This window comes from Coregonus clupeaformis, chromosome 29 (assembly GCF_020615455.1).
Source record: "Coregonus clupeaformis isolate EN_2021a chromosome 29, ASM2061545v1, whole genome shotgun sequence".
Lineage (NCBI taxonomy): Eukaryota > Metazoa > Chordata > Actinopteri > Salmoniformes > Salmonidae > Coregonus > Coregonus clupeaformis.
The window spans coordinates 12611853-12756031 of record NC_059220.1 but is presented as its reverse complement, the minus strand read 5'-3'; the positions used below and the strand labels follow the sequence as shown (position 1 = coordinate 12756031).

General features: G+C 43.6%; 4 protein-coding genes and 1 pseudogene across 19 annotated transcripts in view; 1 reads left to right on the top strand and 4 right to left on the bottom strand.

Moving 5' to 3' along the window:
* Positions 1 to 49875, bottom strand: part of daam1a (dishevelled associated activator of morphogenesis 1a) — a 69384-nt gene extending 19509 nt beyond the window's left edge. Inside the window, exons 1-17 of one of the 5 annotated variants that reach the window (XM_041854835.1) lie at positions 34661 to 34799; positions 34164 to 34548; positions 16726 to 16971; positions 14106 to 14195; positions 11023 to 11094; positions 9997 to 10091; positions 8384 to 8717; positions 7985 to 8095; positions 7785 to 7888; positions 7613 to 7679; positions 7408 to 7525; positions 6656 to 6794; positions 5769 to 5827; positions 5396 to 5583; positions 4197 to 4493; positions 3698 to 3805; positions 1142 to 1165 (exon numbers count right to left, since the gene is read on the bottom strand). In XM_041854835.1, the coding sequence (XP_041710769.1) occupies positions 1142 to 1165; positions 3698 to 3805; positions 4197 to 4493; positions 5396 to 5583; positions 5769 to 5827; positions 6656 to 6794; positions 7408 to 7525; positions 7613 to 7679; positions 7785 to 7888; positions 7985 to 8095; positions 8384 to 8717; positions 9997 to 10091; positions 11023 to 11094; positions 14106 to 14195; positions 16726 to 16908 (1989 nt within the window). In that variant the 5' untranslated portion in view covers positions 16909 to 16971; positions 34164 to 34548; positions 34661 to 34799. Of the gene's footprint in view, positions 1 to 1141; positions 1166 to 3697; positions 3806 to 4196; positions 4494 to 5395; positions 5584 to 5768; positions 5828 to 6655; positions 6795 to 7407; positions 7526 to 7612; positions 7680 to 7784; positions 7889 to 7984; positions 8096 to 8383; positions 8718 to 9996; positions 10092 to 11022; positions 11095 to 14105; positions 14196 to 16725; positions 16972 to 34163; positions 34801 to 49778 lie in introns of those variants that run through there. The other 4 variants (XM_041854836.1, XM_041854838.1, XM_041854834.1 and 1 more) reach the window with 4 other exon arrangements.
* A 6861-nt stretch (positions 49876 to 56736) lies between these two features.
* On the bottom strand, positions 56737 to 61652 carry LOC121544731 (annotated as a pseudogene).
* Positions 61653 to 62807: 1155 nt separating this feature from the next.
* Positions 62808 to 126124, bottom strand: LOC121544729 (apoptosis-stimulating of p53 protein 1). Of its 12 annotated transcripts, none has more exons than XM_041854827.1 (19): positions 125266 to 126124; positions 114390 to 114537; positions 112769 to 112888; positions 100121 to 100191; positions 75700 to 75801; positions 73339 to 73359; positions 72543 to 72717; positions 71711 to 71907; positions 70881 to 71045; positions 70306 to 70498; positions 69798 to 69926; positions 67717 to 67799; positions 66947 to 67370; positions 65870 to 66645; positions 65566 to 65697; positions 65188 to 65321; positions 64895 to 65061; positions 64295 to 64494; positions 62808 to 64024 (listed from the first exon to the last, which is right to left on the bottom strand). In XM_041854827.1, the coding sequence occupies exons 1-19, from the start codon at positions 125272 to 125274 to the stop codon at positions 63983 to 63985; spliced, it is 3288 nt and encodes a 1095-aa protein (XP_041710761.1). In that variant the 5' UTR covers positions 125275 to 126124; the 3' UTR covers positions 62808 to 63982. The 12 variants fall into 12 exon arrangements, with proteins under 12 accessions (XP_041710761.1, XP_041710755.1, XP_041710756.1 ...); XM_041854821.1 differs by lacking the exon at positions 125266 to 126124 and adding an exon at positions 120635 to 120960; XM_041854822.2 differs by lacking the exon at positions 125266 to 126124 and adding an exon at positions 120635 to 120960 and having other exon boundaries at positions 69798 to 69923.
* Positions 126125 to 126330: 206 nt separating this feature from the next.
* Positions 126331 to 131097, bottom strand: LOC121544319 (protein tyrosine phosphatase type IVA 2). Its single transcript, XM_041854238.1, has 7 exons — positions 130960 to 131097; positions 130293 to 130421; positions 129522 to 130050; positions 129254 to 129346; positions 128890 to 129020; positions 128645 to 128719; positions 126331 to 127132 (listed from the first exon to the last, which is right to left on the bottom strand). The coding sequence occupies exons 3-7, from the start codon at positions 129615 to 129617 to the stop codon at positions 127021 to 127023; spliced, it is 507 nt and encodes a 168-aa protein (XP_041710172.1). The 5' UTR covers positions 129618 to 130050; positions 130293 to 130421; positions 130960 to 131097; the 3' UTR covers positions 126331 to 127020.
* A 7320-nt stretch (positions 131098 to 138417) lies between these two features.
* On the top strand, positions 138418 to 140685 carry LOC121544318 (gap junction beta-4 protein-like). Its single transcript, XM_041854237.1, has 2 exons — positions 138418 to 138537; positions 139767 to 140685. The coding sequence occupies exon 2, from the start codon at positions 139793 to 139795 to the stop codon at positions 140600 to 140602; it is 810 nt and encodes a 269-aa protein (XP_041710171.1). The 5' UTR covers positions 138418 to 138537; positions 139767 to 139792; the 3' UTR covers positions 140603 to 140685.
* The last annotated feature ends 3494 nt before the right edge of the window (positions 140686 to 144179 follow it).

Sequence of the window (144179 nt, the reverse complement as noted above, 5' to 3'; positions counted from 1 at the left end):
TCTCTGGGAGAAAGAGCCACACCCAGTACACCAGGGTTGTATTCATTAGGGCACATTCAGCAAAACATTTTGCAACGGAAAACAAAAATGAGTGTTTCTTATCCATGTAATCCCTCCCTGTTTCAGTCAGTTTTCATTTAGTTCCTAATGAATACGGACCATGAATAACAGTGCCCCAAGGCTGTTTGGTGGAGGGCTGTGGCTGACTCACATCTGCATATTTTTTAGCTGTTGAACAACGGCAATGGGAACAAGTGTTTTTATTAAGGCTTCTTCCATTTCCCCACCTGCTGTCTCATATTATCTCCATAAAAACGATGGTGCATAGTAACCGGTCAACAACAGGCAAATAGACACCAGATAGGGACACACACACACACATAAACACAAAAAGACTAGACACAATACCCATATGCATGCACCATAAACCTTAACAAAAGCCCAAGATGCACAGGAGACCACAGTATGAACATAAAACAGCAAATTGTTACTCTGACTGGGTCAGTATTTGAAACTGCCAAATGGAGGGCAGCTGGGAAACAGGCTGTGGGAAATGGTGTGTTTGGTGAATAAGTGCATGTGTTTATTTGGGGGGCTTCACTCAAAGAATACAGGAGAGATTTGTTTTTGGAAAAAGGATATCTGGCACTTTTTATAGTTGCAAGACTCCAGCTGCTTGCAGAATTGACTGCGTGCCACAAAACCAATTTGGCTAATTATGCACAGAAACATCTTGAAATGGTAACCAATAAAACTGAAATAGTTCATTCAAACAACGTGGTAGTGTGTTTAGAAGTATATTCTAAAAAGACATCATCTAGCTATTGACTGAAAGAATGAATGCACAGAAACACTGAGGCTGCAGGAAGACATTTCACCTATCGACACAGCACACACACACACACACACACACACACACACACACACACACAGAAATACACACACACACACACAGAAATACACACACACAGAGAAATACACACATGCCCACCAATCCCCATGCAGACATAAACAGGACAGAGTCGAGTGAGAGAGAGAGAGAGAGAAGCGTACGATGAAGGACGGTAACGAGCATGAAGACAGACACGTCGCAAAGGCAGAGCAGGGTAAAGGTCACATAGAGAGGTCAGAGGTCACTCACCTTATTGTTCAATGTTAAGAAGTCCTAAACAGGCGAATGGGCAGAAAGCAAGGAAGATGCAGCATTCATTATTATTAATTACAAGATGCAGTAGGCTATGTATGGTGAATTACAGCAAAAAAAGGGCCAGCTCAGCAGATCAGTGATGCATTTGTTTGTGAGGACAAGCAGAATCCTGAGTAGCAGAGTGAGTCAGAGATGCAAATAACTGTGTTCAGACACATCATAGACAGCATGGCTTAAAACTCATAAAGTCCTTATAAGACTAAAGGAATTCCATGCAACTTTATTTGTACCCTTAAGGGCAGTTAGTAATGGGAATAGGGCCCTAGTATAACCTTTACAATCACAGTCTTATTAGGTTGGTTATGGGAAAAGCTATCTGGAGGATTTCAATTGAACTACAGTAGACAATGTGGACATATAGAGGCTTAGTGAAATATGCCTCACTTCGCATGCAGCACTAGTAAACTATCCAAGGACCATGTTATCAGTATGGCTACTTCCTGTTGCAAACATTCCTGTTATGTCTGGTTCCCCATAACACTCACAAGGTACAGTGAGGGAAAAAATTATTTGATCCCCTGCTGATTTTGTACGTTTGCCCACTGACAAAGACATGATCAGTCTATAATTTTAATGGTAGGTTTATTTGAACAGTGAGCGACAGAATAACAACAACAAAATCCTGAAAAACGCATGCAAAAAATGTTATACATTGATATGCATTTTAATGAGGGAAATAAGTATTTGACCCCCTCTCCATCAGAAAGATTTCTGGCTCCCAGGTGTCTTTTATACAGGTAATGAGCTGAGATTAGAAGCACACTCTTAAAGGGAGTGCTCCTAATCTCAGCTTGTTACCTGTATAAAAGACACCTGTCCACAGAAGCAATCAATCAATCAGATTCCAAACTCTCCACCATGGCCAAGACCAAAGAGCTCTCCAAGGTTGTCAGGGACAAGATTGTAGACCTACACAAGGCTGGAATGGGCTACAAGACCATCGACAAGCAGCTTGGTGAGAAGGTGACAACAGTTGGTGCGATTATTTGCAAATGGAAGAAACACAAAATAACTGTCAATCTCCCTCGGCCTGGGGCTCCATGCAAGATCTCACCTCGTGGAGTTGCAATGATCATGAGAACGGTGAGGAATCAGCCCAGAACTACATGGGAGGATCTTGTCAATGATCTCAAGGCAGCTGGGACCATAGTCACCAAGAAAACAATTGGTAACACACTACGCCGTGAAGGACTGAAATCCTGCAGCGCCCACAAGGTCCCCCTGCTCAAGAAAGCACATATACAGGCCCGTCTGAAGTTTGCCAATGAACATCTGAATGATTCAGAGGAGAACTGGGTGAAAGTGTTGTGGTCAGATGAGACCAAAATTGAGCTCTTTGCCATCAACTCAACTCGCCGTGTTTGGAGGAGGAGGAATGCTGCCTATGACCCCAAGAACACCATCCCCACCGTCAAACATGGAGGTGGAAACATTATGCTTTGGGGGTGTTTCTGCTAAGGGGACAGGACAACTTCACCGCATCAAAGGGACGATGGACGGGCCACGTACCGTCGAATCTTGGGTGAGAACCTCCTTCCCTCAGCCAGGGCATTGAAAATGGGTCGTGGATGGGTATTCCAGCATGACAATGACCCAAAACACACAGCCAAGGCAATAAAGGAGTGGCTCAAGAAGAAGCACATTAAGGTCCTGGAGTGGCCTAGCCAGTCTCCAGACCTTAATCCCATAGAAAATCTGTGGAGGGAGCCTCGAAACCTTAATGACTTGGAGAAGATCTGCAAAGAGGAGTGGGACAAAATCCCTCCTGAGATGTGTGCAAACCTGGTTGCCAACTACAAGAAACGTCTGACCTCTGTGATTGCCAACAAGGGTTTTTCCACCAAGTACTAAGTCATGTTTTGCAGAGGGGTCAAATACTTATTTCCCTCATTAAAATGCAAATCAATTTATAACATTTTTGACATGTGTTTTTCTGGATTTTTTTGTTGTTATTCTGTCTCTCACTGTTCAAATAAACCTACCATTCAAATTATAGACTGATCATGTCTTTGTCAGTGGGCAAATGTACAAAATCAGCAAGGGATTAAAAATACTTTTTTTCCCTCACTGTAGATGACTAATTTGAACAGACCTAAAAAAGATAGCCTGGTCCCAGATCTGTTTGTGCTGTCTTGCCAATCCGTATGGTCATTGTCATCCTAGGTGTTGGCAAGACAGCACAAACTGATCTGAGACCAGGCTATAAAAAAAAGCACTGTAATGGCCTGATATCCCTCTGAGCCAGTTCCAGACAATGTGTTGAGAAGTGCTGCTGGAAGGATTCAGTTACGGAGTGCAATGGCATGCATGTGTTTATCACTAGCAAGCAGTATTTGCTGGAACAGCATGGTCGGTGGTCATGGAAACGCTCCGAGTAGTTACATGCAAATTGTTTTGGGGTCTTGTATCTTGTCCTTAAGGGTGAATTGCTATATACTGAAATGCCATTTCCCTACAGTAATACTTTGGTATTTAGGTGTTAGACTGTACCTGCTGTCTCTGGTATGCAGAGAAGGTCTTCTCGATGTCCTCAAGGTCCAGGATTTTGAAAACCTTGATGTCATCGACGTCCGTCCACACAGTGCCCTCCAGCTTATTCTGCAACAAATCAAAACAGCCCCCATCCATAACTAAGACTGTAATAGCTGAGTCAATTACAACACAGGCCATACATACACCCCTGGAACTCTAAAGGTTACTACAACAACATAAAAACACACCCAGGGCTTGTTTGCTATATTGATTTCATGCCATTGTGCAAACAATGCAAGAGATAAAGCATTGGGCCTTCCTTATCCTTCATTACCCCTGGCCACTCTGAGGTGTAACTACAAAAAAAACTATTTTCACTCCCTCTGTTATGGACAGAGATGCACAAAACATGTCCCAAATGGCACCCTATTCCCTACTAAGTGCATTAATTTTGATCAGGGTCCATAGGGCTGGTCAAAATTAAGGGCTGGTACCTGACTAAGCAGCACTCACTGACCTCAGCCAGCTTGGCCCAGTTGAATGACTTGAGTGGGTTGGAGGGCTGGGGGATGTTCTTCTTCTTAAGCCCAGGTCCCATTGGAGCTCCAGGGGGAGGAGGGAGACCGAAGGGAGCCATGCCCGGAGGCGGTGGGGGTCCACCGGGTGGAGGGGGTGGTGGTGGTGGTGGAGGCATGCCCTGAGTGAGTGGTAGAGGGGCTGGGGGCATGCCAGCCTGCATGGGAGGTGGGGGTATGGGACCTCCAGGGGCCCCAGGTATGAATGGAGGACCACCAGGAACACTTGGATTTGGTCTCTGAAAACGATGGGAGACATTGGGATGTACATTCGATTAGTACTGGACGTACTACAACATTATCTATGTTCCATAATGGAAATCCTAGAAACACTCTGTACTAGCTAGAGCAGTTCTAATCAACATATATTGACTTGGAAGAACATCACAAGGCAATGTTGTTGTGTGGATGTTCATGTCTAACTGTGCTCTAATCAAACATCCTGTGTATCCGCTCCTAAATTGAGCTAAGGGGAAAACCATGCGGTTTGGACAGTGAAGGACGCTGGCTAGCTAGTTTTGCAAGCTATTTACCAAGGACAGCAACCGCTGTCATCTGGAGGACTATTGAAAATGTGTTATTGTTTTGGTCTTTGCACAGTTGAATTATTTAGGCCATGTGTTGTTTACTTCAATTCAGCTTTTAGCTGTGAATGTGTTTGTTTGATGTTTGAACAGAACCACAATACAAATATGTTTTTAACGTTTCCTTTTTATCCTCAAAGGTTTTTGTTGCATTGTATCCACATTTGTGGTTGTATTTGAGTTTTTAAATTGTCAAATAAATCCGAAAGAAGACATTAGCCTGGTCCCAAATCTGTCGTGCTGTATAGCCAACTCCTATGGTTGTTGTTTAGCATGACAATGACCATAGGAGTTCGCAAGACAGCATAAACAGATCTGGGAACAGACTACGAGGACAGAGGCCATGTTTGATATTCAACTGTGCCATAACCAAAACATTGTGCATTTATTCCTGATTGGAAAAGCTAAAGGGAGGAGGAGGATGTAAAGATGTGATTGTGTAACGTGAAATTACAATGCATTTTCTAATGCAATTGTATTTTCTATGTTTTTCTATGGAGTCTTGGAAGATTAGCCCTATCGTGAACTAGAACAGAGATCTAAACAAACAAACGTACAGTGCTGAGGTCATGCAGCTGGGCGGAGAGGTCGGCCACTTGCTGCTTGACCTGCTTGTGCTCACTGGACTCTTTCTCCAGCTTCTCCTTCATCTTATTCAGCGTCTGCATCATGTCCTCCTTCTCCTGGGTCTTGGCGTCACATTCACGTTCCTTCTTGTCAAACTTCTGCTGCAGCTCATGGTGGTCTGAGAAATCAGACCAGTTCAGACCAGATCAGATCAAACCAGACCAGACCAGATCAGAGCACACCAGATCAAACCAAACCAGACCAGACCAGAGCAGTCAGCAGTATGATGATACACAGTACAGGAGGGTCTGCCTTTCGACAGTTCCATTGCTAATAGAAACCAGAGACCATTAGTGTGTGTACCTTTTCTCATTTTCTCAGCCTGTTCTTTCCACTGTTTGACTTCATTCTCGTTAACCAGCCTGAGCAGAAGAACAGAGGAGGTTAGGCTAGGTATCTGAGGTATTAAGACATCACAACACCACTGCACAATCCCACTAGGCATTACATCCCACTGAGGTTAGGCATAGGCTTAGTTATAAAAACAGATTCATTAGACAAGTCATTGGTGATCAGAGTTAACAACAGGGAACCTGTAAGCTTCTTCTAAACCTAACCAGAGACAGTCAGACTTTATACCCAGAGTCTGATTGAGATTTGCAAGAGGCAGCTGCAGGGGGTTGACTGACGTTTCTGTCTATGTGTGTTTGGAAATGTACATCTCACTGACTTCTTCATCCAAAAACCAGATCAAAGTGCTTTCACTATGGATTAAGAGTTTGGGATTATATTTCCAAAAACAAATTATGAAAATCCCGGTAAAATCCACAAAATGACTTGCTGATTTGTGGCGAGTATTAAGGGATCAGGGTATTCATGCTAGACCAGCAGATAGTATTGAAAAGGATTGTAAAATGAAGGAGATCATGGGAAATACAGATATATAGAAATGCTATGATTTACATTTAGTATTTGTGATGTACAGTACCTTGATCAAGAGTGATTATGATTATGGCCACTGTATTAAGCCGAGGATAAGATGAACTCATGAGTGAATATACAGTACAGATTTTAGTCATGATCACCATATTTGGGTTTAAAGCCATTTCTAGAACGAAGCATGTTAAATAACACATGGAGATTTACGATGAAGACAGTCGGTGCTCTGCCGTGCGAGGTGGGGAGGACGTCAAACCGACTCAAACATGTCAAAACATTTATCCCCCTCTTGTTCCTCTCCTCTCACTCACATTCGCACCACGTTCTTCACGTTGAAGTTCTCCAGAGGGGTGACGTCAGGGTCATGACCTTTGTCGTTCTGCAGGACGATCTGCTGGACGATACGGTCCAGGAGGAGCCAGTACTGCACCGTGTTCCCACTACGCTTGTCTGTGAGAAAAGAAGAGATCACTTTATTAATACACAAATGGAACATTTGATTGCACCAGCCAATGCATACGCAACAATGAAGACCTAGGGCCTGTTTACTGAACACAAACTAAGTATAGTCCTGGAGTAAAACGCATGTTCAATGGAGATTGTCCATTGAGAGTGCTTCTTAGTCCAGTACTAGGCTAAATCCATGTCCGGGAAACAGTACCATACACATAGCAACACATTAAGGAGATAGTCTAAGTGGAGAGATCAGGCTGAAGTCAGCTCCCTCAGGACAACATAACCATAGCTAAAGCAATGTGGAGGAACAACATTACCGCTATAATGTAGAAAGTTCTTATCGACAGATAGAATACCTTCTAGAGAGAAATACCTCACATAGGCAGAATTCCAACAATAATTTCCAGATATTTAGAACTCCCTAGAGAGGACGTAATTTTAACATCCGTCCTAAAAAGGCATTAAAAACACTGATTTATAACCACTTTGGATCCCTCTGAGAAAAAAAACTGTCCAGTTCTCAAAGATATAAAATGAGGAGAGGTCTGAAGAGTCTTGGTGAACTCAAACAACTTTAGAGAAATGGTGGACGGCAAGCAGCACTTACAAGGCATAAGGAGACAGTGTTGTAAGACAGATATAAAGTGTGGGTGTGCATCTGTGTGGCTCATCTTCTTCTTTATGAGTTCAAACACTTGTGTGGCACTTTTTGTGTCAATGTGCACCTGCAACAACAACAACAATGTGATATTAGTGGACAGAGAAATGACCATTGTAAACTACATGTACTGTATAGGTCAATCGTTACTCACGGTGTCAAAGCGTTTTGCCAAAGACAGTTCATCCTCGTTTCTCAGCATCTCAAAGAAGTCCAAATGCCTGGAAGACAACAAACACCTCATGGTCAGACACAATCTACTGCAGTTGGGTATGACAGTGTGGTCTAGATCTGAAATGTACTATACCAGTCTTGACTTCACTCACCTGTCTAACGTTGAGTTGTCGTGGGACCTCAGTTTATCGATGACCGGCTGGATGCCCAACATAAGGAACTCGTACCTCAGGTGAATTCTGAACTCAAAGCTTGACTGCGGAGTACAGTACACATAGCAGTTAAGACTCTCTGAAGACAACCAACACGACCATAAGAGGGTAAAGACTTAGAGAGGAAGAGGAGCCCTCACCTCCCCTGCTCCCTGACTGAGCACTGCATTGATGAAGGACATGATGGCTGTTTTCAGATTGACCTCGTCCCTGTAGCGCCCCGTACTCTTGTCCAGGTCATTCAGCAGAGTCTAAGACAGGAGCATAGGAGAGAAAGAAGGACTAAGCATCAGTACAGACATTGTTATTCTAGGTGTATGGACATAAGAAAAACATTGCTGTGGTCGCAAACACAACACTATTTAGAGTGACGCCTGAAAGTTCAATATGTTGAGTGAATGAGACCATGCAACATAACTCTGGGACAGTCTTAACACAGGGTTAAGGAAAGCCTTGGGGTAACACATTACAGTGTGAAAATCCCTAGTGAACGCTTGGCTACAGTGATGTCTATGAGGTATAGGTGTCTGTCCCTCCACCTGGAAGCGAGTCCTTTCGCATGCAAACTTCTGGTAGTGCAGCATGGCCTCCAGGATCTTCCTGTGGCCTCCTGGCACCAGACAAACAGCGCCCATGATCTCCAGCACCGCCACCTTGGTCTTGACGTTCTCAGTGGCCAGGCTCTGGGCAATGATGTTGATGCTCTCTGTGTGAGAGAGCACATGGGAGCGGCCCTGGGAGTTGTTCATCAGAGCCTTGATGCAGCCGATCAGCGACGTGTGGATCTGGGATTCGGTGGTCTCGTAGTCCATGCTCTTCAGGAAGTTCAGGATGCAGGTTAGGCCGTCCAGGTCGATGAACCGCGTCACAAACCTTTAGAGGAAGAGGAGGATTGAGGTTAAAGGTCAGAGACAGAAGCAGCATCGAAATGGCACCCTATTCCCTATGTAGTACACGATTTATGACCAGAGCCCTATGGGCCCTGGTCAAATGTAGTGCACTACGTAGAGAATAGGATGCAATTTTGGATGGACCCAGAAACAGATAACATTTACTATAAATACCATTCTGTTCCTGAACAATACACAATCAGTGACTACTACACCCCTCTTTTACTTTGACGAGAGAAACTAATTTCGTAGTTGACTGGGTTTCATTAGAAAATGGAGAGATGGAAGCTATAAACATTAGTGACAGGTGTATGGGAGTGTGCGTGCGTCTGTTCGTATGCATGTTCAATATAAGCTAGTGGAATTGAACAGTGGAAAAATAAACATCTTTAGCCAGCAGTCAAGCACCATTTAGCACAATAACACAGGCTGGAGGAAAACAGAGAAAGCACATTGGTTACAGACTACCATAACACTTGGGAGGGGTTAGAGGTCAGAGGTGAGAAGGGCAGTGTTGACCTAACCTCTGGAGGACCTTAAGGAGAAGACGTATTATGCCACGTGTGTGTGTGTGTGTGTGTGTGTGTGTGTGTGTGTGTGTGTGTGTGTGTGTGTGTGTGTGTGTGTCTGGCTAGTCTATTATGTGTGAGCTACAGGGCTGTAATATCATATTAGTGCAGTGGTGTTTGGACTGGAGAGGGAAGTGGCAGCATAATGAATGAGCTGGGGCTGTTGAATGGCTCTCAACACGAAGTCTAGCCTATTGATGAATCATATTAGATCACTCTAATGACGATGAATGGACTCTGGGAGACTCTAAGCACAGTGAATTAACCCAACCTCCTTTGTGCAAATAGCAGACTCACTAAGGCATTCTCTGCACTGTTGGGAAGTGCCTGTAAGTAAGCATTTCACTGTTAGTCTACACCTGTTGTTTACGAAGCATGTGACAAATAACATTTGATTTGATTTGTCATCCTCTATTATGACTTATAGAAAATAGAATATGAGTTTATCAGAATTAATGACTCAGAAAATAAAAGGAAACTCTATATCATGTTATCTACATGGATATTATTACAATGGGTCCTTCTCACAAGCAAGGCTATCCAGTGAAGTAACGTCGCACTGCAATTCTTCAGTTTTCGGCCTTCGGTTTCACAAACACATACTGTACATAGCGCACATCATAACTGAATGCATGCATATGAGAACAAGTATGCATGAAAAGGAGCATGAGTGTATCAGTGTCACTGGTATACCTCATGGGTTGAGTCCTTAGAGCGGTCTTCAAGCTCTCTATGGTCTTGTTCCTCTCTTCCTCATCCTCCATTTCCAGAGCAATAAGAGTCTTCCTCTGTTGATGAAAACATTGAGAAAACTTGTTAGACGAGAAGACTCAATGACAATGTACTCACTTATCAAACTCAAATTATGTCCCGCAAGGCTCTGTTCTAGGACCATTACGGTTCTCTCTTTGTTCCCAGGCCAGATGAACTTTGACCCCCTGACCTATGATTCACGGTGCTAGGAAGGAACCTGCTCAGTAAACTAGTATCCCTGGCTGTAGACCAACAGCAGGCAGCTCTTATCCCATTATCCCAGCAGCCCACTGCTAGTTCCTTCACGGATACATGACTGGAGTTCATTTCCTCTACAGGGTCTGGCGCAGGCTATACGCTGTATTAACAGTTAGAGGTTAGGGATCCAACCAGAAGCTCTCACCTGCCAGCCCTAGTGCTACTCTAGTGCCCTGGGAAAATGATTATAAAATAGCCCACAGGGTTCCCCCTCCCAGGACTACTGCCTCAGCTCCAGAGGAAGTGTGTGGAGATTTAATACCACACCTCCAGGGTGTGAGAATCCTTTGAGGTAACACAGGTTAACTTCATCAGCTTGTCAAATAGTGCATGTTCAGGTGGACAAGCCTTCTCAGGTCATCATCATTTTCAATACCTTACCAGGTTAAATAAAGGTCATACTAAATAAAGGTATCTTTGACTAATATAATACTGTGAGGGTTTTCATAGTTGTTTACAGATGCAAGACATATCTAGCGTTATAAAAAGACACACACACAGATCCCCCCTCCTATAAAACTAATTGATATTACCCCCCCTAATTTACTCCAATTTCCCAAAGATTTAGCATCAGACCATAAGCTTTTAGAGAGATGCCCGTAGCGGCTAGTGGAACACCCAAATCACATGTCTACAGCATGTCTTCATGGTTGGCTGGTTGTTGTGCATTACAGATTGGGTATTTGATGAGGGGAGAAGGACACTTACAGCAGCCATGGAATTCAACTGGTCGATGTAGAACTCTGGCCAGCTAGTCGCACCTTTGCTCTCTTCTCCCTCCTGAAAACAGACAGACAATGGGTTAGATACAACACACACACACGTTCACACACATACTCACACACACACATACTCACACACACACATACTCAGGCAGACACAGAACTACACACACACCTTCCTCCACCACCACATTCACTCCTACATTTTCCTTGACCATCATATCATCCTGACATCCAAACCCTGTATTGAACAGTACAGTACAAAGCCTGAGAACAGAGCATTCCTCCAAGGCCTAATAACCCCCATATAAACCAACCCACTGGTGTGTAATTGCTGCTGAACTCCTACCAGTGACAATGGAAGCGTGTGAACTGGACTGCCCTCAGTCATTTCCAGCCCAGTCTCCCTTTGAGAACACAACCACACCATATATGTACTCTCAGGCTCTCACCTGGCTCTCTGTCTCACATATACTGTATAAGGTTTCTGTGTAGCCTCAGCTCAGCTCAGCTCAGAGATTCTCATAAATCCCCTGTGTATCACTGGAGAGGAATTAGGCTCAAGTGGTCCATTTTGTCTGAGGTTTTTGGCTGAGCATGAACAGTCTAGAGTGATGTCCAGTACATGCCTTCTCCCTCCTTAGTTATGGGTTCTCAACAGATGGTAGCATTTGCTTTCTATAAAGGTTGATGATCTGAAACAATGCCATCGTACATTCACTGCAATGACCAGGACAAGACATATATCGAGACCAGCCTTCATTACACATGTTCTCTCAAACATTCTTCCACAATCATTTCAAAAGAGAAATTCTTCCAGATGCCATTTTTTCTCCCTGCTGAGGGGTTAGTAACTCAGATTCCCATCCATCCTTATCACATGAGCAATGAGATTATAAGGACGGAACCAGGCTATATTTCAAGCAGCTGAATTCTGGCAGCTGAAGGCAGCTAAATTCAGTGTCCTTGTTCCATTATTGTCCAGTCCACTTGTAATTGAAGCCCCCACAGGTGTGGTTAGGTAATCAGATTGACTGGGCTTCTTAATTTAACTACCCAGCTGATCTATCTCTCCACAGTGGCTTTTCTCACAGGCTTAGTAAAGGTCAACACAATATCCCATTAAAGGGGTCCAGAAAGCAGACACATCCTCTGTGAAAACAAAGGAGCTGGAGCTATCTCTCCCTGATGAGGGGTTAGTAACTCAGATTCCCATCCATCCTCATCACATGAGCAATGAGATTATAAGGATGGAACCAGGCTATATTTCAGGCAGCTGAATTTATTAAATGGTTGAGTAGATCTTCATTCAAAAATAATATACCTTAAGGGTAAGAGAGGGCCTTTCAGCAATCAGTATGCTCCAATCACCAATTCCCTGATGCATGAGGGTCAAGTTGGACAACATGAAGGTCACAGCTGTGTGGTAGCAAGGCGCACATTGATTAGCATCCATCATGAACCACGGAAAGTCCAGTGCAGGACCATAGATACAAGCCAGGGATACACTCACAGATGGAGGCCAAAGAGTGGGTCAGCAGGAATGAGGAGTGGGTCAGCAGGAATGAGGTCAGTAGTTGTGCTGCTATATCTCCCAGTACTTACTGGAAGACTGGTAAGCTGGGGCTCTCTAAGTAGGTCAATAAGACATCACAGAGAACGCTAAAAAGAACCCCACATTCACCCCCTTGGCAGTTGGGGCTGGTAGATTCAGGTAAAGTGGCGGTGAGATCTAGTCTACAATCCAAACTGAATATTGCTTGATTTCACTATTGAGTCACTTCACCGATCAGCAGTAGTGAAACAGAGCAGTTTGGATCCCAGACTAGGTGAGAACCGTGACGTTATTGAGACAAGACGTGTACACTGGACATTAATGTTATGTAATATGACAGGAAGTGAATAAGCTCTACCTTGGCTCGGAGAAACCAACACCTGCTATTGGCTACTGGCCATGCCACTCAGAGCACAACATGGAGAAGACAGCTGCCTACTGGTCGACAGACAGCAGCTGCACTGGCGTTTCTATGGCAGCACAGCAGTACTCTCTCTCTCTCTCTTAACGAGGTCTTACAGGGCAGGACATGCCAGACAACAGAAACCCACCAATTACAGAGCTGTTACAGACCAGGGGGGACCTCACATTCAGCCAAACCCTATCCTTTATGAAGTCAATCCCATGCAATACCTCACTGGATAAAACGTTGTTGTTTAGGTTAGGTCTGTGTGTTAGAGGCATGACATCAGTATGTACTTTAATACGGCATGTCAGCCAGTCTTCTATATTCATAGAATTCACTAGTGAGATTTATGATCTACAGTCGGTCATGATAGATGAGAACGTCCTTCCAGGAAATGTATCCAATCCATTAAAGGGGAACAGCACAACTCCCCAACGATGGGGTTAAGTTCCTATTAGAGCGCTGCAACACCAGCGGAGGGCTTTGATGTGTTGACTAGGCTGAATTGGGGTTAGGGCACGGAGGTGGGGAGTGGAGGGGGACGGGGGGGCTGTGTTGGCCCCATGTTCTGTCTGGCAGCTATTTCACAGAGACTTAGAGGATAGATCTGCTCTCTCTCACTGCCTGACCACTCACACACCCTCTCTCTTACCGTCTCTCTCTCTCTCTATCACACTGCTCTCTCTTTCCATCTCTCCATCCCCCTCTCCCTCTCTCTCCCTCTCGCTCTTCCTGTCACTCTCTCTCACTCACTCTCCCTCCCTCCCTCCCTCTCCCCTCCCTCCCTCTCCCCTCCCCTCCCCTCCCCTCTCTCTCTCTCCCATGCCCTCCCCCTCCCTCTCTCTCCCTCTTCTCTCACTCTCTCGCAGTCCAGCTGCAAAACCAGCTCATTTGTTTCAATCGCAATGAAAATATTTCCCAAACACTAGCAGAGCTCAGCAGACATTGCCTCTAGATACTGTAGATAATGTACACAGAGAGAGAGAGAGATGCACACACACACACACTCTCAGGCATACTCTCTCTCACGCAAACACAGTGCAGACAGAAACAAAACACATTGAGGTTACACGCACACTAACTACTAGTCAAGTGGCCTTAAACGTACCTTCTTCTTGCTGCAGTACATCTGCCATTTCTTCTCAGCTGGCAGGGCGAACATGACTTCCCTGTGTTTCCCTGACAGGTCCAGCTCATCCTGCAGAGAGAGAGAGGAACAGAGTACTGTCTTAGTGGGATATTAGGCACCTCCATGTCTGACACACTTTCATGAACTTGTGGTAAGAGGGACTACCTAATCTTTCCTGATCCATGGAAAACTCGTATTATGCTAATTGTAAGCTGATCCAGTGTTCTTAAGTGATCTTGGCTTTGTGATTTCTCACAAGATTTTGTTTTCGCTTTCAAACTGGTTTCGTGAGTAAGACAGGAAGCGGATTGATCAAGCTAAAGATATGAGAAGATGTGCTGATAATAGAAAGATACATTATGAACTCAAATGCTCCATCTGTGTGTGTCTGCTGTTCCCTGCATCTAAACCAGCCTGCAGCGTCATTGATCCACTGTCTGCTCTCTGTGTCTGTTACCAATCATGACCACTTACAGCCAAACATCCATTGTCCCTGCAATATCAGATTAATATTGACATCCCATAGAATTCCATTGGAAAGATTCCGGACAGGACTGCTGCCAAGTGGGATATCAATTATTACATTAAGAGCGACCCTACAACACCCTATTTCAATGACAACAACCATAATGCATCAGCATTCCTGCCTGAACTGGATCATTCTCAAACGATATGTTTGGGTGCAAATACATCAACTTCATGTGCAAGTTATTATTAACAGCCAGGTCAACTATCTCTCTTCATAACAGCACTGTGATGACTGGAGGAGGTGGAGGAGAGGAGTGAAAAAATTAATGGTTTTGACCAACAGACAGCATGAAATGTGGCTAACATAAAACCAATCTAAACAGAGTAGCAATAGCAGAGCAGATAGTCCAGTGTGAACAACAGGCATACCAGAGAGAAAACGTCACTGCCAGATGCCACATCTCTTCTCCAGGTCTGCCAAGCTACAGGCCTGATCTTATCCAGACGAGCCCTATGGAGTCCCAAGTCAGAGAGACAACTGGCTGGTACATCAACGGACGGAGGGACGGCCGGACGGACAGAATGGAGGACTGAAATAACAGAGATAACTAGAGCGTTTCCTCAATCGTTTAGCTGCCAACCTTTGAAGTAATATAAATAACTTAAAAGAGAAGAACAAACACAGGTCTCACTATGTATCCTGTATTCTTCTTCTTCTTTCAAAGATGGTTGGCAACATCCCCTCGTCTATCAGCGTTTTGGAATATTTTCTTCCGTTTCGTGCTCACTGAACATGGCCCAAGCCATATTTCCCTCGTCCTGAGGCATAGAGCCAGGGTGTTTACCAGACTAGGGTTTAGGCTGACACTGTTTGACATCTCTGTTTTGGCCCATTGTGAGAGGTCCCGTCAGGACACAATGGCTGCAGATGGGTTCTCTGCAGGAGGCCTGTTTGGCCAGTGCCAGGGACGAGTGACTCGGCAGAGCGCGTGCAGCCCTGCGAGGCGAGGGGCCCAACCGTACCACTGGCTGCTCTGCTGGCTGCTCTGCTGGCTGCTGCTGGGGGGGGACAGGCACTGTCACGCGCTGGTGGCCCCTGCCTGCACAGACGCTCACCGGCCCCCTGCTCAATGGAGTCTGCAGATCTAAATGAAGACGGGCTGTATGGTCTCACTCACAGCTGTTAACCCTTTAATGGATAATTAGTGAGAGGAACCAGAATATCACAGAGAGGTTTGGTCACAGAGAGGTTGGGATTATTAGGATGAGGACTAGGAAGAAGCCATTCTCTATCTTTATAGAGGCATGAGCACTGACCCGATTGACCATACAAACAGGACGCCATGGGCCTCTGAGCTTTCTGAACGGTCCTTTATCTGAAATACTGTATGGTTGATGTGCAGAGAGCAGTCTACATGTGTTTTAGTGTACTCAAGCTAGTAGTAAAGCACCTTTATATTGCAGTCAAGAAACATTGATTTGGCTGGAAACAAGCAAACATAGAGTATATCAGAGAACATATAGTATATCAAAAGCGAGCCCCTCCCTCAGTGAGTATTTATGAGTCAATAACACAGCCAGGCCCTGGAAACAGAGTTGAAGTAAAGCAAGTGCAGACCTGGCCGCTTCGCCTTCCAACATGGCAGCCGTCCACGTATCCCTCACATGTGATTAAGCTAGTTAAATACTTCACAGTCCTGAAAGCTTTTGATTAGATTGTAATCATGTAATAAATGAAAGCCAAACGAAAACATTTACGTCCAACGCAATCATTTTGTTTAAAAGTCATTGTCAACAAGAGTGCTTTTTATGGCAAGATCCCTTTACTAGTCATCTACATTTTATTTATAGTGTAGAGCTGAACTAACTACCAACCAGCAGCTCTGTATGGGGGAGAGAGGCAGAGTAGAGAGAGACAGAGAGACAGACAGAGAGACAGATGACAGGAAGACAGACAGAGAGCGAGAGAGAGACGAGAGAGAGACAGAGACAGAGAGACAAGAGAAAGAAAGAGAGAGAGAGAGACAATAGAGAGAGAGCGAGAGAGAGAGACAGAGACAGAGAGACAGAGAGCAAGATTAAGCTTGTCAGCATGGCAGTGGGCCAAGCCCAGTCCAGGAACAGTACGTACCACAAGCTCAGAGAACATGGCATCCAGCTCCTCCTCAGGCGGCATGGGCAGGGATGGCGCCATGGTCTGTAGGGTGAAGTTACTGTCATGGCGGAGGCGGTAGGTGATCTCCGGGTGATCACTCCCTTTAAAACAGCAGAATATATCGGAGAGGCCCCGCCCTGGACGCTTGCGAGGGGCCATGACTTGGCAGTGGCGGGGTCTGGGCCCTTTCTAGGGAACGTTACCGTCTCTCACAACGGCTCCCTATAGAAGGAGACAGGGGGAAACTGTTAGTGGAATACATGGTCGGAGTGGTTTCACCAGGAATATGTCTTCCCCAGGGCGTGGTGTATGTCACTCAAATGTGGGTGGCTGAGTTCCAAAACACAGGCCTAAATGTACTGTTACACAACCAGATCCAACAATGAGTCGAGGTAAAGAGACACAGAGAGTCCCATGTCAATGGGAGAGAGCCATCACTGGATTATTGGCTTCTCTATAGAGAAAACACAGTGAAACACTACAGATAATATGAGAGAGTCTGATTGATTCAGAGAATTAGATAAAAGCATGTTTTTTAACAAGCCAGCCCTTCATCATCATGTGCTTCACATTGTAGGGCTCCTTCCTTTCTCCCTTACTCCTTTTCTAACTGTAGACTAGAAGGTGAAAGAGTATCTGATACTGAGATACACACACACCATGTATGACCTTGTAGAGGTGTCTGTACCCCCATCCAGTATAGCATCACCATATTTGGCCATGTGGATGTGCACAGTTGACCAGGTTCCAGGGGCAGTAGCATAAACCACCCAACACATAAACCGAGAGAGAGAGAGAGAGAGAGAGAGAGAGAGAGAGAGAGAGAGAGAGAGAGAGAGAGAGAGAGAGAGAGAGAGAGAGAGAGAGAGAGAGAGAGAGAGAGAGAGAGAGAGAGAGAGAGAGAGAGAGAGAGAGAGAGAAAGAAAAAAAGAAAGACAGAAAGAGAGACAGAAAAATAGAGAAAAAAAGAGAGAGAGACAGAGAGAGACAGAGCAGAGTTATACCGAGGGGCCTCAGCCTGCTGTATTCCTCTCTGTGACCCTACACAGCAGGACCAGTATTTACAGTGTGAGCTCCAAAAGTATTGGGACAGTGACACATTTGTTGTTGTTTTGACTGTGTACTCCAGCACTTGGGATTTGAAATGATACAATGACTATGAGGTTAAAGTGCAGACAGTCAGATTTAATTAGAGGGTATTTTCATCCATATCGGGTGAACCGTTTAGAAATTACAGCACTTCATTCAGGATTATCCGTATTATCATGGTAGCATCCACATAATGTAGAAGTGTTTAGAAACAAATGACACAATACATTATTTACCATTAATTTCTATTGGGCACCAAATAATCTGAAACACAACCAATACAAACAGTAAATGCAATCCAACAAATCTGTAGAGTCACAAGCTTGATGTAGTCATTGTGTGCTATGAATATGGGACCACATTTTACTACTTTAATACACATATAATTGAATTTGTCCCAATACTTTTGGTCCCCTAAAATCATGGGACTATGTACAAAAAGTGCTGTAATTTATTAACGGTTCACCCGGTATGGATGAAAACACCCTCTAATTAAATCTGACTGTCTGCACTTTAACCTCATAGTCATTGTATCATTTCAAATCCCTAGTGCTGGAGTACACAGTCAAAACAACAACAAATGTGTCACTGTCCCAATACTTTTGGAGCTCACTGTACAGCCTGAACACACACACACACACACACACACACACACACACACACACACACACACACACAGAAACACAGCTTTCTGTGGTGCATGTAAATGTGAGCTGCATTTTAAACAGGTTTAATTGAGGGGCACCTTGAGCCTTAAGAAGTGAGCACCTGCAATATCTTCTGCAAAACACACTTTCACTCAGGGGGTTATTGTATTGTGCGACGTAGTAAGCTTTACACTTAAACTACTACTTTGGTAACAGGCTTGAAACATGCTGATAGATCATAGTGACCAGTAAACTACAGTGGCTTGACTATTCGATATAGAAGTAGGTATAGGCTTCAATTCATCACATCCTTCATCTACTGTCCCTTCTAGTCATTTTCTTCATCCTGCATCCCACTACCTCACTGGAAATATACTTCCTCATACAGTAACGATACTGTCTCATAAAAGGTTAAATGTCTTCAAACAGTGTGCTGGCTGCTTCTATCCCCCTCTCTATCTCTCTGGCCTGCCAGACGGTGAGTCTGAGCAGAAGCAAAGTGATTTCTATAATCCAGACTGGGCTAGTCAAAACAAATTGCAGGATGTTAGTCTTTGAAGAGGGAGAGATTCTAATGTTGTGAGAGTAAATCATGTGACTCATATCTGTGAGCTTTCATTAAGCAGGAGCCAGAGACTCAACTCCCGCTGTTTCTGCTGAGAGAGAGAAGAGAGAAGAAGAGAGAAAGAAAGAGACAGAGAGAGAGAGGAGGGAGAGAGAGAGGATGGAGAGAGAGAGAGAGAGAGAAAGAAAGAAAGAAAGAAAGAGAAAGAGAGAGAGAGAAAGAGAAAAAAGAGAGAGAAAGAAAGAGAGAGAGAACATCTGAATGAAAGGAGAAAAGCAAAATAAAATAATATCACCTCAGCATTTTGCTTAAACCGAAATGTTACATGAATATTAACTTAATAGTAATAATCTATGAGGTTTCTGGGTTTCAGGGCTGGAAATTGCTTACTTTTTCTTTCTGTTTTCTACAAGGGAGGCTAACTAATTTTCCATTTTCTAACTGTAAATATGTTGTGCTCCTGATAACTGCCGGAGAGCAAACATATTTACGCCTGTGACACTGTCAAACTAACTGAGGGGTGAAAAATATGCAAAATCCAATTCCGAAATCACAAGATAAGTATCATTCAGGTCTCAAATCAAATACAAATACCATGGGCCCTTGTCAAAAGTAGTGCACTATATAGGAAATAGGGTGCCATTTCAGACGCACCCCAGGGTTGGCCCAAAAGCCAATCTAACAACCGCAGGAGAGGAAAATGAAACTCAGCCATCTGTGGTAGCAGACGGTGCAGCCCCCAGTCGGGTTAGGGTCAGACAGCGGGCAGTACTTTGTTTGGGGTTCATGCACAAAAATCTCACAGTGAATAATTTACACAAAGTTAGATGAGAGGGTCTTCCCTTGCTCTCGGTGTTTCTCCTGGGAGAGGTCGATGCACACACAAGGCCACAGCGAGAGAGATCAGCTTCCCAAACACCCAAGCAAGCACTACTCTGACGTTCCACAAAGCGCTAAGCAAACAATATCATTCAACCTCTTCAGTTGCTATAAAGGGTTTTTCTTGAACTAAGGATGTGTGGGTGTTTAGGCAGTCTAAATCCTGTGGATGTTTAGGCAGGTTAAATCCTGTGGGTGTTTAGGCAGGCTAAATCATGTGATTGTGGAACACACAGATCCCATACAATCCACAACATTGAAGTCTTGGAGTATTAGAGAACAACTTGACCACTTTGTTAGAGTAGTATGGATGTACAAATGAGAACAGACCAAACAAGAATGGAAACATAAATGACCACTCTTTGCACCAGGCACATCCACTTTATGTTGTATATTTCCTTTTATAAACTGGGTGATTCAAGCCCTGAATGCTGATTGGCTGACAGCCGTGGTATATCAGACCGTATACCACGGGTATGACCAAGCATTTCTCTTTACTTCTCTAATTACGTTGGTAACCAGTTTATAATAGCAATAAGGCACCTCTGGGGTTTGTGGTATATGACCAATATACTACGGCTAAGGGCTGTATCCAGGCACTCCGTGTTGCGTCGTGCATAAGAACAGCCCTTAGCAGTGGTATATTGGCCATATACCACACCCCCTTGGGCCTTATTGCTTAAGTATAGGCTGGTACTGTATGATACTGTATGATATGATATGTATGATATTTCCTCCTTTAATTGTGTCATCACTGAATTAACAGCTTAAGAACTCGTCTCCCGAGTGGCGCAGTGGTCTAAGGCACTGCATCGCAGTGCTAGCTGTGCCACTAGAGATCCTGGTTCGAATCCAGGCTCTGTCGTAGCCGGCCGTGACCGGGAGACCCATGGGGCTCTGGATAAGAGCGTCTGCTAAATGACTAAAATGTAAAATGTAAGAAGGCAGGGTGGTTTGAACATGATGGCAATAAAGACAATGGCTGGCAAAGTAAAAACTAACACAAACCGTCTAGAGTAGGGCTATCCAACCCTGTTCCTGGAGAGCTATCCTCCTGAAGGTTTTCACTTTTAAACCCTGTTCCTGGAGAGTGACCCAGTTGTAGGTTTTCAATCCAACCCTGTTCCTGGAGAGCAACCCTCCTGTAGGTTTTCAATCCAACCCTGTTCCTGGAGAGCAACCCTCCTGTAGGTTTTCAATCCAACCCTGTTGCTGGAGAGCAACCCTCCTGTAGTTTTTCAATCCAACCCTGTTGCTGGAGAGCAACCCTCCTGTAGGTTTTCAATCCAACCCTGTTGCTGGAGAGCAACCCTCCTGTAGGTTTTCAATCCAACCCTGTTGCTGGAGAGCAACCCTCCTGTAGGTCTTCAATCCAACCCTGTTGCTGGAGAGCAACCCTCCTGTAGATTTTCAAGACACACACAGGTCAGCGATACTGTCTGAAGCAACAGACAGGGTGTTTTTCCTCTCCTTTCTCTTTCTTCTTCCCCCTCTTTTTTCCTTGCTTTTATCAAAGACTAAGAACAAAGAGGCAGACTGGGGATGTTTAATATCTCCCATTTCAAAGAGCAGCTTGCAATAATCAGGATGCTGTTAGCAATACTAACTGATCCTCTTCCGTTTATTATCTCGTTCTCATCCTTTAGTCGTGACATGACAGAGGGAATATACCATACATACATACACTGTACATACATACACATACTGTACATACATATACTGTACATACATATACTGTACATACATATTAGGGGTGTAACGATTCGTTTTAACAACGATTCGATTTGTATCACGATTCGTGGTTGTCGATACGATTCAAGGACGATATTGGTTCATTTAGAACGATACGATCCGAAACGATTCAGTGACTTGAAATCGATTCAGTAACCTTTTAGCCAAAAATTCAACCAGTGTGACTGAAATAAATACATGGATACTGGACAGTGCAGGTGAAGTTTCCTAGCTTCCTGTTTCTTGTAAGGACCGCAATGGTGGCTTGATAATTTCTCACTCGTCGGCTTCTCCTCTGTCGTCCGCCATGCTATGTTTTGTTGTCTTTGCGCCTTTGCGCTGCTGCTGGCGCGGGGCGATGACGTCACGGATAGGCAGACTGAGTCGAGTAATGTTTAAAGCCTTTATCATTAAAAGTGCTAAGAAAAAACATCCATATAAAGTCTGACGTGCTTAAATCCAATGGGTTATTTCCTAGTATCGATACAATCGATTTATTACATTTTAAAACGATGTTAGATTGATATATGTTGTCCAAAAGGCCAACTCGCCGAGCACAGATCGATGTAGTTGGATCATAGGAATATAAATCGATACATCGATGTAGTAGATGGATCGTTACACCCCTAATACATATACTGTAATAATAATAATAATAATAATAATATGCCATTTAGCAGACGCTTTTATCCAAAGCGACTTACAGTCATGCGTGCATACATTTTTGTGTATGGGTGGTCCCGGGGATCGAACCCACTACCTTGGCGTTACAAGCGCCGTGCTCTACCAGCTGAGCTACAGAGGACCACAATGTACCATGTACATACATGGTACATACACGGTAGGCCCCACGGTAGGCCCCGTGTAGCTCAGTTGGTAGAGCATGGCGCTTGCAACGCCAGGGTTGTGGGTTCGATCCCCGGGACCACCCATACACAAAAATGTATGCACGCATGACTGTAAGTCGCTTTGGATAAAAGCGTCTGCTAAATGGCATATTATTATTATTATTATTACAGTATATGTATTAGGGGTGTAACGATCCATCTACTACATCGATGTATCGATTTATATTCCTATGATCCAACTACATCGATCTGTGCTCGGCGAGTTGGCCTTTTGGACAACATATATCAATCTAACATCGTTTTTTTTTTTTTTATGTATGTATGCACTCACTAACTGTAAGTCGCTCTGGATAAGAGTGTCTGCTAAATGACTAAAATGTAAAAATACATATACTGTACATACAAAAGAGGCACTCAGAGAGCATTCTGGGGAGAGTGAGATTTTCAAGAGTGGGAGGTAAAGCCTGTATGTATGCATGCTGAGCTTTACATTAATTCCCTTTACCCATGATGCACTACTTTTTAATTCCCCCCCCCCCCCCACCCCCTCCTCTAGCACACACAGTACATTACACACTCATAATCCCCATGTCACATATCAACAAAAACATGCCGATCCATCAACATGTGGTGTGCCTCCCTCCCACCGAGACACTGAGACACTGAGTCTCAGAGCCACACCTGTTCTGATTGTTGTACCAAGGTGAGTCAGCAGGAGAAAACAGGGTGTGTGCAGTGCCCCAGGTTGTTTCATGTGGCTTCGCTCATTCACACCCACACATGTTCCTACTGTAACAGTCCAGCTGATTATCCAGTACCAGCTGCAAAACACACGGCCACTGAGCTGACCTGAGAGAGTCCATTGCAATTTGATCAATTCAAAGAAATTGAATTGAAATGGAATTAGTCCCTACCCTGATCCAAATGTGTCTTGTCGTTTGACTGGTATTGCTGATGCCTATGACAGACGTCTAATTAACAATACCTATAACAACCGTTATTACTAGGCCATTATAGTGTAGCATTGCATGGATTACTGAAAGGAAGTTTGAGAGAAATCCTAAAACAATGTTTGAACAAATACAACTCACGATGTGCAGAATCAGATTAAGTGATAATCTTGAGAACCCAAAGTGTACTTCAACTTTAGACAACATACCAGGCTGATTATTGCCCTTAAAACAAAACCTGATACGCTCGACATGTTCAAGAAGTCATTGTTGGATTCTACGTTGCTAGAGCTTTTTACACATATTGGATCCAGATGTCCAAAAGGGCCATGATGCACTGCAACTCCTCACATGAATCTGAGAACATCTGGCAATTAAAGGTCCTGAACAATCACAGGATGTTCATGGTCTTTATCTGTCTGCTGACAGGCAGTACAGTTTGATATTCTCTCCAGAGCTCAGCTGAGACAAACTTCTGATTGCTGAACACACAACAGCAAAGATGACTCACTCTCTCTCTGTTATTGTTCACCATTGGGGATTCTGATAAAAGCAGACACTTAGGGAAACATACTGTCCACAGTTCCTCTATCTGATTATGTAAAATATTTTAGCTGAATGATTGGATTGCATTGTGTACTTGCAGTATGGAGCTGGTTTCCTGGACCAAGATTAAGCCTATTCCTGTTCTAACAAGCACTTTCAAGGGAGTTAATTTGCCATTAATCTGGAACCAGGAAACTGGCCTTTGATGGCTGCTCGAAGACAAACTCAATGCTCCATGAGCAGCAGAATAGGCCTACAGACAGACAGGGAAGGTGCAGCAACATGGGAGGCCTAGAGACAGACAGGGGAAGGTAGAAAGGAAAGACATTCCCTCTGAAGTGTATTGCTCAGCAGCCCAGTGGTCAGTCAGAGATGATGTAGTTCTAGTCCAGTAATTAGAGAGACTTTAGAACAGATGTTGCACATCCTGCTGCTGCTTATCCATCCGCTGGGCCAAACCTACAGATACAGATACCGCCAGATATATACAGGTCCACTGCATGGTATCCTGTAAGAATGTCTGTTCATCAAGTGTGTGGGGACCATTTGGTCTGAGCATCCATTTTGCCAATACCTAAACAAAGTCTGCATCAAAACATTATTCTAAACTCATAGACAGATCTTCCGTTAGTTCAGGGCTGTCAGATTCAGGACAATAATACAATAACAATGTTCTGCCACAATAACATTCATGTTCGACCGTCCTGTAGATAAACAAAGCTATAGAACAATCAGTCTCTACAACTTAACTGTCACGTAGAAGAGGTTATAATCTGAACCCTTTCAGTATGATTAATGTACAATACGCATAACAAGCTGATGAATAATGACAGGGAGTGAACATGCATCAAGCTGTCTTCTCAGTGTCATCAACAAGTTGCACAACCATCTGAAAGATGTTACCCCAGCATAGCAGAGTTGTTCAGCGAGTTCTACAGATAGCAAGACATGAGTTCCACCTGTGCTCTCCTCTCCGTCTTCCACAGGATGTCCAAGTTGAGAAACCAAAGAGCTGAAGTTATGACAGCCAGACAACAGACACTGTGATTACAACCGTGTAGATGCACCTTTATTATGATGATGGGGAATGTAGAAACAAGCCCTTATTCATCCCTAGTCAGTATGTTTATTTATTAATGTTTTAAATTCCCCATTATACTACTATGAACATGCACCGGTGGTTGTGTCCCAAATAGCACCCTATTCCCTACATAGTGCACTGCCTATAGACCCTGGTCAAAAGTAAAGCCCTATATCGGGAAAAGGGTGCTATTTGGGAAACCGAATATGTGAAACAGGGTGCTAACAGGAAAGACTGGGTTCACTAGGCAGGGCTAACCCATACAGAGAGCAGACTTGCTATCCCCTGGGGTTTCCCCATCACATACCTGTCTCTGTCTGCTAATGGCAGGCGAACCACAGCCAGAGCCAAGCTCCCACTCCCAGCCTCATGATGGTCCCCTGTAGCTCAGTTGGTAGAGCATGGCGCTTGCAACGGCAGGGTTGTGGGTTCGTTTCCCACGGGGGGCCAGTAAGAAAAAAAGAAAAAAATGTATGCACTCACTAACTGTAAGTCGCTCTGGATAAGGGCGTCTGCTAAATTACTAAAATGTCAAATGTACTGAACTCCATCCACCATAGGCACTTCACTGCAAGAAGCCCATGCCAAGGGTTGAGATTGTATAAGGGGGTGCAGGAATAAAACACAAGAGCACTATACTTTTTGTGGGCCTTTCTTTCTTTTTGTCACAAGCCGGGCTAGAACTCCGGTCTCAAATGTGTAGAGCTGGGGGTACTACCCCTTGCCACAGAGGAGATGTAGTAGGACCCAAATGAAACACCCCAGGCAATACTCCAGGTAAGTAGATTTAATGTTCAAAACAGGAGGCAAAACAAAACAACTCCCCGAGGGGAGAAAAACAAACAAAAAGATAACTTCGAATAACTTACTAGGACTGATACGGTGGGACAAAGCAGGAGACACATAGACAGGACGCAATAACCAAGTGAGAAACAAGGGGAAAACACACAGCTAAAATACTCAAGGGGAAACAAGGCACAGGTGACATAGATAAGCTAATTAGGACACATGATGAAAAACTAAGGCAAAGGGGGAACACAGCTGACCTCTAGAGGCCAGGAGACAAACAGGGGAAGCAGGAAGCTGACAGGACCCCCTCCTCTAGGAACGACTCCTGACGTTCCTTCCAGAACACCCTGGCCCCAGGGTGCGAAAATCTCGGATCAACCCTGGGTCCAGGATGTCCCTGGCCGGAACCCAGGAGCGCTCCTCCTGGCCCGTAGCCCTCCCAGTCCACCAGATACTGCAGAGAGTTCTGGACCCTCCGGGAGTCCAGTATCCGGCGGACTGTGTAGGCTGGCTGGCCGTCTATGATCCTGGGAGGTGGCGGGGGTCTGTGTGGGGGGCAAAAGGAGAAGACAAGACAGGTTTAAGGAGTGAAACATGGAAAGTGGGGTTAACTCTAAGGGAGCGAGGCAGAACTAAACGATACGACACAGGGTTAACCTTTCTAGAAATGCGGAAAGGGCCGATGTATCTCTGGGAAAGCTTCTTGGATTCGACCCGGAGGGGCAAGTTCTTAGTGGCCAACCAAACTCTCTGACCAGCTCGGAAACTAGGGCGTCCGGCGGTGGCGATTAGCCTGACTTTGGTATCTCTGGGAGGTCCGAAGGAGGGTACACCTGGCCTTCTTCCAGGTCCGCCTACAGCGTTGGACAAAGCGCTGGGCCGAGGGAACACCAACTTGCGCCTCTTCCTCTGGAAACAAAGGAGGGTTGTAACCGAACTGGCATTCGAAGGGGGACAAACCGGTGGCTGAGGACTGGAGGGTGTTGTGGGCATATTCAGCCCAAATGATATAGGTGGCCCAAGACGTGGGATTACTGGCCGCCATACACCGCAGGGTGGTCTCCAGATCCTGATTAATCCGTTCCGTTTGGCCATTAGACTCTGGATGGAATCCTGACGATAGGCTGGCTGTGGCCCCAATAAGCCTGCAGAAGGCCCCCAAAAACCGGGACGAGAATTGGGGACCTCGGTCAGAGACCACGTCCAGGGGAATGCCAAATATCCGGAAGACATGGTTCATGAGGAGCTCCGCAGTCTCCTTAGCCGAGGGCAGCTTGGGCAGGGGAATAAACCGGGCAGCCTTAGAGAAACGGTCTACCACCACAAGGATGACGGTGTTGCCCTGGGATAGAGGAAGTCCCGTAACAAAGTCCAGAGAAAGGTGTGACCATGGCCTTCGAGGAACAGGTAAGGGATGGAGCAGTCCCTGGGGTCGCTGGCGTGTCGACTTACCCTGGTTGCACACAGGGCAGGCCTCAACATAGACCTGCACGTCCCTTCTTGATGGACGGCCACCAAAACCGCCGTCGGAGGAACTCCAGTGTGCGAGCACTGCCAGGATGGCATGTCAAGGGCGACTCATGACCCCACTGCAAGACGCGGGCCCGAACCGAGAGAGGAACGCACAGGCGACCGGCAGGACCACCGCCTGGATCGGGCTCATGGGCAAGAGCTTCGCACTCTCTTTCTAGTTCCCACTGAAGAGGTGCGACGATCCTAGACCTCGGAATAATCGATGCCAAGGGCTTCTCTTGTACCTCGGGAGAATAGACTCGAGACAGAGCATCCGGCTTGACGTTCTTGGTGCCAGGTCGGTAAGTCAGGATGAACTGGAATCGATTAAAGAAAAGGGACCATCGTGCTTGCCGAGGGTTCATCCGCTTAGCCTGTTGGAGATATTCCAGGTTCTTGTGGTCTGTGAGAACCTGGAAAGGGTGCTGAGCCCCCTCAAGCCAATGGCGCCACTCTTCCAAGGCCAGTTTAACCGCAAGCAACTCTAGATCCCCCACGTGGTAGTTGCGCTCGGCCTCAGACAGGCGGCGAGACATGAAGGCACAAGGGTGTAATCTCCCATCCGCACCCCTCTGAGACAGGACGGCTCCCACCCCCCACCTCTGAGGCGTCCACCTCCACCACGAAAGGTCTCTCTGGGTCAGGGGTCACCAGAATCGGAGCAGAAGTGAAGCGGCGCTTGAGATCCTCGAAGGCCCCTGCTGCTTCCGGACCCCAGTGAATCTTGGTCCCTCCTCCCTTGGTAAGCGTCGTCAAGGGGGCTACCACCGAGCTGAAATTCTTAATGAACTTCCGATAGAAGTTAGAAAAGCCAATGAACCGTTGAACCTCCTTGACCGTGGCAGGTGTGGGCCAATCGTGGACCGCCTTGACCTTCTTGGGATCCATCTCTAGGTGCCCGGGAGTGACAATAAACCCGAGAAACTGAGTCTGAGAAACATGAAATTCACACTTCTCAGGCTTAACGTAGAGGTGATTGTCAAGGAGCCTCTGGAGAACCCGGCTAACATGCCCCTCATGCTCCTTCAGTGACCTCGAGAAGATGAGGATATCGTCCAGGTACACGAAGACGAACAGATTAAGCATATCCCGGAGAACATCATTAATCAGGGCTTGGAATACTGCGGGGGCATTGGTGAGCCTGTTGAACGCCGTCTTCCATTCGTCTCCTGGCCGGATCCGCACGAGATGGTAAGCATTGCGGAGATCCAGCTTAGTAAAAATGGAAGCCCCTTGAAGCAGCTCAAAAGCAGTGGCCATGAGAGGAAGAGGGTATCGATTCCGAACCGTGATCTTGTTGAGTCCCCGGTAATCAATACAAGGCCTCAGACCCCCGTCTTTCTTTTCAACAAAAAAGAAGCCCGCCCCAGCCGGGGAAGTAGAGGCATAGATGAGGCCGGCTGCCAAGGACTCCTTAATGTAGATGTCCATAGCTGCGTGCTCGGGGGAGGACAAGGAAAAGATCCGACCTCTAGGAGGGCAGCACCCAGGGAGTAGATCAATGGCACAGTCATAAGTGCGATGAGGCGGTAAGGCAATAGCCCGGGCCTTGCTGAACACTGCTTTGAACCGATGGTAAACACTGGGGACTCGGGAGACGTCAACAGACTCTTGAAACTGGGTACTAGGGGCTGAGGAACTCTGAAGCATGCAGGTGAGTTGGCAAGTGGGACCCCAGCTAAGAATGGTGCCAGTAGGCCAGTCGATCTGGGGATTATGTCTGCATAGCCAAGGGTGACCCAGGATAATAGGATACTCGGGAGAGTCAATGAGATAGAAGGTCTCCTCCTGCTGGTGTTGAGAGATGGTAAGTCGCAGGGGACTGAGTCGCCTCAGTAACTTTTCCTGGTTCCAGAGGTCTGCCATCTAAGGCTGTAACTGCCTGGGGTTGAGGAAGTAGTTGGGTAGGGATCTTAAGTTCTTTAGCCAAGGTTACATCCATAAAATCACCTGCGGCACCGGAATCGATCATAGCCTGGACCCGATGCTGGTGGCCCTCCCAGGACAGAGTGGCTGGAATAGCTAGGACCGCGTTAGTAGGAGGAGCTCTAATTTTTCCCCATCACAACCCTCCTGTAGCTGGGCGGGACAGGCGTTTCCCGAAAGCTCGGGGCAAGTGGAGCGGAAGTGGCCGGCAACCCCGCAGTAGAGGCACCGACGCTCCCTCATGCGACGTTCCCTTCGTTGGAAGAAAGCCTGGAACGGCCTAACTGCATGCTCTCCGGGGAATCCTGGGGCAGTTCAGGAGCCGGGGCAGCTCTGAATGACGGAATCCAAACAGGAGAAACAGAGCTGCTCAGAGGAACTTGGGACTGAGACACCTGACGGCGAGCCGTTCTCCGCTCTCTTAGACGATTGTCCAGGCGGATGGCCAAGGCTATGAGGGACTCGAGATCTTCAGCTGGTTCACGGGTGGCTAACTCATCTTGAAGGGGCTCAGATAACCCTCCCTGAAAGCAGACCCTCAGCGCTTCATCATTCCATCCGCTCCTTGCTGCTATGGTTCGAACTCAATGGCAAAATCTGCCGTGCTTCGGGGCCCTGACGGAGAGACAGTAGGCGCTTGGAAGCCTCCCGCCCACTGACAGGATGATCGAACACCCGCTTGAACTCTTCTACAAATGCAGCGTGGGAGTCACAACAGGCCTCCTGGGACTGCCACACCGCAGAGGCCCAGGCGAGCGCCTTGTCTGAAAGAAGGGTAATGAGGTAGGCAATCTTGGAACGGTCTGTGGGAAAACTTGAGGGTTGGAGCTCGAAGGTGAGGGAGCATTGGGTGAGGAAACCCTGACAAGAGCTTGGATCCCCAGAAAAGGGCTTGGGAGGTGGTAGTCGGGGCTCCGCCAACCGAGAAGGCCTGTCGTCACTGGGAGGTGACCGGGGGGAAGGGGGGAGAACCAAGGAGGCGTTCAAAGAGCTGGTGAAGGGAACTCATCATTTCGGCCAGGAGTTGAGAATGTCTAGCCATCAGCTCCTCTTGTCGGCTGAGAACGGCTTCATGGCGCTGGAAAGAAGCCTCATGTCGAATGATCACCGCCAACAGGTCCTGGGAACTGAGTGTTTCTGGGTCCATGATTGACTTGGTTATTCTGTCACAAGCCGGGCTAGAACTCCGGTCTCAAATGTGTAGAGCTGGGGGTACTACCCCTTGCCACAGAGGAGATGTAGTAGGACCCAAATGAAACACCCCAGGCAATACTCCAGGTAAGTAGATTTAATGTTCAAAACAGGAGGCAAAACAAAACAACTCCCCGAGGGGAGAAAAACAAACAAAAGATAACTTCGAATAACTTACTAGGACTGATACGGTGGGACAAAGCAGGAGACACATAGACAGGACGCAATAACCAAGTGAGAAACAAGGGGAAAACACACAGCTAAAATACTCAAGGGGAAACAAGGCACAGGTGACATAGATAAGCTAATTAGGACACATGATGAAAAACTAAGGCAAAGGGGAACACAGCTGACCTCTAGAGGCCAGGAGACAAACAGGGGAAGCAGGAAGCTGACACTTTTATTAGTCTTTTTGAATATTGATCTAATACTTTCTTCCCCCCTTACTAGCTCTGACTTTACTGATAGCTATGGCAACTGCTTGGCTTCCGACAGCAAAGGCGCTACAGAGGGTAAGTGTTCCCTCTGCCCCCTTGTCTTTGTGTGTGATTGTTTATAGTGAGGTTAGTGAAGCTCGGTGGAGCTCCTTGTATTTTGTATCGCCAGGTTTACTTTCCCAGTGTGCCTTGTTGGTTCCAGTGTGCCTGTTTTGCGCACTGGAGTGTTTTGACGCTTTACTGCGTAACTCTGCATTCCGGAATAAATCCTGTTATTCTGTGATTTACCCTCCTGCGCCTGACTCCTTCAAATCACCCATCACATATATACACATATCTACCTCAATTACCTTGTACTCCTGCACATCGACTCAGTACTGGTACTCCGTGTACAGTATATAGCCAAGTTATCGTTACTCATTGTGTATCTATTATTACGTCTTTTACCTTTCGATAAATAAATATATTTATTTTTCTTTCTCTCTCGGTTGGGAAGGGCCCGTAATTAAGCATTTCACTGTTAGTCTACACCTGTTGTTTACGAAGCATGTGACAAATAACATTTTATTTTATTATATTTTGATTGAGGAAAAATGTACTTACTATGACTGCGATAAGATGAATGCACTAACTGTAAGTCACTCTGGATAAGAGCGTCTACTAAATGACTAAAATGTAAAAAAGATATATATATTTATTTATTTATTTTATGGGGGGGTCAGCACTGGTAGAGAAATGTAAGATGTGCTTAGCTATCATCACCTACACAATCTTCATCTATGTTCTGATTGATGGTCATTCATACATGTGAACGATTTGCACTGCAGGTAATCTAATCAATCGATCCTACCTGAAAATAAACTATTGCATTTGTCATCTTCAGTAATGTGGGTGAATATATCTGCAGCTCATACCCCCTGTGATGTCAATACCATCAACATGAATCTAATGATAAGCCGGGTACTGAGGAAGCCTGCTGCATAGTGCATTGAGCACAGCACAGCCCTCCCCTTAGAAGCCAGACCTTTTAAGTGGAATCAATGATCAAACAGCATTGCGAAACCCAGGACAACCTTCTAGCCTTTTACATAGGAGAGAGAAGTCAGCGTAGGCTGACCTGTCCAATTCAACGAGGTCAGTCAATCAGACCATGGGATGCGTTTTACGTAATGAACCCAGCAAATCCCCTGATCGATTTAACCTCTGTCAATATGTTATCAAAAGGAGGCAAAGTGCGTCTATTTAGAACTCATCGGTCGGCGCAACAGTAGATACTAGATTTATAAAACACACACATTTTACCATGTGACCCATTCACTCACTGCATGGATGGAAAACTAGCTCATCTTATTGTCAGATCCCATTATAACGGAGATGATCTGGACAGCAGCATTGGAACCACTGGGTGAGGAAAGGAAACAAGGACAGAAATAGACATGCATGTCGGAGGTAATAGGGGGGCAATTTCCCATTCACTGAAAACCACCCACGGCTGCATCCCAAATGGCACCCTTTTCCCTATATAGTGTACTACTTTCGATCAGGGCCCATAGGGAACGCAGACCAGGTCATATAGCCTAGCTAGCGACATGTGTGTTACATTTTGGTTAGAGTCAGGAACATTTGGAATTGATTTTGGTCGGTCGGTAGGTCGGTCGGAGCTGTTTTGGTGCTCTCCTGACAGAATGCCATTGGGATCAGATCACTCAGACTGCAGAGTGGAGCACTCTGGGTCTAGATAGTTGCTAAGATCAATATTAGCAGGGTGCTGACAGGCCAATCAGCCCTTAGTTCCCCTGGGCTCCGCTAGAAGAGTTAAAGGTCAAGCCCCTAGGGGGATGCCTCCAGCCCTCCTCAATCCCACTCATGAAATAACCAGAAAGGCAGACAGTCCCTGGTCCCTGCAGGAATGCAGTTACACACACACACACACACACACACACACACACACACACACACACACACACACACCACGGCTGGTTTAGATGCCTCTGATGACAACCAACCACACACATACACACTTTTCACCAGCCCAGACTTGAGCCCTCCCTCTCATTCAGCCATATCCTAGCTAACTCCCAATTTTCTAAACTCATCCTTTTCCACAGGACCCTGGATACCCACAGCCCTCCTCCCTTGTTGCCAGGGCTGTTTTTGATTCAGAGCCCTGCCTGCGTTACATGTGCTAATCCAGCGGGATGAGTCGCTGGGATTGAACAGGGACCAGTGTGAGTAATGAGTTTTTACAGGCTAAGCTTCAGATGCATGGGGCCCCCAGCTGCCAATCAGAGATGGGTGGGAGTCTCTGGGCAGTGTGTGTGTGTGTGTGTGTGTGTGTGTGTGTGTGTGTGTGTGTGTGTGTGTGTGTGTGTGTGGGGGCAAACAGCAGTGACCAAGCTGCTTTATACAGAGGCTAAGCATCTAACAACATCCATTCAGCCATCCATCCTTGGAAACGGATATGATATTGAGCAGATAAGGAGGATACAGTATATTCAATCATGATACAGCCAAAATTCAACTGCCCCGTGCCCTCACTCTTCATTGAAGAATAGCGATAGGGAAACTACTAACTCAGAACAGTCAGGGGTATTAACACAAGGCCAAAGTTCATGGCCCCATTGACCTTTCTCACAGCCTAGCCCTAGTACTCCACCTCCGACTCAAACACACAAAGTCATGGTGAATGCCAGACCAGACGCTAAACACCGAGAGATCCTAAAAACAGTAACACTCAACAGTGCAGCGGTGTACTTATGATAAACAATCTGACGTGCAAGCTGTGTGTGTGTGTGTGTGTGTGTGTGTGTGTGTGTGTGTGCGTGCATGCGGACGTGCATTTGTTGGCACACCCTAGGAAGAAATGCATACGAGTCTCATTATAGTTTTTCGGTTCAGGGCTCCCTGCAATCCCAGTTCACACCACACAGAGACAGACAGAGTGTTGTTTTCCTTTGAATTATGAGAGACACATTCTGAGCACATAGCTGCCTAAATACAGAGGGAGTAAAAGGGAGAAAAATTCCACTGTGCCTGTAGCATACTACTCATACTTCCCTTACAGCTAGTTGTCCATAGTGAAACAGAAGCAGCCACCGATTTCCACTGAGATCCATTACTATGCTAGTGTTGTTGTTCCCCTGTTGAAACTCTGACCTGGAATAACATACAGCCAGAAGTCTTGTTCCTCTTTCATTTAAAAAAATGTAAACAATCATCTTACCTTTTTACACAACAGCAATAGATCCTCTTATATGGGTAAACATCCTCGTTATAAAGTCCAGTCCAGGCAGTGAAGCAAGCTCCACAGAACAGAGTGAGCTCTGCTCTGCTCTCTACAGGCAGGCAGCCAGCACTAGTAGAGACCAGATGACAGAGAATGTGAGAAGAGCTGAAGACAGGGCTTCCTATGTCTCCAGCAGTGAGATCACCACAATCACAGTCCAGGAAAGGAAAGGAGAGAAACACATCCAGCTCCAGCCTCATCCAGTAGAACAGCCCGGAACAGAAAGGCTTCCTCAACATGGACATAGCATTGTGACATCCACGGGTTGAGTCAGTGAAGCGTGGTCACTGAACTGTAGCTGTAGTCGAGCCAACTCCACTGTCTGCAGATAAATACACAGCCTTACGGTCAGTCACAAACTATCTCTCACACAGAACTGTCTCTCTATTCTACAGTAACACTGGGACCTATCAATCTATCCAAGTCTAACTCACTTTAATCCAGTAAAGTCTCCACGCTGAAACAATCTCTGGAAGTGGCTACACTGAGTCAGAGCACACAGGCCGTCAGTCCACACTGCTCTGAGGCTCCGGACAGAGACACACAAACCCACAGATGTTGGCTTCTGCTGCTGCTGCAGTCAGCCAGCCTCATCCCTATGACAGGCCACACACCCCAGTGACCAGCCATGTTTCTATTGGAGGGAGTCAGAGATGGGCTCCTCCCACTGCTCTCAGCTTTCTTTCTGTTCCACTTAGAGAAGTGGTGTGTGTGTGTGGGTGGGTGGGTGGGTGGGTGTGTGTGTGTGTAGGTGTGTGTGTGGGTGTGGGTGTGTGTGTGTGTGGGTGTGTGGGTGAGTGTGTGGGTGTGTGTGTGTGTGTGTGTGTGTGTGTGTGTGTGTGTGTGTGTGTGTGTGTGTGTGGGTGTGGGTGTGGGTGTGTGTGTGTGTGTGTGTGTGTGGTGTGTGTGTGTGTGTGTGTGTGTGTGTGTGTGTGTGTGTGTGTGTGTGTGTGTGTGTGTGTGTGTGTGTGTGTGGGTGAGTGTGTGGGTGTGTGTGTGTGTGGGTGGGTGGGTGTGTTTCCTGCTCTATTGACTCTCCTGGGAGAAAGATCAATACTCTTAGTGACATGGACCATCTGTATGCAGATTGGGTTTCACTAGCAGGAACTCTATTGTAGGAGATCAACTCATCACACATCCTAACATATTATCTATCACTAACAATAAATAATTTCCCAGACTGGGCCAATGTAACATACATTGCGCTACAATGTCTGGATCTGTCATCCTACCTTCCATCCACCAGACAGACAGAGGCAGAGTTCATGTCCTATCATTTTCTCAGAATACTAACCTATTAAGGCAGTGATGAGGGCTTTCCTCTCCAAGAACAGATGACATTACCATCCCTTCCCCTTACTGTCTGACACACACACGACAGACACACACACACACGACAGACACACACACACACACACGACAGACACACACACACACACACACACACACGACAGACACACACACACATACGACAGACACACACACACACGACAGACACACACACACACGACAGACACACACACACACGACAGACACACACACACACACACGACAGACACACACACACACACACACACGACAGACACACACACACACACACACGACAGACACACACACACATACTGTATCTGCCTCTGAGGCAATCCTTTCAATCTGTTTTAAGACTCAATTTCCCACCAACCACCACCAGTGCTCCAGGTAGCCTAGCGGTTAAGAGCGTTGGGCCAGTAACCGGAAAGGTTGCTGGTTTGAATCCCCGAGCCAGCAAGGTGGAAAAATCTACCATTCTGCCCTTGAGCAAGGCAGTTAACCCCTAACAACAACTGTTCCCTGGGCGCTGATGACGTCGATTAAGGCAGCCCCCCGCACCTCTCGGATTCAGAGGGGTTGGGTTAAATGCGGAAGACACATTTCAGATAATCACTTTGGGCTAATCATAGTCACTACCATTTATTCAATTGAGTCATTTCAGATTTCATACACACAGGGAGAGCTTATTTCCATCCATGGCTGTAATTATTTCCTCCGTTGGCAGTATATTAGCATCATCTAACCATTTATTTCTACACAAATGTTATAAAGAGATTAATGTCTTATGGTGGTGAGGGAAAATTCTGAATGGTTGCTGATATTTCTCGTCTTTCCTAGCTGCAACTGATTCTGATTGGATGTCGACATTAAAATAGGATATTTTTATTAGTGTTTGCAAAGTGACAGTTCTTTGTTTGAGACCTAGCACCTTTGGGATCATTCTAGATGTGTTTTCCCCACCCATTTGACTCATATCTATAAAAAAGGAACACAATCCTATACTATACTGCAATACTACACCCAATGTAAGGTGGGGGTATCATTTCAACCATTTTAGATCTGCAAAACACACTGAAACTTCCCTAAGGAATACATCTGCAACAGTTGCCTAACGTTGGAGCTGCAAAAACCATAGCAGTAACGCAATGTTGAGCTTAAAAGGTTACAGTAAGTAACTCTGGGTTCATCCCAAATGGAACCCTATATAGTGCACTACTTTTGACCAGAGCCCTATGGGCCCTGGTCAAAAGTAGTGTACTAAATAGGGAGCCATTTGGGATGCATTTGGGATGCAACCTCTATCCACTCCAGTCAGTAAACAGCATGCTAGTGTTTCTGTGGATGACTGACCTTTGCCCAGATAATACCCAGCAGCATTTGCTCTCATGTTCGTTTTCTCAGATAGTTGCTAAGTAGAGGAATAAAAAGGGGTTTCCCCTGCTGCCAGAATCCTCTTTAATGAGCGAATGGATAAAGGCTTTCTATGATTTAAAAAAACTTAACTCGGCACATGCTTCTCCCTCTGTCTCTCAGTGCAAAGCCCTCTCATGTACAAAGTCTCATTCACTAGGCTGTTGGAAAATACAGCATCATTCACGACACATACAGTGTATTGATGACAGATAACAAGCAGAGAGCAACTTAGCTATACTCTCACATGCTGTGAAATGAATGCCACACAGAGATACTGTGACAATTCTTAGACAACTGGTGGTCTAGACTCCACTATTATGTGGACATTAACTCATTCAAAAGTATCCCATGGTATCAAAAACACAGGAGCCAATCTAATCGAGCCCGTTATAAGCTATTCAATGGACTCAGCAATCCTCCTCCCCTCTAGAAAGAGGACTTTGTCCATGTCATTGAGACACACAGAGCATGGCCTGGCTGCCCTCAGAGAGGGAACCGTGTTTGCCAGCAGTCAGCACCCTGGGCTGGCCTAGCTGTCTAAGGATGCCTGCCCAGTCTGCAGAGGCTCAGTGGCTGGCTGATACTAACTGGTCAGTGGTCAGACAGACTGACATTCCCCTGTGGGGCCAGACAGCTGAGGACAGCTCTCCCTCAGTCTCATTCAGGAAGAGTAGCTGCTGCTTTTGCAACAACTAATGGGGATCGTAATAAAATACCAAATACCATTCACAAAGCCTGCAGCCTGCCAGGCTCCTAGTAAATGACATGGCCACCATCACTGATGTAATGAAACAAACTGGCCTTGATGCATTCCCTCTCTGGGACTGATTAACTGACACACTGTCAGTGTCTGTCTGTGGAGACTGTAGAGGAATGCCACAGATGGACGAACCCATACACACACACACACACACACACACACACACTCATATTATCATATCACGCGGCTGCAAAAACACTCTTCCGATTACAGATATACTGTATTTTAATGGGATATATGGGATATTCAAGCCATTTTTTATGACAGTGGATGACAAGCCTGGGAAATAAAACAGCCTGTGCATGTTTTATGCATGCTATGCTCCCAGACATTTAGAATCACCTAAGCTGTGTTTTGGTAAACAGTTCCGTGAAGGGAGAGTCTTGTTTTTTCCCTCTTGGCGTGCCTCGACAGGATAAGCTGATCCATCGAAGGAGTGACACACACACCTCAGTAACCTGACCTGGAATATCTGCAAACCCTGGAGACAAATCTCACAATAGGTCATGATCTGACACAATCAATAACACAATGTCACAATCACACATACACATTTCCAGCTGAATCCAACATAATGACAGACGTCTGCTGTGATGCATAGGGCTTGGTTAGTTACAGGACATAGTTAAACATAATAATAATAATATGCCATTTAGCAGACGCTTTTATCCAAAGCGACTTACAGTCATGCGTGCATACATTTTTGTGTATGCGTGGTCCCGGGGATCGAACCCACTACCTTGGCGTTACAAGCGCCGTGCTCTACCAGCTGAGCTACAGAGGACCACAACACCAGGATGTAAACACAAATCATCAACAGTTTCATGAAACATCCGAACATGATAACCATTCCACTGTGAGAATTACAGTTGGCTGAAACACATGGCACTGCTTTTGTTTGGGTCCCAGTCATGCTGTGGAACAGGCTGTGTCCTTTCACTGTCATCAGCAGGGTACATTGGTCAGTTAGCTGCTGCCTCATTAGCACGCTGAAGTTATCTTAGGTAGCCATAACACTGTTCCCTGTGAGAAACATACTTACCCTGCCTGCATCCCAATTCTCTGGGAAGTGTACACGTGTGCACGCCTCTGAACATATTTACAGTAAAAAGCATTTGATTTGTGTAAACATAGGCTAAAGAGAGTTTCCATCACATTTCTTCACATCAGTCATTTCCTTTTTAATTGGAAGTGGGCAAGTGCACAAGAAGGGTAAAGAATCGGGCCCCTGTTTGTATGCGGGATACTAACAACCTTCAAAGGAATGTATAGATCATCCAATCACACAATCCCTCAGCTGATTGGAGATAGTCAGCAAGAGACTGTCTTGATTGATCCCTCTGTTCCTCCCCATGTTGCCCGACGGTATTCCAGGGCACGTTCTCAGAGCATGCGCAGAACAGCTCGCAGGCATATTCACGGTAATGACCACCATCATTCCTGTCCCCAAGAACTCTAAGGCTTCATGGCACAATGACTACTGCCCTGTAGCACACACTTCTGTAATCATTAAGTGCTTTGAGAGGCTGGTTATGGCACACATCAACTCCACCATACCAGCCACCCTAGACCCACTCCAATTTGCATACCGCCCCAACAGATCCATAGATGACGCAATCTCAATTGCTGTCCACACTGCCCTCACCCACCTAGATAAGAGGAATACCTATGTGAGAATGCTGTTCATTGACTACAGCTCAGCGTTCAATACCATTGTCCCCTCCAAGCTCGTCACCAAGCTTAGGACTCTGGGTCTGAACACCTCCCTCTGCAACTGGACCCTGGACTTCCTGACGGGCTGACCCCAGGTGGTGAGGGTAGGCCACACTGACCCTCAACACAGGGGCCCCACAGGGGTGTGTGCCTAGTCCCTCTCCTGTACTCCCTGTTCAGCCACAACTGCGTGGCCACGCACAACTCCAACACCATTATCAAGTTCACTGACGACACACAGTGGTACAGTGAGGGAAAAAAGTATTTGATCCCCTGCTAATTTTGTACGTTTGCCCACTGACAAAGACATGATCAGTCTATAATTTTAATGGTAGGTTTATTTGAACAGTGAGAGACAGAATAACAAACAAAAAAATCCTGAAAAACGCATGTCAAAAATGTTATGAATTGATTTGCATTTTAATGAGGGAAATAAGTATTTGACCCCTCTGCAAAACATGACTTAGTACTTGGTGGCAAAACCGTTATTGGCAATCACAGAGGTCAGACGTTTCTTGTAGTTGGCCACCAGGTTTGCACACATCTCAGGGGGGATTTTGTCCCACTCCTCTTTGCAGATCTTCTCAAGTCATTAAGGTTGAGGCTGACGTTTGGCAACTCGAACCTTCAGCTACCTCCACAGATTTTCTATGGGATTAAGGTCTGGAGACTGGCTAGGCCACTCCAGGACCTTAATGTGCTTCTTCTTGAGCCACTCCTTTGTTGCCTTGGCCGTGTGTTTTGGGTCATTGTCATGCTGGAATACCCACGACCCATTTTCAATGCCCTGGCTGAGGGAAGGACGTTCTCACCCAAGATTTGACAGTACATGGCCCTGTCCATCGTCCCTTTGATGCAGTGAAGTTCTCCTGTCCCCTTAGCAGAAAAACACCCCCAAAGCATAATGTTTCCACCTCCATGTTTGACGGTGGGGATGGTGTTCTTGGGGTCATAGGCAGCATTCCTCCTCCTCCAAACACGGCGAGTTGAGTTGATGCCAAAGAGCTCGATTTTGGTCTCATCTGACCTCAACACTTTCACCCAGTTCTCCTCTGAATCATTCAGATGTTCATTGGCAAACTTTAGACGGGCCTGTATATGTGCTTTCTTGAGCAGGGGGACCTTGCGGACGCTGCAGGATTTCAGTCCTTCACGGCGTAGTGTGTTACCAATTGTTTTCTTGGTGACTATAGTCCCAGCTGCCTTGAGATCATTGACAAGATCCTACCGTGTAGTTCTGGGCTGATTCCTCACCATTCTCATGATCATTGCAACTCCACGAGGTGAGATCTTGCATGGAGCCACAGGCCGAGGGAGATTGACAGTTATTTTGTGTTTCTTCCATTTGCGAATAATCGCACCAACTGTTGTCACCTTCTCACCAAGCTGCTTGGCGATGGTCTTGTAGCCCATTCCAGCCTTGAGTAGGTCTACAATCTTGTCCCATACATCCTTGGAGAGCTCTTTGGTCTTGGCCATGGTGGAGAGTTTGGAATCTGATTGATTGATTGCTTCTGTGGACAGGTGTCTTTTATACAGGTAACAAGCTGAGATTAGGAGCACTCCCTTTAAGAGTGTGCTCCTAATCTCAGCTCGTTACCTGTATAAAATACACCTGGGAGCCAGAAATCTTTCTGATTTAGAGGGGGTCAAATACTTATTTCCCTCATTAAAATGCAAATCAATTTATAACATTTTATAGACTGATCATTTCTTTGTCAGTGGGCAAACATACAAAATCAGCAGGGGATCAAATACTTTTTTCCCTCACTGTATGCCTAATCACCGGCGACGATGAGTCAGCCTACAGGGAGCTGGCAGTGTGGTGCCAGAACAACAACATCTCCCTCAACGTCAGCAAGACCAAGGAGCTGATCGTGGACTACAGGAAACTGGGGGGGTGAGCCCACACCAATCCACATCGATGGAGCCACAGTGGAGCAGGTCGAGAGCTTCAAGTTCCTCTGTGTCCAAATCACTAAAGACTTAAAATGGTCTAAACACATGCGCACAGTTGTGAAGAAGGTGCAACAGCGCCTCTTCCCCCTCAGGAGGTTGAAAAGTTTGGCATGGGCCCCCAAATCTTCCAAATGTTCTACAGCTGTATCATTGAGAGCATTTTGACTGGCTGCATCACTGCCTGGTATGGAAACTGCACCGCCCTCGAACACATGGCACTACATAGGGTTATGCGGACAGCCCAGTACATCACTGGGGCCGAGCTCTCTGCCATCCAGGACATCTATATCAGGTGGTGTGGTAGGAAGGCCCGGAAAATCGTTAAAGACTCCAACCACCCAAGCCATAGACTATTCTTTCTGCTTCTGCACGGCAAGCGGTACCAGTGCATCAAGTCTGACACCAACAGGCTCTTGAATAGCTTCTATCCCCAAGCCATAAGACTGATAAATAGCTAACAATAGCTACATGGACTATCTGAGTTAACCTTGTATCCTCATTGACCTTTTAAATTTTTATTTTTGTCTCTATGCACACATACAGGGCCCTACACACTCACACAGTCACTCCATCATCTTCTCACTCACCCATAACATGCACATACATTTATACTGACTCTACACACACACACTCACTCACATACAGTTGGGGAAAAAAGTATTTAGTCAGCCACCAATTGTGCAAGTTCTCCCACTTAAAAAGATGAGAGAGGCCTGTAATTTTCATCATAGGTACACGTCAACTATGACAGACAAAATGAGAAAAAATAATCCAGAAAATCACATTGTAGGATTTTTTATGAATTTATTTGCAAATTATGGTGGAAAATAAGTATTTGGTCAATAACAAAAGTTTCTCAATACTTTGTTATATACCCTTTGTTGGCAATGACACAGGTCAAACGTTTTCTTTAAGTCTTCACAAGGTTTTCACACACTGTTGCTGGTATTTTGGCCCATTCCTCCATGCAGATCTCCTCTAGAGCAGTGATGTTTTGGGGCTGTCGCTAGGCAACACACACTTTCAACTCCCTCCAAAGATTTTCTATGGGGTTGAGATCTGGAGACTGGCTTGGCCACTCCAGGACCTTGAAATGCTTCTTATGAAGCCACTCCTTCGTTGCCCGGGCGGGGTGTTTGGGATCATTGTCATGCTGAAAGACCCAGCCACGTTTCATCTTCAATGCCCTTGCTGATGGAAGGAGGTTTTCACTCAAAATCTCACGATACATGGCCCCATTCATTCTTTCATTTTTTTTTTTTTCATCATTCATCCTGGTCCCTTTGCAGAAAGACAGCCCCAAAGCATGATGTTTCCACCCCCATGCTTCACAGTAGGTATGGTGTTCTTTGGATGCAACTCAGCATTCTTTGTCCTCCAAACACGACGAGTTGAGTTTTTACCAAAAAGTTCTATTTTGGTTTCATCTGACCATATGACATTCTCCCAATCCTCTTCTGGATCATCCAAATGCACTCTAGCAAACTTCAGACGGGCCTGGACATGTACTGGCTTAAGCAGGGGGACACGTCTGGCACTGCAGGATTTGAGTCCCTGGCGGCGTAGTGTGTTACTGATGGTAGGCTTTGTTACTTTGGTCCCAGCTCTCTGCAGGTCATTCACTAGGTCCCCCCCGTGTGGTTCTGGGATTTTTGCTCACCGTTCTTGTGATCATTTTGACCCCACGGGGTGAAATCTTGCGTGGAGCCCCAGATCGAGGGAGATTATCAGTGGTCTTGTATGTCTTCCATTTCCTAATAATTGCTCCCACAGTTGATTTCTTCAAACTAAGCTGCTTACCTATTGCAGATTCAGTCTTCCCAGCCTGGTGCAGGTCTACAATTTTGTTTCTGGTGTCCTTTGACAGCTCTTTGGTCTTGGCCATAGTGGAGTTTGGAGTGTGACTGTTTGAGGTTGTGGACAGGTGTCTTTTATACTGATAACAAGTTCAAACAGGTGCCATTAACACAGGTAACGAGTGGAGGACAGAGGAGCCTCTTAAAGAAGAAGCTACAGGTCTGTGAGAGCCAGAAATCTTGCTTGTTTGTAGGTGACCAAATACTTATTTTCCACCATAATTTGCAAATAAATTCATTAAAAATCCTACAATGTGATTTTCTGGAGAAAGAAAATCTCAATTTGTCTGTCATAGTTGACGTGTACCTATGATGAAAATTACAGGCCTCTCTCATCTTTTTAAGTGGGAGAACTTGCACAATTGGTGGCTGACTAAATACTTTTTTTCCCCACTGTACAAGCTGCTGCTACTCTGTTTATCTTATATCCTGATGCCTGTTCACCTTACTCCTATACATATATCTTCCATCACTCCAGTATCCCTGCACACTGTAAATATGGTATCGGAACTGACCCTGTATATAATATGCTTACTTACTTAATGTGTTCTTCATATTTATTTTATATTTTTTCTAGTTTTACATTGTTATTGCATTATTGCTTTGTTGGGTTTTGAGTTTGAGTTTGCAAGAAATACATTTCACTGTACTTATGCATTAAAACATGAAACTTGTTGTTATTGTTCAGAAGTTCCCTTATATACTTACTGTAAGTTACTCAAGGTACAGACTGAGGGTGAAATCAGTGTCATGGAGTCATACAAAGTGCAAACAAAGTGCAAACACATGATGTATGGTAGCACCAACAACAAAATCAGAATCCTGGTTCACTTTGGACAGATCAGACAGAGCTTCTTTCCTACTTGAGGTAGTTAAAAATAAAATTCAAAGAGGTCAGAGTTTCTTTGGAACATTTTGATACGCATGACCAACATAAGACAGTTCCTCTGATTGAGTCAGAGACCAGACAGTAGCCATCAATTCTCCTCCCATCTGTTGAAAAGATCAGAGCTACCTGACATCCTCCTCACCAATCCAGGATATGAACACTTATAACTACATCAAGTTTTATGTTGGAAAGATACCCAGACCTGGATGTCTCAGACCTCAGTCAGCAGAATATGATCTTCTTTGAGGAGGACCTGTGCTTTGTGGTAGAGGTTCAGCCCACCCATCTGCTTTACCTCTGGCCAAAGGAGTTATACAGGAAGTACCAATATGACAGAAAACATTTCCTATAAATCATCTTATGAAGAGAACAGTGAGGCCGAGACACAGGTATAGAAAGCACAGCATGTCCACATTGAATGATAGAGGGCTATCGTCAATTTGGGGGATCTTACACAAGATCAGGAGTCCTTTCAAACATAAATCACCTGCAGCCCATATAGGCCTAATTTCACATGGTAAAAAAGACTAAAACTTTGCTCAAAAGTGATGTTGCATGGGAAATCAATTCTTATTATGAACATTACAAAAACAATCCCATTGGTTTGCTTTATTTGGAAACCCCATCAATATTTAGAGTACAATAACTCTGTGAGAAACAGCCCCACTCACAATGACATTGACAGGCAAGCAAATACTGTAGTTGTTGTCTGTGAAAACAGCAACCATGGAGCGAGGAGCAGTAGGACTGATAGACAGGGAATTGGTTTATTTAAACAGATAGCTACAGGTAACTATAAACATCAAAGCACATTTTTGGTCTTCTTTGCATGTCTGTAGCAACACTGTAGCAATCATTCATACCGATCAAGTATCATTGCAACATGACAAGGCACATTGCTTCAACTTTTGGTACCCTCCCAGCCATTTGGAACAACAGTGTCTGTGAGATGTCCTACTTGGAATGTTGGTGACAAACAACAAAGGTTCTTCAATGTGATTCACAGTGGAATGCCACCTGGGCTCTATGTTAGCATGTCACAATCAGATATTCATTTATTTAGGCCTAGCCTTGTGGGAAACCATTCTGGCTCACAGTTTGATAGTTTCACTCTTGCCCCAAGGACAATTCCATGGTGACAGATTTATGAGACTCAGATTTTTCTCTTTAAAATGTATACCAAACAAAACAAAGTTTGGTAACAGAATAAAACTGAGGGAGATTTTACCATAATTCTGTTACCAAACTTTGCATCTGCACAGTTTTTCCAGTAAAAGTTTTTTATTTTTTTTACTGTGTAAATTGTTCAAAGTAGTCATTGTGCATAGAGTTGTATGGTTTGTTAAACTTTGAATGTTTTTTGTTTGTTTTTTGTTTGACATACATATTTGATGTATTTTTTTTTATGAAAAATCTGAGTCTCAGCGTAATTCCGTTACCGTGGAACTGCCCCCGAACTAAGCTTGTTCAGTTTAGTTACCTCATAGTTTGGGATCAGAGTAGGAACCGGCTTAGTTTGTATGTGAGGCTAACATTGTTTCTGAGTACGGTGATGTAGTGTGTACATCTAAGATGAATGCCTGTTTAATGACTCAAAGCTTAGCACTGTAACACACTTGCCAACAATGGAAGATTATTTAAAACATTTCCAAGCTGCCTGCTCCTCACACCCACTCAAAGACACAGAGCATAAGACAGTGAAGAAAGGGAGAGATGAAGCACTTATGCAATAGGGACACTTCCCAGATACACTGTTCAGTGTAAAGTACTATAAAACAGTCTGTAGTGCCTATATCTCTGGGGTGTATGTTTGTGTATGAAGTGTGGGTGCTGACAACCCCGTCTGGAAGGTTAGGGGAGCAGAGGGGGAGCTGGGTTCACTGAGGCAGTCCTCTGGTCTGGGGGGTTTAGGTTAGGGGGAGCTGACTGACAGGCTGCGCCTCTGCCTGAGAATGAATAACACCAGATCACACCATTGTCCAGCCCCACTGAAGCACACAGGCAGAGAATGGGAAGTTCAAACAGCTACACTGGGCCATTGTTGAGCCTCACCGGACCGACAGGGCTGGGCTCAATGGGTGGGGCAATGCAGGCAGGGCAGGGCTATAGTGGCCTCTGGGACAGTCCCATCCATTTCATACTAGTCCTACAAAGCAAACTAAATGGTGGCTGATGCAACCACCGCACACGCTGCTGCTCCTCCTATCTGCCTGATTTTACTGTGGGTGGTGCAAGGGGTGTGTTGCTACCAACCTTGTGGCATTACGCAACGTCTGTCTCCACCACATGCAAATATGCCAGTCTTGAACAGACACACAAACACAGAGTGAAACACACACACTAAAGTCCAGCAGAAAGCATATAGGACACTGGTAAATCATTCTCCACAGCAGTTCACAGGCAAAGGCGGAAGCTGAGCGAGCACTGAAGGAAAAACAACTTGCTTGGTTTCACTGAGTGAGATAGCTCATCTATCCTCATCTCACCATAGCAACAAAACTATTCCAACAACAGTATATCATAACTTCAAAATGAGTAAAAATAGTGCCAACCAGAACTGTGCCAAATAGTATAGGTAGCTCCACCACACAGGTAGCTCCTCTACAAATTTAGTGGAAGAGCTTCAATGTTGCTCTTTTGCAAGGCTTTCCCAATTGCCATAGAGTTAGATCAAGACTGGCAAGTTTTATGAACAACTAGCCTAGTTAGAGTTGAATGCTCTACCTCCTTTCTCTACAACCGTCTACCCCTTCTGTACTTCTCCTCTACGACTGCATCTTTAGATGTTACAGTGGTAGACCAGAGGTCAGTCATTCATTCTCATTCATTACTAATATTATATTCATATGTTTGAATGACTAAATGGTATTCATTACTCCATTACTCAGTCCCACTTTATTTGAAGTGCATCTTATGAAGGCTTCATAAAGCCTTCATTAAGGCTTCATAAGCACTACATAGATGCTTCACAAATCATCTATAACCGTATATCATGCTCTATAAAGATTCATAATGTGGCATTACTGTATGACATAACCATCAATTTATTTGTTCACATTTATTTATCTTTTATAGAGAATGAAATACAGTTACAGATTATTTGTGAGTCATTTATGCAGTGCTTATGAAGCCTATATGAATGCTTTATGAAGCCTTTATAAGATGTACTTCAAATAAAGCGGGACAAATGACTCTTTACCAATACGTCATGGTGTCGTTGTGCATGACTAAGTCTGGGACTGGGGCTGCTGTGAGCAGAGCTTTAGATTAATTTGAGGGGGTGGGAACATCACAGAGGAACACAAACATCCCTCTCAGGACTCCTCCTCACTCGGTATCGGTTCCTCGAGTGGAAATAAGTCCTGGTATCATGTCTTGGCACAGCTGTGACATTTCCTCACGTTGAGATAGCTCCTACAGTATGTACTGTATGGTACTGTATCAGTATGACCTCACTGGTTTTAATTTAAGACTTCTCCTCCCACACTCCATGTAAGCGATTCTGGATCTCTCACTAATTGAGCTAAACAACAAATCCGCTGTGGCTGTCTGCTGTATAACGAGACACACACACCAGACAGGCACACAGGTACGCACACATACACACATGAGAGAGAGATAAGGGGTTCCCAGACAGGGGAATGCAGAGAGGTCAGAAGTACTGTAGGAACCTGTGATTCAGGGCTGGTGAACCAGGGGGAATGTCAGCCTGGGGGCGCAGCGCAGGCAGCCAGACAACAACCCATCTGAATTGAATGGTCTGCTGCTGCTGCTGGGAAGTAACTTGGGCTTCTGCCCAGTGCCTGGCGTGTTAGATATCGGGGGCGTTACTAATTAAAAAGGCTGAGACTCCAGCGTTGTACACAGACACACACATTATTACAGCACTGTAATAATCTCAGTGATTGTGAGACTGACTCGGGCATGTGATTTGTGTCAAAAATTCAAAAAGCCCATATTTCAGAATGAGAACAGGTTAGCACTTTGCTCCTGGGGATGTTATCATTAGCATGACTTGGGCTTGATCAGAGGCCCCCAGGCAGCATGCAGACTATTATGTTTATGATAGAACATTCAAGCCTATGCATGTCTAACATCATGGACGTAATTGCAGTGCAGGGAGGTAACCAAGACATTACCCATCTTCCGCATCATTACACACAGCAATTAGGGATAGATGCGTGCAGAGTGCAGACGGTTCAGCAAACATTGATGTTATCATTCTTTTAAATGCCTCACCTGATGCCAGGAGGAGAGGGGCAAAACTGGTACATGTATATGAGTTGTGCTGTCCTCTAGGCCCTTTTCTAATTGATTAAAAACAACTAATTGGAGCTTAACTGGTTTAATTACTTGGATAAGTCTGATTGCTGGAGGATCTAATAGAATTAAATGACTAATCTGAGAATGGGGATGTCTTACATCAGGGTTCTTCAATCCTGGTCCTGGAGGGCCGAAACACCTCTGTTTTTCATCCTCTCCTTCTAATCAGGGGCTAATTCAGACCTGGGAAAACCAGGTGAGTGCAATTAACTACCAGGTAGAAATAAAAAACAGAAGTGTTTCGGCCCTCCAGGACCAGGATTGAAGAACCCTGTCTTACATCCTCAGCCAGCCAAGTCTAGCTATAGGTCTCAGACCTCTAGTATTAGTATAATGACTATGAGTTCCTGTAGCAGAAGTGAGTTCCTGTAGCAGACTGAAGTAGCCTACCAGACAAAACAAAACAATTCAGAAAAGTACCAGGTGACTGAAGCCAGTAAAAAACCCTGTCTCAGACTCCACCCATGAGTTCCAGGTGTGGTCCACCAATCTAAAAATACCAAACATCTGAAATGATCCACAACATGAAACCTCTTCATGAATCGGTATCACTGCTATTCTGACCCCCAGGGAAGAGTAGATTTTGAAAATCAGTTTCCCATCAAAAATATATCATAAAGAGAAACTTGTTTGCTTGTTGATAGTCAAACTTAATCACTTTCTCCCTTGAGAGTCTTGGCAGACATAGTAGCATAATTTCTAACTGAGGTTCAAGGGAGATTACATTGAATGGCAAAGCCTACTGTTGGCACAGTAGAGTAATACACATGCTGTGAATGCAGTCAAGCAACACTGATGTAGCCTAAACACATATCCATCTCGAATTGTTTCCATCATTCATACCATAATTAGCCTACACAGTATGCCTATTTAGGCTATACTACGTTCATACAATTACAACAGATCAAAGCATATTCAGAAAGCAGGTCGAATCTCGATGTAACTTGAACACTATGGCGAACACTATGGCGGTTTGCGTTGCATGCACACCAGTTCTAGGGGTAGAACACCGGTTCCTTCGCCACATAGCCCATAAATAAATACCAAAAGACATACGAAACTCGCAAACGCAACCACGTAAAGACATTCTTCACATACCAAGGTGATCAAATCACCTTTACTATGCAACATTTTGCCCACAAAAAGTGCTATCTTATTTACATGTTATCCCTTCGTCCCACCCATATAGCCTATCCTCAGTCATCGGGTCTCATCTGTGTCGCTGTGTCGCCATAAATCATTTCAAATAATTTATCTTGATTATATTCCACTGTAGATAATATACACCACTGTCATCATGTTAGTTATCTAATATCGTTTTAGCTCACCTCGTAAACAAATCCATAATCGAAGCAGTTCGATCAGTGCTTGACGCTTGTGTATTCCCCTTTAACACAATAGTCATTGGGCTGTTATAGGTGACATCATCCCTTTTGCGCACATGCAAACATTATCTATTATATTGACAAGATAGTTGAGTGACCGGTCTAACAATGGAAATACATGTCTTCAAAGATGGAAGGCAGGCAGGAGGAGGCGAGATCAGGTCGGACCATTCTAGCCAATGAGAGTGCAAATTCAGCACAACTCCAATATATAAACTCTCCGATATAATATTTTTTTTCCAAAAGTGCCGAAATTCTACGTGCATCCACTTATATCAGTGCATTCGCAACAACCTACCATTAGCCTACGAAACGTATTTTCGATCAAATAAGCTTCATGTAGCAAATTAGAAAATACATTTTATGTTTACCAAATTCGACACCCTCTCACTGACCTCCATACAAAAATTCCTAAATTCGAGGTCATATTTTCGTGGACAGAATTTGGGGGAGTAAACCCTCTCGCTTTGCCTCTTCCTCTCTGCCTCATGTTAGAGCGAACGTACCAACGATAACAAAGCACATGTTTTCATGGGAAATGTAGTTCCAGAGGAATGGCGCTCCAACGGAGAACTATGATCAGTTTATAGTGCCTTACATTTTTACATTTTAGTCATTTAGCAGACGCTCTTATCCAGAGCGACTTACAGTTAGTGCCTTCAGAAAGTTTTCACACCCCTTGACTTTTTCCAAATAAAATTGTGTTACAACCTGAATTTAAAATGGATTACATTGAGATTGTGTGTTACTGGCCTACACCCAATACCCCATAATGTCAAAGTGGAATTATGCTTTTTATTATTTTTTACAAGTTAATTTAAAATGAAGAGCTGAAACAATAAGTATTCAATTCCTTTGTTTTTGCAAGCCTAAATAAGTTCAGGAGTAAAAATGTGCTTAACAACTCACATAAGTTGCATGGACTAATAGTGTTAAACATGATTTTTGAATGACTACCTCATCTCTGTAACCCACACATACAATTATCTGTAAGGTCCCTCGGTCAAGCAGTTAATTTCAAATACAGATTCAACCACTAAGAGCAGGGAGGTTTTCAAATGCTTTGCAAACAAAAAATTGATTTATTTTTAAAGCAGACATTCAATATCCATTTGAGCATGGTGAAGTTATGAATTACACTTTGGATGGCGTATCAATACACCCAGTCACTACAAAGGTACAGGCATCCTTCCTAACTCAGTTGCCGGAGAGGAAGGAAACCGCTCAGGGATTTCACCATGATGCCAATGGTGACTTTAAAACAGTTACAGAGTTGAATGTCTGTGATAGGAGAAAACTGAGGATGTATCAACAACATTGTAGTTACTCCACAATACTAACCTAAATGACAGAGTGAAAATATGGAAGCCTGCACAGAATACAAATATTCCTAAACATGCATCCTATTTGCAATAAGGCACTAAAGTAAAACAGCAAAAAACATGGCAAAGAACTGAACTTTATGTCCTGAATACAAAGCATTATGTTACATGTAATACATTTGCAAAAATGTCTTTCGCTTTGTCATTATGGGGTACCGTGTGTAGATGAGTGAGAAAATACATATTTTTAATCCATTTTGAATTCAGGCTGTAACAAGAAAATGTGGAATAAGTCAAGGGGTATAAATACTTTCTGAAGGCGCTGTATGTGTAAATTGCTTATTGAGAGCCTTTAAAGACTACAAGACAATGTGGCAAATCAACATGACACCACATCTTCATCTGACAGGCATCTTTCTGGAATAAAATAAAATATAACATAATAGAATAAATACATCACAGTAGATGTAGCTAGTGGCTACAGTTTTAACCAGTAAGTAATAAAAAAGTGATGTGAAAAGTCTTTGAAACCTTCCTACGCATGATGAACTATGTCAAAGCTGACTTTAAAAGTTGTATCCTTTTGCAGAGCTGACTAGGAGCTGATGGTGGAGGGGTAACATGGGATTTATTTATCCAAAAACAGGGCACAGACAGAATTACAGGGGATTATAGGAATAATGGTGGAATGAGAGCTGTATGGTGGAATTACAGCCATGACAGCAGCTGGTGATGCATGCGGTGCAGAGCAGACCATGGCTCCAGGATTATGGTCCACTTTGGAATACAGAGATTTACTACTGATTTTAGCCCTAAAAGTTGATGTTGTTCCTTTTATGTACAGTCGTGGTCAAAAGTTGAGAATGACACAAGTATTGGTCTTCACAAAGTTTGCTGCTTCAGTGTTTTTAGATATTTCTGTCAGATGTTACCATGGTATACTGAAGTTTAATTACAAGCTTTCCATAAGTGTCAAAGGCTTATATTGAGAATTACATTAAGTTTATGCAAAGAGTCAACATTTGCAGTGTTGACCCTTCTTTTTCAAGACCTCTGCAATCTGCCCTGGCATGCTGTCAATTAAATTCTGGGCCACATCCTGACTGATGGCAGCCCATTCTTGCATAATCAATGCTTGAAGTTTGTCAGAATTTGTGGGTTTTTGTTTGTCCACCCGCCTCTTGAGGATCGACCACAAGTTCTCAATGGGATTAAGGTCTGGGGAGTTTCCCGGCCATGGACCCAAAATGTCGATGTTTTGTTCCCCGAGCCACTTAGTTATCACTTTTGCCTTATGGCAAGGTGCTCCATCATGCTGGAAAAGGCATTGTTCGTCACCAAACTGTTCTTGGATGGTTGGGAGAAGTTGCTCTCGGAGGATGTGTTGGTACCGTTCTTTATTCATGGCTGTGTTCTTAGGCACTCACACCTGCCTGCTGCCATTCCTGAGCAAGCTCTGCACTGGTGGTGCCCCGATCCCGCAGCTGAATCAACTTTAGGAGATGGTCCTGGCGCTTGTTGGACTTTCTTGGGCGCCCTCAAGCCTTCTTCACAACAATTGAACCTCTCCTTGAAGTTCTTGATGATCTGATAAATGGTTGATTTAGGTGCAATCTTTCTAGCAGCAATATCCTTGCCTGTGAAGCCCTGTTTGTGCAAAGCAATGATGACGGCACGTGTTTCCTTGCAGGTAAGCATGGTTAAGAACAATGATTTCAAGCACCACCCTCCTTTTAAAGCTTCCAGTCTGTTATTCTAACTCAATCAGCATGACAGAGTGATCTCCAGCCTAGTCCTCGTCAACACTCTCACCTGTGTTAACGAGAGAATCACTGACATGATGTCAGCTGGTCCTTTTGTGGCAGGACTGAAAGTTTTTTTTGGGATTAAGTTCATTTTCATGGCAAAGAGGGACTTTGCAATTAATTGCAATTCATCTGAACACTCTTCATAACATTCTGGAGTATACGCAAATTGCCATCATAAAAACTGAGGCAGCAGACTTTGTGAAAATTAATATTTGTGTCATTCTCAAAACTTGGTGTGACTACTACTTTTAGCTCCTCACTCCTCCGATCTGGTTCATATATCCAAGGTTTATTTATTTTGGTTCAACAGCATACTTAAAACACCTCGTCCTTATCGTTTACCCACCCTTGCTTTTTTATCAGCCTCATTCTTTACAGTGGTTGAAGAGATCATCAATTTGGCAAACCATCATCATCACCATCATACTTTTCCTTATCATCCCTATAGAAATGATGCCTTCCCTTAGAGGCCAAGCTACACTGCTGTCCCAGAGCCAGAGCCAGAGCCAGCGAAGGAAGGGAGGCATGCAGGGGGTGACGTCAGGGGCCGGTTGGTCTGCTTTATGTGCAGAAGGCAGCACTTCCAAAGGTTGGCCTGAGAGTATTAGTGATGCGTAAATATTTAAATTGTCCAGGTCTGCTTATTGTTCGCAGCTGGGGGGCTAATGGAGGTATGTAGGTGTCGTGTACAGTCTGTAAAGCACACTAAAGCTGCTCTAGGGATAAGCCCCCTGTACAGACAGACTGGTCGCTGTCGCCAGGCAGGGCAGGCAGGACTGTAAGGAGTTCAAACTAAGGTTTCTCTCTCTGGTTTACATTACTTATATTACTTTCTCTTCTCAGGTCTGTTCTGTTCTCTTTCTGACTTGGCTGTACTGTAACTCAACTAGATTAATTTGTTATGATGTGGTCACTTTCATTTGTCTCACCTAAAGGTCAAATATGTAGACTTGTTGACTTCGTAGTGATCTTTTGTTGCTATTCCTGAGACCAGCACATTTGTAAGGAGGATTGCCCACCTCTGTGCAGTAAAGCCAACCAGACAATGCCTCTACAACCTATAACTTTACTGTGGAGATGTGTAAGAGCTCTTTATAATGCAGATAAAACTTCACTGAAGCAAACAAAGATTTGATTTCCAGTTGATTTATAGTTTTAAACAAAAGGAGAAATCCACCAAGCCTTGTTTACACACACACCGTACATCTAGACATCAAAGGTTGTGATTGATGGAGGATTAATGATTGGTACCGTAGTATGTCACGCTTTGTTTAAAAACGCCTGAGATGAATGAAGTTGGACTGCAAGACTATTTCTATAAATAGTCTACTGTATTAGACCTATAGCTAACAGAACAAAGGAAACATTATTCAGCAGACAGGCAAACTATGCAGCTCTCTGCACCCTCTCTCAAATCTTTCATATATCAAACATACAGAACTGTGCTTTTTTTTTTCAAACCAAAGATCCCACATTTCTTTCATCCACAATGAACATTAGGAACACATTGTGTATTTCCACACGTGTGATAGTTTTCAATGAAAACGGCGTACAACGTTACATTCTTCCTTTAACTCCTCCCGAGTGGCGCAGTGGTCTAAGGCACAGCATCGCAGTGCTAGCTGTGCCACTAGAGATCCTGGTTCAAATCCAGGCTCTGTCATAGCCGGCTGCGACCGGGAGACCCATGGGGCGGCGCACAATTGGCCCAGCGTCGTCTAGGGTAGGGGAGGGAATGGCTGGCAGGGGATGTGGGTTCGTTTCCCACGGGGGGGTATGAAAAAAAATAAAGTAATGTATGCACTAACTGTAAGTCGCTCTGGATAAGAGCATCTGCTAAATGACAAAAAAAAAAAAAAACTCCATTAGAGTAACAGAATATAGTATGCCAATTATCGTACAGTATATTGTTGTACCACCCTGTACTTTCCAAATGGCACCCTATTCCTTACATAGTGCACTACCTTTGACCAGAAAAATAGTGTACATTGAATAGGGTGCCATTTTGGGATGTAACATCAGTGAATCTCAGGGATGTCCACTTATGGGAGGTGGGGATCAAGCCTCTAATGCTTCTGATCTGATCTCAGATTAACCCTTAATACTCTGTCTCCTGGGGGAGGGATAATTGACCAATCAGATCAGCTCTGAAAAATATCTGATGTGAAAAGATCTGATGTGATTGGTCAAAAGACCAATTAGTGGGAAAAATATCAGAATTGGGCTGCTTGTGTAGACACAGCATTAGTGGTTCTCAATGACTGTCCTTTCCAAAATATCAGTGACCAAAACAAAATAAGAAAAATAAACACCTTACTTTCCATTTCTACAGCTTATATCAAACTGATAACTCTAAGCTTACCTTATTTTACTATATAGTCTTTAATTGTTCTACTCATGCTGGAAATCATACTTAAATTCATGAAGCAACATAAAGGCCTGTTAGAGCTGTGACTGACCTAGGGCCTTGGTGAACTGTGTCCTAACATAAAGGCCTGTTAGAGCTGTGACTGACCTAGGGCCTTGGTGAACTGTGTCCTAAGTGTGCAGTAAAACTGTCACATTCAATAAACTCCCATCAGCAGCCATGCCATTCCATTCTATGGTGTTTCCTTATGACACTGTAGCTTGGGAGACGATAGTGCTTAATACATACTCTCAGACAGTGAAACACACGAGGCTACTATAGGTAGAAGCAGATATTACATCTTTATATACATATAGTATATGCTCACACACGGCATATGCCAGGGATGCCCAACCCACTTCCTGGAGATCTACCGTCCTGTGGGTTCAGTCCAACCCTAATTTAACACACCGGATTCTACTAATTAGCTGCTCAACAAGTCCTTAACTAGCTGATTCAGATACGCTAAATTCGGGTTGGACTGAAAACCTACAGGACAGTAGATCTCCAGGAAGAGGGTTGGGCAGCCCTGGCATATGTGTTGACATTATGGATGGGCAGAATTATGTGTGTGGAAGAGTAAGACTTGGTATTCCAGTCCATAGCTTTTAAGATACAGGATCTATCCTCCACACACTCTGCTCTTCAGAAGATAGCCCAAGGCCAAGGGGCTTTTGATCATTAAATATTTACCTTTAGAGACCTCATAGCTTGTAATTAGCCGATCCCAATAGCAGACATTCTTCAATTCAACACAGCTTGTCAAAATAGTTAAATCGAAAGTGAACACTTCTATTGAAGTAGCCTAAACATGAGCTTTTTCCATGACTGTTTGAGATTATTTTATGATTGGTTTTATATGAGGCTGCTACTGATATCTGTTTAACATAGCCACGTTGGTTTGTTAAGACTGTGTCTCATCAACCATGACAGCTTAAACAATAGAGTAGCCTACATGTATATCATAAACAATGGAATACTAGATCATTCATGGTTATAGCTGATATAAACAGAATGGTGTCAGAAGGAAAGCAATCTAAGCGTGTCTCAGTATAGCCTACCAGTTCCACTGGTCTTTGGTTGGTCGAAGGTACTGCATCAAAGATTGCGGAATATAAAGATAACGCAAAAAGGCCTTTTACCATTGAAAAGAATAGGCACAGTTCCAATCTACTTTAGGGGTGGCTCTCCCATAGGCAACAATGCGATTGCAGCTGGGTCTGGTCTACTTAGTTTATTTGCCAGGCACCAAGTAGAAAAAAGTAACCTATGAAATGTCTTGCTTTCTCTATCGTCTCTGACTGCATCTTCTCAGTGACAAGAGGTACCACCTGTTGGTCACAACTAGTAACTGCATTTGAATGGTGCCTCAAATGTCCACTAATAATAACCACTACTGAATTTTATTTCAGATTTCATTCCATGAAAAAAAAGGTTGTCAGAAATTTTCCAAATTTGGCACTGATTACAAAGCTGAGAAACTTGGGGTAGTATTGGTCAACATTGTAAAAATGTATACAACGGGTTAAAAAGCTGTAATCAAAAACTATTAAGAATCCGTCCTCATAATCTTTTATTAACACAGTCTGGAGCCATGACCTGGTGGGAGTCCAATAGCCTTGTCCTTACTGTATGTGCTGTAGCCAACTATACTATTGTTCAATCTACTATGGCAGGGTTTCCCAAACTCGGGCGGGCCCCAGTACCAACTTTGGGAAATCCTGTACTATGGTACTAGGCTAGGTCTACGTCCCAAATGGCACCCCATCCCCTACACTATATATAGGGAATATGGTGCCATTTGGGATGTAGCAGAGTTCCATGTTCATGTGTTTTGGACCTTCCAATTCTAATTATATGGTTCCATGGCTATGTTCTTTTATGGTTTATCTAATTCTATGGTTCCATTTTCTGTGTTCATCTGTTGAGGACTTTCCTGAGATGTTGCAGCTGTGCCTGGTTGACGCTGCTGCCTCCACAGACAATCATCACCAGCAGCCCTGCTAGGGGAACGGGCAGCCGGCCCCCACCCTGCAGTGTCTGGATGACCCCACAGTATACAGCCGCAAACGCAGCCCCGCAGGCCAGCTCCACCAGCACACGCTCCTCATCTGGACACACACACAGGCACACACACAAGCAAGCATACATGCAAACAGAAAATATTTAGTCGTAGTTGTAACCCGTAGCTACGTTTCTTTTAGAATAAAACTATACCTCAAAGCAGAGTAATGTATAGGGATGTATTAAACATTCCTACTGATTCTAGAATGCTCCATCTGAGAACAGTGACGGCTGGTACAACACTCACCCAGGAAGGTCTCCACTGCTTGCAGGGCGTGCTGGTCAATGACCAGCTCTGATATGATGTTCATGTTGCCCCCCTTACTGTACTCAAAGGCCTGCCTGCACACAGCCTTTGAACCCAGACATTTGGCCTCACTGACAATACAACCATCACAGATCATTAGAATGGAATGGATTTGAGTACAACATAATGATAAATGAAAATCTCCATTTAATCTCTGTTCTCTTCTCACCTGGTGATGTCAGGGAGGGTGACTATCTTGCCAGCCTTCACTGCTGCGTTAAAACAGTCTGCTCCCTCAGTCTACATGCAGATGATGGGCACACTGCCCCAGCCCACCTCTTTCATGCCCTTCACCACCCCACAGAGCAGCCCTCCCTCCCCCCACAGATAAAACTACAGCCCCAGGCTTGGATGGAAGAGAGGCCTTGATCTCTCTCACAATACTGGCATGGCCTTGCCTTGGGGGGGAATCAAATCAAAATGGATTTAAATATTATTTTACAAACAAAATGTGTCATCATACACAAAATAGGAAGGGGGAAAAGGAGCAAAACATAGGTTAAGGGGGAGGGAAAACAGTCAAATCAAAAGAAATGAAGAATGGTGTTAATTTCAACAACAGGTCTGGAACAAAGGTGCCCCTTACTACAGGCTCAGTTAAGGACTGGTCTGACTGAAGTACCTTCTCACCAGAGCAGAGGATGGTCAAAGGGTGGGACGTAGGTCAGGCCATCAGTCCGGGTCAGACGCAGGGCCTCATCATTAGCATCATCCCACACCTGAACAGGCAGAATGAGACAAAAATGGCAACACACACATGGGGGAACAGACATAGTCTACAAGTAAATCAGTCTTCAATTATAAGGCTGACAAAAAGTATTGAGTGGGGAGACGGTCACTAATTGGCGGGCTTACCTTGCCCACTACTCTGGCCGTGGCTCCCTGGTCCTTCAGTTTCTCCCTGATCAGTTCAGATGTGGATGAAGACACAATGACAGTTGCTGGAACGTTTAGTTTGCATGCCACATAGGCCGTGGCCATCCCAGCATTGCCACTTGAACACAATACAAAGATATCGTCATAATGAGGAATGTTGGGATGATTTGGGAATATTATTAATGGTCTATATACAGTTGAAGTCGGAAGTCTACATACACCTTAGCCAAATACATTTAAACTCAGTTTTTCACAATTCCTGACATTTAATCCTAGTAAACATTCCCTGTCTTAGGTCAGTTAGGATCGCCACTTTATTTTAAGAATGTGAAATGTCAGAATAATAGTAGAGAGAATTATTTATTTCAGCTTTTATTTCTTTCATCACATTCCCAGTGGGTCAGACGTTTACATACACTCAATTAGTATTTGGTAGAATTGCCTTTAAATTGTTTAACTTGAGTCAAACGTTTCGGGTAGCCTTCCACAAGCTTCCCACAATAAGTTGGGTGAATTCTGGCCCATTCCTGAGTCAGGTTTGTAGGCCTCCTTGCTCGCACATGCTTTTTCAGTTCTGCCCACACATTTTCTATAGGATTGAGGTCAGGGATTTGTGATGGCTACTCCAATTACTTGACTTTGTTGTCCTTAAGCCATTTTGCCACAACTTTGGAAGTATGCTTGGGGTCATTGTCCATTTGGAAGACCTATTTGCGACCAAGCTTTAACTTCCTGACTGATGTCTTGAGATGTTGCTTCAATATATCCACATAATTTTCCTTCCTCATGATGCCATCTATTTTGTGAAGTTCACCAGTCCCTCCTGCGGCAAGGCACCGCCACAGCATGATGCTGCCACCCCCGTGCTTCACGGTTGGGATGGTGTTCTTCGGCTTGCAAGTTGCCCCCTTTTGCCTCCAAACATAACGATGGTCATTATGGCCAAACAGTTCTATTTTTGTTTCATCAGACCAGAGGACATTTCTCCAAAAAGTACGATCTTTGTCCCCATGTGCAGTTGCAAACCGTAGTCTGGCTTTTTTATGGTGGTTTTGGAGCAGTGGCTTCTTCCTTGCTGAGCAGCCTTTCAGGTTATGTCGATATAGGACTTGTTTTACTGTGGAAATAGATACTTTTGTACTTGTTTCCTCCAGCATCTTCACAAGGTCCTTTGCTGTTGTTCTGGGATTGATTTGCACTTTTCGCACCAAAGTACATTAATCTCTAGGAGACAGAACACGTCTCCTTCCTGAGCAGTATGACGGCTGTGTGGTCCCATGGTGTTTATACTTGCATACTATTGTTTGTACAGATGAACGTGGTACCTTCAGGCGTTTGGAAATTGCTCCCAAGGATGAACCAGACTTGTGGAGGTCTACAACTTTTTTTCTGAGGTCTTGGCTGATTTCTTTTGATTTTCCCATGATGTCAAGCAAAGAGGCACTGAGTTTGATGGTAGGCCTTGAAATACATCCACAGGTACACCTCCAATTGACTCAAATCATGTCAATTAGCCTATCAGAAGCTTCTAAAGCCATGACATCATTTTTTGGAATTTTCCAAGCTGTTTAAAGGCACAGTCAACTTAGTGTATGTAAACTTCTGACCCACTGGAATTGCGATACAGTGAATTATAAGTGAAATAATCTGTCTGTAAACAATTGTTGGAAAAATTACTTGTGTCATGCACAAAGTAGATGTCCTAACCGACTTGCCAAAACTATAGTTTGTTAACAAGAAATTTGTGGAGTGGTTGAAAAACAAGTTTTAATGACTCCAACCTAAGTGTATGTAAACTTCCGACAGCAGGGGTAGGCAACCCTGGTCCCGGAGTGCCGCAGGCACGTCATGTTTTTTGATTGAACCAACCTGGAAAACCAGGTGTTGAATTTAGGCAATCACTGAACTGATCAATTCGCTCAGTTGGTCAGGTGTGGTGCCTAGTTGGAACAAAATCCTGCAGTACCTGCGGCACTCCAGGAACAGGGTTGCCTACCCCTGATATACAGTATACCATCATTCTTTTACTACCTGAGGAGCAAACAACTCCTTTGGACTCTGGTCCTGCAACCTAGAAATGAACAAAATAATAATGTAATTGATCAGATGATAGTATTCTTTGGACAAATTCAAACTAGGAGCGTGTAATTTATAGCCTAAAATATGGAAAGGTCTCTCCCTATCCTCTGTATCATCATGAACTCAAGGCAGCATTGAATCACATCTTGTCTGGACAACACTAGGAGGTACTGTCGGACAAGGGTTTAAACCGCAGTAAACAAATCAGTTCTAATGGTGTCCATTTCCAATATTCCATGATGTGTGTAATTTAAAGGTTTGTGTGAAGCTGTTTGTCTGTTTCAAGTGGATTCATATAGACCCATCACTTGTGTGAAACACTAATCGTTGAAATGTTACTAAAGTAATATTCTAACTGTGTATTCAATTAGACCTATAGATGTGAAATTATTTATGGTCATTTATCTTCAACCCTTTTGAACATGCTTACCTTTTGACACGTGTCCAATACCGCAGATTCTGAATGAACCAGAGAGTTGGGAACTTTCCATTTATTTATGTGAAAGGCTTCTGGATTTGCCATGATGGCTCAAGTCCCTTGATAGATGATTAGTCAACAACTATGAAACTATGCGCAAATTCAGGGTTTTATTTTCACACCTATGTGCCCAGTCCACAGAAAATACAGTAGGTAAGAAGTAGGCTACTGTAGTACAATTCAGTTTGTAATGGTGCAACTTTGTGCCAAGATAACCTACTGCGGCTCTCAGTACGATTGCTCCTTGACCTTCACAGAAAACTGTACCTGTCAGGCAGATACTGGTCAATGTTTAGCCCAGAGGTGGGATAGATCATGAATTAATTATTAACTCTTGTTTGGTGGACTGTATGAAGACTGTAGCCAATGTCAGCATTGTGCATATCATTGTGAAATGTAAGTTATAACATTCTACACTGAACAAAATATAACTGCAACATGCAACAATTTCAAAGATTTTACTGAGTTACAGTTCCTGTAAGGAAATCAGTCAATTTAAATACATTCATTAGGCCCTAATCTATGGCTTTCAAATGACTGGGAAAACAGATATGCATGTTTGTCACAGATATAAAAAAAAAAAAAAATAATAATAATAAAAAAAAGAGTAGGGGTGTGGATCAGAAAACCAGTCAGTATCTGGTGTGACCACCATTTGCCTCATGCAGCGCGACACATCTCCTTCGCGTATAGTTGATCAGGCTGTTGATTGTGGCCTGTGGAATGTTGTCTCACTCCTCTTCAATGGCTGCACAAAGTTGCTGGATATTGGCGGGAACTGGAACACGCTGTTGTACACGTCGATCCAGAGCATCCCAAACATGCTCAATGGGTAACATGTCTGGTGAGTATGCAGGCCATGGAAGAACTGGGACATTTTCAGGTTCCAGGAATTGTGTACAGATCCTTGCAACATGGGGCCGTGCATTCATGCTGAAACATGAGGTGATGGTGGTGGCTGAATGGCACGACAATGGGCCTCAGGATCTCGTCACGGTATCTCTGTGCATTCAAATTTCCCTCAATAAAATGCAATTGTGTTCGTTGTCCGTAGCTTATGCCTGCCCAAACCATAACCCCACCGCCACCATGGGGCACTCTGTTCACAACGTTGACATCAGCAAACCGCTCGCCCACACGTCTGCCATCTGCCCAGTACAGTTCAAACCGGGATTCATCTGTGAAGAGCACACTTTTCCAGCGTGCCAGTGGGCATCGAAGGTGAGCATTTGCCCACTGAAGTCGGTTAGGACGCTGAACTGCAGTCAGACCAAGACCCTGGTGAGGATGACGAGCACGCAGATGTAAACACATTTCTGCATAACATTTTAGAGAAATAAGCTTTTTGTGCATATAGAACATTTCTTTTATTTCAGCTTATGTAACATGGGACCAACACTTTACATGTTACATTTATATTTTTGTTCAATATATGTAAAAAAAAAAAAAAAATGATGATATTTCATGATACATACTGTTTGGTGTTTGTTTTGTCACATAAACTATCCGATAGAACTGATGGTAATACACAAGCTATAGATCAAGCCAGCGTCGGTCAACATGTAGGCTATACCAAAGACAGTACAGTATGGCTCAGTGGAGGCTGCTGAGGGGAGGACGTCTCACAATAATGGCTGGAACGGAGCAAATGGAATGGCATCAAACACATGGAAACCATGTGTTTGCTGTTTTTGATACCATTCCACGATTCCGCTCCAGCGATTACCACAAGTCCAACCTCCCCAATTAAGGTGCCACCAACCTCCTGTGGTATGCCTATACTCAGTGATCTAAATGTGTATCACTTTGCCTTATAGGTATTAAATAGACAACAACCAACCTAAAACAAAAATAGGGAACAAACGTCTGCCAAAATGTAACTCAATATTAATACGAACTCCAAAGAGAGATCCAACTATAGGCCTTTTTAGGTGATAAAGCATTTATATATTGTAGGCTTATGCGTGTTTGATGAGCTTAGTTTAAATTCACACCCATTGTTAGCTTCATAGTTATTGCATCTGTAGAACAGAACGCAGCCCCTCTCACGTTCCCATCCCAGCACTACATCTTCCACTCATTCCTTCAGAACACATTTTGGTTTGCAAAAATAACACCAACATTGTATGACTGTTTTAAACATTCCACAAATATTTTAGTAGCTTTAACCAGCCTTCAAAGTCTTTGAATAACACCTTCTTTCACTTTCCTTCCTTTTCTCATCTTGTAAAAACATTATCTTATCTGTTCCCTTCTTTCCTCTGTTGAAACCCTGAAGATTTGACCTCCAGGGTTTGAACTCTGATCTCCTAACAGCACTTACTGCAAAACCCACATTTACTAAGTCATGACTGCCCATGTCCTCTGCTCCCTTCTCTGAGATCATCACATTCAAGTCCTTACTCTGACTGACACACAGGAGACAAACACTGAGTGAGAGGGGGAAGAGGGAAGCTCTGCTCAGAGTATTCTCTGAATGAGTAGGTGGTGGCAGGGCGGTTGGAGTCGTTCATTGCTTCATGGTCCAGTGAGCTTCATTGCTTCATGATCCAATGACGGGGGGGTGCAAAACCTTAAAAAATGCAGACAGAGAGATCTCTGGGCCGTGGATACTGCCTCTACTTCCTCTTTGTTAAGTGACCACCAATACCGAGCCTGTCTGTCTGTCTCTGTCCGGATATGGCCCCCTCTGTCCATGCCCTGGCCCTTGTCCTTTGTTCTGGGGTGGCACAGACTGGCACAGAGAGAGGGCCCAGTCACAGCGCAACAACGTGCACTGCCTTCTCAGCAACGTGCACTGTCTTCTCTATGCCAGAGAACGTTGTCTAGGCTTGATCCTTGGATACAACTGTAAGAAGAAGATCATGGAAATTCATCTTCTACAGGCAGGTACAACTTAGGATTTATTACCAAATATTTTGAGATGCCGCTTCTGTCATTTGGGATCCTAACCAATTCAACTAACATTTAACATCTAATTTCAAACAAGATTGAGGAAATCTATATACCTAGATACAACATATTAACCACAGAATTAAACAGAATTACAGGATCTCTATGATATTAACGTCCTGGTGATTCAGACCATAGTAGTATCCATCATGGTGGCTGTCCTTACCCCTAGCAGGTTGCGTGGCACGTAGCCCTCCTTGTCATGTAGCCTGGCCCACCACCACTCTGTCTCAGCATCGTCCCTGCGACTCAGAGTGGTGATGGCGTCTCCCTCGTGGAAGGACAGCTCGTCTGAGCTCTGGGCCTCGTAGTCCCACAGAGCATACACAGACCCTTTATTCATCACACCCAGCTTCTCCTGCAGCTCTGGAGGACGGACAGAGAGAAAGAGGGTCAGTTCACATGGAAGGAAACACTATTGAACCTTCCTTATACAAATAATGTCCCTATCCAGAAATAACCCCTCGTCCGTACCTCCTTGCCCCTAGTGTAGGTCTGAAAGGATTGGACGGGTACCAAGGTTGATGCTTTGCCTTGCCTTCATATAAATTAGATGGAGCTTTCGACATATTGCTAATACCTATCCAATTCTACATATCCTAGCCCGAGTGCCTAGAGTGTAGGCTGTAGGGTTAAGGGTTGTTTTGGGGACAGGACCCATAGCTCTCTTTTGAGCCCCACAGATCTACAAAAGTGCGTAAGGATATAGGGGCTAGGGGTTGTTCGTAGACAGGAGCCGCATGTCTCTCTATATAACACAACTCACCGAAGAGAAACTGGGAACACTGTGTGTATCCGTCCTCCATCTCCTCACACTTATCAGCCGCTGTCTCCACGTCACTGATGGTGGTGGCAAAGATGGCCGCCCCCGACTCCACCAGCAGCTTACAGAGATGCCCACTGTTACAGGAAGCCGCACAGTGTAGTGGGGTCCTGGACACATGACAGACACATTGTGAAGTCTTGACCATTTTAAATGCAGCTAAGGTTTAACAGAAAGAGAAGAGAGAAAGTGAAAGAAAAAGGTCAATAAGAAATGGTCACAGTGTTTGTCCTCACCATCCGTCGCTGTCAGCAGCATTGACGTTGACCCCAAAGTCGAGCAGGAACTTGACGATGTGGTGACGTCCAGCACATACAGCATTGTGCAGGGGGGTGATGCCCTCGTCATTGGCTGTGCTGGGGTTCTCAACCTGCATGGGGGAAAGGATAAATCAAGCACATTTATTTCATGAATCAAATAAATGTATTGATAAAGCAATTTTTATATCAACAGTCACAAAAGCCATTAATATTTTTAAAGAGCAGACGATTTAGAAGTCAGTTTGAAATCCCTCACAGGCTGACAGACTGGCATGTAAAATGAGAAGACTCAACACAATGAATTTCTCTTCTGGGACAATAAAGTTTGAATTCAATTGAAGAGCCTATGATTACCTCATAGATGATCCTCTGCACCAAGTCAAACTCTCCCTCCAGAGAGGCGTCCAGTAGCAGGGCCAGGGGGTTGAACTTGACCCGCAGCCCGTGGCCTGTCCGCTCTGACTCAGGCTTCTTCAGGTTAGTCCTCTAGAGAAAGTAGAGTTACTCTCTGGCTAATACACAGGTGGCTGGTGGCACCTTAATTGTTTTTTTTGCTGACCCTGTGACCTGACCAGGAGAAACTCTTGACCCTATGAATTATGACATACAGAAAGGAAGCATGCTGTTACATTATGGAGCTGTGGCTCCGCAGGCTGACCTTAGGCAGTGCAGAGGGTGTGACAGTCCGGGGAGAGGTGTCTTTCTGTTGGGGAGCCGAGGCCTCTGGGATGGGGCTGGGCCTGGGAGTGGAGGTGGTGCTTGTAGGACCAGGTTGGTTGTTGTTGTTGTTGTCTTCCAGGCTAGGCTGGGGGCTGGGTAGGCGGGGAGCGGTCTCACTGGGTGGGGGTGTCCTCTGCCGATGGTTCTCATTTGAGTCAAAGGAAGGGGACATGAAAGGGGACCGGCGATGGTCTGAGTTGGGACCGTCTGCCGCAGTGACGACCAGGGACGCGGTCTCCATCAGGTTCCCGTTAGAAGTGTTGATGTTGTCTACGTCAGGACATCCCAGGACACCACCCATAAAGACGGGCTGGTAGAAGGGGGTGCTGTTGCTGCCCTCCATGCCCCCGGCCAGGGTGTTGAAGCGCTGGTACAGGAGCTTCTGGATGTTGGGTCCGGTGGGGCCCTCTGGCTCTGTGATGGAGCTGCGTTTCTTCAGCGGGCGCGGTGCGTTGGTCAGCCGCCGGCGCAGGACCTCCAGGTCAGAGTCGCTCTGGTAGCGCAGTGGGGAGTGGGCCACGGGGGTCAGCTTGGTGGGGCTCAGGGGCCGCGGGATGTTTTCCACACTGGGAGGGAGTAGGAGTCTACCCTCTGTGGTGTCCCCTTCCCTGTCCACCATGTCCTCTCCACTCCCTCCTCTTGGGGACAGGGCCCCGTGCTGGAAGGGCACAGGGGAGGGAGAGGTGCTGGAGGGAAGCACTGGTTTCCCATACACTTCAAACAAAAGGAGATGGATATTAATATTGAGCCATACAGATTGAGACCCAACAGGAAAGTCAAGCATTATCTGAATCAGGCCAGGGTTCAAATGCTATTTGTTTTCTTCAAATACTTTGAGAGTTTGATTGAGCCTCCCTGGAGTGCTTTGCACTCTTGGAACTATTACATTGGTCCCACTGTGCCAGGCATGCTCAATCAAGTGCAGCTTAATTATTGGAAGGCAATCAAATACTATTAGAACCCAGGTCTGACTGACTCTTAAAAAAATATTATGTTCATCGATTGAAGGGTTTACCTGCTTTGACAGCAGACCTGCCTCCTGCTGGGTAGCTCTTGGCTGCAGGCTGCTGCAGGTACATGTGGTAGATGGAGGAGGAGTTCATGGTGGCAGGGCCCTTCCTGGGGGACTGAGGCCTGGAGGAGGACCGGTCTGGGACGTAGGGCCTCACAGCCACGGCCAGCGGGGGGTCAGGCCTCTTCCTCTCCCCCTGGCCTGACTGGGGTGTGGGGCTGGGGGGGAAAGAGATACGCTGCTGGATCTGCTGGGAGGAGAAACCAGGAGGGGCTGAGCCCTGCCAGGCTAAGGAGGCATGGGTAGACCTGGGCAGGGAGCTGGTAGAGCAGATTATAGATGGGTGGCCAGTAGGTGCAGGGTAGGTCCCGTAGATGGGTGGTGGTTTGGACACGGATCCACCTGGTAGCTTACTGGAGTCAAGGCTCTGTGGAGGGAAACACAGTGAACCAGTTAGATAAACATCCATTATAGGACAGTAGGAAGGAGAGAGTCCAAGGAGTGTGTGAAAGAGCCAAAAGTGAAACGGCTGCATCTCAATAGTTTTAAGTGGCTTCCTCTACTTGTGTCCTCTCCTTTGTCTGCATGTATAAAAAAAAATACAGGGTCTGTGAAAGCAATATGGTGGAGAATCCCTACCAGGAATTGCTTTTAATGGTTAGTTATTTAATATAATTGCAGATGAAAGAGAGGAGACGATGATAGGAAGCCACTACAGACTATTGAGATGTACCCAATGACTGTAGTAGTGGGAGGTGGAGCAGGGATCTCACCTGGTCTGGGCTGGTGTTCCTCCAATCTGAAGGTTGGATCGAGGAGACACTTTTTCTCAGGGTGGGCCACTCTGCTTCATTGGCTACAGGAGGGGTAGAGGGAGAGGTAGAGGTAGAGGTAGAGGTAGAGGTAGAGGTAGAGGTAGAGGTAGAGAGAGAGAGAGAGAGAGAGAGAGAGAGAGAGAGAGAGAGAGAGAGAGAGAGAGAGAGAGAGAGAGAGATAGAGAGAGATAGAGAGAGATAGAGAGAGAGAGAGAGGTAAAAAAGAGAGAGAGAGAGAGAGAGGGGTAAACGAAAGACAGCAGGTAGATAGTCTGTGTTCCGGGATAACGGTTGAGAAAGATGGGCTGTGATATTCTAGTTGTCTCGTGAAGTGATCAATAGAATGTTGACGCAACTGAAAGTACAGTTACACACACAACACACTGTCTGTCTGAAGAACTAGTACCTGTAGCTAATACGTTTCAATTTCTAGATCATGTTGCTCTCTTTGCCTTGTGTTCTCATACCTACAGACTGGCACAGTACAGGAACAGGTTGCCCTCCATACCTACAGACTGGCACAGTACAGGAACAGGTTGCCCTCCATAACTACAGACTGGCACAGTACAGGAACAGGTTGCCCTCCATACCTACAGACTGGCACAGTACAGGAACAGGTTGCCCTCCATACCTACAGACTGGCACAGTACAGGAACAGGTTGCCCTCCATAACTACAGACTGGCACAGTACAGGAACAGGTTGCCCTCCATACCTACAGACTGGCACAGTACAGGAACAGGTTGCCCTCCATACCTACAGACTGGCACAGTACAGGAACAGGTTGCCCTCCATACCTACAGACTGACCTGAGGGACACAGGGTCAGTTCTAATACAATGTGTATGTGCTGGGTGTATTTTGGTCCCTGATTCTGATCAGGTTAAAGAGATTAGAGTGTCTATCCCTCCAAGAGGATCTCTCTCTCTCTAAGACATAGTCTGTCTGGAGGTAAACTATTCCCTGCATCCTGTCTGTCTGTCTGTCTGCCAGACTACCTATTAAACCTATTGCAGTGTCTGTACCAACTGAGCTTTGGCTACTCTCCCTTTCAAACATTACAACTGCCCAGCCCTATTAAAAGGGGATCACTAGAAGGGCTACACCTGAAATGGCATCATACTCCCTATATAGGGCACTACTTTTGACCAGGGCCTGCATAGGGCTCTGGTCAAAAGTAGTGCACTATATATGGAACAGGGTGTCATTTGGGGCGCAACCCAAGTCATCAAAGACAACCCATCATTTCACTCTCTACTGCATGTGAGTTCTGTTTGTGAGACCTGTTTGGCTTGTTACATTCAAAGAGGTGGAGAACAATGCCGCAGTAACCCCTTCTCTAACGTCATACGTCCATTTTTGTCCATTCAAATAAACCATGTTACCTAACCATTTCCCCTTATGCAATAGAGGCCGTTCATACCGACAGTGGTATTTTGGGCAAATAAATATTCACACAGTGACAATGAATTCCAATATAGATAAATACATTTTCTAGGCCAGAAAGAAATGGAACCTCACATAGGTCTACTGAAGATGAACACAATAGTTAATGATTTCAACGTGTACATATTTTATATAAGGAGGGAAGGCAAGGGTGTGGCATTAGTTTTAGGTAAATGTTATCCTATGTTATGTTGTTGCTGTAGGGCACTGTTACTGAGGCCCCACTCAATGTAGTTATCTTTTACTAAGTCTTATTGTTGTTGTATTGTCGAGAAGGAACCTGCAAGTAAGCATTTCATTGGATGGTGTATACCATATGTTTCGTGTACATACAACGAATAAAACTTGAAACTTGAAATGTGTATATTATTATAATATAGGGCCCTGTTACTGAGGCCTTGTTACTGAGACCCCACTCAATCTGTATATTTCATTCTGTATAAAAGAATGGAAGGATGTGAAACTGGTTTTAGGTAGAAGTTATAACTATGTTATACATGCATGTACAGAACTATCTAAATTTATGTTGTTGATATTAAGCTGTGTTACTGAAGTTCCTCTCCTTCTGCTGCCCTAGCCCCTGGCTGCAGACTCACTGTCGGCACTGCGGGCCCCTGAGGGGGACCGGGGCCCCTCTCTCAGCTCCACGGGGTCCACTATGATGTCTAAATCTGAGACCTTCCATTGGCCGGAGGGCTTCCTCACACCGCACCCTTCATCCTCTGCTGAGCCCGCGACCACACAAATCGTGACACACCACAACATCAACAACAACAACGGGCACGACAGAACAGACGATACGAATAAGGGTAGGAGAAGAAGAGGTCCACAGACAGACATGAGAGAGGGCAGGAAGTCAGAGAACGCTGAGTCAGATTTATTTTTAAATACTCAGAAAAAATATAACGAGTTTAGAACTGAAATATCTGCTCAGAGGAGTTATGCGTAGCTACCACTCTGAACTAACATCTACCAGCTACACCATAGCAATCTCAGGACTGTCCAGATCAGATCAAGGTGTCCCAAATAGACAGATATAGTCTGACAGTCAGTAGTTTGAGAGTGATAAAGTAGGTAAAGCTGCAGTGTGGGGCAGGGACTGACCTGATTTGGAGCGGCCATGGCTGACGGTGCCAGTCCCAGGGACAGACGGTGGTTTAACGGGGTCTGGGAGCAGAGCGTAGCCCCCCTCCTGTCTGCCTGGGACGGGCACCTGGATGTAGGGACATACCGCGGCAACGCGGCCTGAGCTGCTGGGGGTGGGCTGGGGGGAGGGAGGACCGTTGATCCTGTTAAGCTGTGGAGTGGAGCGAGAGAGGGCAAAATACAATGTCAGCTATACTTCCACAGCCCAAACAGCGGTGGTTAAAATCACAATGATTACAGAGAATTGTTAAGAGACAGAGAGCAAAGTCAACTACGTAAATATGTGTAAACAGTGCCTAGTGAAATTATCAGCATTTTGTTGCGTTAAATTTTGAAAATAATAAATGCTAGTTTTTAAGGCAGCAAAATGTGAAAACTGTGTGTTCTTTCACTATGCACTGTACAGTATGTAGGCATACTATGCTACTGTATATGCTGGTGGTCTGTGTGTATGAGAGTGAGTGAGAACACAAAGGTATTGAGATAGATTGTGTATCTCTGGGGAACTTCAGAGAGTTTCTTCCTGGTCTTACTGAGTTGATCTCTTTTTGACATGCCTCAGTTTTTTTCTTGTGCAGGCGCTGGCGAAGGTCCCCGATGCGCTTGTCCATCATGGTCACCTCCGTGTTGCGCTTATTCAGCAGCTCCTTGTTCTGCTGTAGCCTGCCACTCTGCTCCGCGTTCAGCTTGTTACACACCTGACAGAGACACAGAAGGAACATGGAACACAATGAGTGTGAGTCAAACCAGGAGGCAGATGGATGTCCTGTCTGTCCTGTCTCTGTTTAACCAAGCCCTGGCAGGATGAGGAATGGAGAGACAACGCTGAGAGACATCTATTATGTCAGTGTCACAAATGTCCTTCAGAATGAAAATGTCTAATCGAATCTCCTCTCCTTCATCTGATCTGCAGCTGGATGACATAATCTGGAACTTCCTAACAAAATATGAATCTGAAGTGTCATTTCATTACATAATCTGGAACGTCCTAGCAAAATATGAATCTGAAGTGTCATTTCATTACATAATCTGGAACGTCCTAGCAAAATATGAATCTTAAGTGTCATTTCATTACATAATCTGGAACGTCCTAGCAAAATATTAATCTTAAGTGTCATTTCATTACATAATCTGGAACGTCCTAGCAAAATATGAATCTGAAGTGTCATTTCATTACATAATCTGGAACGTCCTAGCAAAATATGAATCTGAAGTGTCATTTCATTACATAATCTGGAACGTCCTAGCAAAATATTAATCTTAAGTGTCATTTCATTACATAATCTGGAACTTCCTAACAAAATATGAATCTGATGAAGTGTACAGTACTTCTGAGCAGATACATTTTCTTCAGGAAATGTACCTGTAGTTCCTGGTAAAGTTTGCGTAGCTCCAGAGCGGCGGTGCCAGTGAGAGGTCCTCCCAGGGGCTGCAGGCCGTTGAGACGTCCCCTCCTCAGGTCCTCCAGCTGCTGGGTGAGCTGGTCCACCTTCACCACAGCTGACTGCAGCTCTGCCTGCTTCTCCTGGAACTGCCCACTCACATGCTGGATCTCAGCCGCTGCATGGGGAGAGGAGAGGGGATGCAGTACACTGTGAGATACAGACTGGCTGTGTGTATGAGTGTGTTGGGAGAAATCAAAAAAATACATGTTTCAAGTCTGATGGTATGAGAGAGAAGAGTGAATAGAGTGTATTGGAAAGTTGTGGACTGGATGGACAACTCCCCTTTCTCCAGAGTACCAGTATCAGAATGTGGCAGACAGGGTGCAGCCTTGGACGTTATACAGAACAGGACTACACCCTGTTACAGTATGAACATTGGTACTTTAAGATACCCAGACACACCCAGTTCCAGACCACAATATGGGGAGGGTCAGATTCCAGGCTAACTGACAGAACTAGGGAAAGAGATGACATCATGGACAGCTGAAGAGAGCCCAGATTCCACTATGATGGGGTTCTCCATCAGAGGAGGCTGGTGGGAGGAGCTATAGGAGAACAGGCTCATTGTAACGGCTGAAATGGAATTAATGAAACGGTATCAAACACATGGAAACCATGTTTGACTCCGCTCCATCAATTCCATTCCAGCCATTACAATGAGCCCGTCCTCCTATAGCTCCTCCCACCAGGTGTGTGCGCACGTGTGTGTGTGTTTGTGCGTGCATTTGCGTACTGAATCACATTGCTTACACAGGTTGCCATTGATGAGCTTGCTGTAGTCCACCTGGCCCCTCATGGCGCGGATTTTCTTTAGTTTGGCCTCCTGACTCTCCACTCGCTCCTTCAACCTCTGTAGCTTCTCAGCCTCCGACACCGTCTGGCCCTGTGTGTGGTCCTGCTGCTGCAGGTACCTCAGACACTGCTCCTGAAAGGAGAGGAGGGGAGAGGACAGAGCGAGGACAGAGAGAGGACAGAGAGGGGAGGAGAGGACAGAGAGAGGACAGAGAGGGGAGGAGAGGGGAGGAGAGGACAGAGAGAGGACAGAGAGAGGACAGAGAGAGGACAGAGAGGGGAGGAGAGGACAGAGAGAGGACAGAGAGGGGAGGAGAGGACAGAGAGAGGACAGAGAGAGGACAGGAGAGGACAGAGAGAGGACAGAGAGGGGAGGAGAGGACAGAGAGAGGACAGAGAGGGGAGGAGAGGACAGAGAGAGGACAGAGAGAGGACAGGAGAGGACAGAGAGAGGACAGAGCGAGGACAGAGAGAGGACAGAGAGGGGAGGAGAGGACAGAGAGAGGACAGAGAGAGGACAGGAGAGCACAGAGAGAGGACAGGAGAGCACAGAGAGAGGACAGGAGAGGAGAGGAGAGGGTTGGAGGAACAGAGGGAACAATGAGTTACAGATGTGGGACGGAAAATGTAGTGCAAGCATTCCTCCACTTCATTCAAGCACAGTGCAATGACAGATAAATTACACACACTGACGCGCACACACACACAAACAATAACATTCACACACACACACACACTCTACACAGCCACACACCTCCGTTCGCACAGAAGAGAGCTGAAAGGAACAAAGGATGAAGAGGAAGGAGAAGTTAAAGGAAAAAAGAGAGTGAAAAGAGAAAGAAGGTAATTAAAAAGGATTGAGAAAAGAGGGAGCAAGAGATGCACATGAAATAGAATCCTGTTCAGCTACTCAACACACCGGCTCGCAGAGAAGACAGAATACACAAACCAGTTTTCTCTTATCTAAATAGGAAAAGGGCTTGTTTTTTTCCAATACAAAAAAAATACCAGCCTTGCAAATAATACTCACATACATAGACAATCTAAATAACGAGAAGCGAATCCATACCAAATACACACAAGTGGTGGAGTGAGTGAATGAAGGAAGAGCTCATCAGTATGTGAATGAGAGCGAATGAAAGGGATTGCAAGACTATGTGGTGCTGACTGAAGCATTTTCAGGTCTGCTCTAGAATGAGCAAACACAATGCAGGCTCTGACAGAGAGAGACAGAGAGAGTAGGAGAGGGAGTGTTGACTGAACACAATCTACTGTTCAATAGAAGGAGAGAGGTAACCCGCTCAATGCAAACACCCAAATTCACAGCTAATCACGAACATTAATACACACTGCTAATACAGTGAACAAATATTACTCAATAAAACGCTGCCATACTGACAACTGTGTAGTTTATACATTCATCTACATTGAGCCTCTAGGAGTCCACTTCATCACCATTATTATCCTAATCATTACAATCATCAACACAGAGAAAGGCATCATGGCTTCTCATAGAACAGACAACATTGGAACATTCGCAGTTTCTTCAGCCCCATCATAAAAGACAATCATATTTACCTTCAGAATGAGAAATATCAGTCAAAACCTAACCCACAACCGGATCCAAACTCCTTGTAAAGGAAATGTGATGATCAATGAAACACTAAAAGAATACGTGACAAGATGTCCCCCTGATGTCATGTCACACGTAAATGCTTTCCTGGTGCTGAATTTGAGTTTCCAGTATGTTCTGACTTAGATATTCCTGGGAAGTGACCAGTGCACTGGGTGTGGTAAAATACTGTTCAACCCTCTAGGTTCCTCTCCATATTATCCCCTCCTAGAGACAGCACACTTCCTTCCCAGCAGCTGGCTGCTCACTGCTGACCTCATTTCCTGCCGGACATCTAGTCCCTTCCTGTTGTTGTCCCTGCTTGTTGTCCCTGGCGACGCACGCTGCCACCACCTGCACTGACCTTGGTAACCATGACCCTGTACCTAGATCGTGACTGAACACATCACATACAAGCTGATCTAGGAACTGCTTGTTGTATTTAAATGACCACAGAGACCACAACAAGCTGACCACAGCACATGTGACCAGATCAACCACAGACCCTGTGTGAACTATATCCCATTCCATCAACCAATCAAAGAGCAAGCAAAAGCAGAAGCACAGTGGTCAGTAAAACCGCCCTAGAAGGAAGAAACCTAGAGGAACCAGGTTCACCCACTCTTCCCCAACCCAACCCATCCCACCCCAACTGCTGTTTGTGATTTGCAACCAACTCTATTAAGACATGACATGATACATACCCTGTCCACCTGACCTTTAACACTCATGTTTGCATGTTAAGGTGCCATGTCAGATGAGCCTCTGTTTTGGATCTTCTTCTAAACCCTTTGACAGTGAGCGGGTATCCCCCTGTCTGAGACCACAGTAAATCATCTCCCCAGTCCTCCCCATCCTGGCCTGTTCCCTATATAGGGAATAGGATCCCTGGTGACATATAGGAGCCAGGTGTATGGCCCAGCCCAGACAGTGGAAGCTGAGGATCCATCTATAGATCTATAACATATAGACCTGCTCTCTGACCCGGTGCCTGTCCCCCAGCCCAGTGGAAGCTGAGGATCTATATATTACATAACTATATAGATGAGCCTTCTGACCCACATGTTTACTGGCTGGAGCCCACAGAGAGAGAGGCTGAAACCTGAGCCAATCCAGAACAACTGTCTGTGACCAATCGGAATGATTTACACTCTGGACACTCAAATGGCACCAATCCCATAACACAACGGGGTCATGTTCAGTAGGCACCAAATGGACGAAAAAAGGACTGAAATAAAAGGGACAACCCCGGACTTGTCCAATGAGAAAAGCTTTAAAACGTTTTGCTACGGTGTGCTCTAATGGATACGACCCAAACTAACACAACACAGCCACTCAACTCAGAGGATAAAAACTTTGAGCATGGCCAGACATCTCAGAGGTATAGACATCAGTGGGTTTTCTGAATGTGAGGTCAATACGGTTCCTGGTTGGAAAGAAGGTCTATCACTGTGAGGTCGATAATGATGTTTATTGTTTATATTATTGTCTGTGTTCCAGTACCTTGGCAACCAGCATCTGCTGTTGGGCATCAATATGTTGCTGTTGCCGTTTGGCCATCTCCTGCAGCTCCGACAGAGTCAGCTCCACGCATGGGTTCCCCACCTACACACACACACATCAGACAAACAGAGAGAAAGAACAAGCTCAAAATGTGGGCCCTCTCAACCAACAAACATAGTAAATACTCACACACATTGACATGTACAGTGGGGAAAAAAAGTATTTAGTCAGCCACCAATTGTGCAAGTTCTCCCACTTAAAAAGATGAGAGAGGCCTGTAATTTTCATCATAGGTACACGTAAACTATGACAGACAAAATGAGAGAGAAAAATCCAGAAAATCACATTGTAGGATTTTTTATGAATTCATTTGCAAATTATGGTGGAAAATAAGTATTTGGTCAATAACAAAAGTTTCTCAATACTTTGTTATATACCCTTTGTTGGCAATGACACAGGTCAAACATTTTCTGTAAGTCTTCACAAGGTTTTCACACACTGTTGCTGGTATTTTGGCCCATTCCTTCATGCAGATCTCCTCTAGAGCAGTGATGTTCTGGGGCTGTCGCTGGGCAACACAGACTTTCAACTCCCTCCAAATATTTTCTATGGGGTTGAGATCTGGAGACTGGCTAGGCCACTCCAGGACCTTGAAATGCTTCTTACGAAGCCACTCCTTCGTTGCCCAGGCGGTGTGTTTGGGATCATTGTCATGCTGAAAGACCCAGTCACGTTTCATCTTCAATGCCCTTGCTGATGGAAGGAGGTTTTCACTCAAAATCTCACGATACATGGCCCCATTCATTCTTCCCTTTACACGGATCAGTCGTCCTGGTCCCTTTGCAGAAAAAACAGCCCCAAAGCATGATGTTTCCACCCCCATGATTCACAGTAGGTATGGTGTTCTTTGGATGCAACTCAGCATTCTTTGTCCTCCAAACACGACGAGTTGAGTTTTTACCAAAAAGTTCTATTTTGGTTTCATCTGACCATATGACATTCTCCCAATCCTCTTCTGGATCATCCAAATGCACTCTAGCAAACTTCAGACAGGCCTGGACATGTACTGGCTTAAGCAGGGGGACATGTCTGGCACTGCAGGATTTGAGTCCCTGGCGGCGTAGTGTGTTACTGATGGTAGGCTTTGTTACTTTGGTCCCAGCTCTCTGCAGGTCATTCACTAGGTCCCCCCGTGTGGTTCTGGGATTTTTGCTCACCGTTCTTGTGATCATTTTGACCCCACGGGGTGAGATCTTGCGTGGAGCCCCAGATCGAGGGAGATTATCAGTGGTCTTGTATGTCTTCCATTTCCTAATAATTGCTCCCACAGTCGATTTCTTCAAACCAAGCTGCTTACCTATTGCAGATTCAGTCTTCCCAGCCTGGTGCAGGTCTACAATTTTGTTTCTGGTGTCCTTTGACAGCTCTTTGGTCTTGGCCATAGTGGAGTTTGGAGTGTGACTGTTTGAGGTTGTGGACAGGTGTCTTTTATACTGATAACAAGTTCAAACAGGTGCCATTAATACAGGTAACGAGTGGAGGACAGAGGAGCCTCTTAAAGAAGAAGTTACAGGTCTGTGAGAGCCAGAAATCTTGCTTGTTTGTAGGTGACCAAATACTTATTTTCCACCATAATTTGCAAATAAATTCATTAAAAATCCTACAATGTGATTTTCTGGATTTTTTCTTCTCAATTTGTATGTCATAGTTGACGTGTACCTATGATGAAAATTACAGGCCTCTCTCATCTTTTTAAGTGGGAGAACTTGCACAATTGGTGGCTGACTAAATACTTTTTTTCCCCGACTGTACATGAACACACTGACTCAATCAGATGACAAAACATTAGGCTATAGAGTTACAGAGACTGGTGTAGGCAGCAGGAGATCCAAACAACAACATCAAACAAAGAGAACAGGTCTCATCTCTCTGTCTTATGTAAGACAAGTCTCTATTATATCAGAAACGCAGAACTGCCCTCTGGTGTGAAGTTAGAGGCCTCATACAGCAGTTATCAGAATATCATGCCTACACAAAGCTATCAGAAACAATAGCGCGATTCCACGCCAGGACAAATATATTTTTGTTATCACAGATTGTTCTGGCAATTCTCACAAAGAAAAGTAATTGGGAGGAAGGATGTTTGACATGCTTTTTCATTTGTATCACAAACCATTTTTGAGAAAGTCATGATGAAAGTGTCAATTTTAGGCTCTTTTTAGAACTATATACATCTCCTGTAAGACCCTGTGATCCGTGAACCGTACAAGATACAGACAATATCTTGGAGTCATTGTACTCTTTATAGTGTGCTCTCAAATATGCATTATGTCTAGATTCTGAAATAAAAAAATGTCACATTCATTTATTCAACATTACAAATATTCATAAGAATATTATAATAATAACTCAAAAGTACCCTTTTTGATATAGTTTATTTTTAGACATATTGTTTGGAACAATATACTCTTCAAGCACGTCAAATTTCCAGAGTGGGCGCTCTGGTACTTTTCATTATATTACCCATTTTATACATAGCAATGTATGTTATAGGTCAGGGTTCCACCAGTGATTTTGGTCCACCGGTGATTATATTTGACCCCCCCAAGTTTTCGGAGCTATACTTCGAGATATTAGCTGATGTAAGAAGGGCTATATAAAATAAAATTGATTGATTGATTGAAATAAACTAATAAAAAAAATTTGAAATCTTGGAAATCTTTCCATGACATAGACTACCACGTGAATTCAGGTGAAAGCTATGATCCCTTATTGATGTCACCTGTTAAATCCACTTCAATCAGTGTAGATGAAGGGGAGGAGACAGGTTAAAGAAGGATTTTTAAGCCTTGAGACATGGATTGTGTAGGTTTGCCATTCAGAGGGTGAATGGGAAAGACAAAAGATTTAACTGCCTATGAACGAGGTATGGTAGTAGGTACCAGGCGCACCGGTTTGTGTCAAGAACTGCAACACTGCTGGGTTTTTCACGCTCAACAGTTTCCCGTGTGTATCATGAATGGTCCACCAATCAAAGGAGATTCAGCCAACTTGACACAACTGTGGGAAGCATTGGAGTCAACATGGGCCAGCATCCCTGTGGAACTCTTGACACCTTGTAGAGTCCATGCCCCAACGAATTGAGGCTGTTCTGAGGGCAAAAAGGGGGAGCACCTCAATATTAGGAAGGTGTTCCTAATGTTTATACACTCAGTGTATGTGATCGTATACAAATGTAAGGAAGGTTTGAAATGATTATGCTCTAGTCAAATATTATACCTGTTTGTGCTTCTTGCAGTCACATCGGTCCATGGCTGTATCTAGTTAATAATCACGGTTATTAGGTCATTAACCAATCACAGCCCTCCTCCAGGATTACACATTCAGCAAATTGCAAGCAGAGGGAGTTCCCTTTGAATTTATTTTCCCATTCACTGTGTTGGTTGTGCTCATAAAATTGCTCATAATTCAGAATTAGCAAAGAGCTCACTCTGGAAATGTGATTAAATTGTATATTGTTCCAAACAACAGGTCTTAAAGCTGAGATCCACGAAAGGTGAAACAGCGTCACTGGTCACCCCAGGCACATTTGTTTTAGTTTTAGTTTTTGAAAAGGAGGAGATGAGCATCCAGCAACGTAATAAAAAATATTGCAGTACTCTGCTGTTCTATCGCACGTGCAATGATGTGCAATGATGTCAGAGGGAATAAAACTGTGTTTGTTGTTTAAAGTAATAACGTCTTTGTTGTTGTAATATCGCAAACATACGTGGCAGTTTGACCGCATCGGATTTCAACAAAAAAATAGTACTTTTGAGATATTCATATGATTTATGTTGAATAAATTGTGAAAAATTGTATTTCAGAATCTAGACATATCCACGTTAAATAGAGCACACTATAGGAAGTATAATGACACAAAGATGTTGTCTGTATCATGTACAGTTCGCGGATCATAAGGTCTTACAGGAGGCATGTATATCAAAATTGTTTGTGATAGACATGTTAAAAGCATTTAAAACATCCTTCCTCACAATGAAGTCTCTATGTGAAAATTGACAGAACAATCTGAGATACCAAAACTATTTTTGGGCTGTCTTGGCGTGGAATCGCCCAATAACGCTTTTTTAAAATAAACATTTTATTTCTCAGCGCACACACGCACGCTCACACACACACACATACACACACACACACACATCACATGGAGCTCACACACCAGCAATCATCACTGGACCACTAGGAAATGCCTGTTTTGCCTGAACAGGAAGCTTCTAGTCCTGCCATGTCCTGTGATTGTGTATAGTCACTGATTAACAAACACAATACTATGTGTGTGTGTGTGTGTGTGTGTGTGTGTGTGTGTGTGTGTGTGTGTGTGTGTGTGTGACAATGAGAGGTGCCTCTGAGTGGTCCATTCAGTCATGCATCAGTCAATGGACATGTCAAGTGTTGCCTGTCACATCAAGAGTTCCTGGAATACATGACAATACAATTCAATAGTGGAACATTGGGTCATCCATTGCCAGAAGGATAGAATGAGTACTACACTGAACATTATGGACTAGTGGGCCTATGGGCAGAATTGCCCTAATTCTATAGAGGCAACAAATTCTCCTTATCAGTCAAATGGGGTTTGAAAAGACCACTGAAAGCAGGCATGGTTGCATTTCAACAGAGCTGTAGAGTAGCTTTATATGACATAGCTTTAAACAGATGTTAAGCTTTGACGATATCAGTACTGCTGTTCTGGGTACCTGCTGTCAGTCTTTTAACATGTCTGTCAATGTCAGTTAAACAGCAGGAAAGCAAGAGTCAGTCAGGGTCTAATGCAAGGTAAGGGACATTTTCACAAAAAAACTGCTACAGTGCATTTCCTTCACGTCAAACCATGACATAACTGCTGATATTAGAAAACAAGTGTAGGATCAGAATGCTGCATCACCCCTCATACCATATTTAGGACCATGCCACTGTACTGTACTGTACCTACAATGTTTCATCCATGGGAATAGACATCGGTGTGACTATAGCACTACAAGAAACGTCTGACCTCTGTGAAGTACTAAGTCATGTTTTGCAGAGGGGTCAAATACTTATTTCCCTCAATAAAATGCAAATCAATTTATAACATTTTTGACATGCGTTTTTCTGGATTTTTTTGTTGTTATTCTGTCTCGCACTGTTCAAATAAACCTACCATTAAAATTATAGACTGATCATTTCTTTGTCAGTGGGCAAACGTACAAAATCAGCAGGGGATCAAATACTTTTTTCCCTCACTGTATATCACATGCAGTTTAAATCACATCCCACATGAATGGGGATCCTAAAGATAAAGATGTAAGCTATAATTAACAGAACATATCTTACACATTTCAATTACACACAATAATGGACATGCCTATGCCTATATTTCAATGCATAATTCAGTGCCATTTCACAATACTTCTATACAAGATTAATTTAATTTAATTGTGCAATTATGACATTGCATGATCATTAAAATCATGAAAATATATTTTCACAGCTCAGGATACATACAATGAAATGCTATAAAAACCAATAACAACACATGGAAAGCCATATAGGCAGAGACAATGATGTGACTGACCTGCACAGAGAAACTTTACACCTGACAAAACATCAAAGCTATCTAATTTAAATATGTTTTATTACCTGGTGGGCGTCCCAGGTAAATCTGCAAGATCGCACCTTAATTTTGCTACATTGTCCTTCAACTGTAAATTCCTGTACAGCCTCAACATGTTTCCACTCCATTTTTTATATCAAATAGTTCCTCTGCTAATCCAGAAAACGTAGCCCCGGTCACGGCGCCACTGAATGACAATGCACCGATTCCTATCTCAACTTTCGCACTTGTCCGATGCGTTGATTTACGAGTCTCTTCCTCTGGCTCGAGGAGCGCGGTTGGCAACTTTCGCACTTGTCCGATGCGTTGATTTACGAGTCTCTTCCTCTGGCTCGAGGAGCGCGGTTGGTTAGTCCCCTGCTGTCCCCGTTACAAGTGTGCGCACGCTGATCTGCAACCAGTAAACAGAGGGTGCGAGAATCAACGGGATGATATGGACCGAGGACCGGGATAGTTGTCATTCTCTGTATGTCCCAAATGTTTCTATAAACAATACCCCTATCTCAATATTTAAAAATGTACGTCGGCTAAGAACATCTAAAACATGTAGCCTATCAAAAGCGCCCATTCTTCGTTGCTGACGTGTCTTTGTGACGGCATAAATGTTTCTCCCGTTAGGGTTTTGTTCCAATTTTAACTTGCCAGCAATTCTTTCCACTTCTCCCTCTCTCGCTCCCCCTCTCTGCTGCTGGAGCTAGACTGCAGCACGAGTACACCCCCTCCCTCTCCCAAGCTCCTACTGCCATAAAGTCTCTGCGTCACAGCTGTCTGGCGGACAGATGCCGGGACCCTCCAGATGCGCACAGGGATTTTGGGGAAAACTTGTATCATTCACGAGCTTTCATGCATCATATTCCTAAATTGCTGTGATCTCAGGAATAGGCACAGTGACTACATTTCTTGCATATTTATAAATGTCATTCTCAATAGAGCCTCAGAGTCAAGGGTTTATCATAGTCCAAAACGTGTACGCATATGCACAGCAGTGTTGTATAATATTGGACCATTGACTTTCATACTTTTACAATTCTCAGCACAGCTCAAACAATTTCTCCAACTGTCACCACTTACAAATGAAAAGAGGACATTTACTGGAGAAGCATTAGTTGGGAAATGTGGAGAGATGCTCGTTCGGGCTGTGCATCCCCCTGCTGATATATGGTAACACAAAAGATCCACATAGCACGTTGGGGGCGATGAAACAACGGAAGCCCATTCATTTTCAATGAGGAGGCGAAGTTGGGCGACGCAAGCATGGGCAAGGGGCCAAAATTGAAATAAACGGAACCTTTTACATAAACCTCTGCTACATCGCGTTATGATTAACCAATCGACGCTCACTATAGTCTCCGGCCCCTACTGGATTGGCTGTTGATACCTAGCGCTACCTAGCCTGCTTGCAAGCTTGCTAGCACCAACATGAAGGCGAAGCAAGCATAGCTATCCGAATTTACACCTTAAAAGGATCTTGGCATGTATGAGTCAATGGAACGCAGACCATTCCATTGACCAGACTGGCACACATTGAACAAATCGGCCCACAATGTAACAGGCCCACAAAAAGTTCAGTTTGTCGCTCCCTCGGGCTCGTGCAGTGGAGATCTTCGTGGGCTATACTCAGCCTTGTCTCAGGGTAGTAGGTTGGTGGTCTGTTGATATCCCTCTGGTGGTGTGGGGGCTGTGCTTTGGCAAAGTGGGTGGGGTTGTATCCTGCCTGGTTGGCCCTGTCCGGGGGTATCGTCGGACGGGCCCACAGTGTCTCCCGACCCCCGTCTCAGCCTCCAGTATCTATGCTGCAATAGTCTATGTGCCGGGGGGCTAGGGTCAGTCTGTTATATCTGGTGTTATTCTCCTGTCTTATCCGGTGTCCTGTGTGAATTTAAGTATGCTCCCTCTAATTCTCTCTCTCTCCCTCTCATCCCGGAGGACCTGAGCCATAGGACCATGCCTCAGGACTACCTGGCCTGATGACTCCTTGCTGTCCCCAGTCCACCTGGTCATGCTGCTGCTCCAGTTTCCACTCTTCTGCCTGCGGCTATGGAACCCTGACCTGTTCACCGGACGTGCTACCTTGTCCCAGACCTGCTGTTTTTCAACTCTCTCTCTCTACCGCACCTGCTATTTCAACCTCTAAATGCCCGGCTATGAAAAGCCAAGTGACATTTACTCCTGATGTACTGACCTGTTGCAACCTCTACAACCACTGTGATTATTATTTGACCCTGCTGGTCATCTATGAACGTTTGAACATCTTGGAGAATAATCTTGCCTTAATGGCCATGTACTGTTATAATCTCCACCCGGCACAGCCAGAAGGGGCCACCCCTCAGAGCCTGGTTCCTCTCTAGGTTTCTTCCTAGGTTTCTGCCTTCCTAGGGAGTTTTTCCTAGCCACCGTGCTTCTACATCTGCATTGCTTGCTGTTTGGGGTTTTAGGCTGGGTTTCTGTATAGCACTTTGTGACAGCTGCTGATGTAAAAAGGGCTTTATAAATACAATTTGATTGATTGGTTACCCAAGAAGATTTTTTAAAATGTAAATATACTTAAATCATAGTTTATGAACTTATTTTAAGTATATTTAAAATTATCTAAATTGTAACAATTTTAAATACATTTAATGTCAATTTGATTTGTATTTTATTAGCATTTAAGTATATTAAATACACTTCAAATGATCTAAATTGGGACACTTTTTGTACTTAAGTATATTCTTAGTAATTCTTAGTAATATTCTTAGTAATTAGTGCAAAACAAATATAGTTCGAATACACCTTAAGTACATTTTATGTATATTTCTCATAAATCTGAATTATACTAAAATGGTACTTGAATTAGAATTCCTGTATTTTCTTTACAAAAAAAGTATACTTATAATGTGCTTCAAGTATACTTTTACAAATACACTTCTACTAATTAACCACATCTGCTAATGTAATTAGCCATGTAAAGGTTACCTTGATTGACCAAGGAATATTCTCAGCCAATGCTAACATGCAATTTACAGTACATAGCAGTTGTGGCTGGAGCAGCAATTTACAAGTAACACTTTTGAGAACTGTGCAGTATTGGCATTTCACACTTTAGTTGTTCACATTAAGGTAATAAATTAACATTTCAATAAAATGTGTAATGTGTAATATGTAATGTCTAATTAAAAGCACAACATTATTCAGTTTGAAAATGAACATCAAAACATTTGAATAAGCTAAATATGTTATAAATATATTATAAATCAAAACTTCTGCTGCAGAAAAGGATGCTGGGTTTGTGCACATGCGTTTTTGAAAGTATACTTTATGTGTATTTTGTGGACATTTAAGTTAAATATACTTTTTTGAAAGTATACTTAAGTATACTTTCTTGAGATATGAAAAAGTATACTCTCATGAAGCATGTTCCTCAGCTGTGCATTATTCCTTAAGTGGAATAAACATTCCATTATCATTGTCAACTTTCTCTGCACTCTTCTGAACAGGAATTCAGAAAGTAAGTCAAAAGTCATTATTGGAACTGAAACTACAGTGCCTCGCAAAAGTATTCATACCCCTTGGATTTCTTCACATCCTATTGTTACAAAGTGGGATTAAAATGGATGTACTTTTTTGTCAACTATCTAAACAAAATACTCTAATGACAAAGTGGAAGGTTTCTATAATTATTTTGGAAAAGGTTGATAGAAATTAAATAACAAAAATATAGTCATTGCATAAGTATTCAACCCCCTGAGTCAATACATGTTAGAAACACCGTTGGCAGCGATTACAGCAGTGAGTCTTCTTGGGTAAGTCTCTAAGAGCTTTACACACCTGGATTGTGCCATATTATCCCTTTATTCTTTTCTGAATTCTTCAATCTCTGTCAAGATGTTGGTGCTCATGGCTACACACCAATTTTCATATCTTGCCATAGATATTCAAGCAGATTTAAGTCAAAACTGTAACTTGGCCACTCAGGAACATTCACTGTCTTCTTGGTAAGCAACTCCAGTTTAGATTTGGCCTTGTGTTGTAGGTTATTGTCCACATGAAAGGTGACATCTTCTCCCAGTGTCTGTTGTAAAGCAGACTGAAGCAGGCTTTCCTCTAGGATTATGCCTGTGCTTAGCTCCATCCCGTTTATTTTTATTGGGAAAACTCCCCAGTATTTGCCTATGTCAAGCATACCCATACCATGATGCAGCCACCACCATGCTTGAAAATAAGGCGGCAGTAACTCAGTGATGTGACTGTTGTGTAGGATTTGCCCGAAACAGAAGGCTTTGCATTTAGGCCAAAACGTCTTTTTTTTGCAGTATTACTTTAGTGCCTTGTTGCATACAAGATGTATGTTTTTTTTCACTCTGTCATTTAAATCATTCTTGTGTAGTCAGTACAATGTTGTTGATCCATCCTCAGTTTTCTCCCATCACAGCCATTGAACTCTCTAACTGTTTTACAATAACCAATGGCCTCATGGTAACATCCCTGAACAGTTTCATTCCTGTCCTGCAGCTCAGTTCAGAAGGACGACTGTATCTTTGATGTGTCTGGGTGGTTTAATACATAATCCACAGCATAATAATTCATTTGACCATGCTTAAAGAGATATTCAATGTCTGATTTGATATTGTTGCTAATCTACCAATCACTGCCCTTTTATGAGGCTTTCGAAAGGCTCCCTGGTCTTTGTAGTTTAATCTGTGCTTGAAATTCAATACTTGACTGAGGGACCTTACAGATGTTGTATGTATGGGGGACAGAGGAAGGTTTATTCATAAAATAATCATGTCAACCCCTATTATTTCACACAGAGTCCATGTATATTCTGTATATTCTGTGATTTGCTAAGCTAAATTTTACTCCTGAACTAATTTAGGCTTGACTAAACAATGGGGCTGAATACTTATGCAAATTTGTATTAATTAATTTTTCTTCCACTTTGACAGAGTATTGAGTTAATTGATGACAACAAATGACAATGAAATCAATTTGAATCCCACTTTTTAACACAATACAATTTGAAGAAATACAAGGGGTATGAATACTTTTGCAAGGCACTTATTGTGTACTTGATCACTCACAAGCAGAGTTTCATATTTTTTTAAATCAATGCTTCAACTTAAAAACAACTCCAAGTGTATTTTGAATGAATATACTAAATTACAATTCAAGCGTTTGAAATTGAAGTACAGTTTCAATTAGTGTGTTTAAGTTTAATGATAGTGAACATATAGTATACTTAAAGACTGAAAAACAATGAATTTAAAGTACACTTTTAATAAGTGTATGAAGGGTGATAGCATATTTATAGTATACTAAAAGACTGAAAAAAACAATTAATATAAAGTACACTTTTAGTAAGTGTGTTGAAGATTTATCCAAAGCGTTTGACATGGTTGATCATTTAATATTACTTTTTAAATTGCATTAATACGGTTTTCATGATTATACATATAATTGGTTATGTAGTTATGCTTATGGTAGAGAACAATTTTGTTTATGCAAATAAGAATAAGAAATATTGTTTTAAAAAAAAAGAGCCAGAATCTCAATTGGTGGGAATGAAATGGAACAAATCACATCCACTAGATTCCTCAGAGTTCTAATTGATGAAAAGTTATCCCGGAAAGATCATATTCAATTTGTCTGTAGCAAAGTGATGAAATCTGTTGGTATCATCAGAAAGACTACTGGTTTGGTGTCACGCCCTGATCTAGAGAACTCTTGTTGGTTGGGTCAGGGTGTGAGTTTCTGTTGAGATCTATGTTATTGTATTTCTATGTTGTAGATCTAGGTTGATATTTCTATGTTTGGCCGGGTGTGATTCCCAATCACAGGCAGCTGTCGCTCGTTGTCTCTGATTGGGGATCATACTTAGGTAGCCTGGATGCCTACCTTAGTTGTGAGATCTTGACTCGTCTTTGTGTTTCCTGTTAGGCTTGTTGTGTGTGTATAGCCCATAGGACTTCACGTTTTCGATGTTTTATTTTGTCAAGTGTTTATTCGTCTTAATAAACATGTATGCATACCACGCTGCACCTTGGTCTGACCCGTCTCTCAACGATCGTGACATTTGGTTAATCAGGCTTGCTTCCTAACGCTATACTATAGCTTAATTTACCCATATCTCATTTACTGTAATATTGTTGGGCCAGTACATATGCCTCCTACCTACACACATTTGACTAGCCACCACCTCTAATTACCTGGCTCAATCTGCACCTTTGTTTAAGAAACTCAATATCCTGTCTATTTACGACATTAATGTACGCCAATTATGCACTTCATCTACAAATACTCATACCTCCCAGACAGTTTACCTAAACCCTTCAATGGATTCTTCCAGGTTAACATGTGCATTCGGAAAGTATTCAGACCCCTTGACTTTTTCCACATTTTGTTACATTACAGCCTTATTCTAAAATTGATTAAATTGTTTTTTTTGCTCATCAATCTACACCAGGGGTGTCAAACGTCCGGCCCGCGGGTTAAAAATTGTAAAGTATAAAAATGCGCTGCAATTTTTCTATAAAATAAACTGCTGTTCCAATTGCGTCCACTGGATGGCGCAATAGCAATTGTGTTAAGCAAGCAAACTGTTTATACCGGGCCAGAGAAAGTAGGTCAAGCATGTGCAGCCAATGAGCTACTTTGTTTTGCCCGCGATATTTATTACGGCTTCTACTTTTAACATTATGTGCTTTGGCACCCTCATTGCCCCAATATGTCTCTGTCAAAAAAGAGAAAAGTGGACGCAGAGTGCAGAGTGTTCCAAGAAAAATGGTCATCCTATTTATTCACGGAATTGAATGGGAAAGCTGTATGTTTGGTGTGTTCAGAGCATGTTGCAGTGCTGAAAGAATATAACCTTCGGTCGCCACTATGTGAGTCTTCATGCCGACAAATATGACAACTTTCAAGGACAGCAGAGATGAGAGAAGGTGAATGAACTGTTGGCGGGTCTGAAGAAACAGCAGTCTGTGTTTACTCACAGCTGAGACATCAGTGACGCTGCAGTGAAAGCTAGCTACCTCATTGCTAATGAAATCGCAGTGGCTTCAAAACCATTTAGTGAGGGTGAATTTGTAAAAACATGCATGATGAAGGCAGCGGAGATTGTGTGCCCTGAAAAGCGGCAGGCTTTTGCAAATATCAGCCTGACAAGAAACACAGTTGCAGACAGGATGTCCCATCTTTCAGTGGATTTGGACAGCCAGTTGAAGCAAAAAGTAAAGTCATTTATTGCGTTTTCGGATGCAATTGATGAAAGCACGGACATTACAGATGTTGCACAACTGGCCATTTTCATCCGCGGAGTTGATGACACATTGACCGTCACCGAGGAGTTCGTGGAGTTGGTGCCGATGACAGATACAACGACAGCAGCTGATATTTTTACCGCACTCGTCGGTGCGCTGGACAGGGTCGGAGTGGACTGGTCCCGCGCTGTCAGCCTGGCTACAGATGGTGCGCCCTCAATGATCGGGAAAAAAGCAGGCGTTGTGACAAAGTTCAGAGAGAAAGTGCAATCTGCAAATGGAGGACGTGATTTTTTGACTTTTCACTGTATTTTGCACCAGGAGGCTTTGTGTTGCAAGTCATTAAAGATGGATAACGTCATGAAGGTGGTCATCCAAACTGTTAATTTCATCCGATCCAGAAGCCTGAATCACCGTCAGTTTGACAGCCTTCTCAGAGAGAAAGACCACATCTATGGCCTGCCATACCACACTGAGGTAAGATGGTTAAGCCGAGGTGCTGTGCTGAGGCGTTTCTTTGATTTACGAGAAGAAATTGAACAGTTCATGGAAGAAAAGGGCAAACCAGTGTTAGAATTTCATTCCGCAGAATGGATGCAGGACCTTGCAATTATGGTGGATGTTACAGAGCACCTGAATAACTTGAACAAACAGCTGCAAGGGCGCAACAAAGTTGTCACACAGTATTATGACAGCATACGTTCTTTCAAGTTGAAGCTGTCATTGTGGGAGACGCAACTTGCCGGTGGTGATGCAGCTCACTTCCCCTGTCTGAAAAATGTGTGCGCGACCCAACATGTGGCAGACATGAAGGGGTTCAAAGATAAAATAACGGGACTGTTACGGGAGTTTGAGCAACGCTTTCAGATTTATGTTTATATGTTTTTATGTTGATGTGCTATTGTTTTTAATTGTTTTTATTTTATTTGTATATTTAACCTATTCTTGACTCTGTGGTTCTTGCACTTGTTTGGGGAACAGGATTTCATTATTTTTATCTACATTTCTGCCTGAGAAATGACACCCTGATATAGTTCTGTGATCTGTGATATACTTCTGTTAATCACTGAGGCATTGTGTGTTTGTGTGTTCTTTTTCTTTAGAATTTTCAAATAAACTTGACGTGTTTTATGATTAATAGTGATGTTGTGCTTGTACTATTTTGGACACACTGTCCTCAGGCTCCAGCTTTATGTTGTATGTTGATCGTATTAAAACAAAGAAAACAATCTGAAGTTGTTGTTTTGAAGTTATATATACCATGATTTTTCCGGTTCGGCCCACTTGGGAATAGATTTTCCTCCATGTGGCCCCTGAGCTAAAATGAGTTTGACACCCCTGATCTACACACAATACCCCATAATGACAAAGCAAAAACAGGTTTTTAGAAATGTTTGCAAACTACAACAACTGAAATATCACATTTACATAAGTATTCAGATCCTTTACGTAGTACTTTGTTGAAGCACCTTTGGCAGCAATTACAGCTTTGAGTCTTCTTGGGTATGACGCTACAAGCTTGGCACACCTGTATTTGGGATCCTCTCAAGCTCTGTCAGGTTGGATGGGGAGCGTCGCTGCACAGCTATTTTCAAGTCTGTTAGATCGGGTTTAAGTCCGGGCTCTGGCTGGGCCACTAAGGGATATTCAGAGACTTGTCCCGAAGCCACTCCTGCGTTGTCTTGGCTGTGTTCTTAGGGTCATTGTCCTGTTGGAAGGTGTACCTTCGCCCCAGTCTGAGGTCCTGAGCGCTCTGGAGCAGGTTTTCATCAAGGAACTCTCTGTACTTTGCTCCGTTCATCTTTCCCTCGATTCTGACTAGTCTCCCTGTCCCTGCCGCTGAAAAACATCCCCACAGAATGATGCTGCCACCACCATGCTTCACCGTAGGGATGGTGCCAGGTTTCCTCCAGACGTGACGCTTGACATTCAGGCCAAAGAGTTCAATCTTGGTTTCATCAGACCAGAGAATCTTGTTTCTCATGGTCTGAGAGTCCTTTAGGTGCCTTTTGGCAAACTCCAAGCGGGCTGTCATGTGCCTTTTACTGAGGAGTGGCTTCCGTCTGGCCACTCTACCATAAAGGCATGATTGTTGGAGTGCTGCAGAGATGGTTGTCCTTCTAGAAGGTTCTCCCATCTCCACAGAGGAACTCTAGAGCTCTGTCAGAGTGACCATCGGGTTATTGGTCACCTCCCTGACCAAGGTACTTCTCCCCCAATTGCGCAGTTTGGCCGGGCGGCCAGCTCTAGGAAGAGTCTTGGTGGTTCCAAACTTCTTCCATTTAAGAATGATGGAGGCCACTGTGTTCTTGGGGACCTTCAATGCTGCAGAAATGTTTTGGTACCCTTCCCCAGATCTGTGCCTCGACACAATCCTGTCTCTGAGCTCTACGGACAATTCCTTCGATCTCATGGCTTGATTTTTGCTCTGACATGCACTGTCAACTGTGGGACCTTACATAAACAGGTGTGTACCTTTCCAAATCATTTTCAATCCAATCAAGTTGTAGAAACATCTCAAGGATGATCAATGGAAACAGGAGGCACCTGAGCTCAATTTCGAGTCTCATAGCAAAGGGTCTGAATACTTATGTAAATACGTTTGTTTTTTATTTGTAATAAATGTGCAATCATTTCTAAAAACCTGTTTTTGCTTTGTCATTATTGGGTATTGTGTGTAGACTGATGAGGATTTGTATTTATTTAACCCATTTTAGAATAAGGCTGTAACGTAACAAAATGTGGAAAAAGGGCACTGCGATAACCTTCACCCTCCCCACTGCCGCACCTCACATAGTCAATTCTCTATCAGATACAGAGGTACCATACTCTGGAATTCTTATCTTCACATTGAGAAAACCTCCTCATCCCTCAATAACTTCACACGAAGTCTGATGAACCAAACTACCCAATAATCCCCTCCATGTAGCCTAACTCTCACACTCACACGCACATAGTCAAAACATGGTTTTTCTTGTATACTGAGTATATCATGTACAGTGGGGAAAAAAAGTATTTAGTCAGCCACCAATTGTGCAAGTTCTCCCACTTAAAAAGATGAGAGAGGCCTGTATTTTTCATCATAGGTACACGTCAACTATGACAGACAAAATGAGAAAAAAAATCCAGAAAATCACATTGTAGGATTTATTATGAATTTATTTGCAAATTATGGTGGAAAATAAGTATTTGGTCAATAACAAAAGTTTCTCAATACTTTGTTATATACCCTTTGTTGGCAATGACACAGGTCAAACGTTTTCTGTAAGTCTTCACAAGGTTTTCACACACTGTTGCTGGTATTTTGGCCCATTCCTCCAAGCAGATCTCCTCTAGAGCAGTGATGTTTTGGGGCTGTCGCTGGGCAACACGGACTTTCAACTCCCTCCAAAGATTTTCTATGGGGTTGTGATCTGGAGACTGGCTAGGCCACTCCAGGACCTTCAAATGCTTCTTACGAAGCCACTCCTTCGTTGCCCGGGCGGTGTGTTTGGGATCATTGTCATGCTGAAAGACCCAGCCACGTATCATCTTCAATGCCCTTGCTGATGGAAGGAGGTTTTCACTCAAAATCTCACGATACATGGCCCCATTCATTCTTTCCTTTACACGGATCAGTCATCCTGGTCCCTTTGCAGAAAAACAGCCCCAAAGCATGATGTTTCCACCCCCATGCTTCACAGTAGGTATTGTGTTCTTTGGATGCAACTCAGCATTCTTTGTCCTCCAAACACGACGAGTTGAGTTTTTACCAAAAAAGTTATATTTTGGTTTCATCTGACCATATGACATTCTCCCAATCCTCTTCTGGATCATCCAAATGCACTCTAGCAAACTTCAGACGGGCCTGGACATGTTCTGGCTTAAGCAGGGGGACACGTCTGGCACTGCAGGATTTGAGTCCCTGGCGGCGTAGTGTGTTACTGATGGTAGGCTTTGTTACTTTGGTCCCAGCTCTCTGCAGGTCATTCACTAGGTCCCCCCGTGTGGTTCTGGGATTTTTGCTCACCGTTCTTGTGATCATTTTGACCCCACAGGGTGAGATCTTGCGTGGAGCCCCAGATCGAGGGAGATTATCAGTGGTCTTGTATGTCTTCCATTTCCTAATAATTGCTCCCACAGTTGATTTCTTCAAACCAAACTGCTTACCTATTGCAGTCTTCCCAGCCTGGTGCAGGTCTACAATTTTGTTTCTGGTGTCCTTTGACAGCTCTTTGGTCTTGGCCATAGTGGAGTTTGGAGTGTGACTGTTTGAGGTTGTGGACAGGTGTCTTTTACACTGATAACAAGTTCAAACAGGTGCCATTAATACAGGTAACGAGTGGAGGACAGAGGAGCCTCTTAAAGAAGAAGTTACAAGTCTGTGAAAGCCAGAAATCTTGCTTGTTTGTAGGTGACCAAATACTTATTTTCCACCATAATTTGCAAATAAAATCATTAAAAATCCTACAATGTGATTTTCTGGATTTTCTTTTCTCAATTTGTCTGTCATAGTTGACGTGTACCTATGACGAAAATTACAGGCCTCTCTCATCTTTTTAAGTGGGAGAACTTGCACAATTGGTGGCTGACTAAATACTTTTTTTCCCCACTGTACAATTAGAATGAATATGCTTTGCTTAACTGATTGAATAAACTTTTTTTTTACTTATATTTGTGGTGTGGTTTTCATAGCCCTTTTGGGCTTACAACATCAACTGCACACTGTTTTAACCCGTTTTTTTTTATCTGTACTGTTTTGTCTTTCACTTATTTTCTTTGGTGCAAATAAATAAAATCTAAAAACCTAAGAAGTGTAATTCGGAAAGAAGTTAATGGGGTACGAAATAACTGACGTTGTGTCAATAGCACAGAGGTAATGAAGAAACATGGGAAAAGTACTTTAATTACTTTTGTATTGAAGGGAGTATTTTATAACACTATGATAAGATAATGCTGTTATATTTACAGTATACTTCAGATATACTGAAAATACATCTCGTATTTAATGTATATTATTTGAATTTTTTGTATATTTAAGTATACTTTAGTATACTTGTAATATATACAAATATTATTATTTTTTCGCTTGGGTATACTTATGTCCAATTTGGATATATTTGGCTGTTTTCGCTGCATAACATTTAGAAGTTGTCCCTTTTCAGGTTTAGAAGAAGTGACTGCTAAATGCTAACTCCTGTTCGTATAAGCTGGTTAGCATAGCTAGCATACAGAAATCAGTGGTGGTAGTAGTTGATTGGTGACGATGATATGAACATGTGTTGGGGTTGACATCCATACACGCATTATAGTCCAATTTTTATCTCATAGTGTGAAATACACATATAAACAATAGCCTAAATGCAGGCTAATTTTACTGGGGGGCAATGAGGAGGAAAAATCCTGAAAATCACATTGTATGATTTTTAAGTAATTAATTTGCATTTTCTTGCATGACATAAGTATTTGATACATCAGAAGAGCAGAACTTAATATTTGGTACAGAAACCTTTGTTTGCAATTACAGAGATCATACGTTTCCTGTAGGTCTTGACCAGGTTTGCACACACTGCTGCAGGGATTTTGGCCCACTCCTCCATACAGACCTTCTCCAGATCCTTCAGGTTTCGGGGCTGTCGCTGGGCAATACAGACTTTCAGCTCCCTCCAAATATTTTCTATTGGGTTCAGGTCTGGAGACTGGCTAGGCCACTCCAGGACCTTGAGATGCTTCTTACGGAGCCACTCCTTAGTTGCCCTGGCTGTGTGTTTCGGGTCGTTGTCATGCTGGAAGACCCAGCCACGACCCATCTTCAATGCTCTTACTGAGGGAAGGAGGTTGTTGGCCAAGATCTCGCGATACATGGCCCCATCCATTCTCCCCTCAATACGGTGCAGTCGTCCTGTCCCCTTTGCAGAAAAGCATCCCCAAAGAATGATGTTTCCACCTCCATGCTTCACGTTTGGGATGGTGTTCTTGGGGTTGTACTCATCCTTCTTCTTCCTCCAAACACGGCGAGTGGAGTTTAGACCAAAAAGCACTATTTTTGTCTCATCAGACATTTTACATTTTAGTCATTTAGCAGACGCTCTTATCCAGAGCGACCACATGACCTTCTCCCATTCCTCCTCTGGATCATCCAGATGGTCATTGGCAAACCTCAGACGGGCCTGGACATGCGCTGGCTTGAGCAGGGGGACCTTGCGTGCGCTGCAGGATTTTAATCCATGACGGCGTAGAGTGTTACTAATGGTTTTCTTTGAGACTGTGGTCCCAGCTCTCTTCAGGTCATTGACCAGGTCCTGCCGTGTAGTTCTGGGCTGATCCCTCACCTTCCTCATGATCATTGATGCCCCACGAGGTGAGATCTTGCATGGAGCCCCAGACCGAGGGTGATTGACCGTCATCTTGAACTTCTTCCATTTTCTAATAATTGCGCCAACAGTTGTTGCCTTCTCACCAAGCTGCTTGCCTATTGTCCTGTAGCCCATCCCAGCCTTGTGCAGGTCTACAAGTTCATCCCTGATGTCCTTACACAGCTCTCTGGTCTTGGCCATTGTGGAGAGGTTGGAGTCTGTTTGATTGAGTGTGTGGACAGGTGTCTTTTATACAGGTAACGAGTTCAAACAGGTGCAGTTAATACAGGTAATGAGTGGAGAACAGGAGGGCTTAAAGAAAAACTAACAGGTCTGTGAGAGCCGGAATTCTTACTGGCTGGTAGGTGTTCAAATACTTATGTCATGCAATAAAATGCTAATTAATTACTTAAAAATCATACAATGTGATTTTCTTGATTTTTGTTTTAGATTCCGTCTCTCACAGTTGAAGTGTACCTATGATAAAAATTACAGACCTCTACATGCTTTGTAAATAGGAAAACCTGCAAAATCGGCAGTGTATCAAATACTTGTTCTCCCCACTGTATGTCACAATGGAACGACGAACTATCGCGTCTCAACGTCTGTGGACTATGATTTACGCTTCAGTCTCAAACATAAATGGTTGGTCCACACACAAATACCAATTCTAATGACCTATCATTATGACACCTATCCATGTCAAGCATTTGCTCTGATAGGGTTAGGCCTATGTCTTAGATTACGATTTTCCCCATTGACCAAAAGCTTGCAATGGAAAAAGAGCAGATCATAATCTTTATCAACAAACACGGGACCTGTTTTGACCCAGCTATTATTTCTATAATTACACACAGTTGTGCAAACAAAGAAGTCAGCGTCCTGTCAGCTATAAGGGTCCATCCATCCGGCCACCCCTGCCTGAGCCCTGCTCTGTTGTAGCCACAGCTCACTCCCTTACAACACAGCACATCCAGTAGCAGGAGCATGTGGAGGCAGAGGCAGAAGGAGCGTTCAGAGCCATTTAGCCGTTATAGTCAACACGGCCCATTATGACGTATTTTCTAACCTCATTGATTGACTCTTATCGAAGCATGGACGCATGTTACAATGTAACACAGACTATTTCGGCTCCTCTGCTGTGAACACTGCAGCAAGATTTTGAATACATCCACTAGCAGGTGCATGTGGGGGCTTAAGGAGTTTACTGTATGTGAAAAAGCAGGGAGTGTCCACTGTCCAGTATGACCACCTGTTATTTTATCTCTTCTGGCCTTATGAACATGATCCACTGGAATTCTGAACACGCTGACAATGATCAGACTCATCCCCAGAACAGCCCAAGATCACACCCAGCACAGCTGTGAACACACACAGAGCCAGACAGTCCAATGGCTGCCATGACCAAACTAAGCTCTCCTGCGCCTCCACACTTCATGTCTAAGGAAGGCAGGACTGGACATACAGAGTCTGTATTTCAGAGAGACGGAGAGAGGGAGAGAGAGAGAGAGAGGGGGTATAAAGAAGAGGAGGGAGAGACACTTAAAGAGAGACAATGAGAAGAGGAGGGAGAGACACTGAAAGAGAGACAATGTGCTGGCGTAGGCTACGTCTGTTTCTACCCTAGCTGCCTCTGTCCCCTCGCTGAACTTCACACGGGAATCATGACAGTGATAAAGAATTATTCTGACAGCTTTCTGAATTTATAACAAGATCTGCAGGCCGATTGTCTGAGGCCGGTAACACATAGAGTAGGCCTATATATAAATGATAAGAGACACACTTTCCTGACAGTGTACTACTCCACCCTGTGAGACACTGATGACGCAGAGAGATATGAAAGTGCTAAGAATCAACACTGTACAGTAATACATCAGTACCACTAACATATAGCCCTCCACCACAAGCTCATGGGTGTCCCATCCACCCATACATGCACACACCCATGTATACACACACCACACACACACTTAGAAATCAAAGTCATATCTTGGATACACAACTTACCCCTAGAATGAACTCACTCCTTCCTTTGACAACAAACATGAGGGAAAAGCAAAGCCTATTCCACAAGAGGACTGACTGTTGAGACTGACGGGTGAATTCAGTGACAGACCAGGAGAGTCTGGCTGCATGGCCACAGCTTATGAATAATGAGACCAAAGGGTGCATCCCAAATGGCTCCCTGTTCCCTACCTACATAGTGGACCACATAGAGAATAGGGTGCCATTTGGGACACACAAGAATCCTCTTAACACACTTATGTCATAAGACTATTGTAATCGATCAGGCCTGACTGACTGAGATAACCAATCCTGAATAAAAGCACTCACTCATACCTAAAGGTAGATGCACTGTTGCTAAAAGTGTTAAAGTTACTAGGCTAAACAATATACTAGGTTATCTGCTTCTTTTAATGCATTCATGGTGGAATCTGAACTTGGACATATGCACGTGTAACTACCTTTAGATTACACAGTGAGTGATGCATGAGTATGTCAGGTTAGAACTCGATCTGAAGATAGGAGTTTAAGAACACCAGAGGTTAGCAGGTACTGGGACATAAAACCAGGTCAAAAGGTCATTCAATAACTCAGAAAAACCCAACCAGGAAGAGACTACAGTACAGGCATAAAACTACATCAAAAGTGAAGAGAAACAAATCACATGTTACAAGCAGCAGTAATCATGTTGTTGTTAGATAGTAAATTGCAATGGAACAGATCATAAACTGTGAAACAATGCAATTGCTTTTGAGCACTGCCTGGGGACAGTATCTAGCGGAAATGATTGATATTTGACACAATAATAATACCAAAGAAAGCAGTGGGGATTCCAGCATGAGTCAGAGATGCCAGACCGTAGTAAGTTGAGCTTTATCTCCTGCTTACACATGGACAAATTCTGAGGGAACTGTAATCATGCCTGTCACTAAGCCTTTTCCTAATCCTCTATACTCTACAAACAGACACACACACACCCATTCACTCGAGCACACTAACATGCACACACACATACACTCACTCGAGCACACTAACACACCAAATTGTTGCCGCCACTCAAAAAGATATGAATAAATACAATTAAAATACTATTTTTGTTGTATTTTTTTTTAGAATGTTCGGAATGGTAAAAGGTTACCAGTGTAAACTTAAACGCCTAAAACCAAAAAGAAAGTATGTAGAAAAGATCATGGATATATATACAGTGGGGGAAAAAAGTATTTAGTCAGCCACCAATTGTGCAAGTTCTCCCACTTAAAAAGATGAGAGAGGCCTGTAATTTTCATCATAGGTACACGTCAACTATGACAGACAAATTGAGAAAGAAAAATCCAGAAAATCCCATTGTAGGATTTTTTATGAATTTATTTGCAAATTATGGTGGAAAATAAGTATTTGGTCATCTACAAACAAGCAAGATTTCTGGCTCTCACAGACCTGTAACTTCTTCTTTAAGAGGCTCCTCTGTCCTCCACTCGTTACCTGTATTAATGGCACCTGTTTGAACTTGTTATCAGTATAAAAGACACCTGTCCACAACCTCAAACAGTCACACTCCAAACTCCACTATGGCCAAGACCAAAGAGCTGTCAAAGGACACCAGAAACAAAATTGTAGACCTGCACCAGGCTGGGAAGACTGAATCTGCAATAGGTAAGCAGCTTGGTTTGAAGAAATCAACTGTGGGAGCAATTATTAGGAAATGGAAGACATACAAGACCACTGATAATCTCCCTCGATCTGGGGCTCCACGCAAGATCTCACCCCTTGGGGTCAAAATGATCACAAGAACGGGTGAGCACAAATCCCAGAACCACACGGGGGGACCTAGTGAATGACCTGCAGAGAGCTGGGACCAAAGTAACAAAGCCTACCATCAGTAACACACTACGCCGCCAGGGACTCAAATCCTGCAGTGCCAGACGTGTCCCCCTGCTTAAGCCAGTACATGTCCAGGCCCGTCTGAAGTTTGCTAGAGTGCATTTGGATGATCCAGAAGAGGATTGGGAGAATGTCGTATGGTCAGATGAAACCAAAATAGAACTTTTTGGTAAAAACTCAACTCGTCGTGTTTGGAGGACAAAGAATGCTGAGTTGCATCCAAAGAACACAATACCTACTGTGAAGCATGGGGGTGGAAACATCATGCTTTGGGGTTGTTTTTCTGCAAAGGGACCAGGACGACTGATCCGTGTAAAGGAAAGAATGAATGGGGCCATGTATCGTGAGATTTTGAGTGAAAACCTCCTTCCATCAGCAAGGGCATTGAAGATGAAACATAGCTGGGTCTTTCAGCATGACAATGATCCCAAACACACCGCCCGGGCAATGAAGGAGTGGCTTCGTAAGAAGCATTTCAAGGTCCTGGAGTGGCCTAGCCAGTCTCCAGATCTCAACCCCATAGAAAATCTTTGGAGGGAGTTGAAAGTCCGTGTTACAAAAATATAAACGCAACATGTAAAGCATTGGTCCCATGTTTCATGAGCTGAAATAAAAGATCCCAGACATTTTCCATACGCACAAAAAGCTTATTTTTCTAATATTTTGTGCACAAATTTGTTTACATCCCTGTTAGTGAGCATTTCTCCATTGCCAAGATAATCCATCCACCTGGTGTGGCATATCAAGAAGCTGATTAAACAGCATGACCATTACACAGGTGCAATTTGTGCTGGAGACAATAAGGCCACTCTAAAATGTGCAGTTTTGTCACACAACACAATACCACAGATGTCTCAAGTTGAGGGAGCCTGCAATTGGCATGCTGACTGCAGGAATGTCCACCAGAGCTGTTGCCAGAGAATTTAATGTTCATTTCTCTACCATAAGTCGCCTCCAACGTCGTTCTAGAGAATTTGGCAATACATCCAACCGGCCTCACAACCGCAAAACACATGTAACACTCACAAACACACAGAGTTTTAGTGACCCACTATGAAATCTTGTGAGTGACCGAGGAAGTCCTTGGCGTTACAGTACAAACTCTCTGGTGCCTATTTGGCCCTATGGATAGGAATTATTAGGACTTGAAATGCCAAATCATGACATCAAACAGCCTTCCTTCCCATTCACACACTTAATGAGCAGCCAGGCATTATGCTAGGAAGTGTGTTTGGCTAGGTGATTTACTGCAGTGTGTGTGTTTGTGTGTATTTTTGTTTGTTTGTTTTTGTTGTGTTGTGAGGACTTACCCTTTCCTCACAAGACTGGTCTGAGCTCCCTCCACTGCCTCTGTTGGACTGTTCCTGAGAGAGCTGGCTCCCTGCATTGGAAACAAGGACAAGCACATCAGACTACTGTGCAGACAACTAGTCTCTAACACAGCATGGATACATAGCAGTACCGCATTAACAATATACACAGTGTACAAAACATTAGGAACACCTTCCTAATATTGAGTTGCACCCCCTTCTGCCCTCAGAACAGCCTCAATTCGTCGGGGCATGGACTCTATAAGGTGTCGAAACCGTTCCACAGGGTTCTGGCCCATGTTGACACCAATGCTTCCCACAGTTGTGTCAAGTTGGCTGGATGTCCTTTGGGTGGTGGACCATTCTTGATACACAAGGGAAACTGTTGAGTATGAAAAACCCAGCAGTGATACAGTTCTTGACACAAACTGGTGCGCCTGGCACCTACTACCATACCCTGTTCAAAGGCAGTTATATCTTTTGTCTTTACCATTCACCCTCTGAATGGCACATATACACAATCCATGTCTCAATTGTCTCAAGGCTTTAAATCCTTCTTTAACTTGTCTCCTTCCCTTTACTCCCCTTTATCTACACTGATTGAGTGGATTTAACAATTGACATCAATAAAGGATCATAGCGTTCACTTGGACTGTCTGTCATGGAAAGAGCAGGTGTTCTTAATGTTTTGTTCACTCAGTGTAGATCACAACTATCAACACATAATCTAGTTCACACCTGACTCAATTATGAAACTAAGAGTTCTACCAATCATGTGGAGAAAAACACAGTCCTAACAAAATGACATTGACATAGACCTACTACACAGGATAAGAATCGCTTTAGGATACAGCCCAGGACAAATCTATCACGAGTCAGACATCTGATCAGTATCACCACAGACAGCAGCCTACCTTCTTGGACAACTCACTGCATTCCAGACTCCTGACCAACTTCCAAACTCCAATCTTCCCTGTCACAGACTCAGACTGGATAAGAGCAGCAGCCCGGCACGGTACAGTACATCCCCCACAGAGCCCTGAGTCAGATGGTGATCTGGTCTAATTACTCCAAATTCTCGCTGGGTGGTTCTCCATTGGGCCGGTGCACCATGCTGTGTGACTCCAGTCCAGGGTCATAAGGGAGGGGCGTTTGTCCTTGACTGTGTGATCCCAAGCAGTTTGTTTACCCAGCCATCCCTCAGACACTCAGTCCAGTGTCCTGCCCCCCAAATAGCTAGAGGTTTAATTGCCTAAATCCTGGTCCTGAATCACTACGTGGGTAATCCTGTCAGTCAGCGGAAAATACCTCAACAGGCCAGTCCTCAATACACTGTCCCCCAGGCTGGGCTGTAGGATATTTAACCTTAATGAGCCGGTCCTCATTACACTGTCCCCCAGGTAGGGCATTAACATGTTCAACTTCAATGAGCCGGTCATCATTACACTGTCCCCCAGGCAGGGCGTTAACATGTTCAACCTCAATGAGCCTACCGGACATCATTACCTGGTACAGAAACAATGTCCTATCCCGGAGCTCGAGTAAATTACATTACTAAGCTGCTCCCGAATGTACTACGTCAGGACATGGAAATCGATTCTATCGTAGTCCATGTGGGTTTTAATGACATTATGAAGGGCAGCTCTGAACAGTTGAAACTGGATTTTAAAGAGCTGATTGACTCTCTGCTAGACACTAACAAAAAAAACATCATATCTGACCATGTGCCCTCTCTGAATCGTGGCATTGCACTAACATAAAGAACATGAGCACATCTACTGCTGCTAAGCTTCCCAGTAAAGCTGTAACGATCCCGGCAGTCTGAGTCGGGTCCTGTCTGTGGACTAGTTTTTCTGTTCGTGATCTCCAGTTTCCCGAGGGTTCGGGAACGCTCCGGGGAGCTCTCTTGATTTCCGCACCTGCATCCCATCAGCAATCTGCACACCTGGTCCTGATCATCACCCTTCTTAGGCTCTGGCCTAACATCCATTCCCCTGCCGGATCGGTAGCCATGAACAGTAGGTTTACCAGAGTATCAGTCTTAGAGCCTAGCGTTAGTTTTGTTGTTTTTGCACCTTGTTGGGTTGTTGCTTACTTACCCCCGTTTTGTTCCATCTGCAGTCACCCGTCCGGAACCTTCATCCAACCTCTGCCTGGTGGTCGGCGTGCTGCCCCAGGATGGGATCAACCACTGCACCCCCAACAACTAATCAACGCGCCCGCTCTGTTCCCTGGATTATTCAGCATCACTCTTGAATTAGTAAATAAACACTCACCTTCGTTTCAACTTACCTTGTCCTGGTCTGCTTCTGGGTTCTGGCTTAGCAACTCGTGACAGAACGATCCGGCCAGTAATGAACCCAGCGGACCTGGACTCTGTTCGCCATGCCATTACCCAGCAGGAGAAGATGTTGGGCCATCATAGCACGGTACTACAGGAGATCGCGTTGTCAGTTCGGAACCTTTCTACCGGTCTGACGGAGGTCCAGAACCAACGCAAGTGTCCGGTGGAGGATCCACTACCGGTTTCACCCATCTCGCCTGCCGCTTCTGAAGCTGTGTCCTTCCGTGAGCCCAAGGTTCCGACGCCGGATAAATATGAGGGGGAGCTGGGAAGATGCCGTTCCTTCCTTATGCAGTGTGGATTAGTGTTCGATCTACAGCCCTACTCTTATGCCACAGACAAGGCTAGGATAGCCTTTGTGATTGAGTTGCTGCGTGGTCGGCGCTGGAGTGGGCTTCAGCCGTTTGGGAACGACAGGATCCCTGCATGGCTTCATACCAGGGGTTCACGGCCGAGATGAGGAAGCTCTTCGACCATTCCGTCCGAGGGAGGGACGCAGCTAGGCGCCTGTTTTCGCTTCGCCAAGGAACTGCTAGCGTGGCCGACTTCGTGATCGAGTTCAAGACGTTGGCTGTGGAGAGTGGGTGGAATGAGGAGGCTCTGCAAGCGGCCTTTTACCAGGGTCTGTCGGAGCAGCTCAAGGATGAGTTGATCTCCTATCCGGAGCCTAGTGACCTGGACAGCTTGGTAGCCTTGTCTATTCGGGTGGATAATCGAGTCCGAGAGCCGAAGGAGGGAGAAGCAATGGGTTCCGGCCAACCGATCAGCTTCTCAGGTTCCAGTCGGGTGCGTCAAACTGCGCGGCTCGCTAAAGTTGGGAGGACTTTTAGCGAGCCAGTTTCGACCTCTCAATACCTCTGTCAGACCCCGTTTCGGCTACCCTTATGAACAGGAATCAGAGCTTAGCGATTAACGCTTTTATCGATTCAGGTGCCGATGGAAGCTTTCTTGATGCCGAAGTTGGTGGAACAGCTGGGGCTTTCCAAGGAGCAATTGCCGGAAGCCATTGAAGCGACCACTCTGAACGGCAGTAGTCTGGCACGTATCACGATGAGGACTGAACCGGTTAAGATGCTGTTGTCGGGGAATCATTCTGAGATGATTTCATTCTTCATTCTGCCGTCTTCCCATGTTCCTCTGGTCCTTGGATACCCCTGGCTGAAGGAACACAATCCCACGTTCGATTGGGTGACGGGCAAGGTAACGAGTTGGAGCCTTGATTGTCATGCTAACTGTCTCAAGACTGCCTGCCCCCATTCGGTTCCCAGTCAGGTGATTGAGGCTAAACCCCCAGATTTGTCCCTGGTTCCCGAGACATATCACGATTTGGGGGAAGTTTTCAGTAAGCAGAAGGCTCTGTCACTCCCTCCCCACCGACCATATGATTGTGCCATCAACCTGTTCCCTGGAGCTGTCTACCCCAAGGGAAGGTTATACAGTATCTCCCGACCTGAACGTGAGGCTTTGGAGACCTACATCAAGGAGTCCCTAGCTGCTGGTCTCGTTCGTCCCTCGTCATCACCCCTGGGGGCAGGATTCTTCTTTGTGGGTAAGAAGGATGGCTCTCTTCGACCGTGTATTGATTATCGGGGTTGAATGACATCACGGTCAAGAACAAGTATCCCCTGCCCTTGATGAGTTCTGCCTTCGACTCCTTACAGGGTGCTACGGTGTTCACCAAGCTAGACCTACGCAATGCGTATCACATGGTCCGGATCAGAGAGGGGGGACGAGTGGTTGACGGGTTTCAATACACCGATGGGTCACTTCGGTATCAGGTGATGCCGTTTGGACTGACCAATGCTCCAGCGGTATTCCAGAGTATGGTGAACGACGTCCTGAGAGATATGATCGGTCTCTTTGTGTTTGTTTACCTGGATGACATTCTGATCTTCTCGAAGGAACCTTCCGACCACGTCCAGCATGTCCGGCAGGTTCTGCAGCGATTGTTGGAGAATCGCCTGTTCGTGAAGGCCGAGAAGTGCGAGTTTCACGCCCACACGACATCCTTTCTCGGGTACATCATCTCCAGGGGAGAGATTAGGATGGACCAGGAGAAGGTTAGAGCGGTTCTGGAATGGGCCCAGCCCGGTACGAGATTGCAGCTCCAGAGATTTTTGGGGTTTGCGAATTTCTACCGCAGATTCATCCGGGATTACAGCCGTGTGGCCGCTCCATTAACTGCCTTGACTTCCAGTATCAGGACCTTCAAGTGGAATCCGGAGGCGGATCGAGCGTTTCTGGATTTGAAGAGGCGATTCACCAACGCACCGATTCTCTCTCAACCGACACGGCCCGTCAGTTCGTCGTTGAAGTGGGCCGCGTCTGATGTGGGAGTTGGCGCCATCCTGTCGCAGCGATGCTCCACGGACAGTAAACTCCATCCCTGCGCCTACTACTCTCGTCGCCTTTCGCCTGCGGAGAGGAATTACGATGTGGGTAACCGGGAGCTTCTCGCGGTGAAACTTGCCTTGGAGGAGTGGCGCCACTGGTTGGAGGGGGCGGAGCAACCGTTTATTGTCTGGACTGACCACAAGAATCTTGCTTACGTGCAATCGGCTAAACGTCTCAACTCCCGTCAGGCCAGGTGGGCGTTGTTTTTCGGACGATTCAAGTTTTCCCTGACGTTCCGACCTGGATCTAAGAACGGCAAGGCGGACGCCTTGTCCCGGATGTTCTCCAAGACGGAGGAGAGTGGGTCCAAGACCGAGACAATTCTCCCCCGGAACTGCGTCGTGGGAGCAGTTATGTGGAAGATTGAGGAGGAGGTGCTGGCGGCCCCTTCGGACTCAGCCCGGTCCCGGTAACGGTCCACCCGGTCGGTTGTTTGTGCCTGAGTCGGTTCGTCCTGCTGTCCTCAAATGGTCCCACGCCAGCAAGATGGCTTGTCACCCTGGCGTGGCTCGGACAATGGCGTTTCTTCGCAGACGTTTTTGGTGGCCTGCCATGGCCGAGGATACTGGGGGTTTTGTTGCTGCCTGTCCAGTGTGTGCGCAGAATAAGAGTACCAATCGGCCCAGCTCTGGACTACTTCACCCCCTTCCTATTCCCCGCGACCATGGTCGCATCTGGCCCTGGACTTCGTCACTGGGTTGCCCGCTTCTGAGGGGAACACGGTCGTTCTGACTATCGTGGACAGATTCAGCAAGTTCGCCCACTTTGTGCCAATTGCCAAGCTTCCCTCTGCCTCGGAGACGTCCGAGATCCTGGTTAGGGAGGTTTTCAGGGTCCACGGTTTGCCCAGTGATATCGTTTCCGACCGTGGCCCTCAGTTTACCTCTGCTGTCTGGAAGTCCTTCTGTTTGGCCATTGGAGCTACAGTCAGTCTCACATCTGGTTTTCACCCCCAATCCAATGGTCAGGCGGAGAGAGCCAACCAGAAGATGGAATCCACGCTACGCTGCCTGGTCTCTTCCAACCCCACCTCCTGGGTCTCTCAGTTGCCTTGGGTTGAGTATGCCCACAATACTCTCCCTACATCTGCCACTGGGATGTCTCCCTTCCAGTGCCTGTATGGCTACCAACCTCCCCCTGTTCCCTTCTCAGGAGAAGGAGCTCTCAGTGCCTTCTGTTCAGGCCCATATTCGTCGTTGCCACCGGACCTGGCATCGGGCCAGAAAAGCACTCCTTAGAGTTTCGGACCGGTATCAGCTCCAGGCGAATCGTCGCCGGATCCCCGCTCCCACCTACACCATCGGAGATAGGGTCTGGTTGGCCACACGGGATCTTCCTTTACGGACTGAGTCTAGGAAGTTGTTACCGAAGTTCATTGGTCCGTTTGTGGTGGAGAAGGTGATCAATCCGGTGGCAGTTCGACTCAAACTCCCGAGGACGCTCAGAGTCCATCCCACCTTTCATGTCTCCTGCCTCAAGCCTGTTTTCCTCAGTCCTCTGTTGCCTCCTCCGCCTCCTCCTCCTCCTCCTCGGATGATCGGAGGTGGTCCTGCCTACACGGTGCGTCGCATCATGGATTCCAGACGGCGGGGCCGGGGTTTCCAGTATCTCGTGGACTGGGAGGGGTATGGTCCTGAAGAGAGGAGTTGGATTCCGCGGCGACAGATCCTAGATGCTGACCTCATCCGTGACTTCTACCGCCTCCATCCTGGCGCTCCGGGGAGTCCGCCCGGTGGCGTTCGTCGGAGGGGGTACTGTAACGATCCCGGCAGTCTGAGTCGGGTCCTGTCTGTGGACTAGTTTTCTGTTCGTGATCTCCAGTTTCCCGAGGGTTCGGGAACGCTCCGGGGAGCTCTCTTGATTTCCGCACCTGCATCCCATCAGCAATCTGCACACCTGGTCCTGATCATCACCCTTCTTAGGCTCTGGCCTAACATCCATTCCCTGCCGGATCGTTAGCCATGAACAGTAGGTTTACCAGAGTATCAGTCTTAGAGCCTAGCGTTAGTTTTGTTGTTTTTGCACCTTGTTGGGTTGTTGCTTACTTACCCCCCGTTTTGTTCCATCTGCAGTCACCCGTCCGGAACCTTCATCCAACCTCTGCCTGGTGGTCGGCGGCTGCCGACCCAGGATGGGATCAACCACTGCACCCCCAACAACTAATCAACGCCGCCCGCTCTGTTCCCTGGATTATTCAGCATCACTCTTGAATTAGTAAATAAACACTCACCTTCGTTTCAACTTACCTTGTCCTGGTCTGCTTCTGGGTTCTGGCTTAGCAACTCGTGACAAAAGCAATAAAAACAAGTAAGCATCCCAGAAAAAAAGTGCTCAAAATAGCCCACGTTAACATACGTTGCTTAAGAAACAAGGTTCATGCAATCAATCATTTGCTAGTAACAGATGACATTCATATTCTGACTATCTCTGAAATTCACTTAGATAATTCCTTTGATGATACAGCGGTAGCAATACAAGGTTATAACATTTACAGAAAATATAGAAATGTCAATGGTGGAGGTGTTGCTGTTTATATTCAGAACCACATTCCTGTGAAGGTTAGAGAAGATCTCATGTTAAATACTGTTGAAGTAAAATGGCTATAGGTTCATCTGCCTTACCTAAAGCCCATTCTGGTGGGAAGCTGCTATAGACCACCAAGTGCTAACAGTCAGTATCTGGATAACATGCTTGATAATGTATGTGATTTCAACAGAGAGGTATATTTTCTGGGTGATTTAAATATTGACTGGCTTTCATCAAGCTGCCCACTCAAGAAAAAGCTTCAAACTGTAACCACTGCCTGCAACCTGGTTCAGGTTATCAGTCAACCTACCAGGGTAGTTACAAACAGCATAGGAATTAAATCATCAACATGTATTGATCATATCTTTACTAATGCTGCAGAGATTTGTTTGAAAGCAGTATCCAAATCCATTGGATATAGTGATCACAATATAGTAGCCATATCTAGGAAAACCAAAGTTCCAAAGGCTGGGCCTAATATTGTGTATGAGGTCATACAATAGGTTTTCTAGTGAATCCTATGTTGTTGATGTAAAGAATATATGTTGTCCATGGTGTGTAATGAGGAGCAAACAGACGTTGCACTTGACACATTTATGAAATTGCTTATCCCAGTTACTAATAAGCATGCACCCATTAAGAAAATGACTGTAAAAACTGTTAAATCCCCGTGGATTGATGAGGAATTGAAAAATTGTATGGTTGAGAGGGATGAGGCAAAAGGAATGCCAAATAAGTCTGGCTGCACAACCGATTGACAAACGTATTGCAAATTGAGAAATCATGTGACTAAACTTAATAAAAAGAAGAAGAAACTACACTATGAAACAAAGATAAATGACATAAAGAATTATAGTAAAAAGCTTTGGAGCACCTTCAATGACATTTTGGGAAAAAAGGCAAACTCAGCTCCATCATTCATTGAATCAGATGGCTCATTCATCACAAAACCAACTGATATTGCCAACTACTTTAATGATTCTTTCATTAGCAAGATTAGCAAATTTAGGCATGACATGCCAGCAACAATTGCTGACACTACACATCCAAGTATATCTGACCAAATTATGAAAGACAAGCATTGTAATTTTGAATTCCGTAAAGTGAGTGTGGAAGAGGTGAAAACATTATTGTTGTCTATCAACAATGACAAGCCACCGGGGTCTGACAACTTGGATGGAAAATTACTGAGGATAATAGCGGACGATATTGCCACTCCTATTTGCCATATTTTCAATTTAAGCCTACTAGAATGTGTGTGCCCCCAGGCTTGGAGGGAAGCAAAAGTCATTCCGCTACCTAAGAATAGTAAAGCCCCCTTTACTGCCTCAAATAGCCGACCAATTAGCCTGTTACCAACCCTTAGTAAACTATTGGAAAAAATTGTGTTTGACCAAACAGAATGCTATTTTACAGTAAACAAATTCACAACAAACTTTCAGCATGCTTATAGAGAAGGACATTCAACAAGCACAGCACTTACACAAATGACTGATTATTGGCTGAGAGAAATTGATGATAAAAAGATTGTGAGGGCTGTTTTGTTAGACTTCAGTGCGGCTTTTGACATTATCGATCGTAGTCTGCTGCTGAAAAAACTTATGTGTTATGGCTTTACTCCACCTGCTATATTGTGGATATAGAGTTACCTGTCTAACAGAACACAGAGGGTGTACTTTAATGGAAGCCTCTCCAACATAATCCAGGTAAAATTAGGAATTCCCAAGGGCAGCTGTCTAAGCCCATTACTTTTTTCAATCTTTACTAAAGACATGCCACTGGCTTTGAGCAAAGCCAGAGTGTCTATGTATGCGGATGACTCAACACTATACATGTCAGCTACTACAGCGACTGAAATGACTGCAACACTTAACAAAAGAGTTGCAGTTAGTTTCAGAGTGGGTGGCAAGGAATAAGTTAGTCCTAAATATTTCTAAAACTAAAAGCATTGTATTTGGGACAAATCATTCACTAAACCCTAAACCTTAACTAAATGTTGTAATAAATAACGTGGAAATTGAGCAAGTTGAGGTGACTAAACTGCTTGGAGTAACCCTGGATTGTAAACTGTCATGGTCAAAACAGTAGCTAAAATGGGGAGAAGTATGTCCATAATAAAGCGCTGCTCTACCTTCTTAACAGCACTATCAACAAGGTAGGTCCTACAGGCCCTAGATTTGTCACACCTGGACTACTGTTCAGTCATGTGGTCAGGTGCCACAAAAAAGGACTTTGGATGTACACAGAGAGCTAATATTAACAATATGCATGTCAATCTCTCCTGGCTCAAAGTGGAGGAGAGATTGACTTCATCACTACTTGTATTTATGAGAGGTATTGACATGTTGAATGCACCGAGCTGTCTGTTTGAACTACTGGCGCACAGCTCGGACACCCATGCATACCCCACAAGACTTGCCACCAGAGGTCTCTTCACAGTCCCCAAGTCCAGAACAGACTATGGGAGGCGCACAGTACTACATAGAGCCATGACTACATGGAACTATATTCCACATCAAGTAACTGATGCAAGTAGTAAAATTAGATTTTAAAAACAGATACAAAAAACACCTTATGGAACAGCGGGGACTGGGAAGCAACACAAACATAGGCACAGACACATGCATACACACACACGATAACATACGCACTATACACACACGTACACATGGATTTTGTACTGTAGATATGTGGTAGTGGTGGAGTAGGGTCCTGAGGGCACACAGTGTGTTGTGAAATCTGTGAATGTATTGTAATGCTTTTAAAATTGTATGAACTGCCTTAATTTTGCTGGACCCCAGGAAGAGGAGCTGCTGCCTTGGCAGCAGCTAATGGGGATCCATAATAAAAACAAATACAAATAACAGTACAATACCAGCCAGGCAGGGCCTTAGTAACATGGATGAGTTTGTCTGTACTGTCTCTCAACCTCAATGGGCCAGGCCTGTCCTCATTACAATGCCCAAAAGGTAGGGCTGTAGCATGTTCAACATGGCTGGGTTTCTCTTGCCTCTACTGTACTGTACCTCCCCCTCCCTCTGTTTGAAGGGGGGCTGGGGGCCTCTGATACCTATACATGTCACTTTGGTATCATCATGGGTGTAACATGGAATGTTCAGCCTGACCCCCCATCCCTACCCTCACACATTCCCATCCACACACACCCATCAAAATGATCCATAAAAATTACCTTTGAGTTTATCCTCCCCTATCAGGCATTTAGTCTACAGTATAGATAGCTAACGTGATAAGAACTAGTGAACAGCGGTAAAGATCCTCTCTTTACTTCAGGCTAATTCATTCACAGAGGTCAGTTCCAACTTCCCAGGCCTTTTTCCACCCCCAGTCAGGCCCCAGTCTCCCTGCCCCCCACCCCTGGTTGGGCCACAGTCAGACCCCAGTCAGGCCCCAGTCCCCCTGCCCTCCACCCCTGGTTAGGCCCCAGTCAGGCACCAGCCCCAATGCCCTCCACCCCTGGTTAGGCCTCCATCTCCCCTATTCTCCACCTGTAGTCTAGCCTCCACCCTCCTTAGCCCTCCAGGCCTGGTTGTCTCTGATCCGTCTCAGGTGCAGAGTTCAGGGGAGGTCACCGGCGAGTAGACCAATTAACCACAAAATATTATTAGTTACATAAGAGCAGCCAACCATGCAGAGCCAGCACACACTCACACTTTTGGCCAGTATAGATTACTTTTGACCAGAGCTCCTCTGGGTAAAAGTAGTACACTCTATAGGGAATAAGGTGCCTCTGGCCGAAGGTAGCGCCATATAAGATGTAGCCTAAGCCAGGGGTCTAGCCTGAGTGGCAGTCTGTTCGTGCCATCATGCCAACTCCTTGTCACTCATTCTCATGTTTGGATTGACAGAAGCTAGGTTTCCATCCAATTGGAGACAGATTTTCATGTGAATATTAAAAAATCTGAATAAAAACAATAGAGATGTGTTTCCACCAGAGATGTGTTTCCATCAAATTGACTTGTTGCAGATAAAAATATTTTGCTGTTAAATTCCCATGTACGGAATAAAAAATACAAGTTAAATGGGTTTCCATCACATTATCAACTCTAGTGATGGATTTTCTCACATAAAATGTTGCGTTATATAGCGAGTGTGCCCACTCTGGTATTGGCACGTGCACTCTAGACAACCGCTCACAGATCAAATCAAATCAAATCAAATTTTATTGGTCACATGCGCCGAATACAACAGGTGCAGACATTACAGTGAAATGCTTACTTACAGCCCTTAACCAACAGTGCATTTATTTAAAAAATAAATAAAACAACAACAAAAAAAGTGTTGAGAAAAAAAAGAGCAGAAGTAAAATAAAATAACAGTAGGGAGGCTATATATACAGGGGGGTACCGGTGCAGAGTCAATGTGCGGGGGCACCGGCTAGTTGAGGTAGTTGAAGTAATATGTACATGTGGGAGTAAAGGTGGTCTAGAGTTTTTTTTACTCTGGTTGCACATTTAACATGCTGGTAGAAATTAGGTAGAACGGATTTAAGTTTCCCTGCATTAAAGTCCCCGGCCACTAGGAGCACTGCATCTGGATGAGCGTTTTCCTGTTGATTTATGGCCTTATACAACTCATTCAGTGCAATCTTAATGCCAGCATTGGTTTGTGGTGGTAAATAGACAGCTATGAAAAATATAGATGAAAACTCTCTTGGTAAATAGTGTGGTCTACAGCTTATCATAAGATACTCTACCTCAGGCGAGCAGAACCTCGAGACTTCCTTAGTATTTGATTTTGTGCACCAGCTGTTTACAAATATACACCGCCACCCCTTGTCTTACCGGAGTCAGCTGTTCTATCCTGCCGATGTAGCGTATAGCCCGCTAGCTGTATAGTGCGGGTATAGCCTAAATTATGGACAAAAGCTAGAATATTTTTATTTGTCAAACGGCAGCCAAGCATCGATGATCATGTCACCAGAATAAGACACTCAATATTTATTGGAAAAGAGCATTAAACTCATCACCGTGCACTTTCACAATCCTGTGAAGTTCATTATACCTTAGTGGGAGGACCATAGTGGGAGGACCACACAACATGTTATCGCGTGACTCCAAGTTTACTTCGATATGATGGTTATTATATCAATATTTGCACATAAGCGTTTCCACCAACATTTACAGCATAATTAATTTTACAGACACAAAAAGATCCCACCTTTTCTAGCATCTTTTGTTCTGTCGACATTTAGAAAGTTTACCGACAAATGTTCTGTTTCCATCAGGCCTGTCATGACATTTTTTTATCCGACTTTACTCGCATAAAAAGGTTGGATGGAAACCTGGTTAGAGACAGCAATGGAGTTTGCAAGAGCACAAACAGATCTGGGACCAGGCAAGGTCTACCGAGGCCAAGTCACCCACCCTGGTCGCTGCTCTCTGAGGGGGAGTCTTCGTGTCTCAGGTAGAACCTGACCTCCTGCCTCCTGGGACCCCACTTCTGCAGGTGCTCATACATCAGGTGGTCAAAGGGGATCACCCTCTCTGTGGAGGACAAGGAGAACAGAGTTATAATATAGTTACATTATATACAATACTAATAAGGGGATCACCCTCTCTGTGAGGGAGAAGAAAACAGTTATTGTTAGATACATGGACTTGGGTGATTATCTATTGCCGATTCTAAAGTGATATGGTGGGGGGTTTTTTGTAAATATTTTTTTATTTAACTAGGCAAGTCAGTTAAGACCAAATTCTTATTTACAATGACGGCCTACCCCGGCCAAACCCGGACGACGCTGGGCCAATTGCACACCGCCCTATGGGACTCCCAATCACGGTCGGATTGTGATACAGCCTGGAATCGAACCAGGGTCTGTAGTGACGCCTTTAGCACTGAGATGAGTTGATTGCCCCTCAGCCCTGATCATCATAAGAGATTAACTAAGTACTTTCTATTAATAGAATGGATAAACGACATAAGCCCCCATGGCTAAACTCTGGCACTGAAGCACTGTATTGTGTCGTGATGACGAGAAAAGAACCCATGACAGTCAGGCCAACCTTGCCGATAGCTAGTTACTGTATTTTCCCTCACCTGTGAAATCATTGAAATATAATTACTAGAACACAATCAAATTCAAGTCAACATCCTGACCCACTTTCTCCCCTGCGTCACTGTCTTTCTGGGTCTGGGATGTACAGGCCAGGGTTCCTTCTGGATCAAAAAAGGGCTTAGGTGGTGGACGTGGCGGGGTAGAGAAATCTTTTAATATTTAAGCCAATTTCCTGCAATTTTACAAATATCTCCATGGAGTTGTGAGAAATTGTTTCAGTTTCAAAGCAAATTTCCTGCAATTCTATGCATTTGCCATGGCTAATACTGTGTTATTTTGCTCAAACATAATAACAAAATCAATACTACTAAATTCATCGTTTTTGGAATTTCCTATTCTCCCGGACTGTCAAGCTTTTATTTTGGTGACTGTTAGTTCTCAAAGATTATATTATTAAAAAATATATATAGGTCCATTATCTTTTCTACATACTTTATATATGGAATTAGTTGTTTAAGTTTACACTGAAAGCGTTTTTCCATCCCCAAAATGTATTTACACTTGTTTGGCCCGCCCAAGGATTTCAATGGCAGATAAATCCCTGCATGCTGCCTGAGGGAGGGAGCTGGGCCATAGAAAACATTTGTTCAGGGAGGGGAGTGGGTCATTACCCAAGTAAGAGATCTCAATGATGGCTGGCTGGCAATGATGTCTGTTTGCCCGTATATATCAAGACATTCAGTTAAATAGATTCATCTAAAACTTGGAGGAAATCACTAAAAGGTTCGTAAGAAAGTCATGAAGCAGAGGAAAATTATAAAATAGTGCTAAGATTTTCAACTTGTCACTTTGCTAAGTGCTTTTAGAGCCTGTGACAAAATCTCAACACCAGTCGGTCAGTGAACCATTAAACCAGTGACTTAAACCCAAAGGTTAGCGGTTGAAGGTGAGGTTTAAAGTCAGAGATTAAAGGTGAAAGTGTCACTTACCGTTGCCCTTCCAGACCTCAGCCAGGTGACAGCCACTCTCTCTGGCCTCCTTACAGAACTCCACCACGTCTTTACAGGTCGTCTCTAGGGTGATGGGCACCTCTGTCAGCATTTGCTGGCTGTCGCTCAGGTACACCGTCAAGATCATCTACAGAAGGGAGACATAGAGATATAGCTTGTCAAACATACTATACATCTCTGACAAGGTATAGCCTGGTCACATTCTGTATATGCCCTAGCAAACTCTTCTATCGTAGTCATGCATGAGGAGTTGGTTACAGCACATACAGTGGGGAGAACAAGTATTTGATACACTGCCGATTTTGCAGGTTTTCCTACTTACAAAGCATGTAGAGGTCTGTAATTTTTATCATAGGTACATTTCAACTGTGAGAGACGGAATCTAATCTAATCTATCAAAAATCCAGAAAATCACATTGTATGATTTTTAAGTAATTAATTTGCATTTTATTGCATGACATAAGTATTTGATACATCAGAAAAGCAGAACTTAATATTTGGTACAGAAACCTTTGTTTGCAATTACAGAGATCATACATTTCCTGTAGGTCTTGACCAGGTTTGCACACACTGCAGCAGGGATTTTGGCCCACTCCTCCATATAGACCTTCTCCAGATCCTTCAGGTTTCGGGGCTGTCGCTGGGCAATACGGACTTTCAGCTCCCTCCAAAGATTTTCTATTGGGTTCAGGTCTGGAGACTGGCTAGGTCACTCCAGGACCTTGAGATGCTTCTTATGGAGCCACTCCTTAGTTGCCCTGGCTGTGTGTTTTGGGTCGTTGTCATGCTGGAAGACCCTGCCACGACCCATCTTCAATGCTCTTACTGAGGGAAGGTGGTTGTTGGCCAAGATCTCGTGATACATGGCCCCATCCATCCTCCCCTCAATACGGTGCAGTCGTCTTGTCCCCTTTGCAGAAAAGCATCCCCAAAGAATGATGTTTCCACCTCCATGCTTCACGGTTGGGATGGTGTTCTTGGGGTTGTACTCATCCTTCTTCTTCCTCCAAACACGGCGAGTGGAGTTTAGACCAAAAAGCTCTATTTTTGTCTCATCTGACCACATGACCTTCTCCCATTCCTCCTCTGGATCATCCAGATGGTCATTGGCAAACTTCAGACGGGCCTGGACATGCGCTGGCTTGAGCAGGGGGACCTTGCGTGCGCTGCAGGATTTTAATCCATGACGGCGTAGTGTGTTACTAATGGTTTTCTTTGAGGCTGTGGTCCCAGCTCTCTTCAGGTCATTGACCAGGTCCTGCCATGTAGTTCTGGGCTGATCCCTCACCTTCCTCATGATCATTGATGCCCCACGAGGTGAGATCTTGCATGGAGCCCCAGACCGAGGGTGATTGACCGTCATCTTGAACTTCTTCCATTTTCTAATAATTGCGCTAACAGTTGTTGCCTTCTCACCAAGCTTCTTGCCTATTGTCCTGTAGCCCATCCCAGCCTTGTGCAGGACTACAATTTTATCCCTGATGTCCTTACACAGCTCTCTGGTCTTGGCCATTTTGGAGAGGTTGGAGTCTGTTTGATTGAGTGTGTGGACAGGTGTCTTTTATACAGGTAACGAGTTCAAACAGGTGCAGTTAATACAGGTAATGAGTGGAGAACAGGAGGGCTTCTTAAAGAAAAACTAACAGGTCTGTGAGAGCCGGAATTCTTACTGGTTGGTAGGTGATCAAATACTTACGTCATGCAATAAAATGCAAATTAATTACTTATAAATCATACAATGTGATTTTCTGGATTTTTGTTTTAGATTCCGTCTCTCACAGTTGAAGTGTACCTATGTAAAAAATTACAGACCTCTACATGCTTTGTAAGTAGGAAAACCTGCAAAATCGGCAGTGTATCAAATACTTGTTCTCCCCACTGTACATGCCTGGGATCAAGCTACTGACTGGGATCAGACTACTGGTAATATCGGATTAGCAACTATACAACATCCATATGCCAGAAATGTTAATGCAACCCAGAGAGGAAAGCTCTTGTATTAGAGGAAATGTCCCCTTAGCTCTGGCTGCCCTCTAGCCTAAATACATTTCCATCAGATGCTTTGCCCCAAAGTCAGAGGCAGTCAAGAGGGAGAGACTATTGACGACATAGCTGAGCGATAAACATTAGAGGAGAGATATTACAAGCGCAAAGATATTACAGGCAGACTGCCAAGACAACACTCTTAGAGTAAGACAGTGATTTGGTGTGTGTATTGTTTAGCTGGATGTTTATGTGTCCGTGGTCAGTGAGTGTCCTGTTCCTCCTATTCATTGGTTGCTCCTCCGTCACTCGGTCGCGTCGGTGCCATTGTTATCAACGCTCTAAAGACACCGCAGCCATATTGATGCTCAAAGGTAGAACGGGGACTAATGACTTTGAACCAGGGCTAATGACTGTGTCATCTAAATTACATAGTTGGGGCTTGGGAGACGATGACATTGCTAAAGTTGGCACATATTTAGTAAGGAACAACTTTGCCATTATCATCATGTTGTCAAATTTACTTTAGACAAATGGCAATGTTGTCATTAGCTAGCAAAATTAGTCAAAAATTGCTAGCTAAAATCTGGAGGTCTCCCCTCAATCTTAGCTAGCTAGCTAATGTTATACTGCATCTAAAGTCAATCTGGCGACATCAAAATTGTGACAAAAGATTTTCCAACTAATTATTTGCCATATTTTTTCAAGCCACAGTAATAAACTTTAAACCAAATCTTCATCAGCACCCAATGAGGATATATTGAGTAGAATGCTCAGTTTGGGCATCACTCATAAAACGAATGTTCAAAACAATATTGTGACGTAACGTGCAACCCATGAATAGGTGCCTTGTCACAGTGTGTGTGTGTGTGAGTGTTTTTGGTAATAGAATTTCAAGGCACAAGGCAATGTTTCTTAAATTTACAGAAGGCAGAAACATTTTTCCTAAACTAAATATAAGTGTTGATATTAGTTGGCAGGGGTCTTTACTTCAACATGATTGTGTTTTTATGTATTTCTAATACCTTTTAAGACTTTTTCTGGTAGATGTTTTGTAAGAATCCCTTTCCATCTGTTTGACAAGAAATCAAAGCCTTTGTTTATTCCAAATTTTTGGGATGGAAAATGGTTGAAAAATGTATATATGCTTTAATTTCTATAAGAAATATAAAGAGACTCTTAGCTTCATTTGACACCACATTTGACATGCTCCTATGAATTTCACGTTGGTGCTCATGGGGCTTTTTACATAAACATTTATAAATAGGACTGTTAAACTAGGCGGTGACATCATCATTTCCAGATTGACAATCTGTTGTAAACGGAAATGTGGGTTAATCTGCAAATTTGGGTTTAATCTGCAAATTTGGGTTGCAGAATCAAAAAATGTGTCTCTCTTAATGTCACCACCCCTTCCTCCCTGTCCAGCAGAATCTTCCACTAGGATAGTAATAGACAGAGGTATTTATGCCCAACAGCTGCCTGACACTGGTCCCTTGGCCTGTATAAGCCCCTGAGCCCTCTGCGGAAGGCTCAACCCAGCCCCATAAACATGTCTAAACCACAGACACACCGACCAAGACAAGCCCTGAAACGGAGCCGCACGCCCCGTCCAAGATGTAAGGTAATCTCTCACTGCCACATGCAAGGACGTAGAGGAGGAATTCTGTAAGGCTCAGATCACAACCCAGAGCGAGCTATAATAATCTGATTATGGTGGTTGTAAACATGTGTGTGTCCACAGGGTGACAAATGAAAACATACACCAGGAGAGAGCGAGCTAAAACAAATCCAGGAAGGGAAGGTTCTTGTCCCCTCACTGTGAGGGAAAAGGATCATGTATTTTCATTCACCCTAGGGGTTGGCCTGTAGCCGACTATATAGGGGCTGCTTAGAATCAAACAAAAACAAACCAACAAGATTCATAAAACCCAAACCAGTCCTGAATTCATCATCACTGTTAAAGATTTTGTTGCCAAAAAGCAACAATTTGTGAGCATGCATCTTCTGATCTCCTCTGTCCCACGTCCCTTAATCTGCTCAGAGCTGCTGTTACCGCTCAATGAAAGGTCAGAAACCAGAGAGTGGCTAAACCTACCTCTCCCTAACAGTATTAAACACTCAGTCACACTGAACAGCCTACTACATGAAAACACGTAATGTAGTTCTGTAACATGTTAACATTCATAACAAAATCCCACACAGTCAGGTAACTTTTCAAATCTACAAAAAGACACCACACCTGCCTACAGTACAACATGAGACAATATGCATTCATATGCACCAGAAACATTGTCCTCAACCACATACATACTGTGCCTTCCCTGTCTCCTCACCCGAACTACAGTGGGGAAAAAAAGTATTTAGTCAGCCACCAATTGTGCAAGTTCTCTCACTTAAAAAGATGAGAGAGGCCTGTAATTTTCATCATAGGTACACATCAACTATGACAGACAAAATGAGAAAAGAAATTCCAGAAAATCACATTGTAGGATTTTTAATGCATTTATTTGCAAATTATGGTGGAAAATAAGTATTTGGTCAATAACAAAAAAGTTTCTCAATACTTTGTTATATACCCTTTGTTGGCAATGACACAGGTCAAACGTTTTCTGTAAGTCTTCACAAGGTTTTCACACACTGTTGCTGGTATTTTGGCCCATTCCTCCATGCAGATCTCCTCTAGAGCAGTGATGTTTTGGGGCTGTCGCTGGGCAACACGGATTTTCAACTCCCCTCCAAAGATTTTCTATGGGGTTGAGATCTGGAGACTGGCTAGGCCACTCCAGGACCTTGAAATGCTTCTTACGAAGCCACTCCTTCGTTGCCCGGGCGGTGTGTTTGGGATCATTGTCATGCTGAAAGACCCAGCCACGTTTCATCTTCAATGCCCTTGCTGATGGAAGGAGGTTTTCACTCAAAATCTCACGATACATGGCCCCATTCATTCTTTCCTTTACACGGATCAGTCGTCCTGGTCCCTTTGCAGAAAAACAGCCCCAAAGCATGATGTTTCCACCCCCATGCTTCACAGTAGGTATGGTGTTCTTTGGATGCAACTCAGCATTCTTTGTACTCCAAACACGACGAGTTGAGTTTTTACCAAAAAGTTATATTTTGGTTTCATCTGACCATATGACATTCTCCCAATCCTCTTCTGGATCATCCAAATGCACTCTAGCAAACTTCAGACGGGCCTGGACATGTACTGGCTTAAGCAGGGGGACACAGCAGGATTTGAGTCCCTGGCGGCGTAGTGTGTTACTGATGGTAGGCTTTGTTACTTTGGTCCCAGCTCTCTGCAGGTCATTCACTAGGTCCCCCCGTGTGGTTCTGGGATTTTTGCTCACCGTTCTTGTGATCATTTTGACCCCACGGGGTGAGATCTTGCGTGGAGCCCCAGATCGAGGGAGATTATCAGTGGTGTTGTATGTCTTCCATTTCCTAATAATTGCTCCCACAGTCGATTTCTTCAAACCAAGCTGCTTACCTATTGCAGATTCAGTCTTCCCAGCCTGGTGCAGGTCTACAATTTTGTTTCTGGTGTCCTTTGACAGCTCTTTGGTCTTGGCCATAGTGGAGTTTGGAGTGTGACTGTTTGAGGTTGTGGACAGGTGTATTTTATACTGATAACAAGTTCAAACAGGTGCCATTAATACAGGAAACGAGGGGAGGACAGAGGAGCCTCTTAAAGAAGAAGTTGCAGGTCTGTGAGAGCCAGAAATCTTGCTTGTTTGTAGGTGACCAAATACTTATTTTCCACCATAATTTGCAAATAAATTCATTAAAAATCCTACAATGTGATTTTCTGGATTTTTTTTTCTCAATTTGTCTGTCATAGTTGACGTGTACCTATGATGAAAATTACAGGCATCTCTCATCTTTTTAAGTGGGAGAACTTGCACAATTGGTGGCTGACTAAATACTTTTTTTCCCCACTGTACACTCATTCACCAACAAAAAATCAACAGCCCACCAAACTCTTAAACTTGCGCAAACACATAACTCCTTAAAAACATACAATCACACTCTCCAGCTTCCCAAAATGATTCCTAGACAGCTCTGGATGCCTTTTGCTATTTTAAGCAGCAGCACATAAGGGCAGTCAGAGTCAAAGCTGGAAAGGACAGGACAGGACAGTGGCAGGACAGCGGCAGCGGCAGCGCCCACCTCCCAGTCAGGCTCCAGTCAGTCCCGTGCTACAGCTATAGCCCTGTCTGTCCGTCCGTCCGTCTGTTCACCTTAGCCGCCCTCCGTGGCACCTGTGCCTTCCTGTTCTCTTTCTTCTGTGGCTGCGGCCCGGGACGGACCCTCTGGTGGAGCCAGGCCTTGTCCTTGGTCGCACTGACCAGGCTGTGCAGCACCATGCTGAAGAACCTCTTCATAGAGCTGGAGGGAGAGGATTTTCACAGACAGACAGGAGGGCAGGCAGGGCTGAGAGTCTCACTCACTGCTTGTCTGTTTGTGTGCGCGTGTCTCCAAGTGTGTGTGTGACACCAGGCGGTAGAAGGGTAAGGGTGGGGTGTCAGTGAGTGAACGTGAGGAAGGTAGCCAGGGTGGGGGTGTGTGTGCTGGTAAATGCAGCCAGAGCCAGGCCCAGGGTCAGGCCAGGGGTGACATCATGAGGCCACCCCTCTTCAGAATTAGATTACCAAGGAACAGGGACAGCTGTGAGGCAGAGAGAGATAAGAGGCGCCTGGTGACACTAAGCAGACCAGAATGTCACTGTGACAGGGCACCTATAGGAGGAACAGGACACAAACTGACCACGGGCACATAAACATCCAGCTAAACAACACACAGACACACACACTTACTGTTCAAACTACAGGTGTAGGATCTTAATTTGATCACCCTGTTGTTGCAGGACATTTCCAGGAAATACAAACTTGTAGTGTATTCAAGATTTTAAAAGGCCTCTAAAGTTTGTAATTTTTACTTTAAAATGTCAGACTGGATTGGTCCTAAATAAAAATGTATCAACCCCAACAAAAATGTATATGAATTGTAATCCATAAAATAAATCACATTTCCTGTTGCTGCAGGATTATTTACTGCTGTGAGAAACAGATTAAGTTAAGATCCCACATCTGTACCATTCAAAACAGAAACAACCTAGCAACACACACAACTAAAGCCTGCTGATAGGAGAAATAACATTCAGAGAGGCTGATAGGAAATTATTCCATTGTAGAAAACAAATGATGCCATCCCATCTCATGTGGTCTTCCTATTTTCCCATTCACTTGATTTTCTGAGGAGTGGCGAGATGGATCTGTGCTGACTGATTCCAATGAAGCCCAAATCTAACGGTTGTGCCAGCAACACCCCGAGCCTTGTCAATAATACATCTGAGGACACAAAGCAGGCGCTGTCGCAGTGGGCCTGGAGCTGGGCTAACTGGTGAGCCACTGCCTGGAAAGAGAGCCCTGTGACATATAGTTTACCTTGTTACTCAGACCTCATCTACCAGGCAGACAGAGAGAGAGACAGTCCTCTCTCTCTCTCTGTGTGTGTGTGTGTACAACCCCCCTATATCCACTTCTGACTCAGAAGCAGTCCTATGGGGCAAGATGTTTATAAACAAATTGTATTTTAAGCTCCCTTTAAAAGGAATACCCCTGAGGCATCGAACGAACCACATTAACATTTACATTTTAGTCATTTAGCAGACGCTCTTATCCAGAGCGACTTACAGTTAGTGAATACATTTTTTTTTTTTTTATACTGGCCCCCCGTGGGAATCGAACCCACAACCCTGGCGTTGCAAACGCCATGCTCTATCAACTGAGCAACAGGAATACAAATCTTTAAAGAGATTTTCAGATACAGTATCTCTTAATCAGTGAATGGATTTGCAACGTGTCTGTTGGGTGGAAGACATAATGTGCCTCCCAAGTGGTACCATATTCCCTATATAGTGCACTACTTTTAACCAGGGCCCATACTTCCAGGACAGACAACAGAGATAAGAAACCAGAATGCAGGTTTCAGAGCCAGACACACTGTTGACCGACCCGGACCAACCGACACCTGATTTAGTGTCCTGGCTGGCTGGCTCCCCTGTGCAGCACAGAACAGTCAATAAAGTGTCCATAGCAACCACTGTGTCCGGGGAAACGCGCTTGCCTGGCACCCCTAAAAGAGCTACAGTCCTGTTCTTCCAGAGATTGTGGAAGTTAAACACAGGACATGGCTGTAAACACTGCTCTCCATCCTTAAGTCTATTCAATGGAGCTGACAGCCTCCCATTCACACTGCTGACATACATGCCCAGTGGGTTAGTACATAGACAGGGGACTGGGGTGAGTGTTTACCATAAAGGCAAGAGGTTGAATGGGAGGTTTCGTTTTCCCTGTATGTTTTGGTTCAGATTTATAGCTTTCTCTGAGATGTGATGGGACCCTGTCAGTTCAGGAAGTAAACTGAAATTCCAATTCAAAATCCAATTTTCCTCTGTTGGAATGGGAATTTCACTTTACTTCCCTGAACTGACTGAATTGAAACGTAATTGACCCTAACACAGAGAGACACATCAATACAAATGGCACATGGCATGGCGGGATTCAAAACAACAACAGCAGCTTGACTACACAGTGATGTCAGGCTTCACTTACACTAATGAGAGCTGAGGAGGATGATACATTTTTTAGACTGTACCCTGATATGACCAAGGAGGAGGAGGAGGAGGAGGAGGAGGACTCTCACTATAACAACAACAGTAAGTCAGTAAATTAAACAGGCTAAGTCTTTGTAAGCCTAAAACTAGCTACTGGTCAAGTCATGAGATGGGAGAGTACAAAATGGCTCACAATCAATATCAGTCAGTTAACTCCACTTGGTCCGAGCCAAGTGAATAGAGGGCTCTGAATTTGATCTTTGGCTCGTAAAACCTGGCGTACTAGACTATATGCTAATTAATGTGATGTTCCATTCATTAGCATTCCACACTGCCCTTTCCCACCTGGACAAGAGGAACACCTATGTGAGAATGCTATTCATTGACTACAGCTCAGCGTTCAACACCATAGTGCCCTCAAAGCTCATCACTAAGCTAAGGAGCCTGGGACTAAACACCTCCCTCTGCAACTGGATCCTGGACTTCCTGACGGGCCACCCCCAGGTGGTAAGGGTAGGTAACAACACATCTGCCACGCTGATCCTCAACACTGGGGCCCCTCAGGGGTGCGTGCTCAGTCCCCTCCTGTACTCCCTGTTCACCTATGACTACATGGCCAGGCACGACTCCAACAGCATCATTAAGTTTGCCGACGACACAACAGTGGTAGGCCTGATCACCAACAGCGATGAGACAGCCTATATGGAGGAGGTCAGAGACCTGGCCATGTGGTGCCAGGATAACAACCTCTCCCTCAACGTGATCAAGATAAAGGAGATGATTGTGGACTACAGGAAGAAGAAAAAAAGAGGACTGAGCACGCCCCCATTCTCATCAACAGGGCTGTAGTGGAACAGGTTGAGAGCTTCAAGTTCCTTGGTGTCCACATCACCAACAAACTATCATGGTCCAAACACACCAAGACAGTCATGAAGAGGGCACGACAAAGCCTATTCCCCCTCAGGAGACTGAAAAGATTTGGCATGGGTCCTCAGATCCTCAAAAAGTTATACAGCTGCACCATCGAGATCATCCTGACTGGTTGCATCACCGCCTGGTATGGCAACTGCTCGGCCTCCGACCGCAAGGCACTACAGAGGGTAGTGCGTACGGCCCAATACATCACTGGGGCCAAGCTTCCTGACATTTTTTTTATTTTACCTTTATTTAACCAGGTAAGCCAGTTGAGAACAAGGACCTCTATACCAGGCGGTGCCAGAGGAAGGCCCTAAAAATTGTCAAAGACTCCATCCACCCTAGTCATAGACTGTTCTCTCTGCTACCGCACGGCAAGCGGTACCGGAGCACCAAGTCTATGTCCAAAAGGCTTCTTAACAGCTTCTACCCCCAAGCCATAAGACTCCTGAACAGCTAATCATGGCTACCCTGGCTATTTGCATTGCTCCCCATTTTTTTACGCTGCTGCTACTCTGTTTATTATCTATGCATAGTCACTTTAACTCTACTCACATGTACATATTACCTCAATTACCTCAACTAATCGGTGCCCCCACACATCTGTACCGGTACCCCATGTATATAGCCTCCCTACTGTTAGTTTCTTATACTGCTGCTCTTTAATTATTTGCTATTTTCTATTTTCTACTTAACACTTTTTTTCTTTTTTTTTCTTAAAAACGGCATTGTTGGTTAAGGGCTTGTAAGTAAGCATTTCACTGTAAGGTCTAAACCTGTTGTATTCGGCGCATGTGGCAAATAAAATTTAATTTTATTTGAATAAAGCAGTTATGAATTTCTTAACTTTCAACCCACTGCACTGCCTCGCTAATTATAGAAGTCAAAAATAGGACAATGAGCAAAAGCCAGTTAACAGGCATGAGGAGATCCATGTTGGAGCCGGGTGTGTGTGTACTTTCCTACACTGACATCAGCTACTGGTGGACTGACACTGACAGGGAGGTTACAGGTCATCGTGAATGTGCGTCACTTGGTGGGTGACCACCAGTATTGCCGGGCACTGTTGTGTGGGGATCTTCCATAGGCTACCCTAAATATCTGCTTCATATTCATCTCTCTCTCTCGTTGATGCGAGTACTGTAGCTCACCCACCACTCAATTTTGCACTCAAAATCCATATCTAAATTCTATTAATCTTAACATCGTTTTTGTTGTTGTTGTTTTTTTATACAGGAGCTCATTTGCTCGAAGCTATCCACAGGCATCTATTCATTCTATCCACAATATCTATTTCCAAGACTTCTAAAACTATCCGATTTTTTTAAATTTACTTACCGGCATCATGACTGCAGTCAGTCAAGTAATATGTTTATCCCAGCCAATCTCTTGGAGAAACACTCTCTCTCTGGTCCAAATAACTGGTCGGTATGGTAGAGTGCGTCCCTCTGCAGAATCTGATTTAATGGTCCTAAAGTAACGATACTTGGTCCCACAGCGATGCAGACATAACTAGACGCTGAGGGCGAAGTAGGTCACGGCACCCAATAGTCACAGAACATCACACAGCGTAGTTGGGAGGCATGTTGTTTCAGTGAATTTGCTGCTGAGCTTTACGCTGTAATGACAGCGACTGAAAGTTCACGCCACAAATAATTCGCCGATTGCCTTTAGAGGGTTCGACCGCCCGCGCGCTCGAATAAATAGGATAATCCAAGGACAGGACAAGTCCGCTAAAATGCTGTTTTAGCAAAGATGCCTGCTCTTATATGGTTATCCGTGAGATAGTACAGAAAATGTTTTACCCAAACGCTCTGAAGTATGCTTCATATCAAGAAAACAACGTGACGTCAAATCCATTCCAACCGCAACAATGTTACTTTGACTTTCAAGCCTATGACGGTCGGTGCAAAATCTATGTAGTTATTATCAGCCCCTGGTCTCGTCCTCGTTTATTTGACAAGCTAAATCAAAATAGAACAGCGAACTGTTTTTAATTCACAAGATAATGCAACTCACTTTCCAACGGCAGCTACAAACGTCATGACAGGCATGTTTCACATAGAGGAAACACTCCGACTGTAGTTCTACTGTTCTATTTTCTGATAATTATATTCTTACCTAGAACTATATTCAAAATAATACTGATCAATCTAATAAAATATGCTACCAGAGCATTCTTCCTACTGTCCAGTTGTTTTAACACATCTAAGCCAAGTTTGTTCTCATGAGAGCTGTTTCAAAAGGATGATGCAGTTTTAAATGGAACGTCAGTGTCATCTTGTGCCCATACTGTGAAATTAGTTGCTGGAGTTGTATCTAAACACGGTTAGTTGCAAGGGAGGGGAAACAATTGATTGGATCGTTCAGGTCTGACAAAAAAAGAAACATGGATTCATCAAATGAATTGTATTAACTTAATTTATTTATTGAGGTTTTCTAATGTGTGTAGGCCTACATATTGTAGTGGTGGTGCTCATAATCCAAAACATGATCACGTAACACTCTTATTTACTGCACAAAAACTTACTTAAATAAAATTAAGGTATTTACTCTGAAATTACATGGTAAATTGTAATACCACGGTAATAGTCATTAAAATAAAGTAATCCCGACTTGGTACCAGGCAGCTACCCAAATATGTTGAGATAAGTTATAATTCATTTCTACCACACAATTTCGTTGAAAATACCAGGTAAATACAGTATTTATGCATATTTGTGCTCATCCTTGATGATAATTTTTGGGAAAAAAACTAACAAAGGCTGTTAAACAGACAAATAGATTGTAGCCTTTGCACAACTCATACATGCTCATACCACTAACAAGGAACAATTTTAAACATCTTGCTTTAATGAATCACTACAGTAGTTGAGGAAAACAGCAGCGCTAACAACTCTGAGATGAATCTCTAGCTGGTCTTTTCACATTGTTTACTTTGATCAAATTAAATGTTACTATTTAAACTGGTAAGCAATAACTATTTTTTTCCTTTCTTGAGTATATTTTTTCATTATTTGAGTATAATCAAAAACTTTTCTTATAGTAGTCAGTTTCTTTGTTGAGTAAATCTTGACAATACCGCTCATCTTCTTACTGAATGCAGCAATTTTGTCCATTAGCATCTTTGAAGCGGAGACGCATCTTGGGCTTGTAGTTTTCGAGGTACATTAGTTGTTTCGAGTTGAAGGCTCCACGTCTCTTTCTGAGAGAAGAAACATGGACAAAATGACGGCATTTTGATGGCAACCATTTTGATGATTTCTGATAGTTTTGATGACTTGGCATTTTGATGGCATTTTAAATTGAAAGACGTATTCAGGAATCACCTCATCATAACTTACAGTCCCAGTCAAAAGTTTGGACACACCTACTCATTCAAGGGTTTTTCTTTATTTTTACTATTTTCTACATTGTAGAATAATAGTGAAGACATCAAACTATGAAATAACATATGGAATCATGTAATAACCAAAAAAGTGTTAAACAAATCAAAATATATTTTGACCGGTGGAAATCTGTCCTTTTGTCTGATGAGTCCAAATTTGAGATTTTTGGTTCCAACCGCGGTGTCTTTGTGAGACACAGAGTAGGTGAACGGATGATCTCCGCATGTGTGGTTCTCACCGTGAAGCATGGAGGAGGACGTGTGATGGTGTGGGAGTGCTTTGCTGGTGACACTGTCAGTGATTTATTTAGAATTCAAGGCACACTTAACCAGCATGGCTACCACAGCATTCTGCAGCGATACGCCATCCCATCTGGTTTGCGCTTAGTGGGACTATCATTTGTTTTTCAACAGGACAATGACCCAACACATCTCCAGGCTGTGTAAGGGCTATTTGACCAAGAAGGAGAGTGATGGAGTGCTGCATCAGATGACCTGGCCTCCACAATCACCCGACCTCAACCCAATTGAGATGGTTTGGGATGAGTTGGACCGCAGAGTGTAGGAAAAGCAGCCAACAAGTGCTCAGCATATGTGGGAACTCCTTCAAGACTGTTGGAAAAGCATTCCAGGTGAAGCTGGTTGAGAGAGTGCCAAGAGTGTGCAAAGCTGTCATCGAGGCAAAGGGTGGCTACTATGAAGAATCTAAACTCTAAAATATATTTTGATTTGTTTAACTATTTTTTGGTTACTACATGATTCCATATATGTTATTTCATAGTTTTGATGTCATCCCTATTATTCTACAATGTAGAAAATAGTAAAAATAAAGAAAAACCCTTGAATGAGTAGGTGTGTCCCAACTTTTGACTGGTACTGTATATCATCTTCCCTTTTTAAATCACAGTAGCAAGAAGATTTGATCATTCATGCAAATTATTATTCATTTGTTAGTATTCATGAAAATGGTTGAAATATCAAAATATGATCAATGGAGAGAACTTGCAGGCAGCAGGTAGTTTACCGGTTAAAAGCGTTGCGCCAGTAACCGAAAGGTTGCTGGTACAAAGCCCCGAGCCAACTAGGTGAAAAACCTGTCGATGTGCCCTTGAGCCAGGCACTTAACCCTAATTGCTCCAGGGTCGCCGTCAATAATGGCTGATCCCTGGCCGTGACCCCACTCTCCGAAGGTGTCTCAGGGAGAATGGGATATACATAAAAACTAATTTCCAATTCACACATGCGTATAATACACACTTGAACATGTGTGAAATAGAACAAATTATAAGCACCCACCAAATTATTATTTAGTATTATTATATAACTTACTGTCTTATAAAGTGAACAGCATCTTCATACTCCATCCCACACTCAATCAACGCCAACGCTACCAGGACTGGGGCTCTGGGGAGAAATGATATCAATCATATCAAGTGTACTGTAGAGATGGAAAAGTTGGTGTAATATAAAATATCCCTCCTTCACTAAATAACCACATTCACTACACACTGCTTTGAGTTGGTGGCTAGCAGACATTCGAAGGAAGGAGAAGGTACAGTATGTAGACAACTTACCGACCCAACCCTGCCACACAATGCACTGCAATGCAACAACCGGGTTCATCTCTGAATTTACACTTCAGGAGGTTGAGCCAGTCATCAACGACTTGTTCAGGGGGTGAAGAACCATCGTCAAAGGGCCAATCCTGTTTAGAGAGAACATATGCTTGGTATTAGGCTCTGTAAAAGGATTAATTGATTAGGTAGGGTAATTGATAGGCCCAATGCTTTCATGCTACCTCCATCATTAGGAAAAGGACAGGCCTAGATGTCATGCAGATACAACTACAATTGGACCAGGAATGCCTGAATCAACTCCAACCAAATTTGAAGGTCTCTAACAGGTTAAGATAGTGGCAGAACAGAACGGTTGTCTCACCACAACAGTGATGCCTTCCTGCTCCACAGGGGTTTTGTCGTAAGTGGCATCACACACTCTGACCAGTGTCTGCACCCCAAAAGCCTTCAGATCCTATAATAGATAAGTGATTTTAGTTCAGTAAGTAATCATTCAACACACTTTCTGTTTTTCAGTTAATTCCAAATCTGGTTTAACATATAAGAACTCTATAAACCAAATAACACAATGCTTTATTTAAATGCAAAGCATAGGGGACATGTATTTGTAGGAGTCAATGATACTGTACCTCTATAAACTTCACCAGCTGGGTGTTGGTGGGATTGTGGGTGATCAGAAACTTCATACAGTCATGGGAGATCTCAACAGGGGCGGGGCGATTCATCTTGACAGACAGATGGAGAAGGCAGTCTTCCAGTAGAGGGTGTACAGTACAGTAGTAGAGAAAAGTACTCCAAAATGGGAGCTAGATTGGGTATAACGGTAGTTATTGAAAGATATAGGCTATGGAGAATGGGGAAAAAGTAAATAAAAAGTGGAATATGAAAAGGAAACTAAAGAAAAGGGGTATCCCTTTAGATTTTAAATCCCAACTAGCCCATTCAGGAATTATTTAGTGGTTGTTTAGTGGCCGGATTAGCTCAATCCAAGCCATATACTTGGAGAAATATCAGCCTCTCTCTCTCCAGGAGTACTGGTCGACTTCTGATGGGGTATTTCTTCATATGTTTGGCTGCAGGCTGCTCACAGGTGCTGATGCTGTGCTTGGCAGAAGTCTCCACAGTGCCGCACCCTCACAAACGCCATAAATGTGCTGCCTGAAAACATATAGTTCACAGGAAGATAACAGTCACTGGGAGGAATGGTTTTATCAGCAACACAGCCCAATTAACATGTAATAGACTAGCTGCAGTTAGAACAAAGTAGGATAGGATACAGCACTGGACCATTTCATGTATGTCACGTTGTATTACCTGTCTCATGTAATTTTGATTTGCGATAATGAAATAAGCCTAACGTTGAATAACACTGAGAAAATCAATGAGTGAAACAAACCAACCGTTGTGTGCTGAGTAACGTTGCGTTCATCCAGCGTGCACAAGGCGGTGTGGCAACTCTGCACACCATTGATTCTTCTCTCTACAGTGGCACAGCCTAGGGGTCCTGCTGCTCAAAATGAGCTCCTGACCTGTAAAAGAAAGCATTAGGCTAAATCATAGCTTATACATTAAAGCCACGTTTAGGAACAATGCTGTGTAGCCTAAACGTACTGCAGTAACAATTGAATATAAATATTTTACATTCCATTAATGTTTCATTCAGCTCATAGAAGAGGAACAATACAATTTATTTACAAACATTACAGCTCTCTCTCTCTCTCTCTTTGTCCCTCTATCACTGTCTGTCTCTCTCTGGCAAGAATAATTCAATACAGTAAATGTAATGATTACATGATGCAATAATATCCATATACGTAGCTATTGCAAAAGCACTTGCATTTAGCCACCATGGGTAGCTAGTTATTAGCTTACTAGAGGTTAATCTAATAAATTAGCCATTTGCCATAGCTAGCGACAGTATTTGGGAGTCAAGCTAGGTTAGCTAGCACGTTAGCAACGCAGCAGATCAAACTAGCTAGCTAACGTTGGCTAGCTACATAAATACATTCCGGCAAAACAATAACAAGAGGACATGAAGTATGTGTAGGTAACTAGTTAGTTACTTACAAAAAGCTGTTGATTGACGTCTTCAATGAAAATTCGATGAAAGACTGGTTGACAAAAGCAACATATCCGTTTGTTGACAGCAGTGCTAAAAAGCTTTAGCTTGCTAGCTGCTTGGTATTATACCACGTGACATACGTGACGTCAACGTGTGTGCTGGAAAAAAATACAGTGAGCATTTTCATTCAGGTTCTCAACACTAGAGGGAGTCACACAGTAATTTGGAGAAAGAATACAACATTGTTTTTTGGATTATTTCATGTTAATTCAATGATAGACCTTGATGGTGATAGAGGATATTGAATGTTTGCCCAATTCTGACGGCAAAGACACTATACAAAGAAACCCTGCCTTGACAAGAAATCTAGTAGATGCATTTACATTTACGTCAATTTACATGAATTGCCATAGAGGTTATTCAGTCATCATTCTGTGTTATGCAATTTTAGCAGCGGGGACTGGAGGGAGGAGCTATAGGAGGAAGGCATTGTAATGGCTGGAATAGAATGAAGGAACGGAGTCAAACGTGGTTTCCATATGTTTGATGTGTTTGATAACGTTCCATTTATTTCATTCCAGCCATTACAATGAGCCCGTCCTCCTATAGCTTCTCCCACCAGCCTCCACTGAATCTTAGGCTACATAAAGTAACTACAGTTATAAGTATTAACATAGATACCACATGTGTGAAATGCTACTATTACACTTACTGCTTACAGTAGGCCTATGATGCTCTCATAACTCAAAGCCATACTCTCTCTCTCTCTCTCTCTCTCTCTCTCTCTCTCTCAATTCAATTTCAATTCAATTCAATTCAATTTAAGGGCTTTATTGGCATGGGAAACGTGTGTTAACATTGCCAAAGCAAGTGAAGTAGATAGTAAACAAAAGTGAAATAAACAATAAATATTAACAGTAAACATTACACTCAGAAGTTTCAAAAGAATAAAGACATTTCAAATGTCATATTATGTATATATACAGTGTTGTAACAATGTGCAAATAGTTAAAGTACAAATGGGAAAATAAATAAACATAAATATGGGTTGTATTTACAATGGTGTTTGTTCTTCACTGGTTGCCATTTTCTTGTGGCAACAGGTCACAAATCTTGCAGCTGTGATGGCACACTGTGGTTTTTCACCCAGTAGATAAGGGAGTTTATCAAAATTGGGTTTGTTTTTAAATTCTTTGTGGATCGCTGTAATCTGAGGGAAATATGTGTCTCTAATATGGTCATACATTTGGCAGGAGGTTAGGAAGTGCAGCTCAGTTTCCACCTAATTTTGTGGGCAGTGTGCACATAGCCTGTCTTCTCTTGAGAGCCAGGTCTGCCTACGGCGGCCTTTCTCAATAGCAAGGCTATGCTCACTGAGTCTGTACATAGTCAAAGCTTTCCTTCTCTCTCTCTCTCTCTCTCTTGCGCTCTCTCAAATCAAATCAAATCAAATTGTATTTGTTACATGCGCCGAATACAACAGGTGTAGACCTTACAGTGAAATGCTTACTTACAAGCCCTTAACCAACAATGCAGTTTTAAGAAAAATAAGTGTTAAGTAAAAAATAGATATGCATAATTTAAAAAAAAATAGTTATATAGATATATATATATATATATATATATATATATATATATATATAGAGGTGAAAGCATTGGAAATGCTTTTGGCGGTTAATCTGCTTCTGTTTTGTGGGTGGCACTGTGTGCTGTTTTCGATGGATGGGTCCTGGCCTCTCGGGGCCTTAGGGATACGGAGGGACGTGGGTGGGATGCTGATCACTGGGATGACGGCTCAACTTGGGATGGGGAGGGGCTTTAGCGGGGGAATTAGTGGAGAACAATTGAAGGGTTACTCCGTAGCAATGCAAATATCACGGTACAGCTATATGGACACTCAATCATTACGCTATTTTTTACAAACATATATAATGATAAATAGACTTGAAACTTGTATCTCATTATGGTGTATGGTGAAATAAGTATAGCCAGTTATAATTGTAATGGCTTAGCTGATAATAACAAAAGAAGAACAATATTTACATGGCTCAAAGAGAAGGAATATAATATCTATTGTATACAGGAAACTCATTCAACAATTCGAGATGAAGTAGCGTGGAAAAAGAATGGGGGGAATATACTTCTCCCATGGGCAAAGAAATTCAAAAGGGGTGATGATATTAATTAATAGTAATTTCGATCCGAATGTGCAAATTGTACAAATAGATACACAAGGTAGATGGATTATTTTAAATATGTTATTGGACCATAAACAGATATGGCTCATTAACCTTTACGGACCAAATAATGATGATCCACAATTCTTTGACAATATATATAATAAATTATCAAGCCTGCAAGCAACTCAAGACAATATTATTATGGTGGGGGATTATAATACTGTTTTAAATAGCTCAATGGACCGTAAAGGAAATCACACCACAAACAATCACCCACATGCTCTTAAGGAAATTGTGAATGTCATGGATACATTAGAACTAGTAGATATATGGAGGCTTAAATATACTGATCTAGTGAGATATACATGGCGGAGACTGAATCAAGCTAGTCGTCTTGACTTCTTTCTTATCTCATTCTCGTTGGCACCAAAAGTAAAAAAAAGTGTTGATAGGGGACAGAATGCGGTCGGACCATCATATAATAGGCATATACATTACTCTTACTGAATTTCCACGTGGGGCGAGGATATTGGAAATTTAATCAAAGCCTATTGGATGATAATTTATTTATAATTAGAACAAAGGAATTTATAACTGAGTTTTTCCAACATAACATAGGTACAGCGAATCCCCTTATTGTATGGGACACCTTTAAATGTGCCTTTAGAGGCCATGCAATTCAGTACTCATCTCGAAAACAAAAGCAATTTAGGTCAAAAGAGTTTATACTAAGAAAGGAAATAGAAAATCTAACAGAACAGATAGATGGCAATAAAAACTGTAACATAGAGGCTCAGAATAAATTAGAGGAAAAACAAAAAGAAATTGAGAAACTTATTCAAGAAAGATCAAGTGTAATATATTATAAAAAATAAAGCAAACTGGATGGAATATGGGGGAAAATGCACAAAATTCTTTTTAATCTTCAACATAGGAATGCTACCAAAAAGAACTTAATGAAACTGGTTACAATTGACGGAGTCACCCATAATTCACCAAATGATATTTTGAAGGAAGAAACAAAGTACTTTAAGCATATGTTTTCTTTTCAGTCGCCTCCATCTCCTCTAACTGAAGCTAATTGTAGAGATTTTTTTTCTATTGATAATGTCAAATTAACAGCCACACAGAAAGACTCATGTGAAGGTGAAATTACAGAGGAGGAACTTCTGGATGCAATTAAAGACTTTACGTCTGGGAAAACTCCAGGGTTGGATGGCATACCAGTCGAGGTATACCAAACCTTTTTTGATATACTAAGAGGACCGTTATTAGCATGTTTTAACCACTCCTATGTAAATGGTAGATTATCTGACACTCAAGAAGAAGGTCTGATCTCATTATTACTGAAACAGGATACAAGTGGAAAATATAAAGATCCAGTCCATTTACAAAATTGGAGGCCCCTTACACTTCAGTGTTGTGATGCAAAAATCCTAGCAAAATGTATAGCGCATAGAATTAAAAAGGTATTGTCGGATATTATTCATTCTAATCAGACAGGTTTTTTACATGGAAGATACATTGGAGATAATATAAGGCAAGTATTGGAAACAATACTATGGAAAATATATGAAACCAGACCTGCTATTCATAGCAGACTTCGAAAAGGCATTTGATAAAGTTCGACTGGGGTTTATATATAAATGCCTGGAGCATTTCAATTTTGGAGAATCTCTTATAAAATGGGTCAAAATCATGTATAGTAACCCTAGGTGTAAAATAGTAAATAATGGCTATTTCTCAGAAAGTTTTAAACTGTCAAGAGGAGTGAAACAAGGTTGTCCACTATCGGCATATCTATTTATTGTGGCCATCGAGATGTTAGCTATTAAAATCAGATCCAATAATAATATCAGAGGATTAGAAATACAGGGCTTAAAAACAAAGGTGTCATTGTACGCTGATGATTCATGTTTTCTTTTAAATCCACAACTAGAATCCCTCCACAGCCTCATAGAGGATCTAGATACATTTTCTAACCTCTCTGGATTACAACCAAATTATGACAAATGTACTATATTACGTATTGGATCACTAAAAAATACAATTTTTACATTACCATGTAGTTTACCAATAAAATGGTCTGATGGTGATGTGGATATATTCGGAATACATATCCCAAAGGAAATAAATGATCTCACTTCAATACATTTTAATAGAAAGTTAGCAAAAATAGATAAGATCTTACTACCATGGAAAGGAAAAATCACCCTGATTAACTCTTTAGTATTATCCCAGTTTACCTATTTGCTTATGGTCTTGCCTACGCCTAGCGAACAGTTTTTTAAATTATATGAGAAAAAAATATTCAATTTTATTTGGAACGGCAAGCCAGACAAAATTAAAAGAGCATATTTATATAATGAATATGAATTCGGAGGACAGAAATTATTAAATATTAAAGCATTAGACCTATCACTAAAAGCTTCAGTCATACAAAAGTTATACTTAAATCCGAACTGGTTCTCAAGCAAATTAGTAAGATTGTCTCACCCAATGTTCAAGAAAGGCCTTTTTCCCTTTATTCAGATTACAACCTCTCACTTTCAGTTATTTGAAAAGGAAATAATCTCCCAAATGTCACTATTTCTAAAACAAGCCATAGAAAGTTGGTTGCAATTTCAATTTAATCCTCCAGAAACGACAGAACAAATAATGCAACAAATATTGTGGTTAAATTCAAATATACTAATTGACAAAAAACCTTTATTTTTTGACAGAATGTTTAAAAAATGTATAATCTTCGTAAATGATATCATCGGTAGGACTGGTGGAGTTATGACACACATGCAGCTAACAAAAACATATGGAAATGTCTGCTCTACCCAAAATTACAACCAAATAATTGCAGCCTTACCGCAAAAGTGGAAGAGGAAAGTGGAAGGGGGAGAAAGTAAGGAACTTGTCTGTCGGCCTTGCATTAAAGAACTTAATTGGTTAAGGAAAACTGTGATAAATAAAAAAGTATATCAGTTCCACTTAAGGACCAAAGGATTGACAGCCGTCCCATATAGATTGCAAAATAGTTGGGAAGAGATCTTTGACGTACCGATCCCATGGCATAGTGTTTATGAACTGACACGCAAAACGACACCGGATTCAAAAATTAGAATCTTTCAATTTAAATTATTATACAAAATTCTTGCTACCAATAGAATGTTATTTATATGGGGGATACAATCTTCCCAGCTCTGCAGATTTTGCTGTGAAGAGACAGAATCATTAGATCATTTGTTTTGGTTCTGTCCATTTGTAGCTTGTTTTTGGACACAGGTCCAGGAATGGCTAAAGGATTGCAATATTTACCTGGAGCTAACCTTGCAGATAGCATTACTGGGTGATCTGAAAAGTCATAGTCAATCAATCAATAACATAATAATACTTTTAGCAAAAATGTTTATTTTTATTTCACAATCTGTAGAAGCAATGAGAATAGAAAGGTTCAGAACTTTTGTAAAACATCACAGTACGGTTGAAATATATATGGCAAATAGAAATCCTATATGGATGGTGTTAAGAGATAGATGGGAGGTATTGAATAGAGTTGAAGGATGGGACTAATAACAAATAACAACAAATAATAACAAAGATAGCTAATAATGTAAGCATACTGTGTCCATAATAAGTATATAGGTTGTATGTTGGGAGCTTTTGGGAAAGAGCACAGTTAGAAAGATATGGCATATAGAAGCAAACCGGATGGACATCATGAAAATGATCGGAGAGGTTGAGAGTAGAAGAAGTTCAGGAGCAAAAATAAATAAATTAAAAAAAATATATATATATATATATAATAGAATTATTGTAAAATTAACTCTGTCCATAAGGTGTAGATAGTAAGTATAGACCGGAAGTAGAGGCCTGGGCATTGTTGTTCACTAATTTACTCCAAGTAGGGAAAGGATGGTGGGGTTGAAAAGTAATAAAGGGGAGTATATATATATATAAAAAGAAAAAAAAAACATGGGGGATTGGAAGTGATGCAGACAATTACATTGATAGAAGATACAATCTATCTGCAATATTAAGCTGATCCATTCCCCCCGAAAAAAAATAAAAATAAATAAAAATAAAAATAAAAAATACTAATAAAATAGATAAGTAAAAAATAAGAAATAACTATAAATTATAATTAATAATTAATAATTAAAGAGCAGCAGTAAAATAACAGTAGTGAGGCTATATACAGGGGTTACCGGTACAGAGTCAATGTGCGGGGGCACAGGTTAGTCGAGGTAATTGAGGTAATATGTACAAGTTGGTAGAGTTAAAGTGACTATGAATAGATAACAAACAGAGAGTGGCAGCAGCGTAAAAGAGGGGGTGGGTGGGGGGGTATACCAGGCAGTGATGCAACCAGTCAGGATGCTCTCGATGGTGCAGCTGTATAACTTTTTGAGGATCTGAGGACCCATGCCAAATCTTTTCAGTCTCCTGAGGGGGAATAGGCTTTGTCATGCCCTCTTCACGACTGTCTTGGTATGTTTGGACCATGATAGTTTGTTGGTGATGTGGACACCAAGGAACTTGAAGCTCTCAACCTGCTCCACTACAGCCCCATCGATGAGAATGGGGGCATGCTCGTTCCTCCTTTTCCTGTAGTCCACAATCATCTCCTTTGTCTTGATCACATTGAGGGAGAGGTTGTTATCTTGATCAGGCCTACCACTGTTGTGTAGTCAGCAAACTTAATGATGGTGTTGGAGTTTGCCTGGCCATGCTGTCATGGGTGAACGGGGAGTACAGGAGGGGACTGAGCACGCACCCCTGTTGAGGATCAGCGTGGCAGACGTGTTGTTACCTACCCTTACCACCTGGGGGCGGCCCGTCAGGAAATCCAGGATCCAGTTGCAGAGGGAGGTGTTTAGTCCCAGGGTCCTTAGCTTAGTGATGAGCTTTGAGGGCACTATGGTGTTGAACGCTGAGCTGTAGTCAATGAATAGCATTCTCACGTAGGTGTTCCTTTTGTCCAGGTGGGAAAGGGCAGTGTGGAGTGCAATAGAGATTGCATCATCTGTGGATATGTTGGGGCAGTATGCAAATTGGAGTAGGTCTAGGGTTTCCCTCTCTCTCTCTGAGGTAGTGGGCTTGGACTGACAGGTCTGTTCTTGTGTGGTTTCCTTGAGTCCTCATGAATAGATAAACACACACCCACACACCCTTTGTTTAGCAGTTAGAAAAACGACACCACTGCCAATAGTATACAGTAGTTTACTAGTCTGGTAGGCTAGGCTGTTTGCGCTCTGTAGTTTTCCATGTGACACAGACAGGCTAGGCCCATGAACAGGTTGGACAGGATTTCCGAGATGGGAGAGACAGATACCTGAGGGTAGTTTCCTGCTGTGTTTGTTCCGCTGGAATACTTACATTTTTCAGATCCCAGTTCATATCCCAAGTAAGGTAAGTTTCAGCCTACTTTAATGAAGGCATGTCTTAACTATATTGTCTTAGGGAAATGAGGAGAAATGAACTTAAAATTCAGAGACCTGGGGGTACGATAGGCCTGTCACAGTAGACGCTCTGTACAATAGAGCCACTCCTGTTTCCATACCTGCTGTCTCCCTAATACTGCATGTTTATTATCTCTACACATTAGGTGTTCTATACTCAAGGTGCTTAACATGTCTTTAATAATAATAATAATACATTTTATTTGACATACGCCTTTTAGGACACTTAAAGACACCTTACATTAAATGTACATCAAATCAATCACAGTCTGTTTGTTCAGTGAATGTTGCTTTAGACTAATGTTGCTTAGAGACCCGTGATGTGTTGTGAATGTAGTGATGACACACTTTTGCTTTCTACCAACATAGCATTACCTCTGTACACATTTAAATGACTATTTACTGGCAAGTACTGTTGTTGCAAAGACTTCAGTAATAATTAATCAATAAATCAAATACAATTATGATCTGCAATACTGAATACTTGTCAAATACAGGCCTACGCTCTAACAGTAAATATATAATTAATAGTCTGAGTGGTTTCGGGAGGCATAAAAATACAATGGTATCATTTTACATGATGACATCATTACTGACATTATGGAAAAGTAGGTCTTCCATTTTTTTTTCTTCCGTAAGGCCTACAGTTTCTAAATTGATTGCTGTGCTTCGAAGCGCTAAAAGCCTTTAGAGCGGATAAATCCTATGAGAAGGTAGATTAGTTTAATCTCCATGGACTAATTAAAGAGGACGTAACACAAAAACAGATACACATGCTGTAGGCCATTTAGGTCTTGTTAGATTCATGATCGATGAAATGATGAGTCAAGAATTCAATTATCTAACTTCTCTTCATCGAAAGTGCTCTGATTTTACAATAAATCGACTTCCTCTATTTTAAATAAATTAGGTGTGGTTTCTTCATGGAGATTTTAGTGTTGGATTTAGTAACCTCAATGCCTACACTGCTTTGTACTCACAGAGTAGCAAGCGAGAACTAATGCAATCACTCAGAAAATAATGCATTTAACTGCACTGAAAAGGATGGAAGATTGGCTGTGTCAGTGTCCTTATGGTCAGGTTTAGTCTATGTATTTATTTAATTGATTACAGACTAGTTGTAACCCTGTGTGTGACCATTTTGCCTTGTGACTGACTTCTGACTCTCTTTGTGTTTAGGGTGCCAGTGTTGACAGGCCGCAGGGATGAACTGGTCAGCACTAGAGAGCCTCCTCAGCGGGGTCAACAAGTACTCCACTGTGTTTGGCCGTGTGTGGCTGTCCATGGTGTTTGTGTTCCGTATCATGGTGTTTGTGGTTGCCGCCCAGCGCGTGTGGGGAGACGAGAGCAAGGACTTTGTGTGCAACACCAGGCAGCCCGGCTGCACCAACGTCTGTTACGACAGCATCTTCCCCATCTCACACATCCGCCTGTGGGCCCTCCAGTTAATCTTCGTCACCTGTCCATCTCTCATGGTCGTGGCTCACGTCAAGTACCGCGAGGGGAAGGATTCAAAGTACGCTTCTCAGCACAAGGGCTCTCACCTGTATGCCAACCCGGGGAAGAAACGTGGAGGCCTGTGGTGGACCTACCTGGTCAGCCTGATCTTCAAGGCCGGGGTTGATGCAGCCTTCCTCTACATTCTCTACTATATCTACAAAGGCTATGACATGCCACGTCTCTCGAAGTGTGCCCTCGAACCTTGCCCCAACACAGTGGACTGCTACATATCCAGGCCCACAGAGAAGAAGATCTTCACCATCTTCATGGTGGTCTCCTCAGCCGTCTGCATCTTCATGTGCATCCTGGAGATGTTCTATCTGGTGGGCAAGCGGTTACAGAAGGTGCTCAAAGTACAGCAGGCCAACGAGAGACTTCTCTTCGCTGAGTGCCATGAGGTCACCAACATCGCTCCGCCGAGGTCATCATATATCAGGGTAGATCCAACTATTGGGAGCCAAGAGAACATCAGCAGACAGAAGAAGACAGAGGAGGCTGCTGCCACAAGCCTGTAGCCCTGATCTGTTTGATTTTGGTGCATATTAGACTGAAACATTTCAGAAGTTTACATACACTTAGGTTGGAGTAATTAAAACTTGTTTTTCAACCACTCCACAAATTACTTGTTAACAAACTATAGTTTTGGCAAGTCGGTTAGGACATCTACTTTGTGCATGACACAAGCAATTTTTCCAACAATTGTTTACAGACAGATTATTTCACTTATAATTCACTGTATCACAATTCCAGTGGGTCAGAAGTTTACATACACTAAGTTGACTGTGCCTTTAAACAGCTTGGAAAAATCCAGAAAATGATGTCATGGCTTTAGAAGCTTCTGATAGGCTAATTGACATCATTTGAGTCAATTGGAGGTGCACCTGTGGATGTATTTCAAGGCCTACCTTCAAACTCAGTGCCTCTTTGCTTAACATCATGGGAAAATCTAATGAAATTAGCCAAGACCCCAGAAAAAGAATTGTAGACCTCCATAAGTCTGGTTCATCCTTGGGAGCAATTTCCAAACGCCTGAAGGTACCACGTTCATCTGTACAAACAATAGTACGCAAGTATAAACACCATGGGACCACGCAGCGATCATACCGCTCAGGAAGGAGACGCATTCTGTCTCCTAGAGATGAATGTACTTTGGCCACTGCTCCAAAACCGCCATGAAAAAGCCAGACTGCACATGGGGACAAAGATCATACTTAAAATAGAACTGTTTGGCCATAATGACCATCGTTATGTTTGGAGGAAAAAGGGGGGCTTGCAAGCCGAAGAACAGCATCCCAACCGTGAAGCACGGGGGGGGCAGCATCATGCTGTGGGGTGCTTTGCTGCAGGAGGGACTGGTGCACTTCACAAAATAGATGGCATCATGAAGAAGGAAAATTATGTGGATATATTGAAGCAACATCTCAAGACATCAGCCAGGAAGTTAAAAGCTTGGTCGCAAATGGGTCTTCCAAATGGACAATGACCCCTAGCATACTTCCAAAGTTGTGGCAAAATGGCTTAAGGACAACAAAGTCAAGGTATTGGAGTGGCCATCATAAAGCCCTGACCTCAATCCTATAGAAAATGTGTGGGCAGAACTGAAAAAGTGTGTGCGAGCAAGGAGGCCTATAAACCTGACTCAGTTACACCTGCTCTGTCAGGAGGAATGGGCCAAAATTCACCCACCTTACTGTGGGAAGCTTGTGGAAGGCTACCCGAAATGTTTGACCCAAGTTAAACAATTTAAAGGCAATGCTACCACATACTAAATTAGTGTATGTAAACTTCTGACCCACTGGGAATGTGATGAACGCTGAAATAAATAATTCTCTCTACTATTATTCTGACATTTCACATTCTTAAAATAAAGTGGTGATCCTAACTGACCTAAGACAGGGAAGTTTTACAAGGATTAAATGTCAGGAATTTTGAAAAACTGAGTTTAAATGTATTTGGCTAAGGTGTATGTAAACTTCCGACTTCAACTGTACTATGACTGAGATATGTGGTTGTCCCACCTAGCTATCTTAAGCTGAATGCACTAGCTGTAAATCACTCTGGATAAGAGCATCTGCTAAATGACTAAAATGTAAATACATATTGCACTGACTTTGCTGGTAACTACTGTATGGAGGGGAAATGTACTTACTATGACTGAGATATGTGGTTGTCCCACCTAGCTATCTTAAGATGAATGCATTAACTGTAAATAGCTCTGGATAAGATCGTCTGCTAAATGACTGATATAACGTCTTGTCCTAGTGTTGTGGGAACAAAGTTAAATCTGTTAGATAGGTAACTCTTGGTGCCACAGAGTCTGAATGGTAAGGATTCCAGTATGTCGAGGGAGCTTACTGGTGCTTATCTTAGAATTATTGATTGATGGAATATACTGACTTGAGTACAAGCTGGTACCATCAGGGTGGGGAGTGTCCACTGAAGATTGTCAGATGTTGTTGAAGAAACATGTAACATGAAGTATATAAACTGAGAGATTTCCTTTGTCCAGAGTTCAGATGACAAGAGGCGAAGCACGTGCCGTTTGTTATACGAACCCAGTACCGTATCAATTAAATACTTTGCATCAAGTCTCCATATAATTGTTTAAGTATATTCTTGTATCCTGAATTACTTGATACCAGAGAAACACATCATAACAGAATGGCGTCTACGAACGGAATACAGTTTCATCCTAGCCGACAGGTAAGCAGACTTTTTTTTAAATGATTATGTTAAACTCTGCTTATCTGTGGTAAGGCTGAGCTGTAAAGAACGTTTAAAATTCAATATTTTAAAGGGGGAAGATGAGTTGTATCGAGTTATTTAATGAGATGTAAGGAGAAATATAAAATTAGACAATGACATGGTGCTATGATTCAAAACAGGGTTCGTTCAGATTAATGAGTAAAGACTACAGAGGATAAAGATATAGGTTTGAGTCCTTTAATGTGAAAAAGTTGTGAGGTTCAAGTCCTCAACAAGCTTAGGGATAAAGGTTAGAGTCCTTTGTTATGAGGTTCAAGTCCTCAACAAGATTTGTTAAAGGTTGGAGTCATTTTGGTACAGGTTTGAGTCCTTTGATGTTTATAAGCATCATAAAGAATGGGTTTGAGGCCTATGATCGGTCCTCTGAGAGTTAGACTACCTTGGTGAAGGGATAATTACTCCTTTGTGAATTACTCAAAACGGCCAGGAGAGATAGCAGATACAATTAAGCATGTTGAATCATAGCACCAATGACAAAATAGGCAAAGATCAAGTTGGGGATTTGATTCAAGTACTGTATTTGATTACTAATATTGCATGAACTAATAATAAAAACAATAGCGTCAACTTAGTAGACTGGAATCTGGCAAGACAATCACAAGAATAAATCAGAGCTTCATTCACCTCGAAGAGAGAGAAAGGAAATGACTAAATTATTACAGACAAATCCGCATTTTAAACAAGTCTCTACTAAAAGTATCGAAAATCAGACAATGCGCGAATGGATGTTAAGTAAATTAGAATTTGTCTATGGAGAACCATTTCTCAGTGATTTATCAGCATGGACAGATAATGTTTATCCTCAAGAAGGTTTTTTTAAAAGGGATAAGTTACAGATAGCGCGAAAATATATAATTGATAATATTGCCGTAAGCAAAACGAAATGGGATTTAAAGCATGCGATTTAATGAGCGCATGATGGCCTGGAAATATAATTATTAAGGAGAAAAAGTCAGCTAACGAAGTTAAGTAATTAAATGGAACAACATAGGCTATCTTATGAACAAAGAGCAGAAAGTAATTTTAATCTGAAGGGTACATAATAAATTATAGAAATGTGTATGATAATTTGATATAAGTTTGGATAATATGTTTTGATATATAACAGACTTAGGTCATAGAAGATCAAGGAGTGGTATTGAGAGCGGAATGGTGTTTTACAATGTAGTGGAAAGTCGGTATTTTCTGGGTGGATCCCATGACAGGCAGGGCAGTGTCCTGGAAACTACAGTCTGTTTTTTTGGTTCCACTGGGAGTATGTTTGTAGAAGTTGATTTGTGTCGATTGAGAATCGTTAAAAACACGAAGGGATTGTTTGTTGTGAGT

Coding starts and splice junctions, on each gene's coding strand:
- LOC121544319 (XM_041854238.1), bottom strand. CDS start 129,617: ATGAATCGCCCCGCCCCTGTTGAGATCTCCCATGACTGTATGAAGTTT. Junction 129,347..129,521: donor AGCTGGTGAAGTTTATAGAG/GTACAGTATCAT, acceptor TATCTATTATAG/GATCTGAAGGCTTTTGGGGT. Junction 129,021..129,253: donor AGGAAGGCATCACTGTTGTG/GTGAGACAACCG, acceptor CTCTCTAAACAG/GATTGGCCCTTTGACGATGG.
- LOC121544318 (XM_041854237.1), top strand. CDS start 139,793: ATGAACTGGTCAGCACTAGAGAGCCTCCTCAGCGGGGTCAACAAGTAC.
- LOC121544729 (XM_041854821.1), bottom strand. CDS start 120,778: ATGAAGAGGTTCTTCAGCATGGTGCTGCACAGCCTGGTCAGTGCGACC. Junction 75,802..100,120: donor ACCAGTCTTGTGAGGAAAGG/GTAAGTCCTCAC, acceptor GTGTGTGTGTAG/GTGGGGAACCCATGCGTGGA. Junction 67,800..69,797: donor AGGGGCCCGCAGTGCCGACA/GTGAGTCTGCAG, acceptor CCCCTCCTGTAG/CCAATGAAGCAGAGTGGCCC.